Source organism: Ambystoma mexicanum, chromosome 2q (assembly GCF_040938575.1).
Source record: "Ambystoma mexicanum isolate Mex_15411 chromosome 2q, UKY_AmexF1_1, whole genome shotgun sequence".
In the NCBI taxonomy this organism is placed as follows: Eukaryota; Metazoa; Chordata; class Amphibia; order Caudata; family Ambystomatidae; genus Ambystoma; species Ambystoma mexicanum.
In genome coordinates this window covers 1441924303-1442068481 of record NC_090924.1, presented here as the reverse complement: position 1 = coordinate 1442068481, position 144179 = coordinate 1441924303, and the positions used below count along the sequence as shown (strand labels likewise).

At 44.8% G+C, this 144179-nt stretch overlaps 1 protein-coding gene across 1 annotated transcript; it reads left to right on the top strand.

Annotated features, from left to right (window-relative positions):
- Positions 1-26793: 26793 nt before the first annotated feature.
- LOC138570256 (zinc finger protein 84-like) lies at positions 26794-113229 on the top strand. Its single transcript, XM_069649014.1, has 2 exons — positions 26794-26970; positions 101688-113229. The coding sequence occupies exon 2, from the start codon at positions 102444-102446 to the stop codon at positions 103884-103886; it is 1443 nt and encodes a 480-aa protein (XP_069505115.1). The 5' UTR covers positions 26794-26970; positions 101688-102443; the 3' UTR covers positions 103887-113229.
- Positions 113230-144179: the final 30950 nt, after the last annotated feature.

Genomic DNA, 144179 nt, shown 5'->3' with positions numbered 1-144179 from the left:
CTTTCGAAGGTCTAATACTGCAGAGTAGATGTGGCCCTCGGTAATACGAGTGCGGCTTTGCCTCTGTGAGGTCAGTGGGTGTTTGATTCAAGGAATAATAGAAATACATAACCCCTTTTGTGTGGCTCTCCCAATGCCCAAGGGACAGTGATGGCCTTGATTGTGTGTTCCCACGCGTCTATTGGGCTTAAACAGGAAGCATGGAAAGTGAACGTCAGGGTCCTCCTCCATGTAAATATGTAAATGGATAATTGACTGTGTATAATATTGGTCATTATTTTGTTTTATACCCCTGGCATGGGATGTTGTAACTTAAGCCCTTCATGTGTTAGGCACACGTGGCCCAACCACGTGTTGCCTCTAATTAAAGCGGCGCACGGCTCCCCCGTACGCCAGTCAATGCCACCTGACCCTGCCTCTGTGTCTTTATGTCGCGCTGCACCGTCACCTCGAGCGAGGCAGAAAGCCTGCCATCAGAGCCCTTTATGAGAGCAGGCTGGCTCCCTGGGTCACCATAGCAACATCCACAACATCACGCTTTTATTATCTCAAAGACCATTTAATTGGGATGGCAAGTTTGCCTTTTATGCTGGCAATTATGCACCAAGCCCAGGACTGGGGAATATGTTCTTTAGTCTAATGATTATGCTTTCTGGAACTGTAATTAATTAAACCTAATGAACTGTTCTCTAAAATCAGCGAAAGCACAGAATTAGAATCTATTGATTTGTGTAAGTCGAGGTCAAGGAATGTAACAACGAGTTCTTTTGCACGCATTACGTTTGAATGACGAATGCATTTAATTGGCCTTTAGCAGGAGTTTGTTCATTTTGTATTCAATAAGTATGAGTTTAGTGACTACCTAGGCTGACTTGTGCGTTTTGTAGTAATTGTCTTTCACTTAGTGCAGTTTGTTTGTGTTAATTCGCATTTTACTCAGGGTTTTATTAATAGTCATGTCTCTATACATTCTGAACATGATGAAAATTGATAGAGTTCACCATTGACAGCGATCTGTCCTTCCAGAAACACATTTGGCCTCATTGCAAGGTTGCCGGTCCGGTAACACCAGATAAGGAAAGCTTGATGGTACCGTTATTACCGGACCGGCAAACTATGAGGACTGCTCACCGGTGCCTGTCAACCCTGCAGGTCTGACCTGCTGGGCGGAACGGCACCCGCGAGCAGATCTACATGGTAGCACCGGTAACATTATTAACGGTGCCGGTGCTACTGGCCTCCCATTCCCATTTGAGTCCTATGGGAATGGGGAGGAATTTTTACCAGCACCCAGCAAAGGGGAATTACCGGCTCCGCTGGGGCTGGAATGACCCGGTACATCCCCATTTCCGGGTGGCAGTAAAATAATTACTCCGGCAGCCACCGTACCGATGTTTACCGGCACTGCTACCGCCAACCTTATAATGACACTCATAGTCAAAAAAGCCCAAATAGCCTGGCTCAGAATCTCTGCCATTCGAAAAATCAAACCCTTCACCCCCGCAGTATTTCAGGACCCTGGTGCAAACCCTTGTGGTATCGAACATGGATGGGTGAAATGCTCTCCTGACAGGGCTTCCAGCTGCACACTCATCTCCCCTAAAAGCCCACCACTCTGCGGCACGTCTTATTACAGAAGCACGGAAATATGACCGAATTACCCGCCATCCTACGCAAACTACATTAGCTTCCACTCCAAGCCAGGATACTGGTCAAGACTGCATGTATCATCTACAAAGCAGTCACGAGTAGCAAAACAGGATACCTGGTGGCTAAGCTCCTCATATCTGGATGCACACGCTCATCGAGCAGCAATTCAATCAACCAGCTTGAATCACAACTCGTCCGCAAAGAGAGGACCCGAAAACAATCCTTTTCTTGTTATGCACCAACTCTCTAGAACGCAATCCCGTTGTTTGCTCGGAATGCCCCCGCAATTCTGCAATTCCGCAATTCTTTATTTATTTATTTTTGTTTTTTTTCTTCAGTTTATTACAAGCTTTTAAAAAAGAGAACATTAGCAATCACAACATCCTCATTCCAACTCCGTTCATCAAATTCCAATCTATCTTCTCACATTTTTCTTAGATTTTGATTTTCATGGAGAGCGATCAATTAATCATGCAAGTGATCACAGACATTCATCACTAAAGAGAAACAATAGGGAGTACTATTTCATCACGTTACTCGGGTTCAATGATCGAAAGTTGTAGGGCATTTCTCACGTGACCCAAAAAATAAATCAGAGCAAATCACTCAAAACATGACTCTTTCAGCAACACGTGACCAAGTACTATTTCCAGTGGAGGCACATACCGACTCACAGACTTCACAGTACTGCACTACTGTTAAAAGATTCCAGTCCAAATACATGCTACCCACATTCTGCACAGCGCTCCACTGCCCTCGAGCTACGTCTGCGCTTTAAACAATTAAATGAAAAAATAAAATAAAAATGACTTCGTAATAAATGTTTTCACTTAGATTAGCTTTGCTTCATGCTTGGGGCGAATTATATAAAGATGTTGACCTGATCAGGCATTCTCGTACGTAGATTCAATAGCTCTCATTACAGGTTTGCCTGTATCCTGGCAGTAAATCCGCCAGGATATTGGAAAAATGTATGACCGCTACTGGTACTCGGTCTGGTGGAATGTCCACCAGATTACAAGTACTGGTGATGGTAGTAACTCCCCATTCCATGGAGTACCATAGGACTCCATGGGGGAGTTTGCCGGTATTACAAGTGCAGTATTGCCGGTGCCTGTAATACCAGTGTTTTGTGATAGGAAGGGGGCGCAATGACCTCCAGATTTTAGCTGGAGGTCATTCTGCCACCTGACCGGCAAACTTGTAATTGGCCGATGCGAAAACATGTGGTATATGGTAATCCTAATTTGGCCCAATGTTTTGGGAAGAGCAATTTGCTGTTCTTGATGTACATTGCAGGCCCAGCTCTAGTTCCCCAGTAGCGAGATACCCTTGGACACACTCACACATTTTTACACACAGTTCGCTTGCCCTTCCTAAATATTCCTTGCCTGAGTTCATCAAAACTAAAGTATTCCCATATGAGTAACAGAGAGTGAAGACATAATTTCACTTTCATTAAAATTGAATAATCCTAAAATTCCTACTTTAAATGTCACAGAAAAAAAAAGAATGATTTGTAATTATAGTACAAGGCATAAAATAACTGGTATCGCACCACAATTCACTAGACAAGAATGATGAATTGCTTTTCATTTTATAAATCATGTCGCACTAATTGCGATGTAATTTCAGAGAAGATGAGCATGTTTATTATTCTTTGTTCCAAGCTCAAGGACAGAACAGGGCATATACAAAGGAAAGCAGAGATCCAGGCTGCAGGCTGGCCCCCATGTTTACTTTTAATGAACACTTTGGCTGATGGAAACTGCAGAAAAAGGTGACTGTGTGGGAGCTTTTCTGTGTTCCAGTGTAAATATTGGGAGGGAGTCCGGATGGTACTAAATGAGTAAGCCCTTCGCTCTGATCTGTCATTGCTTCCTCTTCTGTTCCCCAGCATTTTTCTATTTCCACCTTTGCTGAGCTCTACATTCCACTCTGACTGCAATGGCCTTACACATGATAGGCTTTCATGTGTGTATGCAAGAGGCTATTATGTGCATGCATCTGAAAGGATGGGAAAGGCTGAGTGTGCACATGTGCATTTTTGCTGTGCATGCATGTGAAAGGCTACAGTTTGAGCGCCTGAAAAGCTATGCTGCACATGAAAGGGTAGGTGTGCACACGTAAGGCTGAGGTCTGTGTGCATGTGAAAGTCTGCATTGCTCACGCAAAGCTGCAGTGCCATGCTATGTGTTGCTGTGGGTATTGTACATGTTACCAGATTTGGACACATCCTAATTCAATGACGGCACCAAAATCTAAGATTATGGTTAACCCATCTATTAACAGGTTCAGTAGTCGGAACCAAGCATGCAAAGTGAATGCTAGTCTTTTTGAATTAATGCACATGCCATGTGATGGTAACTTGATATGCATGCTGGCATTCAACTTTCATGACAAACGTGAACTTTGCATTCCATTGAAGTGACAGGTTTATAATTTGTGTGGTTATGCAATACATGAAGCCTCCCCTAATTTGCACATGTATTGACATCAATGGAAGTGATAATACAGAAAATGAGCTCGTATGTAGCCTTAGAATACTTAATGTGATGGTAAGATACATTACAAAACGTTTTTATAATTAAGCCAAGAGACAAATAACTTTGCTTTGCAGATTAACAAATGGCATTATCATTATTATATATGAAGCAGTACCTTGAACAAGCTTTTCTGTGTAGCATACACATGTCAAGTGAATGGCTTTTAGGCACTTCTAATTCTGGCAGATAACACACTGTGGCCCTCATTAGGACCCTGGCGGAGAGGGTTTTACGCCGGCGTAGTGCATGGCGTACCTCTCCGCCAGACTACGAGTTCCCGTAGCGCCATGGAAGGATTTTTACGCCTGCTTTTTGCAGGCGGAAAAATCCATGGCGCTACGGGACTCGTTGTTAATTACGCCACCGTAATTTACGGTGGCGTAATTAACGCCTTCCCCACTCCCATTATACCCTATGGGGCAAGAATGGGAATGGGGAAGGGTAAAATGGGGATTGGGGACTTACCGCCCCGCCAAGGTCGGCATGGGGCGGTAAGTCCGCCAACCACCTTGGCGGAGTTGGCAGCTTTGCGCCATGGACCATGGTGCAAATTGCACCATGGTCCTCCGCCAAGGTCCTAATGAGGGCCTGTGAGATCAAATGATTTGCCAAGGATCACATACTTTAGTTAATTGTGAAGCCAGGATTGGATCATGAGCCCGTACAAATACTGCAGACTCCAAAACAGCTCGTGCTATTTCAACTGGCGGAATCTGCACCAATACCATCAAGCACAATCACTGCTGCATCACAAGTCCCTACACTGCGCTATTGGCACAGGAAATCGGTGCTAATAGCATTAAAAACATGGCACAATTAGCTCCAGCCACCAGGTGGAGGTAAATGGCCCTAAGTGGCAGAAATGAAGCCACAGATGCTCCCAATCTACTCCAGAGGGGTACAAAAGGCACACACCCACCCCAAACACAGTTACAAATGACATGCTGCCACTAGCCATTGCGGGTTGGCACATGCAGCTGCTCCTGCTGTGCCTGGAACTACAGAGGCAGGACAACCAGCACAGGGCACAGGGAGTACAGGGGAGGAGGAGCGGCCAAGCAAGGCGTGCACCAATCCCCAGGGTCAGGCCCTCACTCTGGACCCTCACTGACAGGCAGTCGGTCACACTGTGCCGCCTCAACAGGGGGACCACAACTGAGCTGCTCAACACAATCCAGGGCGACATAGTGAGCAGGATCAACACAGGACACTAGACAGTGTACCATTGAGCCAATTCTTACGCTACCAGAGAAACATCTCGCAAGAGACTGAGTATGTGAGACAAGCAGCCTCTCTACGCCAAAAGTTCAAGGAAAGAGGTTACAATCCCCCTACAATCACTGGAATTGAGGAGAAAGTGTCCTCCATAGAAAGGGACACCCTCCTCACATCTAAAAAGCGGACTAAAGAAGACTGTATGGTGTATGTGATCACATATTCAGCTCAAAGCAAGAGAATCAGGAGTGTCATCCAAAAAAACTGGCCAATGCTACAAATGGACCCATAGACACAACCACTCTTTCAACAGCTTCCAATGTTTGTATACAGAAACAGTACGGCTCTAAGAAGTAGTCTCATTAGAGCAGAAACCTCTATGGACCAGAACTTTTCAACAAGGTACAAAGGGACACAACTGTGCTTTTACTGCCAGCACTTCAGTAATATCTTGCCAGGCAACACTATCTCACATCCACATACGGGTACACCTATAACACTTAAACACTCATGTACCTGTGATTCCACGAATGTTGTTTATGCATTAAAATGTCCATGTGGATTTTATTATGTAGGGATTACCATGAGGAAGGACAAACTGAGATGGACTGAACATAAGTCCAATATACGGACAAAAAATATCACCCGTATCAATGCACTTTATTGAATCGAGGCACTCTATTGCCCAATTGAAATGCATGATCTTGGAACAAGTGAAGGTGGGCCCGAGAGGGGGAGATGTCCATAAGAAACTGTTACAGAGGGAAATTGTATGGATTGACCTGTTGGACTGTTTTAGCCCCAAGGGTATGAACTGCGAGTTTGACCTTATGTGCTTTTTGTAATGTGTTTGATCTCTAATGTTTAATTTGAGTGTTTTCGAGTTTCATCTTGATTTTACAAGCTGTACTATGCATTGGTATATGCCAGATACCCTTGGCGGGGCTGACCACCTAGAATGTGAACGGTCTACAGACCGAGAGATTGATATGCTTGCAATGATGATGCTTTCAATTTATGCCTCTTAACATACAGGTCTAAAAGGAATGGTCCCTTGGCACACTAATTAGATGGAGTATATCAGACAAAACATTTGTACATCAGTACACCACTTACCCAGTGGCAGGTGGGGATGGCTTTTTTCATCCGAGCCTGACGGGTCCTGAATATTATGCGAGAGGGGGGCCCCACACAGTTTGACACGACAGTGGTGCCCCTCCTCCTGCATTCGAATCTTATACGCATCACTATTGTGAACCGTCGCCGCATTCTGAGTAGGCGGGGACACCGATGTCCCCTATTGGGGTGCTTCCCCATGCATTATAAACATCCTGTACACGATTATGGCACACGCACGACTCAAGTCCCCATTACATCTACTTTTGATGTACCTAGGTAGAGTCTTATCTTTTATGCATATAGACTGAAAGAATAAGGAGACATTTTCGTGCTCCTTGTGGCTCCTGTACACCTAGTGATGTCCATGTGGAAGTGGCTGTATGCATTATCACATGGACATTATGGGATTATGGCAGGATTATGGCAGATCGCACTGACCACTGACCCACCACTGTGCTGCTTGGCGCAGATAACACATACCGGATTAGCAAGAGGATTTGCTTCCCTGCTGTCCGGGTCTGGATGCCACGGCTGCGACGTGCATGCTTGCCGCTCAAAATGGCAATCCTAGATACAATACCGTAGCTTCGCTACGAGCAGGTAGTGAACTGAGTATAGGACCTTGCTGAGCCATATTAGTATGCGATTTAGTGGGGATTGACGTGATGATACACTGTCAGTCTTTTAATAGTTTCTTGACTGTTAGAATCTTAGTTTAATTTCATGAGTCCCACACAAAGATAGCGACTATAGCAGGGCAGCGCGTGTGTGCGGCTCCCATGGCGACCATTTACACGGAGCAGAAGTGAGCAACACGCCTTGGTGACGGCCTGCTCGACTCCTGCCCCGTGTCTGAATTCCAAGGTGAGTGACCATGTAGGGGGACACAGCGTCTATGCCCTTATACTAACTGATACTTGTGTACTATTGGATATATGCAAGTGGCCTTGCTCGTTACTGCGACCTTGGCCTCTGATCACATTAAATCTTTATTAGCAACATATAACATTTCCCGCATATAGCCGCAGGCTCCTGCTCAATATACACGGGGGCTCTGGCATCATCGCAGCAACTACTACATGGTATCCTGACCCGAGTTCCCTTTTGTCTAATTGCAGACATCCACATTGGGAGTCATTACCCGACACTACCTCTCTGTGGTCCGGTGATAAGAGGTGATCTCCAGACTGGACAACAATCTATGATTGCCTTTGCCCCGACTTTTACGGTCAGCGCATCTTGCTTTTTTCACTTTTCACTACAGCTCCAACCACTCCGCAGTTATACACAGAGACCTAATTAGGATATTCTTATTGTTCTTAGGACAAAACTTTGAGGAATTATTAATGAACATTTTGTGAAATTTAAACATATCTTGCACTGAAGATGGATTAGTACAATCCGAAACACGTTGGCACCCATTCCCACATAGGAGTGCTTCTATGATGATGGGCCTCATTACGAGGTAGGAGGTAGCCATGGCGCTATTAGCGCCATGGCTACCCCCTTACCGCATTCCGGGTCCGGGTTCCCGAAATAGGGACTTACCGGATCATTCCAACCTTGGAGAAACCGGTAGGTCCCATTCTGGGAACCATTCCCCATTCCCATTCGAGACACCATAGGGCTCAATGGGAATGGGGATGGAGCTAATAACGGTACCGCAAATTGCGGTACTGTTATTAGCTCTCAAGTCCCTTAACGGGTCCATTCCATAACGCCTAGTAAAACCAGGCGTTAAGGAAGGGAATCGCTAAGGGACCTCGGAATAGGGTGGTAAGGGATTACTGGCACTGGAGTCCTTACCGGTGCCGGTAATCCATTACCACCTACTTCGTAATGAGGCCCGATAACTTTTTGAGCAGAATGGACTGTATTGCTCAGAACAAAACAAAAGTTATGTGAAATGACTGAATTTATGTATTGTTATTATACGTTCCTTTAGGATTATTTGAGCGCAGTTGTGTTATTGTTTTTTAAAATACCCAATTGTATGTTTTTTGCTGAATTTGTGTTCCAGACTGTGCATCTAACAGAATGGTATAAATAGATTGTGTGACACATAAACACTATCTTCACCTACTTTAACCTGCCCAGCCCAGTTTGGTGTCACCTGACTGTGTTCTAGCTGGTGGACAGGAAGATGTGAGCATGAATATGCTTTATTAATAACAATTTTGTGATAAAAATGAAAAAATGTCTGAGTATTCTTTGTCTGAAAATAACCAAACACTACCAACTGCTTGGGCTAACTGGCTCATTTTAGGAGTTTTGTGAATCCCATCAGGTTGTGAAATTTCTTCTGGGATTTTATCCTATTGGGAGTGCAGCATAGGGTTATTGGTCGGCAACGTCCGATGTTTGTTTTGTGCTTCATATTTTTGGACCCCGAGTGGCCTCGAGGTCTTCCCAGCTGCTCTTGAAGTAATTTTTTACTTATTGGCACATGTTACCTAGGAGTTCCTCTATATTATACCTGTTATAAGAGTTGTTGACATTTTGTTGTGCCTCTCACCCCACAATTTGCCCAGGATCAACATCGGGACAGCTGTGCCCCCACTGCTGAAGCTAGTGTCCGTCCTATAATTCCTAGGAACGGGCACCTTCCAGCACTCCCTGGCCACGATGCACGGCATAGTACGGCCAACATTCTTTGCAGTCCTGGCCCAGGTTCTGGATGCTCTCCTGTGGCATGTGTCACACCACATCTCGCTGCCTACCACCCCAGCACAGGTGCATGCCATGAAGGCACAGTTCTATGCCATTGCCCAAATGCCAAATGTTATTGTAGCCTTTGAATGTACCCATGTGACGTTGGTGGCCCCCCAAGGCCCATTAAGGAGTGTACCGCAACCATAAACATTACCACTCCTTGAATGTGCAGGTGACCTGCGATCCCAACATGTGCATCAGCCACTGTTGTGCCCGCTTCCCTGGTTCCACCCACAATGCAATGGTCCTATGGAACAGTACACTGCCTGGATACATGGAGCGGCACAGAGGAGAACGGACTTGGATAGTGGCTGAGTAACACTGCCAGCATGCAGTTGCTGTGATGCACCTGACCACAATGGGAGGGTGTGAGGGGGGACATGTGCAAAAAAAAACACAAAGCATGCCATGACAGGTGAATGTGAAAATTGGACCTGCCCACCTCTCGCACCGACCATCACTGTCCACCCCATGGAACATGCACATATCAGACAAACCCGGATGAATGAGCAGATGTACTCATAGAGTAGCAACTCCAAACACACACATGACTACAGATATTACAATGCAACATGCATAATCACAAATCAATGTAAAACTAAGTATTACATCACACAACATCAACCCTGCCAGTACCACAGCCAGGTACCCATGTACACTCATGCAGATCCCCTGCATGCAATGCAGACCCGCTGGCCCCAAAAGCCCATGGAGGTCCGATAAGGAACACCTCAGGCCACATGCACCAGAACAATACACTAGACACCCATCCTGTTGGCTTGATGTGGCACCAACAGACACATGCTGTCACATCTACTGCAAGGGAATAAGGTGCATGATAAGAAAATATAATGCAAGGAGCAAGTAACACAACACGCCCAATCATCGAAAAGACGCATGCTACGCTATGAAGCCCCATATGCATGCGCATGAAGTCATTGCCATGATGCCATGTAAAGCCACACCTACACATTGCACTGTGACTAATGGCTGTGCCTCTCCCCATGCAGGTGACTCCGGATACCCGCAGCTGCCCTGGATAATGACACAGGTGAGTGATCCACAATCTCTGCAGGATATTGCCTACAGCCACACTCTCACAGCAGGACATGTGTGTGCAGTGAGTGTACTTTTGGCCTCTTGAAGGCCCGTTTCTGCTGCCTCGACTGTACTGGAGGATCCCTGATGTACACACCTGAAAAGTGAGTATCATTGTGCTTGTGTGTGTCATGCTGCAAAATATCGGCCTAAAGAGAAATGTCAAGCTTCCCCATGATGTGGGTATACCACCCCCAGAGGATGAGGATGCAGTGCCTGTGGCAGAGGCGACTGCATGCATTGCCAGAGACAAGGCCAGGGATGTGTGAAAAGCCTGAGAGCGTTCTCCCAAATAGTCCCCAGGGATCTGTTGCTCAGGTGGCCAGGGGAGGGCCATCACTCTTTGATCCCAACCCTGGGAGTGAACAGGCAAGGGAGGATCACCTGGGCAGAGGGTCCTTGGAGACTGCAAGGAGAGCGTCTGAGACATGGTATCCTCCCGTTCCCTGGCCCAATCCATCCTACTGTGAGAAACCTGATGGTGTCTCCCTGGTTAGTCCCCGGGGAGCTGTCATCCAGGTGGCCCAGACACGGCCATCGCTATTGGATCCAGTTCCTGGGTGTGGACCAGTGAGGGAGGATCACCTGGATGGGGGTCCTAGGGGAGTGGGATACTGACAGGCGAGATGCAGTATCCCCCCTTGTTTGACACCTTTTCCCCATCCTACTATGTAGGATATTCCAACACACTGCCCCCCCTTTTTCCACACAAACACTTTTGCACAACACGAAAGACAACCGACTAACACCAGAGCCGTTACCTGACATGTCCCAGTACAAGGGTTAGGGAAAGTCAGGCAATTGACCAGAATCACTCACACCTGATGGCCCTTTCCCTTCCCCAAAGGGATAAAAGGTGGAGCACGAAAGCACCGGACGAGCAAGGCAGACTGCACAACGTGAGGGCTAACTTAGCACAGCAGTTCAAGAGGCGATGAAAGACGGGGAATACTGAGAGGTGACAAGGAGCGACGTGACCGTGCCCTTTCTGATCCAAGGCTGTGAAATCTCGGCAATCAGAAACATAAGGCTGCGAACAAAGGCCAGCGTGTGTTGCAGCAGACGTCTACAGTGCACAAGACCCTCCTCCACTGATAACCAAGTCGGGGAGAGATGCTTGTCTCAGTGGTACCAACCTTGACTCGAAGGAGAAGAAAGTCAAGCAGTTTATCACAGCCAGTGGGTCAAGGGGAAAATTGATAAGAAGCTGGGCTGTGCTGAACGAGAAGTAGCAAACAGCTAATTTGTTCTTTGAATGCAGACTATTGAGAAAGTGGGGGAAAGCCTGCAACAGAGGCGTCTGTCACCACGTGGGAGCATGCGCAGAAAACTGGGTGATTACCTGAAGGAAGAGACTACCATAACCAGAAGGCCTTGGGAAGAGGCAAAGGGAGGTCAAAGTGGTCATACAGGGGTCTTGTAAAATCCTCTGTACCGTTGAAAGTCTTTGATCGACAGATGATTGTGAAGAAGGGGAAGTGAATCCCGTATGGTGAAGATTAGTAAGAGTGAACCCAGCAGAGGGATGCTAATGAAAAGGGGCAATTTCTAAAAGTCTTGTGAGGAATTGTTGGTAAAAGTCAATGAGAGTGAACCCGGCAGAGGGAAGCTGACAACCAAGGGCAAAGCCCAATGAACTGTGTTTCGTAAAAGTTGGCAAGCGTGAACCCATCTGAGGGATGCTAACAAGAGGGGACGAAGTCTAAGGTCCCGTAATGAACTATGTTTCTTAAAGATGGCAAGCGTGAACCCGGTAGAGGGAGGCTAACGAAAAGGGGCGAGGCCTGATGTCCCTGTGAACAGTGTGTTGACAGAAGTGAACCAAATCGAGGGAAAGTCAAACTAGAGTGGCCAACTTTTCAAAATGGCTTTGCAGGACACTTTACGCACGGAGGCTCAAAAATGGTTTGTAGTGTGTGAGATTTTATACACCGCCATTCGTTCACACCCACATATGGATACTTTTGTTTACATATGACTGTTGTGATGTTTAAATGTCCTGTCCTGCTGGCCATCTACTTATGCTCAGAGAATGTTGGTGTTTGGAATGACTGACAGCACAGGAGAATGTTGATGAGTGTTTGCTGTTGAGCGTTCTGTGAGTGTCAGTTGGGGGCCTGAGTGAGCTGGTGTGTGTGAGGATTGCCGGTGGGTGGTTTGTCGTCTTGTATATAACTAAGAGAAATTGGAGCCCATACCTGTATGTATGTAAATAAAGCTTACCTACATCCCAACATTAGGCCTCATGCTGTCCTTGCCAGTCTGGAAACAGGGGTGGTGGTAAACTTACCAGCACCGTTGTTTCCGGACCAGCAAAGTACAAGTCTGATGGGCGGGTGCCCTCCCAGCCGACAGGTCTGACTTGCCGGGCGGACCGGCACCCTCCCACAGACTTTCAGGGAAGCACTGGCTCCGTTATCACTGGTGTTAGTGTTTCCATGGTCCCCATTCCTATAGAGTTCTATGGGACTCTATGGGAACGGGTAACAACATATTACCGGTGCCAGACTTTCTGGCCGCCGGGGTTGTAATAACCCGGTGTGACCGGAAAGCCAGGTGCCCATAACTGTTTATGAGTCCGGCGGCTACCTGCCAGTTTTACCAGCATGGTTACCGCCGGACCCGTAATGAGGCCAAATGACACTTAGGGGGTCTTTACAAGGTTGGCGGTAAGGGGTTAACGGTGCTGGTAAAGGTGCTGGAGCCGTCAACCCCTTACCGCCGCATTACGAGGTCCTTTAGTGGGTCCCGCTAACGGCACCTGGTTTTACCAGATGCCCTTAGCGGGACCCACTAAAGGACCAGCATGCTAACAACGGGCCCGTTATTAACATCTACTAACAGCTGCGAAAGATTGAAGCAATATTGTTGTTTCAGCAAAAGACATAGGGCCTCATCACGAGTTTGGTGGTATCCCGACTGGGATACTGCCGAACTGTATTTGTGTTACCGCCCACCCATCCAGCGGTATTACCGCCAGATCATGCGTTGAGCGGTAACCGTAATTCCCCAACCATGCTGTAATTGTGCCGAAAATCTGCATTTTTCCGACGCATTTACCCCCCAAATTGGAGCTGGGGGTAAATGCTGCCAACTCATGTTTGGGTGGACCCTTAAATGCAGCAGTAATAGCGTTAATCGGCACATTTAAGGGCTACCGCCCAACTCGTGATTAAGTGAAAACAATGATAAGCACTGAAGTCCTCCCGTTTCAGAAAGATAAATCCACTTGTCAATGTATATCAGAACCGAATCATAGAAAGCAGTCACATCCTTCATAACAGCCTTTCTCACCTCATCACCTAAACATTTCAAATCGCTGTCTGCTTTAAACCCAGGAAAACAGTCTGACACCTGGACATTTTCTTTCAAAGAAGACTAAAAACATCAAAAAGTTCCGTAATAGTTATGTCCCTCTACTCCATCATGAGAATTATGCAGAAAAGAAAGCATGATCTCAGCTTTTGTAACTTTCTTTGCATCATGCTCACCACCACCCATGCTGTCACCTTCAAATATTTGTGACAAATGTTCCTTCTCCAAGAGAAAGAAAATAGGAGTGCACTGCAGGCCATTTGGACAGCAGGCACTCAATGGCTTGGAAAAGGCTGAGCCATCTCATTGGTACATGCCGTTGAAGTTCTCGCTGCTCAATCTGAGGAAACTCACACATGCCAATTAGTTCTTGCCTACGCTTGGCCAAACAGGATAAATTACTATAATCTTTGGTCACTAGATTATCAACATCAAACACCATTCTCCCAATGCTGTGTTTGGCTGTGGTGTGTCGGATATGGGCTGAGCAGTGGCACTGAATTATCTGGCCAACCTTTTCCTTTTGCATTATGGTAAATGCATTATTATGTCTTCCAAACTGTATACTTGCTTTATCTGAACTATACGAAGAAACCTGATTTAAATTGAGGCCAAAATATTGTAGCTTCTCCCGTATTTGGCCGTAAATTGCAACTGCAGTTTCATCACTGTCTTCATAGAAATCAAGCAAACAATCTTTCACCCCATTGTCAATATCAAAATATCGTATTCCCAATGGGAATCGTTTTGTGATGCCCTTGCTGGAGGCATCGCTTCCAATGGAGAAAAACCTCCAAGAGTTTTGCTCAGTCAGAGCATGGACACTATCCTTGATAGAATAAGGACCAAGCACATTAGCTGCGATTGCATTGGCTTTTGCTTTACCACAGCTTATTTTGCACGAGATGTTGGAATCAGGAAATATCTTACTAGCGAGTTTTATTCTGCAGTCCATTGAACAGTAAGAATGATTAAGGATTATCCCATAGTACACAGTGGAAACTTCTGCTAGTACTACCTTGTCATGCTCTGTGGTCTCAACAGGGTTAACAAAGAAACGCTGGATTGCTTGCCTAGCAGAGAGTGACTGCACAGTCTTTTTATAAAAATCTGAATTCGCATGTCACTGTACATCATTAAAACCTCTATGACCAACATAACATTGCTTTCCACAAGGGATACATCTGACTTGATTGTCACATTCCTTACAGCCAGTCAACCAGTGGGTCTCCACTTCCCACTCTTTGCGATACATACACATACACTTTCCTTTCTTTGGGGGTACAGTCTTTTTACCAATGCTATTTTGAAATTGGTTCACATCCTTGCCACCAACTTCAATGCCATTGCCATTAGCAGTGCCATCACTGCTGCACACACTTAGTATAGCTGCCATTTTGAGTCTTTGAAATCGAGCGTGGCTAATATACAACTAAAGGCTTTCCTCCAACAAGTTACTTGGTAAAGTTTCTTCCTGGTTTTGGCTACTCTCTCACAGCTGACTTTGTGGTGTTTCCTCCTGGGCTTTAGCTACCCACTTTTCTGTTAGGCTTTCAGGTCACTACAGCGAATTTTTTGCTGTACAGAAACAAGAATAGTGGGACTATTAGGGAAGGAAGACATTAAAATGCATTCCAAATCTGGTACCCATTGCTGACGGCCCAGAACTGGGTGCAAGCAAGAATAGCACTACGGTGCTAAAGTGGATGACAGGGGAGCACAAATTACATGAAACACCACATACTGTTTTCTTTTTATTTTACATTGTTTGTAATGTGTCACGCTAGCAATTTGTCCCATTTTGTCACTGTGTGTCTTAAAACATGACCTCCATTACTCTCATTTGTAGAAGAGTTCAAGAAAACTTTCCTGCGGTGTGTATTTTTACCTTTTCCCAAGAGCTACACTCCTCAGCCATTCACATTGGGGCCTTCAACACCATTTTCATCTATGCAGCAGAAAATGTCCACCATGAGTTATTGAAAGAAGAGTGATTATCGCCCTGCTAATCCTAAAATGAGCATTTCAAGAAGTAAATGGTGGGAAGGTGAACCTGCAAACATACGCACCTAGAATACAAGCAGACCCCTTTTAAGACTCTCTGGGCCATTCAGACAAATACATGGCTGGCAAATAGCAGGGACACAGATGGATAGCTCTGGCACAGCAAAATGTTTTCCCTAAAATCATTAAATCTTGACATGCAAAAAAGTTGCTGAGTCACAAATCAAATGTTTTTAACCTTATGAATAACAACGAGCTGTACGTTTGTGACAAAGAATCTGTATATCTATCTTTGTTTATTACACAACTTCTTTTATTACCTGTCTTAAATCACTGAAAGTAGCCGTGGAGTTAACTAGATTTTTCAGTTTGGCATTATCTTGCATTCTCGCACATAATAGTTTACCCTTCAGGATGTGAGAATTAAAGCCACAATGATATTCTTTTGCCTTAATATATTGCTATATGGATGTACATGTTGTCATGTGGCTTTATTATGCTATTTGTTTTTTTTGTAATTCAGCTCCATAAGACATTATGGCTGAAATAACCCACACTGAGAGCACGCTTCTTGTCATTACAAGTTTCTATGGCATTTCATAAAATACATGCGAGCAGATCATTCCTCTGATATGCAACATGTTTCCTGGTAACAAGCAGCTCTGCACGGCTAAACGGATGGGCACATGCCAGCTACTCCTTTTCAGAGCATACACATAGCTATCAACTCACACGCATTTGGCAGGTGTCACCCGCCTTGTAAAGGGACGACTCACCCGCCAAGCCTCCTGCACACCCATTCATTCCAATGGGTGTCTCACCCGCCAAAAACAAAATCGGGTGATTTCACCCGCCTTTGCGTCGCAAATGGTTGAGAGCTATGCATACAGTCCCAATTTTAAAACCGACCATGCAAAAAACACTCAGTGTTTAACTTTGTTCGTTGCCCCTCCCCTCAAAGCATCTCTAAAGGGAGGCTTGAACACGTCCCATCTCTCTGATCATCCAGTTCTCTTTCCAACTTGGTGGGAGTGCCCAACGGCCTTGGGATAACTTGGTTGTTGTATGTGTATAAAAGACTTGTCAGATGTGTTTAAAGGAAATCGCTCAACCTATCAAGGGATGCTATTCACGAGTTCTATGCTTCCCAGGTCTAAGCTTGTCCTATAAGGTTTCTGGGTATGTTAGTGTGTGCACTGTGTGTTGTCTCCCTGTGATGCTGTGCTTGCAGGTGTCTAAAGGATTCCTCTCACCTTCAGCTTGTCATTGTGGCGTTCAGCAAAGGTGGCGCATGCACTGGCGCAGATACAGAGGCAGGCAGGCGACAACGGCTGGTTCCTCTTCTCAGGCAAACTTCTCTCGCCACTGACTCTAAGCGACTGCAAGAAACGCTGCAAAATTGCCCCTTTGAGCAATACCGAAAACATTTTACACAGGCATTTCAGGGCTAGGGTTGGGTCACCTCTCGAGCTCCTCTGCTGCTGGGCCTTTCCCGTGCTGGAATGCAATGAATGGCATCCAACCCCATCCAATCAATGCAGCGGGCCAGCAGCAGTTGCTGACAGGCCTGCTCTGCAGATGCACTGTAAGTGCGTTGCCGTCTTGAGTCCTGCTTTAATGGGAGGGGGGATCGTCGGGGGACAGATACATTTTCCGGGCTGCTGGCGCTGGGGCCAGTAGACGTTGCGAATCACAGTGGCTGGCAAGTGGCAATTGTGACTCTGCAATTAGCTGTGGCCTGCGCCCCACTGCGGCCAGCCCGAGCATACCTAATTGTGTACTCAGGGAATCCGAACAAAGCAAGTCAGGACAACCCGCATCCTGCACAGCCAGTCTGCAAACTGCGGGGCAGAGTCCCCAATTACGAGACAAACCTGCAAAATACGGGACAGTATTTAAATATCTTGGTCACCGGAAGTACAGGGAAGTACTGTTTGCTGGGAGGAGACGCTGCCGGATTCATTGCTCGTTTTTCGCCCGGATGGCTTGATGAGAAAATCGCGTGAAAGTACGCCTGGAGGACGTCTTTACATGGTGCCCACTGTGCCTGACTTCTGAGGTGACTGTCTTTATGACCTTGTGTGCGCGAGCACTTTTAAGACCTCACTGAGCTTCACCCCTTTGTGGAGAGTGCGCTTAAGGCACGTTGTGCCCATTTTGCAGGCGTCAGCAGTTTGCAGATGCTGGATGCTGTGCCGTGCATGGGCACGTTCACGCCTATTCTGTATGTGTAGCCCCATACCTTGAAGTGTCGTCCCGATTGATTTACAAATATACTCACTAGTCCTTTATTGATTTTTGTTTCTCTTCTCTGTAGGGTGGTACTATCACATTCAGCCCCTCCCCCTTGGTCTTGTGACTTGTGAGCCGTAGCTTTAAGACCCGGGGCACCAGCGCACCCGCGCGCGCACCCGGAACTACAGGGAAGTACTGTTTGCTGATTGCGGTGCGCGTGTGAGGGTGCGGTGGCGCTTGCTCTGGGGTTGCAGTCTGACTGGTAAGCAGAAGGGCCTTCCTCTGGTGTTACTTATGAAATCTGGGCATATGCTTATTAATTTAACTGATTTACCTCATAAGGTTAGAGTGTTCTTTAAGGAGCTTTATCCATAGGGTCTAGTAATCTGTGTATCAGCTTTTACTACACACGAATCATGGATTCTACACTTAGAAATGGGAAAAAGAGGAAGGAGTGTACCTCAAAAATGCTTCCCACGTTGGAATCCCAAAAAAAAGCAAATAAAAAAAAAAATGACGAAACTAATTTAGCTACATCGCTAAATGGGAAGACATCTTTTTTGTCTATGTCTCTGCAATCGGACGAATTGAGGGACATTATCGAAACAAAACCTGCACCTGACACCCAGACTGAGATTAAAGAAGTTTGCTCCTTAAAAGCAGTGAATGTAAATATTACTTCTGACCCATTTGATAGGGATGAGCACACAGATATTCAAAAAATCATTGCCGACATCCACGAGAACAAATACTTGTCTATCTCAGACATTTCTATGTTGGCGCCGGTAATTATGTCGGATTTGGATAAAAGAGTTAGGCTCTCGCTGGGACCCTCAACACCGGTGTCTGTCCAGGGGCATGGAGAGAGCACGTACACTTTCACAAATCTAGTGAGTTGCATGACAGATTAACCAGCCCTGAAAGGGGACTTAGTGCCAATCCCTACACCCAAACGCCTGTAACTAGCTCTCCAGTTCAAAATGTAGCCGACAATAGTAAGATGCAGAAAACTAGATTGGATCAGAGACCTTTTAACACATCTGTACCAATATTTAATTTTTCGAATGTGCCTGATGTTCCTCTACCTCAAGACATAATTAATGAGGAATGCATAGAGCAAAAATTGAGTGACTTACCTATCTTTACGAGAGTCCTAAATTTGCTCGATCGTGGGCATGAATTTTCATATTTATTATTACAAGAAATGAAAATGGAGTTGGCAAATAATAAGGCTCAACTTTCTAAAATTGAAGGCTTCATGTTAGCTCAAGAAGCCTGCCATGTATATCAATCAGAATGTCATATCAGAGTAGCCTCAATGGTTAAAAAGGAGTTGGGCCACCTCACACAATTGGTGGGAAAAAAAAAAGTTGCTTCACAAACCTCAGATGAACAATTCCTGTCAAATGGAATTCCGGTAACCTTTGCACAAATACTTCAGGGTAAGGAGAAAGGAGGAACCCAAATTCAAAAACTCAGATGTGCTACCAGCGACAATATAGACTTCTTGGAAATTGCAAAAATTCAGCATGACAGACTCTGTCAAATTGAATCAATTCTGTCTCATGACAATGTAAATGTGAAATTAGAGAAAACACTCTCCGAAAATGGTGATGCTGCAGGGATTGTAAGCATGCCTGTCAGCTCGCCAGATAGTCCCTCGACATTGACGAAGATGATAGAAAAAGAAAAATTGAATGAAATAGACCAGGAGCCTATTAATGCGCATGATAAACTCTATTTTATATCTCGACGAGCTAAAAGAAACCATCTTAAAGCATTGAAGAGAAGACACAAAACTAAGGGACATTCAGCGCATACTGAGACAAAAATACGTGAACTAGCTGCTGAGCTTGCAAAAGATAAAGTCCCAAAATGCATCAAAACAATATCATCTCCAGAGAAGATAGAACAAAACTTGAACTTAAATGAATTAATCGACGAAAGTAAAACCGCTCTTCAAATCAGACACTTAAAAGGTCCTGAATTGAGCTCGCCAGAAAAATGTAATCCAGATAATAAAAAAAAGAACATACTGAAGGCGCTTCCTCAAAAGAGTGGAATGGGAGATGTTATAAATATTAAGGAAGCGGGGCTGCAACCTATTATTGAAAACATGATTGAATCGCATGTTACAGCTTTCTTTAAAGGAATGTCATCGAAGAAATCTGACAGTTAAATCCGCAATGTCAAAAACGAATGCAATAATAGGTGTGCCGATATTTCAGACGCAAGAGAGAGTGGCGAAGATGCTAAGATAATGAGTGCACTCGCGTCTGAGCCTATGGAAAAACCCACTCAAATAGTGGAAACTATTACCAAAAACAGAGGAAATAAACAAGTCACACAAAGCCCACAGACGCAGACAAATGATCACACACTACCACAGCCTATGCCTTGTATTCCAATGCTTGAAGAAAGGATGCAGCCACTAAAAAAATCATGTAACGAGAACACCATTCCGGAACCAGATTCCCCCTCATTATAGCAGCAGCAGGGGGTTGGATGTATCTCCAATGCAAAAGAGCACGTAGAGATAGAACACAAAAGATCTCAGATTTTGAGGGAAGAGCAAATGCCTCAAATATTCCTACAATTTCACAATATACCTGGAGAAATGCAAAATATTATCGGCTGGAGAAGCAATCCTAAAATTAATAACATGGTTCGGATTAATCGATCTTTTCTTATGAACTCACTCTATAAAATTCCTTCCTTACGAAACCTAGTGACGAATGACATAGAGTGGATTAGCCTACCAGCAACGAATATTAACAGAATGCTATCGCATATGATATCACCCATTATTGCCAAATTGATTTGGGAACATCGCAGTGACCTTTTATTTCTTGGACTAGAAATGGTAGGGTTCGACCACATAAAAACTGCAATGGATTTTATGGAATTCCACCCTCCCTTAGTAGTGGCCACTGAATCCAATGCAGCCAACCATGAGCAAACAAACTCACAAAATGTCATGATGGAACAGCTCACTGCCCTCACAAATGCCCTTAATGGACTTAAATGGCTAGAACCTCTTGTTAAAACAGTGGTTAATAAAATGCTGCCAGTTAACACGTCATAAAATAATGACTTAGTTATCATGTCATGGAACTGTTGTGGCATGAGCAATTTTTTAAAATGGAGAGAAAATCCTCACACAGAACAGGTTACGAACATATTACTTATTCAAGAAACGATGGCGCTTAAGGAGGTGGAAATCGAGGATTTCACTGTTTGTGCCCAGCAGGCAAAGAAAGGTGTAGAAGGCAGACCCTTGGGAGGACTTATGATTCTGATTGACACTACCTTAAACTTTAGCATCAAGAATACATATCGGTCTGATTTATTTATTATATGCGATATTTATTTTGATGTGAACCCACATGGGCACCTTCTCTTGATTTCGCTTTATTGGAATCCACTGCAATATAGTATAGAAGATGCGTGCGAGCTCTTGGGTAAGACTCTCATTGAAGCCCTTTCTAAAGCACCTCTCGGTGAAATATTCATTGGAGGGGATTTCAATGCAGCGTGTGTTCCTAACTATAGCAATAGGAATATTAATTCTCCTTATTATCAGGCTTCCCTTTCTAAAGGTGATACTTGGATCAAGTTTTTTAAAATATGGAACATATTCCTACTGGTAGTTTCAGCCTCCCATGAGAAAGTTACGTGGAAAAGAGGTAAAATGCAGTCATGGATTGATCACATGTTTGCATCTAAAGAGTTGTCTGGCCGACTCGCCCCAGTTAACTCTTCCAAAATTGTATTTGGGGACCACGCTATTATTATATCATCTATAGCAAATTATTTTACACGCCCTCTACCTTCCTCTCATTTGGCGCTTATTCAATCTGACAGAACATTGCTTTCTATTAACTGGTCTGTGAGAACTTGCCGGATGCTAATGGCCCTTGTAAATAGAGACCTGTGGACACCTAACAACAGTAATAAGGCGGATAATGCAACAATTATAAATTGGAATTGCAAGATGATTGCTGTACACTTGGCAAGGATCTCTAAAGCCGGCGTCATGAAAACTGCGACTGAGGAAGAGTTTAGACCCTTTTGTGCTGTCATTGCCGCTTTAAAAAGAAAGAAAAACCTACATATCCGTAATTTAATGAAAGCCAGAATTTATATGTCTCAATATGACTATTGGCTACAGAAACAAAAAATAATCTTGAATTATAAAAACATGCACAAAGAGTCACTATCTTAAAGAAAATTCAGCAAAATCAAAGAATAGTTAACCTATTATGCAATAGGAAAAACAAAGAAATTTGGAAAACGATAAGATCGCTCGATAAAGACACCCCCCGGGAATTTGATTCATGCATTGACAGCACAACATGGTATCTATTCTTCTCTCAAAAATGTGCAATGCCCGCTGAATTTTTGGCGTGTGAACACCCTCCTGATTTTCAGTCGATTCCTGATTGCTGTCCATGGAACAGGAACGACATATTGGCGGCTATTTTCAAGCTAAAAAGCTCTAAATGTCCAGGTCCGGACAGCCTTCCACCCTGTGTAATTAAGGACGACCCACTGTTTTGGTCGACCATGTTTCTCTCTATTTTTCAAGAGATATTTCGCTTGAAGAAGATCCCAGGTTCGTGGCATCAATTATTATTCCGATTCATAAAAAGGGTAGCATATCAGATCCCAATGATTTCAGACCAGTCGCAATAATTGATGTGGCAGCTAAAATTTTCGCCGCACTAATTCTTCAAGAGCTAGAAATATTTGCTTCTAGAAATAACATTCTGTGTGCCTCTCAATTGGGTTTCTGTAAAGGGATGGGTACCCCGCTTAATGCAAGTATTTTGGCGCATATTATTGCACACGCGACATGCCCCGACAATACACCTGTATTTGTTGCATCTTTAGACTTAAAAGCGGCCTTCGATTGTGTAATTAGAGGGAAGCTATGGAAAATGCTCCAACACGCTAAGATACCACAACACCTCATTATACTGATAGAAATGCTACATTATCAAACAAACTTTAAAGTAAGAATTGACAGATTAGGGTCCCTTACGCAACCAATACCCTCCTGGATAGGGGTGTAGCAAGGCTGCAATCTTGCAGCAATTCTTTTCAATTTTTATCTTGCAGGGATCAATGAGATTTGGGACGAGGTAAACTCTTTTCCAATTCGCATTGGATCGCTCTCCTTGTCTTGGCTTGCATATGCAGATGACATTCTACTCTTTGACCACACACAAGCAGGGCTTCAACAAAAACTAGTAAGCTTTATGGGCTACTGTAGACTCAACAACTTGCGGGTGAATCCTCAAAAATCTAACATAATAGTTTGTGCAAACAAAAAAAAGGTACGTCATTTCGCATGGAGTGTAGATGATGCCCCGATTATGATAACTATGGAACTCCCCTATCTTGGCCTTATTCTAACAAAAAACATGTCACTTAAAAGAATCAAAGAAATACTCACCATCAAGGCTAACACTTTAAAATGTCAAATGAAGGTGTTACAATATAAGATCTGTAAATTCTCATTAACACCCTTGTTAGAATTCTACCTAAAAAAAGTAGAGGCAATCTTGCTTTATGGGGTGGAGTTATATCTTTGGGACCTGGGCCCTGTATTAGATCAATCACAAGGGCAGTTGTGGAAATATACCCTTGGTTTACCTTCGTCCATCCCCAACGCGATTGTCAGACATGAATTGGGCTTGAATGCCTTATCTGCCAAATACAACTGGAGATTACTGGCAAACTTTGGGAAAATCTTATATCCGCCTAGAAACTCACTCTATACAGATTTACACATCATGATGTTGAAAAACAATCCGCCATCCATATTGCACTTCAAAAAACCTATGCTGGGGATTATGGAAAAGATCAATCTACCATACGAGGACCTAGAGCTCTTACAAGAAAAAATCAAAAAGAAAGTCTTTCATTTTGATTGGGTGGACACTTGCACGAAGATTGCTAGTCACTCTTCATTTGGAGAGTACTATAAATTTCTGCATAAACAAGTACCACGCATGACGTATTTGACTTTATGTCCCTGCCCCAAGGTCCGTCAAACCTTTATGAGGTTTAGACTTGACTTGCAACACACAAGGGTCACACAAAAACACTGGTTTAACCAAGGTGTGGGTGATACATGCACAATATGTCGTTTTTGCAAACAAACAGCAGAGTCGCTTAACCATCTTTTTTTATACTGCACTCATTTTGAATCTATACGATCTCGAACGTTAGAATCATTTCAAGACGCAATTACGATTGAAGGCAGAGAATGGATCTGGATCAAATGTATGTGGGGTACAACAAATACATCTATAATCAAAACTACTAGACTAGTAAAGATTATTGAGACTGAATTGATACAGTCCGAATAGGTTAATACCTCTATATCTACAAGGTAATGGTGTCGAATCGCCTCTACATATGTGTGAATTAGTGCTGCACTGTTCAAAGGACGTTCTGTAAATAATGACCATATTTTGGTAGGATTGCCATTTTTTTACTTTGCTGTTGTGAGTATTGTTCCTTGTACTTGTACTGTTTTGTATTGTATGTATGATTTTATCTTTTTATTGGAAAATTCGATTTTGTTAAATTAAGAACCGAAACACGTCGAAGTATGAAAGATTTGTAAAGGTCTTGATATTTCATTGTATCTTGACTAAAAACAAATTAAAAATTAAAAAAATATATATATCTTGGTCATCTGGTGCAAGAAACATACATAGCTGAGCGTTTGTGAATGTGTATGATGGACTATTATGATCCATTTAAAAGACATGTTTGACATAATGGGTGTTTTAAAACTGACATACATGTGTGGTTTGCGCCTCACATGGAAGTGAGAATTGTGGCGTACTATGTACTAGCTCCTAATTCCCCAGAGGCAGCTCCTGCTCACTCTGCAATGCTAGACACCCAATGCCAGAAAACCAAGAGCTGCTTTTAGCTTGTTCTCATCAAATCCTTATTTTGATCCCTGTAAAACATCATTAAATGCACATTTATCGCAGAGACAGTTGTCAGGGGTAGGAGGGTAATGGAGGCTGACAGGAAACGCTGTCAAATTATAAGTTCTTTAACATCAAGACCGACTCCAGATGATTTGCAAGACATCCACAGATGTGGACATTTCAAAGGTACAACGAGGGAGCTTCCTGGCCATTTCATGTACTCATTTACACACATTGTAGGGCCCCTCCTAGGCCAGATCATTCACCTAAACAAGGAGTCACCTCCCTGAACTGCCGTTTCAAAAATATTGTCTTCTCAATAATATACACAGTGGGCAATGGGGATGAAGCTGCATAGGGCTGTGGGGTTATTAATGTTCACTCATTAGTGCCCCCAATGGACTCTGTACCATGGGGAATTTCGCTGCCAAATAAAATAAAAATGTTTTTAAATGAAGTGTGAAGAATACATGAATAATGAGGGAACTATGCTAGCTGTCCCCCCCTCCCTCCCTAGATATTGTAAAAGGGGATAATGTACTATTTCAACACCAGTCCTAGACAATTAGGCGAAGTTTTGATTTTGGATCCCCATAGGTGCAGCTTAAGTCTCCCAGGGTGACTTTTCAGAGAACACGTAGGTATAGTGCATACCTCCTATTCAAATAAATCTCAGGAAAGCAGCTCCATGGTTCTCCCATTAACATATGCAGGGATTTCCTACGGCTCCCATTCACATATATAGGGGGAGGATCTACACAGATTTCCGCATTGAAGAGAAAAGCCAGACTCCCCTTCACACTGATTCATTGAATTGTTTGCGTGTAAAACAGGATTTGCATGCCATTCTGCCCGCAAGTCCATTCATCAAAAAGGGATTTGCGGGTATAACGGCACGCAAATCCCCGTTTTACAAGCAAATAATTCCATGAATAGAGCCACACCTGGAGATGAACGAGCACATGCGCAGTGCAGGTTATTCTTTCAGAGCGTGCTCGTGTGAGCCGTGTCTGAGCACATGCGCAGTGCAGGTTGTTCTTTCAGAGCGCGCTCGCGTGAGCGGTGTCTGAGCACATGCGCAGTGCAGGTTATTCTTTCAGAGCGCGCTCGTGTGAGCCGTGTCTGAGCACATGCGCAGTGCAGGTTAGTACATGCGCAGTGCAGGTTACTCTTTCAGAGCGCGCTCCTGGTGTCTGAGTACATGCGCAGTGCAAGTTACTCTTTCAGAGCGCGCTCGTGTGAGCGGTGTCTGAGCACATGCGCAGTGCAGGTTATTCTTTCAGAGCGCGCTCGTGTGAGCCGTGTCTGAGTACATGCGCAGTGCAGGTTAGTACATGCGCAGTGCAGGTTACTCTTTCAGAGCGCGCTCCTGGTGTCTGAGTACATGCGCAGTGCAAGTTACTCTTTCAGAGCGCGCTCGTGTGAGCGGTGTCTGAGCACATGCGCAGTGCAGGTTATTCTTTCAGAGCGCGCTCGTGTGAGCCGTGTCTGAGCACATGCGCAGTGCAGGTTAGTACATGCGCAGTGCAGGTTACTCTTTCAGAGCGCGCTCATGGTGTCTGAGTACATGCGCAGTGCAAGTTACTCTTTCAGAGCGCGCTCGTGTGAGCGGTGTCTGAGCACATGCGCAGTGCAGGTTACTCTTTCAGAGCGCGCTCGCGTGAGCGGTGTCTGAGCACATGCGTAGTGCAGGTTAATCGTTCAGAACGGTGTCTGAGCACATGCGCAGTACAGGTTATTCGTTCAGAGCAGCGAGAAGAGTCCGAGTACTGCACATGCGCAGTGCAGGTTACTCTTTCAGAGGGCGCACGCGTGAGTGGTGTGAGCACATGCGCAGTTCAGGTTATTCGTTCAGAGCGGTGAGAAGCGTCTGAGTAGTGCACATGCGCAGTGCAGGTTACTCTTTCGAGCGCGCTTTTTTTGAGCCGTGTCCAGGCACTGCGCATGCGCTTATGGTCTGCTCTGCCAAGCATCCCCTGCTGCTAAATCTGATGTCTGTGCTGCACCCGCAGTCCCTCAGAGACACAGGAAACTCGCTGTTTGCAGCTCAAAAAACGAATTCTTAAATGGAAAATACAGCATAAAGCGGGGTTAACAAATTGCAGCAAGATTTAAATTTGGTGAGTTACATAATTTGTTCGTCTTTAGCGAAAATGACCAATGGCTTCTTTTGTTTATATTTGGAAGGACAGGCAACACCTTGCCCTAAGTTAAGTGCGTATAGGAATAAAGGGCCAGGCATCTCCCAAACCGCCGGATGTGTGAGTAAAGGGCCAGGCAGCTCCCAAACCAGAGTGTGCGTGAGTAAAGGGCCAAACATATCCCCAGCCCGTGGATGTGTGAGAAAAGGGACAGGCAGTGCTTTAAGTGAGCCGGGCCCCGCCGGGTCGGGAGCTCCCAAACCAGAGTGTGCGTGAGTAAAGGGCCAAACATATCCCCAGCCCGAGGATGTGTGAGAAAAGGGACAGGCAGTGCTTTAAGTGAGCCGGGCCCCGCCGGGTCGGGCACTCAGCAGTCTCCAAATAGTGAGACTGAGCCGGGGCCCTGCCGGCCCCCGGTCCCACCACTTCATGGTGGGTCATTGTCCCGCCAAGCGCCGTCATTAAGTCAGGCAGCTGTGACTGACAGAAGTGCAGGGCAGTCACAGCTTCGCTCAAGCTAGTTTGTGCGAAGCTGTGGCTGGCTGGTACTTGTGTTAGTCACAGCTCAGGAAATGCACAACGTCCCCACCATTAACACCCTTTTGTCTCCACTCCCTGTTGTGCCTTTTACAGCATAAGGCTGAGAGTAAGAATTCAGTTTCAGCCGTGGACTGTAACGGGCGCAACAGGAGTGGAGACAAAAGGGTGTTCATGTTTGACCCATTAACTCCATGGCAGAGACATTAGCTTCTGAAAGGCTCCACTTCACAGAAAGCCTGTCATTAGTAACCTGCCAGGTAGACCAATAGTGCCTCAAAGGGCTGCACAGTATTGTCGAACCGCCACTGATTGGGATTTGAAAACAGTTGATAAAACACGAGGAATCCGTCACTTAAGACACTTCTGATGTTTTACTGAAGGTTTCTAAAATTCAACCGGCAAAGAAAAACATTCTAGTGATACCATATCTCACAAGTGTAAAGTGTGAGCATTATACTCTATAAGATCCCTCTATCAAACATTATGGAAACACAGGTGAGGGTCCTGATGTTACTGCAGACAGTATTTGAAGAACACATAATTTCAACCCCAAGCGCAACCCCAGACATGATTCAGCCTGGCTTGAATCGAGGTCTCGGCTTACCTTGGTGGGTGGAAAGCTCTTAATTAATCATAGCCACTGGCAATTCCTCGGGATACCTTCCATTCCAGAATTTTAAGTCAATTGGGACCATTACCCAAGTTGAACAACCAACCGCAAATCAGTCTTCGTCCTGCCACTGCCGGAAGTTATCCATCCTAAATGCAAGTTGATGCCCCACGGAATCCCTGACATATTGGGACTCTGTGGGGACTCGACAGTGAAGTGCAGCTCGTCCAGTATGCAAAAAGAGCAGGGGATTCCTTTTTGGTCCACAGGGGACTCACTAAATGAACAACACCAAAAAGTGTTGGATGGAAAGATGCCTTGGGTGGCACAGCTAAGCTTAGATGTGGCCCTTAGCTGGTGATGCCCAGAGCTCCTGGCTGTGCTTCACTCATGACAAGCAATGAGGCTCACGCGTGTCTGGAGTGGCTTATGGCCTCCATAGGACAGAGGTAGCAGAGGTTCAGGATTGGCTGGCCGTTCTATCATTGGGACCTAGCTAGATTTGTTTAGGTTTTTGACTTTCTGTAATAAAAAAAAAAAACTTTCTGCAAAACTGGTTATGATTACTCAAACGCAATCTGTCCGATTTCAGGTATGAAATGACGAGCCACTACTGGATTCTATGGGGGTCATTCCGAGTGAGGCGGTAAGGCGTTAACAGCGCCGGTAATGGTGCCGGAGCCGTCAACCCCTTACCACCCCATTACGAGTCTTCTCGCGGGATCCACAAAGGGCGCTTGGTAAAACCAGGTGCCCTTAGCGGGTCCCGCTAGCAGACCAGGGAGCTAACAACGGGCCCGTTGTTAACGGGACCGTTGTTAGCTCCCTCCCCATTCCCATTGAGCCCCATGGGGGCTTGAATGGAATGGGGATGTACCAGGTCCGGGTTCCTCGAATGAGGAATTACTAGGTCCTCCAAGGTTGGAATAGCCCAGTAATTCCTCATTTAAGGAACCCTGACCCGGTAAGGGGGTAACCATGCCGCAAATTGTGACATGGTTACCTCCAAGGTCGTAATGACCCCCTATGATTGCTTATCTTTGCATTCTGGTTCTTGCAATTTCTGCATTCACAAGAAGGGACTCACAAAATATTCTCAAATGGAGGAGGCGCTACTGTACGCTGTGGGGCTATAATGCTGTATACTGTAGCATTATATCACACTCTGTCACTATTTACTACACCAGGACTTTAAGTGCTGCAGATAAGCCACAGTGCAATTAAATGATTTGCCCAGGACCACATGTTTTGGTTGTACCAGCAGTGTTGCAGTATGCGCTTAGTTATGTAGACTAGACCACCCCTGTTAATTTTTACATGCTCTTCTTTAGGCCACGCCTTCAAGTTTTAGGCCATGCCCATCAGGCAAGCCACCCCCCCCCAAATGAGGGCCCCCCTCAATTTCTTACCTCACTTTAAGCACTTGGCCAGGCATATCACCAGTCGGGGCACGTGATTCAAGAGTAAGGCAGCTCGCAAGTCTGAGGGTGCATGAATGGAGGGCCAGGCATATTCCCAGCCTAGGGTGACCAGACGCCCCAGTTGCCGCCGCACTTGTACATTTTACTGGCGCCTGACTTGCTGGAAACACGGGTATTACAACCCCGGCAGAACAGGAAGTCTGGCACCGGTAAAATTTTGTTCCCCATTCCATAGAGTCCTATTGGACTCTATGGGAGTGGGGCACGCGTAAGCCTACCGGCACCGTTGTTACCGGACCGGTGCTTCTGTGAAAGTCTGCCTACCGTGGCCACTGTGCCCGGCAGTGGTACTGGCAGGTTGCCACCGGAATGGTTTGCAGCGCCTGACTTCCCGGTGTTAGTGGGCTATTCCAAGCCCGGCGGCTGGGAAGTCAGGTGCCGGTAATTTTGTTAATCCTCATTCCCATAGAGTCCAATAGGACTCTATGGGAATGGGGACACGGAAGCACCAGCACCGTTGTTACCACTGTTGTGTGAGGGTCAGACCTGCCGGGCACATCAACTCCGGCAGGCAGACTCGTAGTGTGCCAGCCCGGCAACAACGGTGCCAGTAGGCATACTGGCACCATTGTTACTGGACTCGCACACTTGTAATGAGGTCCTATAGGCCTCATTACGGGTCCAGCGGTAACCGTGCTGGTGGTACTGGCAGGTTGCCGCCAGACCCGTAATGATTTACCAGCACCTGACTTCCCGGTGTTAGTTGGCTATTCAAAGCCCGGCAGCTGGGAAGTCAGGCGCCGGTAATTTAGTTAAGCCCATAGGACTCTATGGGAGTGGGGACACAGAAGCACCAGCATCGTTGTTAATGGTGCTGGTGCTTCCGTGACAAGTCTGCCTACCGTGGCCGCTGTGCCCGGCAGGGTCAGACCTGTCGGCACAGCGGCTCTGGCAGAAAAACCCATAGTTTGCCGGTCTGGAAACAACAGTGCCGGTAAGCTTACCGGCACCGCTGTTTCCAGACCGTCAAACTTGTAATGGGGCCCTATGTTTCCATTGGAAACTGCAGTGGTTCCGGTTTTTAGTAGTATAGGTCTTCATAGCTGCCAGGCACTACTCGCACAGAAGAAATGCTGATATTTTTCACCCTACCCCAGCCTGAGGGCGCGTGAATCAAGGGCCAGGTATATCCCCAGCCAGGCAGTACGTGAATCAAGGGCCAGGCATATCCCCAGCCTGAGTGTGGGTGAATGAAGGGCCAGGCAGCTCCCCAGCCTGAGTGCGCCTGGATGAAGGGCCAGGCATAGCCCCATCCTGAGGGTGCGTGAATGAAGGGCCAGGCATATCCCCAGCCTGAGGGTGCGTAAATGAATGGCCAGGCATATCGCCAGCCTGAGCGCGCCTGGATGAAGGGCCTGACATATCCCCAGCCTGAGTGCACCTGGAGGAAGGGTCAGGCTTATCCCCAGCCTGAGGGCGTGTGAATGAAGGGCCAGGCATATACCCAGCCTGAGGGTCCGTGAATGAAGGGCCAGGCATATCCCCAGCCTGGGGCTGCGTAAATGAAGGGCCAGGCATATCCCCAGCCTGGGGCTGCGTAAATGAAGGGCCAGGCATATGCCCAGCCTGAGTGTGGGTGAATGAAGGGCCAGGCATATTCCCCAGCCTGAGTGCGCCTGGATGAAGGGCCAGGCATATTCCCCAGCCTGAGTGCGCCTGGATGAAGGGCCAGGCATATTCCCCAGCCTGAGTGCACCCGGATGAAGGGCCAGGCTTATCCCCAGCCTGTGGGTGTGAGAATGAAGGGCCAGGCATATCCCCAGCCTGAGGGCATGTGAATGAAGGGCCAGGCATATCCCCAGCCTGAGGGCGCGTGAATGAAGTGCCAGGCATATCCCCAGCCTGAGGCTTCGTGGTTGAAGGGCCAGGCATATACCCAGCCTGAGTGTGTGTGAAAGAAGGGCCAGGCATATCCCCAGCCTGAGGGCACGTGAATGAAGTGCCCGACATATCCCCAGCCTGAGTGTGGGTGAATGAAGGGACAGGCAGCTCCCCAGCCTGAGTGCACGTGAATAAATGGCCAGGCATATCCCCATCCTGATGGCTTGTGGAAGAAGGGCCAGGCATATCCCCAGCCTGAGAGCGTGTGGTGAAGGGCCAGGCATATCCCTAGCCTTAGGGTGCGTGAATGAAGGGCCAGGCATATCACCAGCCTGAAGGTTTGTAGATGAAGGGTAAGGCAGCTCGCCAACCATTATGCACCAAGCCTAAAACAGATGAGTATTTTCTTAACGCTGATTGTTATGAGCAATTAAATCATTACACCTAAATAACTGCTTTCTAAAATCTGGGAAATCTGAGAATCAGAATCTATTAATTTGTGTAAAAAGACCTCAAGGAATGCAACAACAAGTTCTTTGTAAGCACTGAGATTGAATGGCAAATGCATGTCATTGGCCTTTTCAGGAGTTTGTTTATTGTTATTGTTGTATTCAATAAGTATGACCTTAGGGACTATCTATGATGGTTTCTGTGTTTTGTAGCAATTGTGTTTCACTTTATTTGTTTTTCCCTCAATGGTTTTTTAAATTTTGTATTTGTGTTTAGTTAAATCAAATCTTAAACACTGTTATTTAATAATTTATACATAGCCGTTCCTAAAACATTACATTCATAAATACCTATTACACATTAACAATTAACATCTTTATGTTAGTAATTCAAAATACATTGGGCCTCATTACAAGAATGGAGGTAGCATGCCGCTTTTAGCGGCATGCTACCTCCATACCGGGTACCGGGTCCGGGTTCCTTGAATGAGGAAATGCCAGGCCATTCCGACCTTGGAGGGCCCGGTATTTCCCCATTCAGGGAACCCGGACCCGGTACATCCCCATTCGAGCCCCCCGTAGGGCTCAATGGGAATGGGGAGTATGCTAACAACGGGCCCGTTAATGACGGGGCGTCCTTAGTGGGTCCCGCGAGCGGACAGCGTAATGAGGCGGTAGGGGGTTAACGGCGCTGGCAGCTCTACTGGTGCCGTTAACCCCCTACCGCCAGGGTCGTAATGAGGCCCATTGTAATTGCCTGAATAGTGTAATATGAATTTCTAATCTACTAAAATCAAATTCATGTTCTTATTTCATTTTAACGATTTCAATTCAAAATAAGTGAAGAATTATTTATATATATATATTGTGTGAATATGTCTTATTGGCCGGCGTTCAGCAGCTCCTCTATTTCTAACCATGTGTAGAAAACAGTATAATTCAGGGTCATACCAGTACAAGAGAATATAAAAGCTCAAATGTGGTCGCTGTGTAGGTTGTCGAGAGGAAAGCGCAAACAGCGATATCCTTTATCTAAGATATCACTTATCTTTGAGCATTGCGTTCGTAGATGTCTATCAATTTCCACCTCTAGTTTGCACAACCTACAGATGCGTTCATCCCCAGCAAATTCTTCCAGGCTCCAATTCTGGATAGAGTAGGGAGTAAACCTAGTCGTAAGCGTAGTATAAAGCACCTCGTTTTTTACCATCTCTGTTAGTTTGAAGATATCGGAAAGGGGCATTAATTGGGAAACATTGGCCCTCATTACAACAACGGTGCTAAACCATGGCACTATTAGCACCATGGTTGGTGCCGGTGTTGTAACGAGTCTGCCATGGTGAAAAAGGGAAATACCGCCCCATTCCAAGGTTGGCGGGGCGGTATTTCCCCATTTCACCATGGCCCTTCCCCATTCCCATTTTTGCCCCATAGGGCTCAATGGGAATGGGGAAGGCGGCAATTACGGTACCGCAAATTGCCTGCGAGGTCCCTTTGCGGGTCCCTACTTTAACGGCTGGTCCAGACCAGCCGTTCAGGTCGGGTCCCGCAAAGGGACCTCGTAGTAAGGCGCTAAGTGGTTAACGGCGCCACAGCCTTTTACGGCGCCGTTAACCACTTAGCGCCTGGGTCGTAATGAGGCCCATTGAAAAACATATCTCTTGTAAAGTGTTCTAGTTGAGAGATTTCTAAAATTCTTTCCCATATCCCTGCTTTTTCTTTTATTTCTTTGATCGCATTGTTGAAAGTCTTTAGATCACAGCCAATCAGTTCCAGAAATAGAGTACTTCTTTCAACCAGTTTTTTAGGGCAGTTTTGGGGTAAAGTACATGTAGTAAGAGATTAAAATGACTACACATATTGAGTTCAGATTGTTTCCTTCTCTAATTTTTATGGATAACCCTGCGCTGCTGATTTTCTTGAGTGCTAAGAGCCATAGGGCCTCATTACCACCCTGGAGGAAGACCATGGTGCTATTAGCACCAAGGTCCATGCCGCTAAGTTACCGACTCCGCCATGGAGAAAGGGGGAATTACCACCCCATTACAAGGTTGGCGGGGCGGTAATTCCCCCTTCCTCCATGGCCCTTCCCCATTCCCATTTTTTCCCCATAGGGCTCAATGGAAATGGGGAAGGCGCTAAGTACGGTGCTGCAAATTGTGGCACCGTAATTAGGACCAAGGTCCCTTTGTCAGGATTCCATGGTACATTTCTAGAGTTTCAAAGGTTCACAACCTTAAAAGACATACAATTACAATTCCAAGGTAAATTTCATAGACTTCATTTACTTACACATTAAATTAAGAAATCATCATTTAACACTAAAACCCTTTGGATGTAGTTTTACTTAGAAGTGTGATGTTTGGGTTATGTTTGGATTAGAATTAGAACTTGTGTAAATATTCCTTAATGTTAAATTCAGGAATCGCTTAATTCCCCAAAGCAAGTGGGAGAGTCTTTTCTGCAGCAATGATTGGTGTAAATAGTTATAAGGTCATTTGGAATGTTGCACAGAGTTCTAAACTGCCTTTCATTTTAGTAGCCTTTGAGGCAGGTAGCATTTTCTTTAGCTCTAGTGAATAATTTTAAAGTGTACTTAATTCTTAGTATCCCAAGAAGATTTTAGAATTTCCATTTACTACTGGTTCGAAGTTGAAGTGAAGCTAATCCAAGAAGCTGTGAAGATTTGTACAGATGAAGCAAGCTAAATTTATTTAATCTTCAAAGTCTAACGTCAAGGATTTTCAGTTCGAATTAACCTTAGAAAAAACTGAGTGGAATCTAATGTTAATATTTATTTTTTGGTTGAAGAAAAAGGTTCAGTGTTAATTTTTTAACTTAAATTGTTGCGCATCATTTTTGAATCAGAGTGTATTTTGCGCGTGTAATATTTACTAACAAGGCGCGCGTAATCCTTCTTTAAAGACTTGCGTGTTTGTTTTTTTGACATAAATACGCTCGCTAGCAGTTTCAAGCGCGAGCGTTTCTTTTCGTTTTGAGTAATATGCAATGCGCGTCTAGGAAGTTAGAACAAGGAACCCTACGAACGTCGTACGCACGTGCAAGCATTGTGACGTCTTTTCAGGAAGCGTTCGTTTTTGCAGGACTATTGTGTAAGTGAAGCGTTGTGACGTCTGACGTTTTACTGGAAGTAAACGATTCGCAGAACTCGTTGCATCTGAGTCAATCTTTTGAGCAGTTTTACATATTTTGGCATCAAATGATTGCGCAACTTGTGCTAACTTGATTTTAAGCAACAGACTTTCTTCTGAAGCAATAAAGACTAGAAAGAGTATTTATTAAGAAGTACATTTTTATGTAAAATATATTTTTGTGAATGAGAAGTTGAAAACATATTAGTCAACAAAAAACTAAAACCAAGACATTTTCTAAAGAAAATATTACCACAGTAGAAGAAGAAAGAAACAATGAATACAGAATTCTATACTTCAACTACAAACTGAATAAGCCTATCGGCATCAATGCATAGGCTATAGGTATAAAAAGGAGAGTGGTAGCATTTTAGTAAAATTAGCTAGATTGGATTGATTATTAATATATACATATATATATATATAGCCAGTGAAGATCTGTCTTTTGTTATTTTATCCTCAATTCCCCTTTCCCCTTGGGTTTGCCAGCTTGGTAGTTTTATCTCTTGAAAGACTGTTGGGCAGGCAGACTTAGGGGGTCTGGTGGGCCCAGCATCACTCCTGCAGGAAGATTCAAGACTGGACCTGACAGAATGAAAGGCCGACGTATTTAAATCCTGCCTGAGTGATGATGGACCCAGAGTCAGAGTTTAGTTTGGGAGCATTAGGAAAGATGTTAATGGAAATAAAAGAAGATTTAAGGTTAGCTAAGAGTGAGACCTTAACTTTGGGAGTCAAAATGGAGGAATTAAGTAGTTTTGTACATAGATCAGAAACCCCAGGAACATCCAAGGTTAGTAAAGTTTATGATCAAGAACCTCCAGTCTTGTATCCAGAGTTAGGTGAAAATAGGCGGCACGCAGTTGAGTTGGAAGAGAGAAAGAATTTACATTTAACTTCAGGAATATCTTTTGTTTCAACTCCCTTAGCGCCTCCCGAAAGATTTGGTGGAGATCATAGGAAGTTTAAAACATTTCTGATGCAATGCAAGTTACATTTTTTGTGTAGACCAGAAGCTTTTTCTACAGAAACAGCTAAAGTGGCATTTTTAATTTCTTATTTAACTGGGGAGGCTTCCGCTTGGTCAGTACCTTTAGTTGAAAGAGGTGCAAGAGAACTTGGTCACTGGAGAATGTTTAAAAATGAATTCAGTAAGATGTTTGATAGAAGAACTTCATCTATATGTGTTGATAGTGAATTACTGGAGTTGCGGCAGGGAAACAGAGAATTGGTGTCTTATATAACCCAATTTAGATCACTTGTGCAAGAGAGTGAGTGGCCTGAAGAGAAGAGAGCTTCAATTTTTTATAGAGGATTACATGAGGAATTAAAAGATGCATTGGCCACAATAGTGGAGAGACCTAAGGTTTGTGAAGAATTCATTTCTTTAGTGATACTATTAGACTCAAGGTTGTTGGAAAGAAGGTCAGAAAAAAGGAGACATTTTTCTGAGGGTAGAGTTTGGAGTAGAAATGAGCGCCCCAAGATAGAACAGTTGTCTGGGAAAGAAAATAAAGGACAGGTTATGGAAAGTCAAATCAGAGGTCCTTTAACTAAAGAAGAGAAGCAGAGAAGGCGTAGAGAAAAAGTATGCTTGTATTGTGGGGAAAGGACGCATTTTGTAGGAAGATGTCCACGTGCTCCTAAAAAATGTCCTTCTATTCCTGGAAAAGGACAAGTGGTGGCAAATACCATCCAGACAGCAGTACCACATATCACTCTTAATGTATCTTTATTTTGGGAAGGTAAGCTAAAATGTGGTGGTCCGTGTGTGTGATTGATTGTGGAGCCACTGGAAATTTCATGGATTTGGCTTTAGCAAATAGATTGGGAGTGCCTGTTGTTTCTAAAGGAGTTCCTGAACAAGTGAGGGCAGTGGATGATACGCAATTGACATCTGGTTTGATTACACAAATGACAGATATTATCAGAATGAAAATTGGTGAGAAACCTGATGAAGACATTGGACCGCCTGAGTCCGACCCCTGCAGGCGGGAGGTGATGTTCCCGCCAGGTCTGACCTGGCGGGTTTAACACCTCCCGCATGCAGGCGGACGAGGAAACACCGGCAGCATTACGAGATGCTGCCGGTGTTTCCATGATCCCCATTTCCATTGAGTCCCATAGGACTCAATGGGAATGGGGATTTACACCATTCCGCCTCCGTGATTCCCGGAAAACCGGGGTTGTAATGCCCCGGTAATTCCGGGAATCACGGAGGCGGAATGGTAATACGAGTCCGGCGGTAACCAGGCGGTTTTACTGCCTCGGTTACCGCCGGACTCGTAATGAGGCCCATTGTATTTGAATTAATTGATGCACCACAATTACAAATACTATTAGGAATGCCCTGGTTAACATTACACAATCCCGCTATTGATTGGGGTAGAAGAACAGTTGAATTCAAGTCGGAATTTTGTAGAGAACAATGTTTGACATTTCAGGATAAGATTCCAGAGGAAAAATCTGAGATTCAAGGAATTTGTTTAGCTGCAGGTGTAGTTAAGGAGCACTTGATAGGAGCAGTGTCGGGAATTTTACCAGATTGTTATCAAGAATTCAAGGATGTGTTTGATGAACAAGTGGCTAGTGAGTTACCACCACATCGTTCATTTGATTGTAAAATTGATTTAGAAGATGGTGCACCAATTCCTTGTGGACGTGTTTATGCATTGACTGAAAAAGAAAATGAGTATTTGAGAGAGTATCTGGATGAGAATTTAGCCAAAGGGTTTATTAGAAATTCACAGAGTTCCGCTGCTTCACCATTATTTTTTGTCCCCAAAAAAGATAAAACTTTGAGAACATGCAGTGATTATAGAGCTCTAAATAAGATCACTATAAAAAATAGATACCCCTTACCATTGATCTCAGTGATGCTTGATAGAATTCAGGGAGCACATTCTTTTACTAAATTAGATGTAAGAGGGGCATATCATTTAGTAAGAATAAGAGAAGGGGACGAATGGAAAACAGCATTTAGAACCCGTTATGGCTCAAGTCATGCCATTTGGTCTCTGTAACGCTCCTGCTGCATTTCAATTTTTTTATCAATCAAGTTCTTCGAGAATTTTTAGATGTGTTTGTTGTGGTATACATAGATGATATCCTGATATTTTCCAAAGAATTGAATGAACACAAAGAACACGTTAGTAAAGTGCTAATTAAGCTAAGAGAAAATCAATTGTTTGCAAAACTAGAGAAAAGCCAGTTTCACACTGAGTGAGTGGAATTTTTAGGATTTGTTTTATCTCCTGAAGGATTGGAAATGGATTCTGCTAAAGTAAAAGCTGTTAGAGATTGACCTCAACCTAATACAGTAAAGGATTTACAAAGTTTTATCGGATTTGCGAATTTTTATCGTAGATTCATACAAGATTTTTCACAAATAATTTCTCCTATAACTAAATTGTTGAAAAAAGGAGTAAAATTTGAATGGAATAAAGAAGCTGAGGAGGCGTTTCAATTTTTAAAAGATAAGTTTGTGACTGGACCCATCCTATTACATCCAGATGTGGAGCAACCATTTTTTCTGGAACCAGATGCCTCAGATTGCGCAATGGGGGCTGTATTGTCACAACGTCATCGAGTTACTGGACAACTTCATCCTGTAGTATTTTTTTCCAAAAGTTTTTTTCTTTTGCTTATTATACAATTTCTGATCGAGAATTGTTGGCGATCAAGGCTGCATTCATGGAGTGGAGACCCTATCTTTTGGGTGCCAGACATCGAGTTACGGTATTGACGGATCACAGGAATCTAACTTTTCTTCGTTCCGCAAGAACGCTAACTCCAAGACAATTACGTTGGTCATTGTTTTTTGCTGAATATGATTTTGTCATCTTATTTAAACCTGGACGTCAAAATGGGAAAGCAGATGCTTTGTCTCAATGTATTCCAGGTAGTTTAAAGAATGATCCTTGTGCACCAACGTCTTTGCTTTACGAGAAAAATTTTGTTATTGCAGGGACTGAGAAGATTCAGGATTTTCGAGAGTCTATTTTGTTGTCATGGACAGAAGAAGAGTTGTTGAAATGGGTGTCAGAAGATTCTGAACGGCAAATTAAAGAATGTCTACCTTTTGTAGGGACAAGGTTATATTTACCATCTGAAGATTTGAGGATAAAAGCTTTGAAAGATTGTCAGGATTCACCTTTGGCTGGGCATCCTGAAATCAAGAAAACATTTGATTTACTGCAAAGAGAGTTTTGGTGGGAAACAATGCAAGAAGATTCTGAGGAGTATGTAAGAACATGTGAAGTTTGTATTTGTTCCAAGTCTGATCATCAAAAAGCGGCAGGGTTGTTGGTTCAACTTCCAATTCTACCTCGCCCTTGGCATACAGTGTCTATGGACTATAATATAGATTTACCACCTGATAACGGTTGTACAACTATTCTTGTGGTTGTAGATGTTTTTTCTAAAGCAGCACATTTTATTCCCTTCAAAGGAGCAGCTACAGCAACTTCATTGGCTCAAACGTTTTTGCAAAATATTGTCTAATTACATGGGTTGCCTTAGTCAAGTAATTTCGGATCGAGGTTCCCAATTTGTCTCAAAATTTTTGCAGGCATTTTGCAAAGAGTTGAAAATCGAGATTAATCTTACAACAAGTTATCATCCCGAGGGTAATGGTCAAACTGAGAGGGTCAATCAAGAATTAGAGAAATACATTAGATGTTATCTAGGTTCTGGTCCAGGGTGGTTGGAACTACTTTGGTTGGCAGAGTTTTTCTATAATAATTCTACAAAAGAATCAACTTCAATGTCTCCATTTTTTCTCAATCAAGGGTTTAATCCACGTTTTTTAAGAGGGGTAGTTTTGGATGAAGTAGAAGTACCAGATGTTGAGGCTAGATTAGAGTCTTTGGGACAAAATTTAAAATGTGCAGTTCAGTCCTTAGAGAAAAGTAAATTTATCTACAAAAAGTTTCCTGACGGGAAACGTCGGAAGGGACCAGAGTATGAGGTGGGAGATCGGGTATGGTTATCCCCAAAAAAATTGTCATTAAAAGGGAGGAATAAATTTAGTCCACGTTATATTGGACCTTTTGAAGTGGAACATGTGTATTCTCCAGTTTCAGTTAAGTTGAAATTGCCATCAGGGCTAAAAATACATCCAATATTTCATGTAAATTTGTTAAAGTTATGTAGAAATTACACCAGAATTAGTGATTCTTCTGGTCCTGTGTTTTCTGAAGATGAAAATGAATATATAGTTCAGGCTATATTAGATTCTAGAATAGTGGGGGGGTCAACTTCAATATTTAGTGGATTGGAAGGGTTATGGACTAGAAGAAAGATCATGGGAAAAGGTAGCGAATGTACATGCTCCTAGGTTGATTAGAAGGTTTCATCGTTTGCATCCTGAAAAGGTTGGCCCTGGGACAGGGCATTACGGAGGGGGCACTGTCAGGATTTCATGGTACATTTTCTAGAGTTTCAAAGGTTCACAACCTTAAAAGACATACAATTACAATTCCAAGGTAAATTTCAGAGACTTCATTTACTTACACATTAAATTAAGAAATCATCATTTAACACTAAAACCCTTTGGATGTAGTTTTACTTAGAAGTGTGATGTTTGGGTTATGTTTGGATTAGAATTAGAACTTGTGTAAATATTCCTTAATGTTAAATTCAGGAATCGCTTAATTCCCCAAAGCAAGATGGAGAGTCTTTTCTGCAGCAATGATTGGTGTAAATAGTTATGAGGTCATTTGGAATGTTGCGCAGAGTTCTAAACTGCCTTTCATTTCAGTAGCCTTTGAGGCAGGTAGCAGTTTCTTTAGCTCTAGTGAATCATTTTAAAGTGTACTTAATTCTTAGTATCCCAAGAAGATTTTAGAATTTCCATTTACTACTGGTTCGAAGTTGAAGTGAAGCTAATCCAAGAAGCTGTGAAGATTTGTACAGATGAAGCAAGCTAAATTTATTTAATCTTCAAAGTCTAACGTCAAGGATTTTCAGTTCGAATTAACCTTAGAAAAAACTGAGTGGAATCTAATGTTAATATTTATTTTTTGGTTGAAGAAAAAGGTTGTGTTAATTTTTTAACTTAAATTGTTGCGCATCATTTTTGAATCGGAGTGTATTTTGCACGTGTAAAATTTACTAACAAGGCGCGCGTAATCCTTCGTTAAAGACCCGCGTGTTTGTTTGTTTTTTTAACATAAATACACTCGCTAGCAGTTTCATGCGCGAGCGTTTCTTTTCGTTTTGAGTAATACGCAATGCGCGTCTAGGAAGTTAGAATAAGGAACCCTACGAACGTCGTACGCGCGTGCAAGCGTCGTGATGTCTTTTCAGGAAGCGATCGTTTTTGAGGACAATTGAATTGCGTACGTGAAGCGTTGTGACGTCTTTTCTGGAAGCGTTCGTTTTTGCAGGACTATTGTGTACGTGAAGCATTGTGACGTCTGACGTTTTACTGGACGTAAACGATTTGCGGAACTCGTTGCATCTGAGTCGATCTTTTGAGGAGTTTTACATATTTTGGCGTCGGATGATTGCGCAACTTGTGCTAACTTGATTTTAAGCAACAGACTTTCTTCTGAAGCAATAAATACTAGAAAGAGTATTTATTAAGAAGTACATTTTTATGTAAAATATATTTTTGTGAATGAGAAGTTGAAAACATATTAGTCAACAAAAAACTAAAACCAAGACATTTTCTAAGGAAAATATTACCACAGTAGAAGAAGAAAGAAACAATGATTACAGAATTCTATACTTCAACTACAAACTGAATAAGCCTATCGGCATCAATGCATAGGCTACAGGTATAAAAAGGAGAGTGGTAGCATTTTAGTAAAATTAGCTATAGTGGATTGATTATTAATATATACATATATATATATTTGTCTCCTAGATTTCACAGACACTGAGGCGTATATCCAGCTCCAGAGAACAACAGTGCCAGCCAGTGAAGATCTGTCTTTTGTTATTTTATCCTCCATTCCCCTTTCCCCTTGGGTTTGCCAGCTTGGTAGTTTTATCTGTTGAAAGACTGTTGGGCAAGCAGACTTAGGGGGTCTGGTGGGCCCAGCATCACTCCTGCAGGAAGATTCAAGACTGGACCTGACACCCTTTGCGGGTCCCTTCTTTAACGGCTGGTCTACACCAGCCGTTAAGGCCGGGTCCCGCAAAGGGACCTCGTAATTAGGCGCTAATAGGTTAACGGCGGCGCAGCCTTTTACGGCGCCGTTAACCCATTAGCGCCTGGGTCGTAATGAGGCCCATAATCCACAATTCGCCACATGTTGCTTCTAAAGGTGTACAATTCGGTAAACCTAGTGATCTTCACCATAGCGTCCCCTCTAGCCGGTCCAACCACGCAGTTTCTTTGTGAATACCTTAAGTCCAGAAAGGATGCTTGCGATAATGCTCTTTTCATAGACCTTAAGGAGGCCCTCTAAAGAGTGGCCTCCCTTAACCCTTATGTATTACATTATTCCGTAGAATTTCTTTAAGAGTTTTGGTGATGTTATCTTTTTCAAAGATGGGGATGCCAAGGTAGATATATTTGTCTACTCTTTCAATCTGTTCTTTTTCGATCATCTAATTGAATGTTTTTATTTTTTAATTTCCTTTATGGAAGATTATGATTTTAGTTTTCTTATGGTTTATTTCGAGGCCGTTAGCTTGAGAATAATTCTGTAGAGCTGTTAATATTTTTTGGAGTCCGATCAGGGTTTGATCTAAAATAAGATGGCATCAGCGTAAGAAAGAGAACGATTGCTGTGCAACTCGTGGGCGGAATCTATGGCATTTCTCTTAAGTTTTCTTGAAAGTCTGCAACATGAAGGTTATAGAGGAAGGGTGCCAGCGTACAGCCCTGTTTAAGTCTTTGGTTAGTAGGTAGAGACTCACTAAGGAAACCTTCCTGATAAATTTGAACTCTCAGAGAAGTATTAGAATACATTTCTCTTACGAGAGGCAACAAAGCTGGATTAAGGCTCCAGTTCTCAAATTTTTCCCATAAACGGGTTTTATTAACCATGTCAAAGGCGGCGTTGTAGTCTATAAAGCAGACCTACAAGGTCCGCTCTTTGTTTAACTTAGCCTCATTAATCAAATATGACAGAGTCCAAAGGTTAGATAGTGTGCTGAACACTTTTCTAAAGCCTGCTTGCTGATTTTTTGAGAATGTTGTTGTTTTTTATCCACTGATTTATGTGCTCCATAATGATCTGTGCAAATAATTTGGAGCTGGCGTCAACCATGGCTAGTAGCCGATAGTTGTAAGGGTCTAACCTGTCTTCCTTCTTATAGATAGGAATAGCAATGGATTCTTTTCAGCTATGTGGAATCTTTCCAGTAGTAAACATATTTCTATAGAGAATTTGGAGCACAGTCGTCCATACTTCAGGATCGGCTTTGAGTATAATGGTAGGGATTCCATCAGGGCTGGGAGCTCTAGATGGCTTCAGCTCCACAATCAAACCCTCTTTCTTCAGGTGTACACATAAGACCTCTATTCATATAATCTGATGCTCGAAGATGTTTATGGTCTGTGTTTTCATTTAAAGTATCTATGTGCCTGTCAGGCACTCCTCCCACAATGTAACAAACAAAAGGAGATAGTTGGTGGCAGCGTGATAAAAATGAAAAGTAATTTTCGGAGTTAGCTGCAATCAGCTCAAAAGGATCACGTGAGGGGGAGCTCAAAGGAAGTTCCTGCAGTCACTCCCTCAACAACGTGCCGATTAAAAAAAGATTAGGCTGCTGTCAACAGGGTGTCATTGTCCCTCCTGCTGGCTCTCCTGCCATTAAATTTAAATTAATGGCAGGAGAGCTTGAAGGTCCGGCCTGCAGTCACCCTCATGCCAGGAGCTGCGCTGCAGAGGGATTCTCTGATAAATATTTAGTGGAGCCCAGAACAACGGATCATGCAGTCAGGTGTACGTCAGATCAGTTTAAAAAATATCACACACAAGACGCAGTTGTTACCACTGCAGCCGCTTTAAGCAGAAGAAATGTGTCAGAGTTTCTGAGTTTTGATAATCGGCTCGGTCAAACTTACGTTAGAGTTCCATTGCAGTTAAGCGATGACCTAAAGTTCCGGTGGTCGTTGGTCGGCAGGCAAGTGTTAGGGCAGTAGTTCAGCCTCAGTCATCAGACACAAGACACTGTGCTACACACAGCGCCGGCGTTAGGGTTATTTAGAGTGACTCCTCCTTTTTTCCAGTGGAAAGTGAAAGCAGACTTCCAAGCAGCAGAACAGCAGCAGAACCAGCAAATAACGCAAGTAACACAAGACACACTAGTCTGTGGCCATCATTACGACCTTGGCGTTAAGGGGTTAACGGCGCCGTAAAAGGTGTCGGCGCCGTTAAACCCTTAACACCTGATTACGAGGTCCCTTTGCGGCTCCCGACCTTAACGGCTGGTCTGGACCAGCCGTTAAAGTAGGGACCCGCAAAGGGACTTTCGAGGTAATTACGGTACCGCAATTTGCCGCCGGTACCATACCAGTACCACCATGGAGAAAAGGGGAATTGCCACCCCATTCCAAGGTTGGCGGGCGGTAATTCCGCCTTTCTCCATGGCCCTTCCCCATTCCCATTTTTGCCCCATACGGCTCAATGGGAATGGGGAAGGAGCTAATTACGGTACAGTAATTAGCACAAAGGTCCCTTTGCGGGTCCCAACTTTAACGGCTGGTCTACACCAGCCGTTAATGTCGGGTTCCGCAAAGGGATCTTGTAGTAAGGCGATAAGGGTTTACCGGTACTGGTGCCCTTAACGGTACCGGTAAACCCTTACCGCCTACCGTGTAATGAGGCCCCTTGTGTTCATTGAAACTAAAGAATTCCCCAAATGAGTAACCCAATCCACAGAAAGTGAAGACATACTTTAAATTTCATTAGAATAGAATAATCATAACTACACACTGGGTTACAACACCACAAAAGAATAGTAGTTTGAATGTTACGGACAAAAGAATATGATGCAATTATATTAGATCCACCGTAGATTGTTTGTTGGCGACGCAAATGCAGCACTACGGAAATCTGGACAAATCAACTAATTCAAGAAGGGTTGCAAAATATGGAGCTGCCGGAAGGGTCCAGCTTGGACTTGCGAAATGTCTGCTCGACCGACTTATAGAACTACATTAAGATCATCACATATAGATGGCATCTTCATATGTGTCGAATAGCCGCATGTTCTACCTGTTTTCAAGACATTCATGGGATCAAAGTGATCAGCACCCTCTTTGTTTATCGCTCCCCTTTCCTGATTTTTCAATTAACAAAATAGTTAAATCTCTTCCACCAGTTATGGAAATGTCTAACTCTGTGGCACTGATGTAACTGTCCCGATGTGAATTTACATCAAATTGTGCAGGAGATGGACCCAGGAGGCCATGTCATGCCTTGAAACACTATAAGCGCGTTATAAATGCCATATCATATCAATACCATCTAATGCTAGAGGAACCAGGATCCCAATACCATCTAATGATAGAGTGGCATCCGTAAGCGCAATACCATCTAATGTTAGAGGAGCATCCTTGAGCCCAATACCATCTAATGCTAGAGGAGCAGCTGTGAGCCCAATACCATCTAATGCTAGAGAAGCAGCCGTGAGACCAATACCATCTAATGCTAGAGGAGCAGCCGTGAGACCAATACCATCTAGGCTAGAGGAGCAGGCGTGAGCCCAACACCATTTAATGCTAGAGGAGCAGCCGTGAACTCAATACCATCTAATGCTAGAGGAACCATGAGCCCAATACCATCTAATGCTAGAGAAGCAGCCGTGAGACCAATACCATCTAATGCTAGAGGCGCAGCCGTGAGCCCAATAGCATCTAATGCTAGAGGAACCATATGCCCAATACCATCTAATGCTAGGGGAGCAGTTGTGATCCCAATAGCATCTAATGCTACAGGAACCATGAGCCTAATACTATCTAATGCTAGAGGAACCATGAGCCCAATACTATCTAATGATAGAGGAACCATGAGCCCAGTACCATCTAATGCTAGAGGAGCAGCCGTGAGCTCAGTACCATCTAATGCTAGTGGAACCATGAGCCCAATACCATCTAATGCTGAAGGAGCTTCTGTGAGCCCAATACCATCTAATGCTAGAGGAGAAGCTGTGAGCAAAATACCATCTAATGCTAGAGGAACTATGAGCCCAACACCATCTAATGCTAGTGGAACCATGAGCCCAATGCCATCTAATACTAGAGGAGCAGCCGTGAGCCCAATACCATCTAACGCTAGAGGAGCAGCCGTGAGCCCAATACCATCTAACGCTAGAGGAGCAGCCGTGAGCCCAATACCATCTTATGCTAGAGGAGCAGCAGTGAGCCCAATACCATCTTATGCTAGAGGAGCAGCCGTGAGCCCAATACCATCTAATGCTAGAGGAGCAGCCGTGGGCCCAATACCATATAATGCTAGAGGAACCATGAGCCCAACACCATCTAATGCTAGTGGAACCATGAGCCCAATACCATTTAATGTTAGAGGGGCAGCCGTTCGCCTCATACCATCTAATAGTAGAGGAGCAGCCGTGAGCCCAATACAATCTAATGCTATAGGAGGAGCCGTGAGCACAATACCATCTAATGCTAGAGGAACCATGAGCCGAATAACATCTAATGCTAGAGGAGCAGCCGTGAGCCCAATACCATCTAATGCTACAGGAACCATGAGCACCAATACCATCTAATGATAGAGGAACCATAAGCCCAATACCATCTAGTGCAAGAGGAGCCATGAGCCCAATACCATCTAATGCTAGAGGAGCAGCCATGAGCCCAATAACATCTAATGCTAGAGGAGCAGCTGTGAGCCCAGTACCATCTAATGCTGGGTGAGCCCAATACCATCTAATGCTAGAGGAACCATGAACCCAATTCTATCTAATGCTATAAAAACCATGATCCCAATACCATCTAATGCTTGAGGAACCATGAGCCCAATACTATCTAATGCTAAAGAAACCATGAGCCCAATATTTATTTTATTTTTATTTTATTGTGCATTTGTAAGGCGCTTATACAACAAGTAAATTGTGTTTCGAAGCTCCCACAGGGCAACAGGGAGGGAACATGGGAATGAAAAGCAAATTAAAACAATCAAGAATAGAGGCTGACCTACTAGGCCTTGTGAGCATTCAGACCGTGCAAGTGCATAGAGACGAGAAGGGAAGAGGGAGTGGGAGATAAGTGCTAGGTTTTCCCAGAGGGAAGTTCTCTGGCATGAGCAGGTCTTAGTGCCAAATAGAGGAAGTGCTAGGGAGTGGTCAGCTGCCAATATATAAGTAAGTGCAGGCCTACGATGGCAGACACCAATGGGTGCCAAGGCCAATGGGTGCCAAGGCCAAGTGCTGGGAGCGGGCAGGGGCTGAAGGCAATTGGGTGTGAGGGGCCAGGGCCCAGAAAGACACATAATGGTCCTGGTCACCAATCTCAGCAACTGTGGGATTAGCAGAGGAGGAAGGAAGAGAAGGAGGAGGTGAAAATGAAAGTCTTGAGGAGCTTCTGGAATTTGAGCAGATCTGGCTCAAGAGGAAGGGAGAGGGTGTTTCATAGGAGGGAGCTGCTGAGAGCTAATAGCGCCATGGTTACCGCCGTCCGTGTAATAAGGCCCAGAGAGTTTGTGCCGGAGGAACGTAAAGATCTGGAGGAGAGTATTTATTGAGGGCAAGTTGTAGATATTGTGGTCCCCGGCCCCAGACAGCCTTATGTATGATGCACAGGGATTTGAATTTGATCCTTGCAGCAACCAGGAGCCAATGGAGAGATTTTAGAGCTGGAAAGATGTGGTAGTTGGGCTTGAGGCCAAGGATAAATCCTGCTGCCCTTTTCTGGTTTAGCTGGAGGGGTTTTAGAGAAGAGGGTAGATTAAGGAAAATGCTATTGTAGTAGTATATCATGGAGATAACCAGAGCTCTAGAGACATTGAGCTTCTGGGGTAAGTGAGGAAAGGGACAATTACTTTGAGGAGGTAGAGTTGAAAGTGGGCCTTCTTGGCAAGGTCTTGAATGTGAGGGAGGAAGGAAAGAGAGGACTTGAAGATGACCCCAAGGTTTCTGCTTCAGATGAAGGAGAGGGGTGGGGGGAGCCCATAGAGGAAGGCCAGAGTGAAGGGAAGAAAGAAGGAGCAGGAGTCCCAATTGGAAGGATCTCAGTCTTTCTGGCATTTAGGCAGAGATCATTGGAAGTGCACCAGGACTGGATGGCAGATAGGCAATCAGGAATGATGGAAGAAGTAAGGAGAGGGTCAAAAGCAAGTTTGAAGAAGAGTTTTGTGTCATCTACGTAACACTGGAAGTTAGGGGAGAAGGTGGAAATGAGGTGTGCCAGTGGAGCAAGATAAGTGTCAAAGAGCCTGGGAGAGAGGTTGGAGCCATGCGAGACACCACAGGTGGAGAAAGAGGTAGGGGAGGAGAAAGAGCCCAGAATAGACTGGTACGGAAGGTCACTGAGGAAGGAGGTCAACCAGACCAGTGCCCGCTCCGAGATACCCAGGGTATCGTGGAGCAGTTTTATGAGGATGGAGATGACCAAATCAAAAGCAGAGGAGAGATCAAGAAGAATGAGAACAGCTGGAGAGTTAAAATCCAGAGATGCCAGCAGTTCTTCACGGGTGTTCAGAAGAGCAGTTTCCGTGCCTCTGGATGCTCCAAATCCAGATTGATGGTGGTGGAGGTAAGCAACAAGTTCAGTGTGTTGGGTAAGTTGGTGGAAGGCCAGCTTCTCCAGCAGTTTCCCAGTGAAGGGGGAGATAGATATGGGGCGGTAGTAGGCTGGACAAACGGAAGGCTTTTTCAGGAGGGTGCGCACAAGGGAGTGCAACCCCCAGATGTGGAGCAACCATTTTTTCTGGAACCAGATGCCTCAGATTGCGCAATGGGGGCTGTATTGTCACAACGTCATCGAGTTACTGGACAACTTCATCCTGTAGTATTTTTTTCCAAAAGTTTTTTTCTTTTGCTTATTATACAATTTCTGATCGAGAATTGTTGGCGATCAAGGCTGCATTCATGGAGTGGAGACCCTATCTTTTGGGTGCCAGACATCGAGTTACGGTATTGACGGATCACAGGAATCTAACTTTTCTTCGTTCCGCAAGAACGCTAACTCCAAGACAATTACGTTGGTCATTGTTTTTTGCTGAATATGATTTTGTCATCTTATTTAAACCTGGACGTCAAAATGGGAAAGCAGATGCTTTGTCTCAATGTATTCCAGGTAGTTTAAAGAATGATCCTTGTGCACCAACGTCTTTGCTTTACGAGAAAAATTTTGTTATTGCAGGGACTGAGAAGATTCAGGATTTTCGAGAGTCTATTTTGTTGTCATGGACAGAAGAAGAGTTGTTGAAATGGGTGTCAGAAGATTCTGAACGGCAAATTAAAGAATGTCTACCTTTTGTAGGGACAAGGTTATATTTACCATCTGAAGATTTGAGGATAAAAGCTTTGAAAGATTGTCAGGATTCACCTTTGGCTGGGCATCCTGAAATCAAGAAAACATTTGATTTACTGCAAAGAGAGTTTTGGTGGGAAACAATGCAAGAAGATTCTGAGGAGTATGTAAGAACATGTGAAGTTTGTATTTGTTCCAAGTCTGATCATCAAAAAGCGGCAGGGTTGTTGGTTCAACTTCCAATTCTACCTCGCCCTTGGCATACAGTGTCTATGGACTATAATATAGATTTACCACCTGATAACGGTTGTACAACTATTCTTGTGGTTGTAGATGTTTTTTCTAAAGCAGCACATTTTATTCCCTTCAAAGGAGCAGCTACAGCAACTTCATTGGCTCAAACGTTTTTGCAAAATATTGTCTAATTACATGGGTTGCCTTAGTCAAGTAATTTCGGATCGAGGTTCCCAATTTGTCTCAAAATTTTTGCAGGCATTTTGCAAAGAGTTGAAAATCGAGATTAATCTTACAACAAGTTATCATCCCGAGGGTAATGGTCAAACTGAGAGGGTCAATCAAGAATTAGAGAAATACATTAGATGTTATCTAGGTTCTGGTCCAGGGTGGTTGGAACTACTTTGGTTGGCAGAGTTTTTCTATAATAATTCTACAAAAGAATCAACTTCAATGTCTCCATTTTTTCTCAATCAAGGGTTTAATCCACGTTTTTTAAGAGGGGTAGTTTTGGATGAAGTAGAAGTACCAGATGTTGAGGCTAGATTAGAGTCTTTGGGACAAAATTTAAAATGTGCAGTTCAGTCCTTAGAGAAAAGTAAATTTATCTACAAAAAGTTTCCTGACGGGAAACGTCGGAAGGGACCAGAGTATGAGGTGGGAGATCGGGTATGGTTATCCCCAAAAAAATTGTCATTAAAAGGGAGGAATAAATTTAGTCCACGTTATATTGGACCTTTTGAAGTGGAACATGTGTATTCTCCAGTTTCAGTTAAGTTGAAATTGCCATCAGGGCTAAAAATACATCCAATATTTCATGTAAATTTGTTAAAGTTATGTAGAAATTACACCAGAATTAGTGATTCTTCTGGTCCTGTGTTTTCTGAAGATGAAAATGAATATATAGTTCAGGCTATATTAGATTCTAGAATAGTGGGGGGGTCAACTTCAATATTTAGTGGATTGGAAGGGTTATGGACTAGAAGAAAGATCATGGGAAAAGGTAGCGAATGTACATGCTCCTAGGTTGATTAGAAGGTTTCATCGTTTGCATCCTGAAAAGGTTGGCCCTGGGACAGGGCATTACGGAGGGGGCACTGTCAGGATTTCATGGTACATTTTCTAGAGTTTCAAAGGTTCACAACCTTAAAAGACATACAATTACAATTCCAAGGTAAATTTCAGAGACTTCATTTACTTACACATTAAATTAAGAAATCATCATTTAACACTAAAACCCTTTGGATGTAGTTTTACTTAGAAGTGTGATGTTTGGGTTATGTTTGGATTAGAATTAGAACTTGTGTAAATATTCCTTAATGTTAAATTCAGGAATCGCTTAATTCCCCAAAGCAAGATGGAGAGTCTTTTCTGCAGCAATGATTGGTGTAAATAGTTATGAGGTCATTTGGAATGTTGCGCAGAGTTCTAAACTGCCTTTCATTTCAGTAGCCTTTGAGGCAGGTAGCAGTTTCTTTAGCTCTAGTGAATCATTTTAAAGTGTACTTAATTCTTAGTATCCCAAGAAGATTTTAGAATTTCCATTTACTACTGGTTCGAAGTTGAAGTGAAGCTAATCCAAGAAGCTGTGAAGATTTGTACAGATGAAGCAAGCTAAATTTATTTAATCTTCAAAGTCTAACGTCAAGGATTTTCAGTTCGAATTAACCTTAGAAAAAACTGAGTGGAATCTAATGTTAATATTTATTTTTTGGTTGAAGAAAAAGGTTGTGTTAATTTTTTAACTTAAATTGTTGCGCATCATTTTTGAATCGGAGTGTATTTTGCACGTGTAAAATTTACTAACAAGGCGCGCGTAATCCTTCGTTAAAGACCCGCGTGTTTGTTTGTTTTTTTAACATAAATACACTCGCTAGCAGTTTCATGCGCGAGCGTTTCTTTTCGTTTTGAGTAATACGCAATGCGCGTCTAGGAAGTTAGAATAAGGAACCCTACGAACGTCGTACGCGCGTGCAAGCGTCGTGATGTCTTTTCAGGAAGCGATCGTTTTTGAGGACAATTGAATTGCGTACGTGAAGCGTTGTGACGTCTTTTCTGGAAGCGTTCGTTTTTGCAGGACTATTGTGTACGTGAAGCATTGTGACGTCTGACGTTTTACTGGACGTAAACGATTTGCGGAACTCGTTGCATCTGAGTCGATCTTTTGAGGAGTTTTACATATTTTGGCGTCGGATGATTGCGCAACTTGTGCTAACTTGATTTTAAGCAACAGACTTTCTTCTGAAGCAATAAATACTAGAAAGAGTATTTATTAAGAAGTACATTTTTATGTAAAATATATTTTTGTGAATGAGAAGTTGAAAACATATTAGTCAACAAAAAACTAAAACCAAGACATTTTCTAAGGAAAATATTACCACAGTAGAAGAAGAAAGAAACAATGATTACAGAATTCTATACTTCAACTACAAACTGAATAAGCCTATCGGCATCAATGCATAGGCTACAGGTATAAAAAGGAGAGTGGTAGCATTTTAGTAAAATTAGCTATAGTGGATTGATTATTAATATATACATATATATATATTTGTCTCCTAGATTTCACAGACACTGAGGCGTATATCCAGCTCCAGAGAACAACAGTGCCAGCCAGTGAAGATCTGTCTTTTGTTATTTTATCCTCCATTCCCCTTTCCCCTTGGGTTTGCCAGCTTGGTAGTTTTATCTGTTGAAAGACTGTTGGGCAAGCAGACTTAGGGGGTCTGGTGGGCCCAGCATCACTCCTGCAGGAAGATTCAAGACTGGACCTGACACCCTTTGCGGGTCCCTTCTTTAACGGCTGGTCTACACCAGCCGTTAAGGCCGGGTCCCGCAAAGGGACCTCGTAATTAGGCGCTAATAGGTTAACGGCGGCGCAGCCTTTTACGGCGCCGTTAACCCATTAGCGCCTGGGTCGTAATGAGGCCCATAATCCACAATTCGCCACATGTTGCTTCTAAAGGTGTACAATTCGGTAAACCTAGTGATCTTCACCATAGCGTCCCCTCTAGCCGGTCCAACCACGCAGTTTCTTTGTGAATACCTTAAGTCCAGAAAGGATGCTTGCGATAATGCTCTTTTCATAGACCTTAAGGAGGCCCTCTAAAGAGTGGCCTCCCTTAACCCTTATGTATTACATTATTCCGTAGAATTTCTTTAAGAGTTTTGGTGATGTTATCTTTTTCAAAGATGGGGATGCCAAGGTAGATATATTTGTCTACTCTTTCAATCTGTTCTTTTTCGATCATCTAATTGAATGTTTTTATTTTTTAATTTCCTTTATGGAAGATTATGATTTTAGTTTTCTTATGGTTTATTTCGAGGCCGTTAGCTTGAGAATAATTCTGTAGAGCTGTTAATATTTTTTGGAGTCCGATCAGGGTTTGATCTAAAATAAGATGGCATCAGCGTAAGAAAGAGAACGATTGCTGTGCAACTCGTGGGCGGAATCTATGGCATTTCTCTTAAGTTTTCTTGAAAGTCTGCAACATGAAGGTTATAGAGGAAGGGTGCCAGCGTACAGCCCTGTTTAAGTCTTTGGTTAGTAGGTAGAGACTCACTAAGGAAACCTTCCTGATAAATTTGAACTCTCAGAGAAGTATTAGAATACATTTCTCTTACGAGAGGCAACAAAGCTGGATTAAGGCTCCAGTTCTCAAATTTTTCCCATAAACGGGTTTTATTAACCATGTCAAAGGCGGCGTTGTAGTCTATAAAGCAGACCTACAAGGTCCGCTCTTTGTTTAACTTAGCCTCATTAATCAAATATGACAGAGTCCAAAGGTTAGATAGTGTGCTGAACACTTTTCTAAAGCCTGCTTGCTGATTTTTTGAGAATGTTGTTGTTTTTTATCCACTGATTTATGTGCTCCATAATGATCTGTGCAAATAATTTGGAGCTGGCGTCAACCATGGCTAGTAGCCGATAGTTGTAAGGGTCTAACCTGTCTTCCTTCTTATAGATAGGAATAGCAATGGATTCTTTTCAGCTATGTGGAATCTTTCCAGTAGTAAACATATTTCTATAGAGAATTTGGAGCACAGTCGTCCATACTTCAGGATCGGCTTTGAGTATAATGGTAGGGATTCCATCAGGGCTGGGAGCTCTAGATGGCTTCAGCTCCACAATCAAACCCTCTTTCTTCAGGTGTACACATAAGACCTCTATTCATATAATCTGATGCTCGAAGATGTTTATGGTCTGTGTTTTCATTTAAAGTATCTATGTGCCTGTCAGGCACTCCTCCCACAATGTAACAAACAAAAGGAGATAGTTGGTGGCAGCGTGATAAAAATGAAAAGTAATTTTCGGAGTTAGCTGCAATCAGCTCAAAAGGATCACGTGAGGGGGAGCTCAAAGGAAGTTCCTGCAGTCACTCCCTCAACAACGTGCCGATTAAAAAAAGATTAGGCTGCTGTCAACAGGGTGTCATTGTCCCTCCTGCTGGCTCTCCTGCCATTAAATTTAAATTAATGGCAGGAGAGCTTGAAGGTCCGGCCTGCAGTCACCCTCATGCCAGGAGCTGCGCTGCAGAGGGATTCTCTGATAAATATTTAGTGGAGCCCAGAACAACGGATCATGCAGTCAGGTGTACGTCAGATCAGTTTAAAAAATATCACACACAAGACGCAGTTGTTACCACTGCAGCCGCTTTAAGCAGAAGAAATGTGTCAGAGTTTCTGAGTTTTGATAATCGGCTCGGTCAAACTTACGTTAGAGTTCCATTGCAGTTAAGCGATGACCTAAAGTTCCGGTGGTCGTTGGTCGGCAGGCAAGTGTTAGGGCAGTAGTTCAGCCTCAGTCATCAGACACAAGACACTGTGCTACACACAGCGCCGGCGTTAGGGTTATTTAGAGTGACTCCTCCTTTTTTCCAGTGGAAAGTGAAAGCAGACTTCCAAGCAGCAGAACAGCAGCAGAACCAGCAAATAACGCAAGTAACACAAGACACACTAGTCTGTGGCCATCATTACGACCTTGGCGTTAAGGGGTTAACGGCGCCGTAAAAGGTGTCGGCGCCGTTAAACCCTTAACACCTGATTACGAGGTCCCTTTGCGGCTCCCGACCTTAACGGCTGGTCTGGACCAGCCGTTAAAGTAGGGACCCGCAAAGGGACTTTCGAGGTAATTACGGTACCGCAATTTGCCGCCGGTACCATACCAGTACCACCATGGAGAAAAGGGGAATTGCCACCCCATTCCAAGGTTGGCGGGCGGTAATTCCGCCTTTCTCCATGGCCCTTCCCCATTCCCATTTTTGCCCCATACGGCTCAATGGGAATGGGGAAGGAGCTAATTACGGTACAGTAATTAGCACAAAGGTCCCTTTGCGGGTCCCAACTTTAACGGCTGGTCTACACCAGCCGTTAATGTCGGGTTCCGCAAAGGGATCTTGTAGTAAGGCGATAAGGGTTTACCGGTACTGGTGCCCTTAACGGTACCGGTAAACCCTTACCGCCTACCGTGTAATGAGGCCCCTTGTGTTCATTGAAACTAAAGAATTCCCCAAATGAGTAACCCAATCCACAGAAAGTGAAGACATACTTTAAATTTCATTAGAATAGAATAATCATAACTACACACTGGGTTACAACACCACAAAAGAATAGTAGTTTGAATGTTACGGACAAAAGAATATGATGCAATTATATTAGATCCACCGTAGATTGTTTGTTGGCGACGCAAATGCAGCACTACGGAAATCTGGACAAATCAACTAATTCAAGAAGGGTTGCAAAATATGGAGCTGCCGGAAGGGTCCAGCTTGGACTTGCGAAATGTCTGCTCGACCGACTTATAGAACTACATTAAGATCATCACATATAGATGGCATCTTCATATGTGTCGAATAGCCGCATGTTCTACCTGTTTTCAAGACATTCATGGGATCAAAGTGATCAGCACCCTCTTTGTTTATCGCTCCCCTTTCCTGATTTTTCAATTAACAAAATAGTTAAATCTCTTCCACCAGTTATGGAAATGTCTAACTCTGTGGCACTGATGTAACTGTCCCGATGTGAATTTACATCAAATTGTGCAGGAGATGGACCCAGGAGGCCATGTCATGCCTTGAAACACTATAAGCGCGTTATAAATGCCATATCATATCAATACCATCTAATGCTAGAGGAACCAGGATCCCAATACCATCTAATGATAGAGTGGCATCCGTAAGCGCAATACCATCTAATGTTAGAGGAGCATCCTTGAGCCCAATACCATCTAATGCTAGAGGAGCAGCTGTGAGCCCAATACCATCTAATGCTAGAGAAGCAGCCGTGAGACCAATACCATCTAATGCTAGAGGAGCAGCCGTGAGACCAATACCATCTAGGCTAGAGGAGCAGGCGTGAGCCCAACACCATTTAATGCTAGAGGAGCAGCCGTGAACTCAATACCATCTAATGCTAGAGGAACCATGAGCCCAATACCATCTAATGCTAGAGAAGCAGCCGTGAGACCAATACCATCTAATGCTAGAGGCGCAGCCGTGAGCCCAATAGCATCTAATGCTAGAGGAACCATATGCCCAATACCATCTAATGCTAGGGGAGCAGTTGTGATCCCAATAGCATCTAATGCTACAGGAACCATGAGCCTAATACTATCTAATGCTAGAGGAACCATGAGCCCAATACTATCTAATGATAGAGGAACCATGAGCCCAGTACCATCTAATGCTAGAGGAGCAGCCGTGAGCTCAGTACCATCTAATGCTAGTGGAACCATGAGCCCAATACCATCTAATGCTGAAGGAGCTTCTGTGAGCCCAATACCATCTAATGCTAGAGGAGAAGCTGTGAGCAAAATACCATCTAATGCTAGAGGAACTATGAGCCCAACACCATCTAATGCTAGTGGAACCATGAGCCCAATGCCATCTAATACTAGAGGAGCAGCCGTGAGCCCAATACCATCTAACGCTAGAGGAGCAGCCGTGAGCCCAATACCATCTAACGCTAGAGGAGCAGCCGTGAGCCCAATACCATCTTATGCTAGAGGAGCAGCAGTGAGCCCAATACCATCTTATGCTAGAGGAGCAGCCGTGAGCCCAATACCATCTAATGCTAGAGGAGCAGCCGTGGGCCCAATACCATATAATGCTAGAGGAACCATGAGCCCAACACCATCTAATGCTAGTGGAACCATGAGCCCAATACCATTTAATGTTAGAGGGGCAGCCGTTCGCCTCATACCATCTAATAGTAGAGGAGCAGCCGTGAGCCCAATACAATCTAATGCTATAGGAGGAGCCGTGAGCACAATACCATCTAATGCTAGAGGAACCATGAGCCGAATAACATCTAATGCTAGAGGAGCAGCCGTGAGCCCAATACCATCTAATGCTACAGGAACCATGAGCACCAATACCATCTAATGATAGAGGAACCATAAGCCCAATACCATCTAGTGCAAGAGGAGCCATGAGCCCAATACCATCTAATGCTAGAGGAGCAGCCATGAGCCCAATAACATCTAATGCTAGAGGAGCAGCTGTGAGCCCAGTACCATCTAATGCTGGGTGAGCCCAATACCATCTAATGCTAGAGGAACCATGAACCCAATTCTATCTAATGCTATAAAAACCATGATCCCAATACCATCTAATGCTTGAGGAACCATGAGCCCAATACTATCTAATGCTAAAGAAACCATGAGCCCAATATTTATTTTATTTTTATTTTATTGTGCATTTGTAAGGCGCTTATACAACAAGTAAATTGTGTTTCGAAGCTCCCACAGGGCAACAGGGAGGGAACATGGGAATGAAAAGCAAATTAAAACAATCAAGAATAGAGGCTGACCTACTAGGCCTTGTGAGCATTCAGACCGTGCAAGTGCATAGAGACGAGAAGGGAAGAGGGAGTGGGAGATAAGTGCTAGGTTTTCCCAGAGGGAAGTTCTCTGGCATGAGCAGGTCTTAGTGCCAAATAGAGGAAGTGCTAGGGAGTGGTCAGCTGCCAATATATAAGTAAGTGCAGGCCTACGATGGCAGACACCAATGGGTGCCAAGGCCAATGGGTGCCAAGGCCAAGTGCTGGGAGCGGGCAGGGGCTGAAGGCAATTGGGTGTGAGGGGCCAGGGCCCAGAAAGACACATAATGGTCCTGGTCACCAATCTCAGCAACTGTGGGATTAGCAGAGGAGGAAGGAAGAGAAGGAGGAGGTGAAAATGAAAGTCTTGAGGAGCTTCTGGAATTTGAGCAGATCTGGCTCAAGAGGAAGGGAGAGGGTGTTTCATAGGAGGGAGCTGCTGAGAGCTAATAGCGCCATGGTTACCGCCGTCCGTGTAATAAGGCCCAGAGAGTTTGTGCCGGAGGAACGTAAAGATCTGGAGGAGAGTATTTATTGAGGGCAAGTTGTAGATATTGTGGTCCCCGGCCCCAGACAGCCTTATGTATGATGCACAGGGATTTGAATTTGATCCTTGCAGCAACCAGGAGCCAATGGAGAGATTTTAGAGCTGGAAAGATGTGGTAGTTGGGCTTGAGGCCAAGGATAAATCCTGCTGCCCTTTTCTGGTTTAGCTGGAGGGGTTTTAGAGAAGAGGGTAGATTAAGGAAAATGCTATTGTAGTAGTATATCATGGAGATAACCAGAGCTCTAGAGACATTGAGCTTCTGGGGTAAGTGAGGAAAGGGACAATTACTTTGAGGAGGTAGAGTTGAAAGTGGGCCTTCTTGGCAAGGTCTTGAATGTGAGGGAGGAAGGAAAGAGAGGACTTGAAGATGACCCCAAGGTTTCTGCTTCAGATGAAGGAGAGGGGTGGGGGGAGCCCATAGAGGAAGGCCAGAGTGAAGGGAAGAAAGAAGGAGCAGGAGTCCCAATTGGAAGGATCTCAGTCTTTCTGGCATTTAGGCAGAGATCATTGGAAGTGCACCAGGACTGGATGGCAGATAGGCAATCAGGAATGATGGAAGAAGTAAGGAGAGGGTCAAAAGCAAGTTTGAAGAAGAGTTTTGTGTCATCTACGTAACACTGGAAGTTAGGGGAGAAGGTGGAAATGAGGTGTGCCAGTGGAGCAAGATAAGTGTCAAAGAGCCTGGGAGAGAGGTTGGAGCCATGCGAGACACCACAGGTGGAGAAAGAGGTAGGGGAGGAGAAAGAGCCCAGAATAGACTGGTACGGAAGGTCACTGAGGAAGGAGGTCAACCAGACCAGTGCCCGCTCCGAGATACCCAGGGTATCGTGGAGCAGTTTTATGAGGATGGAGATGACCAAATCAAAAGCAGAGGAGAGATCAAGAAGAATGAGAACAGCTGGAGAGTTAAAATCCAGAGATGCCAGCAGTTCTTCACGGGTGTTCAGAAGAGCAGTTTCCGTGCCTCTGGATGCTCCAAATCCAGATTGATGGTGGTGGAGGTAAGCAACAAGTTCAGTGTGTTGGGTAAGTTGGTGGAAGGCCAGCTTCTCCAGCAGTTTCCCAGTGAAGGGGGAGATAGATATGGGGCGGTAGTAGGCTGGACAAACGGAAGGCTTTTTCAGGAGGGTGCGCACAAGGGAGTGCTTGAGCGGGGAGGGGAAAGATCCAGTAACAAAAGAGTGTTTGCAGAAATCAGCAAGTGCAGGGGCAAGAGAGCCAATATTGTCCTTAATGGTTCTGGAGGAGCAAGAGGAAACCTGTTTGGAGGAGACCTTCATGGAGCGGACAACTCTGGTGACCTCAACAGGTGTGATATGGGAGAAGGAGGAGAGAAAGGTAGAGGGAGGGTGGGAGTCCATAGGAGGCAGACGGGTGCTGGAGGGGGCATGGAGCAGGCCATATTCCATCTAATGCTAGAGAAACCATGAGCCCAATACCATCTAATGGTAGAGGAACCATGAGCACAATACCATCTAATGCTAGAGGAGCCATGAGCCCAATACCATTTAATGCTAGAGGACTAGCCATGAGCCCAATACCATTTAATGCTAGAGGAACCATGAGCCCAATACCATCTTATGCTAGAGAAACCATGAGTCCAATACCATCTAATGTTAGAGGAGCAGACGTGAGCCCGATACCATCTAATGCTAGAGGAACCATGAGCCCATCACCATCTAATGCTAGAGGAGCAGCTGTAAGCCCACAACCATCCAATGATAGAAGAGCAGCCGTGAGCCGAATACCATCTAATTTTCGAGGGACCATGAGCCCAATCCCATCTAATGCTATAAGAGCATCCTTGAGCTCAATACCATCTAATGCTAGAGGAACCATGAGCCCAATACCATCTAATGCTAGAGGAGCAGCCGTGAGCCCAATACTATCTAATTCTAGAGAAACCATGAGCCCAATACTATCTAATGCTGGAGGAACCATGAACCCAATACCAACTAATGCTGGGGGATCAGCTGTGAGCCCAATGCCATCTAATTCTAGAGGTACCATGAGCCCAATACTATCTAATGCTAGAGGAGCAGCCGTGAGCACAATACCATCTAATGCTAGAGCAACCATGAGCACCAATACCATCTAATGCTAGAGGAACCATGAGCACCAGTAACATCTAATGCTAGAGGAGCAGTCGTGAGCCCAATACCACCTAATCCTAGAGGAACCATGAGCCCAATACCATCAAATGCTGACATTGCACATCATTCATAAGAAACACATGTATAATTAGTAGAGGCGAGCCGGCAGACCAAATCATTTAGACAAAAAATTTGTGAGGATAGTGATGCCTCCTCTTGCTTTGACCACGAGTGCAGTCTAGAAACCATATCATTAAGATTGGTGACCCTGTTCTGGCATTGCATGAAGCTAGAGACATTTGTGCTTCAGGATTGGTGCTGGCCATACAGTGCAGCGACAGCAGGTCTCTCTGACAGACGGTGGTCTGGGGCAATAGGGATAATCCTTCATCTAGCGTTCCCTGAAAAAGGGATGGGTCACTTCAGTTTATGTTATGATCCAATACACCCCAAATTGGAATTACTTGGCCAACGACAAAACTATAGCCTCTTGCACAAATTCCATTGCATTTACTGTTGAAGGTCATTCTCGCTATCCAGTCTCAGTCATCAGAGAATGGCCCTGGGCCTCACTATACCTCAGTCGATCTTGTTAAAGAGACCATTGTCCTACTGGAAGCATGCAAGTTAAGCTTGACTAACCCAGTGCTAGTAACAGGGCGTCCTTTAATCCTGATCATACGTTGCACAGTGAAGACCTATCTGCTTAACAAAACTCTTTGACAAATTACTCCTCACCTCATATAGGTTTCCTCGGAGCAGCACATTATTTTATATTAGGCATTGTGTGTGGTTAATTGGACAATTCTTTCATTTGTATGCATTGCATGCTATGAAATACACAATGTTGGTGCCAGGTAGATAGTACCACTGCTGCATTCACATAAACCAAACATTCAAATAAGTAGATTGAGTTGCGTTATTGCCTTCTGTGATTAAATTAGTGTGGGTTTCATTGATCAAAGCTAGTATTTTGCTGGGTCTTGTGGGACTCTGTGGTAGTACATATGCGGTTCTCATAACATCTGACCCATCTTCCCCCGGGCTGCACGCTCTTTAGTATGCTCATGTGTTTAGCGCCGGAGTCCTAATGAGGGCCTTAAACCGTTGATTCTAATAATACATTAAAACAAGATTTAAAACAGTTAATTCATTCTAGTGAATTCGACCTTAATAGTCTCTAACAGAGATTTAGGGATTTACCCCTTCTGCAGTTAGCCTGGTTTTAACTATAGTTCAAAAAAGGAAAGCTGCCGCCACCACCTTCAGCGGTTCTGCAGAATAGAGCCTAGGCCAAAATTGATCAGAAGTATGGCCCCCAGAGTTTGCCGTAAAAACCTCATAACCCCTTTCATACAGGGTACCCAGTCCGACACAAAACATCAAGATGTGCCTACTAGTTTCTAGCTTTACCCCACAAATATGATATAGGGCCTCATTACACGTAATGCGGTAAACCATGGTGCTATTAGCACCATGGTTGCCGCCGGTACCATACCGGTACCACCATGGAGAAAAGGGGAATTACCACCCCGTTCCAAGGTTGGCGGGGCGGTAATTCCCCCTTTCTCCATGGCCCTTCCCCATTCCCATTTTTGCCCCATAGGGCTCAATGGGAATGGGGAAGGAGCTAATTACGGTACCGTAAATTGCAGTACTGTAATTAGCACCAAGGTCCCTTTGCGGGTCCCAACTTTAACGGCTGGTCTACACCAGCCGTTAAGGTCGGGTCCCGCAAAGGGACCTCGTAGTAAGGCGGTAAGGGTTTACCGGTACCGGTGCCCTTACCAGTACCGGTAAACCCTTACCGCCTACCGTGTAATGAGGCCCATAGTTTCAGTTCTCTGGGTTCCTTGATCCAAGTCCCTATCATCTCCTGTACTGCTAGTATGTTAAACCTTAAATAAAGGACAAATTGACAAAGGGGCGAGCTACAGTATTTGGTCAGGCAGCCACAGGGCTTGTGCCGTAGAAAACTCTCCTTGGTAAACTCTATTTATCGTTTGCGATGTGTCAATCTATCAATGGTCGCAGCGCGATCCCACAGCAACGATCGCTTCCTTAATTCATGAAGGAAGACCCCAGGCTCCACTAGTAGGACTATCGCCTTTAGATTATTAGTGACTATATTCTTCAGACTACAATATGCTAGGTTACCTGGCCTAAGGTTTGCATGCACCCTCAGTAGCTGTAGAATGCGGTTTGGACTAACGGCCTGGCCTTCCAAGATCTTAATTTACAAATGAGTGCACCTCATCTTCCAATGAGTAGCAATAGAGGTCAGCTCCAACTCCATTCTCAGAGCTTCAGCCGACACTGACTGTGGAACACCTACAATTGACCTCAAAAGCTTATCCTCTATATTGGTAAGCCATTTCGTGTTAACACTAAACATGACTTCAGCACCATATAACAAAGTTGAGATGGCAGATGTGTTGTATACTTCAATGAGGCTCTCCTTAGTTCTTACAAAGTGCCTTAACACCTGCCATTTACGCATCAGCTTGTTAGCCACTGGGCCCCATACCATAATCTGAAAGGGTATGCCCGGTAATGGGCAGCCCAGGTAGATGTTATTTTGAACTTGCTGAAGCTTAATACCCTCCAACCACCAGCTATAGGTCACCCCCTTTAGCCCCTTGTGCTGCACTTGTAAGATCTTAGTCTTGTAGATTTATCTTCATGCTGTTCACCTTTGAATATTGTGCCAGTGCGTTCATAGAGTTTTGCAGGCCCCGAGGAGTGCGGTCGAGCAAACTATATCACCCGCCTAGCCCATCTATGAAATGGGTGCGCTACCCAGTCATGGCGGTTGATTTGCCATGAGGCTAACTTCTTCCACAGGCCGGCTCGGTCTACAGAATCGAATACCACTGTGTAATAAACAAAACACATATATAAGGCCCCCACAGAGCCATAATGGGTGTTGGCGAAACCCAGCTGCAATACCCACATGATATGATATGATATTTGTATCGCACTCATACACAAATGTTTCACATAGCTAGCACTGTGGAGCACCCTCTCCTAAAGCCTCGTTGTTGTGGCTGTAGGATTTGTTACTTGTCTGCCCACTCTGCCAGCAGTTTTAACAGCACAGTAGTAAATACTTTACTGCTAGACCCTAACATAGCAAGTAATCTGAAGTTCTGTAGATAATAGTAAGAACCCTTTTTGTGCACAGGTATTAAAATGGACAGACACCAACTTTCTGGAATTTTGCTGCTATACAGTATGTCCATAAACATGACATGTAAAGCCTCTGCCCAAAACAGAGGGTTCGTCTTTAGCAGAACATTTGGCAAACCATCAGGGCCAGGGTCCTAGGACGATTTTAGTCCTTTGATGGTGTCAACAATGTTAGTACTCATACAATCCCTAATCGTCCCCTCAATATTACTATCTCTACTAAACATTTGTTTCAAGGCCTCCCTCCCCCAGTACGTTTGAACTAGGAATTGCACCCATGATTGTTCACTACCACCACACAGTGCATTCAGTCTTATACTGCCCATATGGGTATGATAGAGGGACCAGAATGTCCTCGAACCATTTGTTTTAATGAGTTTAAAAACTATTTTCCAGTTGACGGTGTGGGCACTTTTTTATATTGCTTCAGCCAGTTCTTATATCTGGTGTTCAAGACAACACTCATTTGCTTGCATTTGCTTGCTGGCGTTAAGACTAGGTTATGTTTGATGTTAGCTAGCTCACCTTGTAACAGTTTTCTTGTCATTTATCACTGGGTCAAAGGGCTTCAACCTCACCTCGCTCCTATATCAATATCCGGCCAGGCCTATTCATGCGCGGTCAATGCAGTTGTAATATCAGCGATAATTGGCCATTACACTTGCCGTTGAGCTGTGGTAGCTTCCATGTCTTTTTGTTTATGATCTCACTGATTGATTGTATATTTGCCTCAGCCGCGTTGATTCTGTTACCATTTACTGATGGCGCCGCCCTGCTTGCCAGAGGACGTGGCAAGTATGTAGGTCAATATTGTGAACATAAGCTTCAGCATAGCGTGGTCACTCAGTTTGGTGAAATTAATTAAATATTCACATAGCAAGCCACGCATAGATTCCTTGGCAAATATACAATCCAAATTGAAGTTGGAATCCCCAGATTGTCTCGTGGCTATGTCCACAAGTGAAGACTTGCCACTAGGTCCCAGAGGGTCCAGCTAGAGTTGCAGCATATCATCTACCCACACAGTGCCACGCTTTATCTGCTTGTATGCATACATGTTAGCTGCAGCAGATTTTATCTTCAGTATGGATGGGGCCCCCTCCAATCTTTGGAGGTTCCAAATTGTTAGACAATGCGCGGGTATAGATCTCACCAAATCCCAACATAGCTCTTAACACACTCTCTCAGAGACCCTGTATAATTGCCATCGAGCGGGGTCGGGGGGGTCATAGATGTTTATAATCAAGGTGCGCATATTCCTTGCAGGGAAGTTGGCTATAGTGACCGCCTTAGAATAAGTGGGTTTCCCATCCATACGATACTACTTGGCCTCTAGTCCAGAGCGTACCCCAATACAGAGCCCACCTTTCGGGCGTGCTTTGCCACTTGGAAGAGCATTATGAGTGAAAACCCTATACCTATCCAGGGCAATGTCCGTGGTCAACCATGTCTCTTGCAGAAGGAAGAAATCCACCACAGTCTGGGCCGCAATGCCCTCCAAGTTAGTGACAATCGAGTTGTAACCCTGAGTGTTCCACACCAATAGGGTACAGTTCCTACTAGTCACCCCCTTTCAGTATTGACATGCTACTAGCACCGGCTGCCAAGTAGGCATGCCATTCTTCCCCCTTCATACATTTGCTTGCCTTGCGCACCATGAGCCGCCAAGTCCCTTGGGTGTTTTTGCCCTGTGTTATCATATTCTTACATATGGCATTCACTTTCTACCAAGACACTCTCCATTCCACCATCCATATCTTGGCCTCTAACCCTGGTCTTCCTATCCCCGACACCTACTCCAATGCTTCCGGCAGTTAGACCATCACCGACATCCTCTTTGTCGTTCCTTCGCCAGATCTATGGACTCCTCATATGGTCTCTGTGCTCTGCCATGTCTCCTCCTCTCCCATTAATGATGGCACTCGCTGGAAAGTTCTCATGGCTTCCTTCGACTCCTCTAAAGTCATCATTAATGTCTACCTAAATGGCACTGTCATGGTCCAAGGCCCTCACGCCAATCTCCTCCTCTTTGATAGGCGCTTCTCTCGCCTCATCAATTTTCTGTCATGTCCTGCTGTCCCCTCCTCTCCCTCTTGGCTACCTTGCCCTCTCTCTCCTCCTCCTCTGCCTCTCCTAGGGCTCTTTCTCCTCCGGAGGGCGTACCTCTGATCTGTACCCCTCCCCGGAAGGACTTTAAGGCTGGCAACCTTCTTCATATTGCCACTCTCAACTCTCGCTCTGCTGTCAAACACTCCTCTGACATCTGCCACCTCCTTGAAGAACTAGACCTTGATGTCCTTGGTCTTACTGAGACATGGTTCACGGCCAGCTCTGTCACAAGCTTTGACACTCTCCTCCCTGATGGCTACAAGATCCTCTCAGGACCCAGATCCTTCCGGTCCGGTGGGGGGGTAGCCCTGATCTTTCCTGAGTGGATTCCTGCCTCTATCATTCCCACTCAGACTTACTATTCTTTTGAATGCCTACCCATTATCTTACTGTGGTTACCATCTACTGGCCTCCTGGTCAGATCACCTCATTTCTCTCTGAGTGGACAGACCTGTCCTCCTCCCTCCTGACCTCTACCACTCAACTCCTCCTCCTCAGTGACCTCAATATGCATTTAGACTCTCCTTGCTCCTCCTCTGTACTCTTCAGTGACCTCTGCGACTCCCTCTCCCTGTCCATCCTCCCCTCTGGCCCGACTCACTCTGCAGGGCACACACTCGATGTCTTGATCTCCCCTGACCTCCCCCTCTCCATCCCTCTGACCACTCCTCTCGCCTGGAGCGATCATTCCCTCCTCTCCTCTCATCTCTCCCTCTCTTCCCCCAAGCCAAACCTACCCCAACACTGCCACCTACCTTCTCTGACATCCGGCCCATGAAGCGTGTGTCAGTTGAGGCTTCTGCCGCCACTTTCTCCCTCCCCCCTCCACCTTTGGCTGTCTCACATCCTGATGCAGCCCTGTCTCTGCTCTACTCTTCAATTTCTGATACGCTTGATGCTCTTGCCCCTGTCATGAGGATCCGTTTGAAGTCCAAAGCCAAGTGCAATTCCTGGTATGACTCTGACCTAGCTACACTTAAACGTAAGTGTAGGGCGGCTGAGAGGAAATGGAGGACCTCCTGTTCATCCTCTGACAAACTGACCTGTCGCCTGCTCCAAAGGCAATACTGACTCTGTCCTCACCAAGAAGAGAGTCCACATTCAAGCTCGTGTCTCTGCGGCATCTAGCAACTCAGCCGAACTCTTTAAAATCTGCAAGGAGCTGGCCAACCCTGCCTCAGTGTCTACCCCTCCTGTTGCCTCCCAGGCTCTTTGCAATGCCCTTGCCTCTCACTTCATTTAAAAAACCCAGGACATCCTGTCCACCCGTTCCACCCACACCCCTTCTCTCCCCTCCCCATCTGTGCTTGCTGACCCTCCTTTAACCACCATCCTTCTCATCCTTTCCTCTTTTCTCCCCTGACGAGGTCGCTAGACAAGTCTGATCTATGAAAGCCTCATCAAAACAGGTTCATCCCTGTTCCTCTAAAACCATCAAGGACCACATTGACACCCTCGCTCCGGCCCTTGCTGATTTTTGCAACCACTCCTTTGCCTCGGGATCCTTCCCCTCCCCTCTCAAGTACTCCTTTGTGCATCCTCCTCTCAAGAAACCCACAGCTGATTCTTCTTGTCCAGCCAACTATCGCCCAATTTTCCATTACTCCCTTTCTTGGCAAACTCCTGGAAAAGTCTCTCGTAACCTTCATTCCAATTCTGTTGGCTGTCTCCATGACCACCAGTCTGGCTTCAGTCTGGCTCCAGAAGCACAGAAACTGCTCTCCTGAACATCCTTGAAGATCTGCTCTCCAACCTTGACTCTAACATTCCCTCTGTCCTCATCCTCCTCGATCTCTCTTCTGCCTTCGACACGGTCAACCATACCATCCTGCTCAACCGTCTCTGTGAAAACCTGGGTATCACTGATCAGGCTCTGGCCTGGCTGACCTCTTTCCTCTCAGATCAACCCTCCCAGGTCCAACTTGGGTCCTTCCTTTCATCTATCCTCCTCTCTACCTGTGGTGCTCCCCAGGGGTCTAACCTTTAGCCCAGGCTTTTCAACCAATACCTGGCAACTCTTGCCCACTGCATTGCCACTTTTTGCTCAAATTTCCAGTGCTACGCTGACACTCAACTCATTTTCAGGTTGCCCTCTACCACCTCCTCTCCCTCTCTCATCTCTGATTGCCTAACTGCCATTCAAGATTGTTGTGCCGCCAATGATCTTTGGGGGTCGTTCCGAGGTTGGAGGTAAGGAATTACAGGCACCGGTAAGGGTGGCGATGCCGGTAATCCCTTACCTCCGTATTCCGAGGTCCCTTTGCGGGTCCTTCCTTACCTCCTGCTTTTAGCAGGAGTTAAGTACGGGACCCGCATAGCTACTTCGGAAGTAATTACGGGACCGTAATTTACGGCCCCGTAATTACCTCCTTCCCCATTCCCATTGAGCCCTATGGGGCAGAAATGGGAATGGGGAAGGGCAAAAGATGAATGGGGAATTACTGGTCCCTTCAACCCTGGAATGGACCGGTAATTACTCAATTCACCATGCCGGATTTGGGACGGTTTCGGAGGCAACCATTGAGCTAATTGCTCCATGGTTGGCTCCAAACCCGGAATGAGGCCCTTTGTCTTAATGCCTGTAAGACGGAGATCCTCCTCATCGGCACACCTTCACCATCCTTTCTCCTCACTCTCTGGCCGTCCTCCCTTGGTCTTCCTCCTACCCCCACCTGCGAGGCTAAGAACCTCGGGGTCATCTTTGACTCCACCCTTTCCTTCTCCGCCCACATCTCTGAGGTCTCTGAAAAGTAAAATTTCTGACTGCACCTCCTCAGAGGTACTCTGCCTTTCCTCTCCTTCCCCCAGAAGCTCATGGTATCCCAAGCCCTGGTTCTCTCTAGCTTGGACTTTTGTAACAGCCTCTTTCTAAATCTACCTGCCTCTACTCTCCGCACTCTGCGACTAATCCAGAACAGGACCGCGAGACTTGTCCTTGGCTTCAAGCCCTGGGATCGTATCTCTCCACCTCTGAAATCTCTCCATTGGCTCCCAGTGGATGCAAGGATTAAATTCAAAACCCTCTGCATTGTCCACAAGGCTTTCTGGGGCCTGGGTCCAAAATACCTTCAGCTATCCCTCCGCAAATACCTCCCCTCTCGAGCTCTTCGCTCCTCTACCTCAAACTCCCTCAGGGTCAATTGTTTTTCAAAGAAACGAGCTGGGGGTAGATCTGTCTTCGGCTGTGGCCTCCCTCTGGACCAGCCTACCTGCCACTCTAAAACTTGAGAACCATCTCCGGTTCTGGAAGCACCTCAAGACCTTCCTCTTTTCTTCTGCCTTCGCTCCCCCTCTCCCCTGCTGATCTGTTCTCTCTTGGCACCGTGCACCTGGCCACCCTCTGTCCCCCTTCATTGCACTTTTACCCTTCCCCTCTCCCATGCACTTGCACGTTCTCAATGTCACTGGGCCTAGTAAGATCGCTGTTTTGTTCTCCCCTGTTCCCCTCCCTTGCCTTGTCGCGCTCTGAATCACTTGTGTACGAGTGCAATAGAAATAAAATATCAATATCAATATCCTTGTTAGTCTGGATCACGTAGCCCATATTGTGTTTTTCTGAAGTTGCCACCATGACCCTTTTGACTGCTGCTTGGAAGACAAAGGTCACAATGGCCCAGTTCCTGGTACTATTCACACTTGGTAAGACCACCAGCTCCATGGGCCTCATTATAAGTTGTGTGGAATGGGTTTAACGCCGCCGGTAATGGTGCCGGCGCTGTTAAACCCATTCCACACAATTACGAGGTCCCCTCGCGGGACCCGCTCTGGACGTCTGGTTTTAACAGACGTCTATAGCAGGTCCCCTCGCGGGACCCGCTCTGGACGTCTGGTTTTAACAGACGTCTATAGCAGGTCCTGCGAGGGGACCAGGGAGCTAACAACGGGCCCGTTCGTAATGGGCCTGTTGTTAGCTCCCTCCCCATTCCCATTGAGCCCTATGAGGGCTCGAATGGGAATGGGGAAGGACCGGGCCCGGGTTCCCTGAAGGAGGAAATACCGGGCCCTCCATACTCGGAATGGCCCGGTCTTTCCCCATTCAGGGAACCCGGACACGATTTTGGAGGCAGCCATGCCCTTATTAAGGGCATGGCCACCTCCAAAGTCGTAATGAGGCCCTATGTCTCTAGATCTTATGAATTGAAGTCCTTAATTTGCTGGTAAAGTAGCATTACATTCTTTTGGTTAAAGAATGGGCTACACTCTGTAGGGTTCAATTCTTCTATCCGTAAAGTTCGTTCTCCGCCATTGTTTTGAAAGTGCGCCCGTTATTGCTCTTGCTTAGCGCACATTTAGGATCGGTCCTTCCTAAGTCAATGTTGTTGTTAGTAGGCACTCTTTCCATAATTGTCGATGCCTTACAGGGCCCACGAATGAGGTGAAGGTGAGGGCATCCCTGTTAGGGTGCATCTGGGCATACAATTGTGCTGGCAAGGGGAATTGGGCCGGTAACATCGCCTTCTTGTGCATGCATGTTGCCTGTCATGGTGGAAGGTGCGTCTTATCGCACCAACCTAGGCCCTGCACAAATACTGTAGGCAATGCATGGATAGCACACCGTGAGAAACCTAATTGTGTAGCCTGCTGAATCGGGCCTAGTTTAAGTAAGTGTGGGTCGCAGGTATTCAGAGGTTGATTTTCAGATGACAATCTTGCAATCGTGCACTAATATCCTGGGGTACTTCCATAGTGCCTTGAAAAGGCGCCGACCTCAGGTGGTCATGTTCCTGCTCTTGACCCAAAGGACATGCTAATTTTACCCATTTGTCAAGCTAGCCAGCAACACTAATCGGGCCTGTTTCAAAGCCAATATATGCTGTGTTCCGCTAGATGCCTTATGTTGTGCTTCGTTCACTTTAGTTCCCGGAGTCAACCTGCCTAGATTGTCCGTCAAGAATTGCTTTGATGGTAAGCCAATCACGACTTTGGTTGCCAGGTGCACTCCCCTTTTCCCCTGCTGCTATCTGCGACCACCTTTAACTTTATGTGGTGCCCTCAAGATGCTTTCCCCTCGCTGATCAGGCACCTTAGATGACATATTTCTTGCCTCAGGAGTAAAGATGGTCGCACACTGCCTAGGTTTTTGCAACTTCCGATCTTGGAGTGGATGATGAGATAGTCAAAGGTGTATCCAACATGGAATACTCTTGATCCGTCTGTTTGACCTCTTTTAAGTTATTAGGCGCACCATTTCGGGAGATATTCGCGCTATTGGCAATTATAATGTCCACCAGCAAGCCCAATACACGTTTTAGTTTGTTTTGCTTGTTGGCACAAACCAAAACTTCATCCAAAGTACTGGCAATGGAACTTAGTGTCGGCACGAATGACATTTCATGATTCTCATGTAATTGTTCACTGGAGTACTCAGAGGAGGATGAAGACGGATTGTCCAATGGAATGGCCACCCTTTCAGCAATTCCAGTCACATCAGGGATGGCCGATACATTTGTTGCCGTCACACCAGAGAACATTTTCATACCGTATTGGCTCACCCAGAGATCTTCCACGCAGGTTCATGCACATGTTCAAAAGTGAATTATCATTGACTGATGGAGACTCGGGACCCCTCCATCTCCCCCTCTCCCTCCCCAGGACTTATTTCAATGTGTCCTCCCGTTTGCTGCTGATTAGTTGGTTTGAGTAGTTTAATGGGCATGTAATAGTCTGTGATTTTAGGCAAATCCAGCGATTTGTTTAGCCTAATTGTCACCTCAGGTCTTGAGTGCGTACCTCCAACTGGGATTTCACCGTCCATAGTCTCTGCAGCAAGTATTTGTTTTGTTGGTTTAGCTTTAGCACCGCACTTAGCCTGTTCCCCACATTTGTTTTACCAGCCGCCCTTAGTGGGAGCCGTTAAGGGACCATGGAGCTAATAACGGGCCCACTATTTGCGGGCCCGTTATTAGCTCCTTCCCCATTTGAGCCCAATAAGGGCTCAAATGGGAATGGGGAATGGTATTCAGAATGGTGACTTACCGGGTCCTCCAGGGTCAGAATGATGCGGTAAGTCCCCATTCCGACCACCCGGACCCGAGTGTGAAGGCAGCCATGGTGCTGACCCCCATTGTCTAGTAATAGACTCCTGGGGAGGAAGAAATGGTGTCCTCTGTGTTTGTGTAGAAGTGAGATGGCGAGTGACTTTTTATGCCTGTCTCATGGCTTGTAGTTTGAGATTGTGCCCCCTTTATATACCTCAGCTCATCACCATATATTTTCTGTCAACTTTAATGAACACCCTTAACTTTAATATGATGCATGGCTTGTTGATCACGGGCCATGTCCCTAATAAATCTTTTTGCAATTAATTGCTTATTTGATACAGGGCGACATATAGGGCCTCATTATGAGGTAGGAATAAAAGCACCATGGCTACATCCTTACCGCATACCGGGTCCGGGTTCCCGAAATGGGACTTACCGGGTCATTCCAACCTTGGAGGACCCGGTAAGTCCCCATTCCGGGAACCATTCCCCATTCCCATTCGAGCCCCCATAGGGCTCAATGGGGATGGAGCTAATAACGGTACCGCAATTTGCGGTACCGTTATTAGCTCCCTTAACGGGTCCCGTCCTTAACACATGGTCAGGCCAGGCGTTAAGGAAGGGACCTGCTAAGGGACCTCGGAATAGGGTGGTAAGGGATTACCGGCACCGGTGTCCTTACCGGTGCCGGTAATCCCTTACCACCTACCTCGTAATGAGGCCCATAATGTTAGATACGCATTGACAGTGGGCCTCATTACATGGTAGGCGGTAGCCATGGCGATATAAGCGCCATGGCTACCCCCTTACAGCATTCCGTGTCCGTGTTCCCGGAATAGGGACTTACCAGGTCATTCCGACCTTGGAGGACCCTGTAAATCCCCATTCTGGGAACCATTCCCCATTCCCATTCGAGCCCCCATAGGGCTCAATGGGAATGGGGATGGAGCTAATAACAGTACCGCAATTTGCGGTACCGTTATTAGCTCTGAGGTCCCTCAACGGGTCCCTTCCATAACGCCTGGTAAAACCAGGTGTTAGGGACGGGACCCGCTAAGGGACTTCGTAGTAGGGCAGTAAGCGATTACCGGCACCGGTGCGGTAATCCCTTACCGCCTACCGTGTAATGAGGCCCAGTGTGTCACTGTATGGATTTGTCTAAGTCTATGAGCTCTGTGATGATGGGCCTTTTTTCAGTAGCTTGATGGTAGTGCCTGTTTCTAGGGATGCATTACGTTCCAACCTTATAGGGTCCAGCGTGAAGATCAACTTGTTCATGGCAGTTGTTTACCCACAGTGCCTCTATGCTCTGGATGCTTCTACGGATTTACTGATCTAAGTGATTTCTTCCACTGCATTGGTGTTGAAGGTTGTGAAATGTTGGTCCTGAACGGTCCTTGGTTGAGGAAATGGTAGACCTATGTTGGGTTTAAATCTTATCTCCAGAGATGGGATGGTTGTCGATTTCCTCCCTTCTCTGGCACATTACTAGTTAATGTATTGAAATAGCATTCTAGTTTGTCACGCATTAGGATTTTTTTCTTTGTTGACCCCTTAATTTATTTTAACTGTGAATTTTTAGACACTAACCTCTGTAATGTTAATGATATATTTCCACTTCAGTATAGAGATTTCCATTAGAGAATCAGATGATTTGTGTTGGTCTGGTTAGTGTTTGGGCTCCTCAGAATCCCACAAAGAAGGAGCAATAGAACAATCAGACACAATATTTTATAGTGTGAGACAGACATGGTATCAAGAGGGACAGGACACAGACTCAAAGATGTTAGTTGCAAAACCTTTATTTACTAAGGTTCCTGGGTTGGAGTAACGCCTGTCTGGGCCTAACACTAAAGGGATGCTTTCCTTAGCTGATGTTTCTAAGGGCTGTCAAAGTCAGAATGTCCAAAGTAAAAATCACTCGTTGAGAAAATGTGTTAGGATGTCTCTTAAAAGAAAAACATAGTGGTTCAACAGAAAATCGGAAACCAAGGTTGGTTTCAGGTGGTCGTCTCACCAGTTGTAAGTTGGTCAGCTTCACAAAAATATGTTCAATCAAGAAGGACTGTTCATTAGACCTTCTCCACAGTTCCTGTAGTAGTCTCAACACTGTCAATGTCTAAGTTCCTCCGAGTTCCCCTCCCCAAGCTTTAACTCTTCCAAGTTCAAAGACATAACCAAAGGAAATATATACAGTTCCTCTTCAAGCTTCTCCGGGTTCCCTTCCCCAAGCTTAAGAAATATACACCGTTCCTCTTCAAGCTTCTCCAGGTTCCCTTCCCCAAGCTTAAGAAATATACACCATTCCTTTTCAAGCTTCAATTGTTTCAGTATCAACAAAATAATAGATATTCCACTTTGTTTGGCCTCTTAGGGTTCTCTTCCCCAAGCTTAGGCCCTCTTGAATTCAAACACAATTTCAGCTTGGCCCACTCAGGGTTCCCTTCCCCGAGATTAGGCCTCTTTTGTTTCAAACAAAAGTTCAGTTTATCAGTCGTGTGCCGCCAATGATCTCTCCCTTAATGTCAGTAAAACCGAGATTCTACTCATCAGCACACATACCCCAACCTTTCCTGTCACTCTCTGGCCGGCCTCTCTTGACCCTCTTCCTGCTTGACCCTCTTCCTGCTCCCACCTGTGAGGCTAAAAATCTGTGACGCCACACTTTCCTTCTCTCCTCACATCATTGACATCTCTAAGAAGTCACACTACCAGCTGCACCTCCTCAGAGGTATTCTTCCTTTGCTCTCCTTCCCCCAGAAGTCTCCAGGCTTGACTACTGCAACAGCCTCTTTCTAAATCTGTCTGCTTCTACTCTCCGCCCTCTGCAACTTATCCACTGCAAGACTTGTCCTTGGCCTCAAACCCAGGGATCGTATCTCTCCAGGACTGAAATCTCTGTACTGGCTCCCAGTGGCGGCCAGGATTAAGTTCAAACCCCTCTGCATTGTCCACAAGGCCTTCTGGGGCCTCGGACCCCAATACCTCCAACTCTTTCTTGTTAAATACCTTCCTTCTTGAGCTCTCCGCTCATTCGCCTCCAACTCCCTCAGAGTTAATCGCTTCTCCAACCAGCGAGTTGGTAGTAGATCTCTATCTTCTGCTGGGGCCTCCCTCTGGAACAGCCTCCCTTCCTCTCTGAAACTTTATGAGAACCATCTCTGGTTCCGGAAACACCTCAAGACCATCCTCTTTGCTTCTGCTTTCTCCCCCCCACCCCCTGCTGAATCTGCACTGGTTACTTGGCTACCCTCTAACCTCGGGCCCAGGTCCCTGCCCCATCAGTTGCACACCTGCACTGGCCCCCTGGCAACCTTTGCACTCAGGGACTGTTTCTGTATCCCTACAGCCCCTACTAGTACTGACACCTGATGTGGTGATTTATTTATTGTCTATCTATTTCACTGTTATCCTGTGTACTGCACTGCCCCCTCCCCTTTCCCCCTGCACTTTCCCCCCCCCTCCCCTGCACTTGCGCGATCTTAATTTCACCTGGCCTAGTAGGTTCGCTGTCTCTGTCTCCTCCCCTTGCCTCATCGCGCCTTGAAACACTTGTGTATAGGCGCGTTATAAATGCCATATCATATCAGTATGTACCTTTCTCTCATATTCAGTTCTTTCACTAATAATCCATTCAGGGGGTAGCATCAGAGACTTTTGAAAACGCCATTTCTTTGTTCTTCCTAAGCGTGACCACTCTGGTCTTTAACTCCTCTCTTTATCCCTTGCTCTTCTTTCTTCTAACCTTTCACCCTCAGATGCTTTCTGCACCCCTTCATGTTCTCCTTTGTTTCCTTTGCTTCTTTCTCGTGTACACTGGCACCTTCCTTATTTTCGCGTGCACACTTGCACCTTCATTTCCTTATATCGTGACTCTTGCACTTTCTCCTTTCAACCTTCGGGTCTTCTGTACCTTTCTTTCCAGCTTTCGGGTTACTCTCACCCTTTCTTTACTTTCTTTTACTTATCTTTAACCTTTCCGATCTGCAAGGTCGCTTGCACCCTGTTTCCCAGTTTCGGGTTGCTCGCGCCCTCTCTGTATTTTCTTTCACTCGTTTTCACTCTGTCGGGTCACGCACACCCTTCTGTCCTGTTTCGGGTCGCTCGCAGCCGCTCTTGTACTGTCTTTGCTTTGCGCCCCTTGCATGCTCTGCTTTTCCTTGCTTTCTCTCGCTCCTTTCCCTTTTCTGTTCTGTGCTGCTTTACAAACTGCCTTTCTCCCTTTAGTCAACTGCAGGCCCCCAAGTTTTTCTCTCATTGACCTGAAACTCGCCGAACAGCATCACGTTGACAAGCGGTCCCTCTGGATACACAAGGCTAAGGTCAGGGTCTCTCCACCTGCCCCTCAGACTCCATTGGAACAGTGACACATGCCAAGTGAACAAGCACTTTTCCGACCGCCAACAGCAGGATGCAGGGGGCCTCGCTCCAGCTCTGTGGAGACACAGCTCCCTAGCCATGCTGCAGCCACTGCCAAACACCTTCTCATGCCGTTCTCCTCCATGCTTCAGGACATGCTGCTCTCTGCTCCTTGGCCCTTCTGGTCCAGACAACATTCCAAGCTTGCTCTTACTTAGGAAAAAGACCAGACCTTTTATAGTCGTAAAAATGGTCAAGTGGAGTCAGGTGTGAGTGATAATTAGTAAATGCCTGACTCTGCCTGACTTATCAGTGCGACAGTTTATGTTCTTTCTACAGCTGGTCTCCCTCACACTCCCCATGTTGTTCCTATGCCCGGTTGCCTCTTCCTCGTCCAGTATTGGTTGGAAATTGAGAGGGAGAGATGGAATGGGTTTGGAAATACCCTATGAAAGCTGGGGGAGAGGGTTTTGAGGAAAAATGGGATTGGATATGAAATTGAGTTCCTGTTATTTTTCTAGGGAGTTGGCTTTAAATATAGGAAAATCTTAGAATCTTGTCTGCAGGTTGATTACTGAGCCAGGGGTCTTGATGGTATTCTCTGTAACAGGTAGAGGATGAATGGATCTCAGTACAGGCACTTTGTCCTTGTTTCATTTGGGGCTTCTTCCTTCCCCCTCTTGGGTAACTGACTCCTTTCTTTCTCCCTCTTTGGTCATAAATGATAGGATTGGAATAACAGGCCATGACACCTGCACAAGAGTTGTGTGAATCAACATACCCCATGAAGGCGTCCCAGACTCCCTCTTCTACTGTCCCATTGGGATACTGCATCTCACCTGGGGTATTCCCACTAGAACAACCCAGGTTCCCCATACCCAGGTGATCCTCCCTCGCTCGTCCACCCCCAGGGTTGGAATTCAAGAGCGATGGCCCTCTGCTGGCCACTTGAATACAGGACTCTCTGGGTCTTGATGGGAGAACACCCCAAGAACACTGGCCACCCGCTCTATTGGAAGTCGAGGGATTTTTCAGTTTGTTCCGCTGGCTTGTAGGCCATGTCCAGATTTCCGAGTCGTAATGAAAGGCTCTTCCTGACAATAGTAGCTAGGAAATAATGTGGGGCCTCTAGTTTGAATGTTTTGAATGAGAGTGGAGAACCCTGGAATATTTCCCCCAATCATTACCTCTTCCGCTAGATCGGATATCACTGCAGATGGGATGATGTTATCACTATCCCAAATTTGGATGGAGATAGGGATGTTGGGATAGATTTCGTTATCCCCATACAGACAGGTGATTTGAACCCTTTTCCTTTGTTTGATGTTATCAAGGGGGACCAGGTCAAATCCTATTGCGGTCTGCTTGCTGCCTGAATCTATAAGGGCTTGTACTGCCACCCCATTTACTATAACGGATTAATGGATAGATGTAACTGGGATGTCACAGTAACATGCACTTCTTGTTTCTATGTCTTCTCACTGTTCTTCCCATTCTCCATCTATTAAGCATCTGATTTCCATCAGTTCTTCCTTTTGGTTTGGGGGCAGTTCCGAGCCTGATGTCCGGCTCTTTACAGAAGAAACAAACAAGCAGGTGGACTTACTTGGTTTGTTCTCTTCTCTTCTTACCTCCTCTCTGCTATGGAACTCTGGTCGTTTATCTGATCTTTCTCTGAGGTAAGATTCTCTAGTTCTTATAAAGGTTCCTGTCTTATCCTGTGGAGAGAGAGAAAGGGACGAGTAGTCCCTTGACCCTCCTTCTTTGCATCACCCTGACGCAAGGAATGGAAATGTCGGTTCATCTCTGCATGATTTTGAGCACTTTCAATGGCCAGGGTGAGAGTGGGTTTATTGAGGTTTAGTACTCCCCTTTGAAGAGATAGTGGTAAGGAATTTATTAACTGCTCTATGATTAATTTGTCAAATACTTCTGCTAATGTCTTGCCTCTTAACCATATGGAGAGTGTTTTTTATCCTTTCACCTAGTTCAATGGGTGTCTCCCCCGGGCTGAGTTTCAAACTCTTAATTTATAGCGATAAAAGCAAATGGTTTGTCCCACCCGTTGAAAGAGTGCCTCCTTGATCTCAAGAAAGGAAGCTGGGGTGATTCAGGAGCTGATAAGAGGTTTGAATTTCGCCTTTCAGAAGGGGTCCTAAGTAGCAGAGCTTTAGGTCATTGCTCCACTGAAATGGTGTCGCTGATTGATCAAAGTTTAGAAAACAACCATTCCTAGATCCTCGCCTTCTTTATAAGGTTGTAGGACTCCTTGGGGGATACTAGGTTTCACTTGTACTGCTATCAATCTTTGAAACCCCTCCTGAAACCATTTTACAGCCTCAATCTGATGGTCCACTAAACAGGTTAACACCTCCTCCAGGGCAGCCATAGTTGTGTGTAGAGTATTCGTTTTATGTGACTTCCTACCCGAGATAGAGTTTGAAAAAGTTTCAGATTCCGGTTCTGAACTCTTTTTACTCCCCGGGAGTTGTTCTGTAGGATAAAGGGGCAATCTCGTTCCCCAAGCTTTAACTCTTCCAAGTTCAAAAGCATAACCAAAATAAATATACAAAGTTCCTCTTCAAGCTTCTTGGGGTTCCCTTCCGCAAGCTTAAGAAATATACACATTTCCTCACCAAAATAATAGATATTCCATTTTTTTAGGTCTCTTAGGGTTCCCTTCCCCTAAGCTTAGGCCCCTCTTGAATTCAAATACAAGTTCAGCTTATCCGGATGGTACCTTTCTCTCATATACAGTTCTTTCACCGATGCAGGACTCCCATTGGTTCTAACGATCACTTCACATACACACGACTGTAGCACACCATGCGGCATGACGGCAGGGTGGAATGGGACCTCCCTGAGCGCTCGCCGCTAGAGGCCAACATACTGGAGGGGAGGCTGATGGGGAAGATGGTCACTACACTCAAACAACTTTTCCACATTGCCTCTTTGCAAGTTGAGAGACAAATGGGAGAGGGACTTAGGGGAGATAGAAGAGGAAGACTGGGTGGGTGTCTTGGGTCCCCAGGGATGCGGGAATCTCTTGTAAACTAAGGCTTGTCCAATATAAGATATTACATAGGACCTACAACCAGGGTTCACTTACATGGGATGGGGAGAGTAGTAGATCCAAACTGCCTAAAGAGCAGGGCTGAGGAGGGCACATTCCTCCTCACTATCTGGGATTACCCCAGGATTAGGGACTACTGAGAAGCCATTAGGGACGTGCTATCAGGGATCCTGGGGAGCAGCTTCCGGACTGCTCAAAGCTCTGACTATTGCATGTGTGGAGGGACATGGATTTTTCCCATAAGGAGCAAAGTCTGATCACAACAGCACTGATGGTAGCAAAGAGTAATATTGCGATGGGGTGTGGTGGCGCGGTTGCCCCGAGCATTTCAACATGGAGAGAGGGAATGGATTATTGTTGTGATCTGGAATACCGGGTGTATAGAGATAGGGGCCGCTGCCAGAAGCAAATCCAGATATGGGGCAAGATACAGACTGAGGACCTTCTTCAGGAGGGGACCTTTAGATTGTTGGACATTGAGGGGGTCCTTGAGCCTGTGGAGTGGGAGGTGAGAAGGAGTTGAAATATGGGAGGGGTTGGTGGGGGGCTCAACACAAGGGGGAGGAAGCGATTCATCAATGCCATAAGGCACGTCATCATTCTGTGTATCCCTGTGACTTGTTCAGTAGGTTTTTGGTTGAAAAACTAATAAAAAAGGTTTATTAAAAAAAAAAGTCAAGAAGCCTTTCTGGTTGCCGAGCCGACTAAAGTCGTGGGCTAAGCCAAACGCGTATCGCAAATCTGTGTAGATATTAACTGACTGCTAAGCTGCCAATCAGCAAGCCCTCATGTGAGCCACCAGTTCGTCCACCTGCGCTGATGTCACTTAGGGCAGTTTTCCACTCTCTACCACTTCCTCTTCGCCCATACCGCAGACACTGTGAACACCTACCCACTCTGATTTCTAAAACACAACACATCCACGAAATATTCAAGGTCTGAGACGGGCAGTGGCATGTCAGAGAGATCTATGTGGGGCATCGTCAGACAGTTCATTACCGACACACAATCATGAGGGGTAGAGTCATGTGCCTCTCCCTCCTGTGGGGTAGGATACAGGGATGCTGGATTCAAAACAGATCATCCAGTCATAGTCATGTTTGACGAGTACAATAAAAACATATCCTATTTACTAGCTCTTGATACAGACATGTGCTGTGTCTTCATCTTCAGGAATAGTGATACTATGCCATGTGGAACAGCCACTTCCAAGGGTGACCCCAGTACGATACTCTCACTCTCTTCCATCGCCAATGCAGCAGCCACTACTGACTAAACAGGGTGGCATTCCGGCTGTAAAAGCATCCAATTCCTTACTATAATAAGCTACGGGCCTATGACGTATCCTGTGTTTCTGAGTAAGGACAGCCAGGGCAAACCCATTCCTCTTGTGACAATGCAAAATAAATCCTTTCATATAACCGGGCAGTCCTAAAGCAGGTGCTTTGGCGAATCGCCGTTTAACCTTAGTGAAAGCCTCTTCTGCCTCTGGCGTCTATTGCAATGTGTATATGCCCGAAGTGATTTAACTATTTCTGCATATGCCATGATCCATTGCTGACAGTAACCGACTACCCACACAGAGTTTGGCTTTGCGTCACTGTCTGGGGTTTGGGGATCTTGTAAACCGTCTTTCTGTCAAGCGGATATCAGCCAAAATTCCTCCATAATAATACGACCCGGGTAATGTACCCTGCGGACACATAACTGTAGCTTCATCTTTGAAGCTTTATGCCTTTTCTCTGCCAATGCTTTCAACACTACCTTGGTGTCTTCCTTACAAGCATCATAGGAAGGTGAGGCAATCAATAGATCATCAACATATTGCACCAGTACGGATTTTCCTGGCAACTTGATATCATCCAGATCTTTCTTTAGCTGTTGTGAAAAGAGGATTGGTGATTCTGTATACACCTGGGGCAAACGGGTCTCTGTGCATTGGACCCCCGATGAAAAATGCAAAGAGATACTGACTATCTTTGTGTGTAGGGACTGAGAAAAAAGCTGAGCACAAATCGACCATCGTGAATTGTGTGAAATCTGGCAGAATACAGGACAATATAGTGGCCTGGTCTGGCACCACAGTTAAAGAAGTTATCATCACAGGATTGACATTACATTGTTGACATGTTCTTTACATCTATAATTCTCTGAGAGTGAGATGCCTGGATAATGGAAGTTCTTTACACAAGCCATTATTACACATTGAGACTAAGGAGGAGTCAACTTTGCTTTTCGGCACCAACTATAAATATCTTAAAATGTTTACCATCAAATGACTACTTCAAAGGTTTGTTGCGGTTTTGTCCAGGAAGTGGAAAGTTAGGGAGGGTTGCAAACAATTTTTAATCCGGATTGACTTAGCTAGGAGGCGAAGGTGCTCGCACCTACAGCCTAAACCACTGGATGGATTTTCTCATAATGTCCGCTAAGAGCATCAGCTTGGTCCGAAAGTTTAGTTTTACAAATTTGGTACTAACCCGCCCGTCTGATATTTAAAAAATGCCAAAAAAGTAGCTTAAACTAAATCAGTGATATCTTAGTGCGGCCCACTGACTCACTTCCCCATTAGGAGTCCATGAACACCTCTGGACCAATCAGGGAGTCGATTGACATCTGCAGACACTGTACGAGGGTGTAGATCAGTCAGTTTAGAATCGTGAGTCAAAAATGTTGAAACAGGTGCCATGTTGGGTTTGTAATCTGTTCCTTTTGTTCTGAGGACACTACTGTAGGGAAATGTTTAAAAATACATGCTTACATTGCGTTACACGTTAAAGAATCCCTGGATATGTGAGGGGTCAGTATGGTGGAATTATGACTATTTATTTGTCCTGAAGGATGTTTTGGATCCTCCCAAAAATCCACAAGAGATGCTTTGTGGCTTAAATGTACCTTTGTTCTCTATGCATTTTATTGCAACGCAGAATTATGGCGTCCTCCATTTCCCATGAGAATTTACACATTGAACATTCTAGTGGTTGATATCCTTTCTAACATGGCTCCCTTTATTTCCATGCTTACAATAGGTTTTTTGCCGGTCTAGTTGATGTTAAATAAGTCCTTGATGTTGTAGAAAAGCCCACGTTCCTCATGCACAGTTTCTTGTGAGCCTGCAATGTGAACAGAAGGGGGATCAACTGTATCACTGTGTACTCTGCATAATTGTACGTCACCAAAACAGAATATTTTTAATTTGTATTCTTGTCTATGCAGTTTCATCACCAATTTAAACCATGTCTTTCTCCCTAGAAGTTGAGAAAGTCTTTATTTGACATTTGTTAAGCAGTGGTGGGTCTATGTCAAACCGGGTTGACTTTAAATGACCCTATTGGGGATGCAAATAATGTGAACATTGTTGACACACTAATATACCTCCATAGGTTGAGGTGAGAAAAAGTTTCTCTTTGACTTGTTTTGATTTAGTTAGTGCACAAACATATTTGTCTTTCCGTCTGGTCATCTGTTGCCTAAAGGTTACAACTATCATACACCATTAGTTATGGTTTTTCCCCAAAGGAACATCAGGCTCTGAAGAGTGGATTAGCGCTAGGCCACTGGGTCAATAAGGGACAAGGTCATTAAGGATAATTGTGTAAAAGCAGTGTGTGCAAAAATACTGTGCTGTATGACCACTTTGTAATCAATATAAATGGTATTAGTGTATCATTTGTATAGCGCCTTTCACCCTTAGTAAGGTTGCAACGCGCTGTCGGTTGAACGCTCTCGAGGGACCAGAGTCTGGGTGTGAGAAAACATTTGAGGAGGGGCTAGTATGTGTGTGTGGATATTGGCCAGGGCTTAAGATCTGACAGGTGGCCAAGTCCCTGCTCTACACCAATGTCGAGCAGGCATGCGGATGGGTGTTGATAAGTAGTCTAGAGGGGGTAAGAAAGAGCATGATAGAAGTTATGTGTGCAACTACGTAATAAATGTTTGTTGTGTACGCTAGCTGCATTTTTATAGCAGAGGTGTTGTGCAAAGTGTTTTCAAGTGGTGTATGGTGGCAGATGCCTGCTGGTCTGTGGCCGTGCCTTATGCTGGTTTCCCTATGCATGGAGAGTAAGAGGTAAAATGCTTGATCTACATTCTACGCTGTGACCCAGACTTAGTATGATGGCTAAACATAAAATCAGCTATCTTTAAAGTAGGGCTAAATTTCTACATGTTCCTAGGACCGGTGTGAAGGTTGCCATCAGCATTCTTCCAGGTTCAGTATATGGCTATATTTCAAGATTCAAAGCTTTGTTAACATTCTTCATTTCGCATAGGTTCAGTATCCATGCTCGATAGTTCAATTTTACTTAGATTCCAGAAAAGACCATTCTGATTACACCTAATACAGAGCAAATGCTACATTCTGAGTTCACCTGGAAGTAATATAGTGGCTTCGTGGGAATCTAGAAACAGTCCAGAAGCTGTATTCTTCATTCACCTAGATTCGAACCTGGTTGCATTCTGCAATCTGCAAAGACCTGGGAGTAAGTGATGATGTATTCTTCATCTGGCTGAATTCTGTACTGGTTGCACTAAGATAAACATCACTAAGGAATGCAGTGTATATACCTTAGCGGTTGCCTTGCCACATGTAACTACTGACAATGAGAGTTAGGGTGTTGAGTCTTATCTGGCTGTTGCTGCCAAAGGTTTCTATGTCTGGATGGTGCCTCCCATGGGAGAAGGAGCCGGCTGTGGATCGGAGTCTTACGTAATAGTCTCCCCCCCCCCCATCCCTGCTGGTCACCCGGGCCGAAACGTCTTTGTTGAGCCATCAAGTGCGAGTGTTCTCTGATCATGAGACCCAACACAGGGATAGAACAGGGGGGGAATCGGGTTGTTGGAGGGAAGAGCCAAGTTTTAAGGACCTCCCTGAAGGCGAGGCAGTCCTCTTGGAGGCAGAGGTCGAGGGGGAGGAAGTTCCAGATTGTTGGTGCTTGAGCTGAGAAAGATGTTCCTCCTAGTCTGGTGGAATTGAAAGGGGGATCACCAGGAGGTGAGTAGAGCCAGATCCGAGGGCTCTGTTGGGTTGGTAGCGAGAGAATTTCTTTTGGAAGAATTCGGGTCCTTTCTTGTGGAGGGCACAGTGGGTGATGCACGTGGCTTTGAAAGTGGACCTTTGGCTGATTGGGGGCCAGTGGAGCACCCTGAGTGCAGGGGAAATGTTTTCTGTAGGGGAGACTTGCTGCAGAATTTTGGATCCATCCGAGTTTTCTGCGCTGGGAGGAAAGGGCGCTTAGGTAGAGGGAGTTGGCCTAATCCAAGAGAGAGGGTGATGGCCAGGATTGCTGAGACTCTGAGGGTAGGAGAGATAGAGGAAGATTTGCCTGAGAATGCACAGATGATAGTGGCAAGATCTGAAAACAGCGTTGATGTGGCAATGAAGAGTAAAGTCGCTGAGGGTGCATGTTTACTGAGGAGGAAGCTGAGGGCGGGAACGTAGGGACTGCAACCAGCGGGTAGGTTGGGGAAGGAGTGCTGTCTTGCAGCAGATCAGGATTTCGGGTTTGCCACAAATTGAGGAGGTGGTGGTTGGTCGACATTCAGTGTTTGATATTCGGAGGCAAGGTCTAGGTCCGGCGAGGCCGGGGATTTGGGAATCTTGAAAATGATCTGAGTGTTGTTGGCGTTGTTGTAGCTGGTAAGGTTGTGGAAGCGGATGAGCATGGGTAGGGGGCTTAGGTTGAAGTTGAAGAGGAGAGGGAAGCTCCCTGATGGACCTCCTGATAGACTGGCAGGAGGGCGAGTTGAATTGAGGGAGGATGGTGATTAGCGAACATTTGGAGAGGAAAGAGGAGAATCATCTTAAAGCAGTGTCCCTGATGCCTAGGGAGTGTAGTCTGTCTATGAGGGTGGCATGGTTGACTGTGTTGAATGCTGCCGAGAGGTCAAGTAGGATGAGGGCAGTACATCCTTCTGAGTCAGCTGTTTTTTTTTCATGTCATCCCAGTTGGAGACAAGGGAGGATTTGGTTCCATGGAGAGGTCTGAACCCCGATTGGGCAGGGTCGAGGGGCTGTGGGATTCTGTGCAATCTAGGAGTAATGAAACTGTTGTTTGAGATTGGGCAGTAGTCAGATGGGAGGAGGGTGTCAAGGAAGGGCTTTTTGAGGAAATGTTTGATATGAGAGGTTTTGAAAGCTGCTGGGAAAATCTCTAATGTTATAGAGAAGTTATTGATCTAGCGATGCTGCCTGCGCAAGTGGAGTAGCAAATGATTTTTAGGAGGGAGGGTGGCAGAGGCATCCAGCGGATCCTGAGGGGAGGCTACTGGAGAGAAGCTTCAGAAATTATGGATGGGATATGGAGAAGGAGTGGAAGAGGGGGCATAGGAGGGGCAGGATGGGATGGGAGGGGAGGGAGAGGGGGAGGCTGGGCGGGGGGAATGTTGCTAATCTAGTGCTAATGGTGAGGTTTCTTGTTATAAATGTGGTCTGACAGAGCGTTGCAGAGCGATTGGGAGTGAGGAAGGGGAAGAGCAGAGCGGCACCTTTAATTCTGCAATGATCTTGTGTAGTTCGTTGCTGGGGGTGAGGGCATTGAAGATTCAGGAACCATATAAAGATGTTTTTGTTTTCTTTTTTTCTTGTGTTATTGTTGCATTTTTAGTAAACAAGTTACCTTACACAACATTTAAGAACACTCACTATTGTACCTACTAAAGCTCTTTTGGATTTCCTTACTTCGCCTTTACGCCCTGATCCACCTGACTAGGTTGGCTTTGTTAAGGGGGGATGGATCAGCCTGCCAATTATGTTCCAGATGGTGGTTGAGGGTTTTGAGGGATTTGAAAGAGGGTGTGAACCACTTTGTAGAACGGCCAGCTCTGTGGGAGGGGAAAAGGGTGAGAGGGCATCAGAGAGCCATTGGTCAAAGCGTTCGATAGATGGTATTCCTCCTAGGAGAGCGAGAGTGGGAAGGAAGGAGAGCAGGAAGTTACCCAGGTCCGGAGAGACAATGACCTTTGGGGGTAGGAAATGTGATACACTTAGATGGATTTTGGGGCTAGTAAATGTGACGCACTTAAATGGATTGTCTGAGTTAGGAAAGGTGGTGCACTTAGATGGACTTTTGGGTGTTGGAAGTCTGGCACATTTGATGGATTTATGGGGGATAGATATGGTGTAGCACTCTCTGTCCAGCCTGTCCACTTACGCAGCTGTTTTATGATGATATCCCAAGCACTCTGAAGATCATAGAGAGAGCCGGCCTGATGCACCTGAAGTCCTTAAACAACAGACTGTTAATTGCACCAAGAAGATATATTGGAACTGCCCCCTCTGTGCTTAAAGGTCTGTCAGGATAGCTTGCCACTGATCCGAGGACTTGGTACTGGACAATATTAGCCTGCTTAATAAGCTTACAATACCTGTAAGGACAGATATGGGGTTGTACCTAGATATGCGGGAAACCTAGCATTGCAACTAGAAGAAAGGACATGCAGGTTTAACACGTGTTACACTTAGAGCATTTACGCCTTATAATGTTTAGCCCTCCCATGATGCTCGAAGATATATGTTGACAACCCCCATTTCACTTATAACTACTTACGTTAGCCATTGTAGCACACAGTCGTGATATCACACTTCCTAGACTCCTTTGGATAGCGTTTATAGAACGTGGAAGATATGTAGTAAGACTATAAAAGTAACATGTCTATTACGCTTAGAGGATCCCAATATCCTAGTTTCTATAGTAGCCTGTCTTCCCACCTAGAAGATGTTCTAGGACAGCCAGTCTATTGCACTTGGTGGACTTGAGGGTAGCCTGTCCATAGTGCCTAGAAAAGTCTATGATGGTAGCTAGCTTTTTCTTTCACACAGACAATCGGATGACACAGCGACATACAAAATAAGCTCTATTTGAGCTTAAGGTATGTATAAAAGCACCACTCCGTTGCAAATCTGCCGCAGGCATGGTTATCCATCCACACACTTTAGAACGCAACTACGACTACAACAAATTCAGTCTAGCTGGTCACATAACCACTTCACAGTAAAACACCAGACTTGCCTCAGCACCTTTTCCATTATAATACAGCGACAACCTACGACAAATTTCTGTCTAGCTGCGTACATATCGAGTCTCTTGCACTAGTGCTCTGTCGGGACCTTCCTCAGCACCCGTCCCCAAGCCTGACCTCTTGGGTTGCTTACTGGCGCATACCCAGCCCTCCTAGGTTCTAATCTTGGGAAAATGCACACACGCATCTTAGGCCTCCGCTGAGAGCTTTCCCATACATGTACTTAGGTCTATGAGGGCGTTCCTATCAAAAAGTGCTTTAAGGCCATACAAAGGGGAAAGGGTGCTATATAAATGACTACTACAATACAATACAGAAGGGGACATGGGTTAAGGGTCAGAGGATGAGGGATGACGGCTGGGGGAAGGCTGAAAAGTAGAGAGAGAAAGATGTCAGAGGGATCTGTCCATACTAGTGGGTGGGTGGAGGGAGGGGAGATCAAATGGGTAGTGCTTAATACAGCATCATGGGTGTGCCCTGCTATTTTGGTGGGACCTGATACAAGTTGCGTCATGTTGAAGGCTCCTAAGTTGTCGTTGAGCAGGCTGGCCATGGGGTTTGAGGGGGTGTCAGACCAGATGTTGAGGTCTTCTTAGCAGGCGAAGGAAAGGGTGTGATATCCGCTTGGCCGCTAGGGAGTCACTAAGGCAGTCTGCAAAGATTCTATTATAGCCAGGGGGTCTATAGACAAATAGGAAGCTGTGGGTCCTAGTGGGAGGAATTTTAAATTTGAATAGCAGAGATTCAGAGTAGGCATTGCAGGGTCGATTCTCAGCGTGTGGGACTGTGAGATGTAGTTTGTGGAGTACGGCTATCCCCAATGCTTTGCTGTATCGGTTGAATGCTATCAGTGTCTATCCAGGTGGGAAGGAAATCGTCTGAGAACCAGGTTTCAGTAATGAAGAGGATGTCTTGGGTTTCTGAATAGATAAAGTCGAATATAATGTGTTTATTTTTGTGACGGATCTGGCATTAATGAGAATGCATGGGAAGTGGGGGGGAGCAGTGGGCGTGCTGCGGGGGCAGGACATGGAGGCTAGGTGTGGCGGAGAGAACCTGGTGGGGAGGTGAACCTTTGAAGGGTGTTCAAGGGGAAGGTCAGTTGGACTAGGGGAGCACGCAGAGGCAGAGGAGGAGTGATCGGGGTGGAAAGAGGGGATATCGAGGGAGGAGTGTTTCTGTGGGTGCGGGTGGGAGTTGATGCTGGGGTGGATTAGGACTGGGGAAGGGTGCACAAGATGGTGAGTGGGGTACTAGGTGTTCGGATGGGGGCGAGGGCATGGTTTGGAGAGTTGGGAGGAGAGGAGTGTATGGATAGGGTAATGAACAAGGGGGAGGTTGTCAGGGTACCAGAGATTGGAGGGAGCTTAAAGGGAAAGCAGGGGGGGCGGAGAGTGGGAGAGGAGGTGGGAAGGAGTTTTAGGGTCAGGGAATGGGGGAAGGCAGGTTTCTTGCATGCCAAAGAGCACCTCTGGCCTTGGAGCTGTGGCTATGAATAAATGCACTTAGATTCAAAACAATTGCAGTCAGGAAAGCAAACCAGATTCAAAACAATTGCAGTACTAAATTGCACCTAGATTCAGAACAATTGGAGTAGTAAAAGCATCTACATTAAAAACAATTGCAGTACTAAATTGCACCTAGATTCAAAACAATTGCAGTCAGAAAAGCAAACCAGATTCAAAACAATTGTAGTAGGAAAAGCACCTAGGTTGAAAACAATTACAGGACTAAATTGCTCTTAGATCCAAAAACTGTAAGCAGTTCTAGCTTTGCACCTGGGTTTGTAATGTAAGCAGTGGCTATGCACTAATGTACTCAGATATTCTTTGAGCAATGTATTGGCAAAAACAGTGTGGTAGAAATGTCATCACTGTTCTGTTACTCTTTTTAATACACAATAATTCATTTATTTAATGATTGACCCAGAGGTCAATGTATGTGTCATTGATTTAACTGTAAGCAGTTGTTTGCTTTTCTTCTGAATGCACTCTACTGCAAGGTTCTTGGTTGTGTATTTATTTATTGTACATTTGTTAGGGGCTTATACGGTAAGTTAATGCTGTTTCAAAGCACTGACAGGGCAACAGGGAGGGAACCTGGGGATTGAAAAACAATAAATACAGTGAAGATAAAGACAAACCTACTATGCCTTGTGAGTATTCAGAACATGCAAGTGCAGCGAGAAGTGGGGAAGAGGGTAAGTGCTGGAATGTCTGTGCTCGTGGGTGAGCAGCAGATGAAGTGCATAGTATGGTAAGTGCCATGCAGGCTGGAGCCGCTTTGTGTAGATAGTGCAAGCCTACAGGACGAAGGCCGATAGGGTGCCAAGTCAAGAGTTGAGAGGTAGGCAGAGTTTGGACCGATTGTGTGAGGGAGGCGAGGACCCTGAGGATGCATAAGGGCCCTGATCACCAATCACACTGACTGCGAGATTAGCAGAGGAGGGAAGAAGGAGATGAAGAGGAGGGTCTTGAGGAGCTTCCACAATTTGAGGAAGTCCTGCCCAAGACGAGGATGAAGAGGAAGGGGAAGGCTTTTCCATAGGAGGGTGCCAGCTGAGGGAAGTGATTGGCCTCCAGCCCTCTGTTTAGCTAAACCCTATACACACAGAGAGTTGGTGTCAGAGGACTGTAGAGGTCTAGAGGGAGAGTATTTAGTAAGAGAAAGTTGCAGGTAGCATGGGCACAGGCCCCAGACAGCCTTGTGAATGATGCAGAGGGATATGAACTTAATCTGTGCAGCAACCGGGAGCCAGTGAAGAGTTTGTAGGGCAGGAGAGATGCAGTGCCTGGGCTTAAGGCCAAGGATAAGTCTTGCTGCTATATTCTGGAGGGGTCGTAGAGTGGAAGAAAGTAGTTTCAGGAGAAGGCTATTTCAGTATTCATGCCTAGAGAGAACCAGGAATTGGGTAACCTTGAGCTTCTGGGGGAAAGTGAGAAAAGGGAGAATTCCTTTGAGAAGGAAGAGTTGAAAGTAGGACTTCCCGGCAATGTCCAGAGTGTGATGGAGGGGAAGGAGAGAGAGGAGTCGAAGATGACTCCAAGGTTTCTGGCTTCAGATGAAGGAGCAGGGGGACAGCCCTTAGTGAGGGTAAAAAGGGAGAGCAGGGGTCCAAATGGGAATGATCTCAGTCTTGCTGGCATTAAAGCAGAGATTGTTCGAAGTGCACCATAACTGGATCGCTGGCAGCCAGGGATGATGGAAGATGCAAGAGGGTCAGCAGGAAGTTTGAAAAAGAGTTTTGTGTCATCTGTGTAGCACTGTAAGTTGGAGGAGAAGGGGGATATGAGGAGTGCCAGCTGCACAAGGTAAGTGTTGAAGAGCCAGGGGGAGAGTTTGAGCCCTGGGGGATACCACATGTGGAGAAGGAAGTATGTGCAAAGGTGCCCAGAATTATTTGGGATGAATGGTCAGTTAGAAAGGAGGTCAGCCAGTCCAGTGCCCACTCCGAAATACCAAGGGTATCATGGAGCCATTTTATGAGGATAGAATGGTTGACCGTGTCCAAAGCAGAGGAGAGATCGAGTAGGATGAGGATAGCTGGAGAGTTAGAGTCCAGAGATTCAAGCAGTTCTTCACGGGAGTTCAGAAGAGCAGTGTTCGTGCCTTTGGATGCTCGGAATCAAGATTGATGGTCGTGGAGACCACCAACAAGTTCAGTGTGTGTGGTAAGTTGTGGAAAGGCCAGCTTCTCGAGCAGTTTCCCAAGGAAGGGAGTGATAGAAATAGGGCAGTAGTTGGGTGGGCAGGTAAGGTCTGCTGAAGGTTTCTTCAGGAGGGGTTGCACAACGGAGTGCTTGAGGGAGGATGGGAAAGATCCAGTGGCAAAAGAGTGGTTGCAAAGATGAGCGAGTACAGGGGCAAGAGAGCCAAGTTGTCCTTGAAGGGATACAGTGTTAAATTTGACTTGGGTGACAGAGTTATTAGCAATGGCGTCAGGGGCGATATAGAGGGCATACGTTTGACAGCCAGTAGTTTTCTCTTATTCAGTATTTTGTATGTGCTAAGGCATTTTTGATAGTGGTGCACCAGGCTTTGTCCGTGTTGACAGAGGTAGATGAAGGGATAGGAGATTCTAGTTCTCTAAGTACAGTGGATAGCTCTTTGGTGTTGGAGGAAGCGTTATTGATGCAAGTGTTAAAGGAATTCGCCTTACGGGCTATAACAGCTGATTTGTACATTTTATTTGCTGCCAAAAGGGTTTTAGCTGTGGCAGTGGAAGGGTTCTTTTTATGGAGGTGTTCCTCTGCTCTTTTGTGGCGGTGTAAGAGGGTGAGCTTTTCGTTAAACCAGAGGTTGGCTCGTTTTGGTTTCTGAGGCGTTTTAGAAGAGAGTTGGGCTACTGAGTCAATGGTGGATTTAAGGCAATTGTGGTGAAAGGTGGAAATGCTGTCAGGGTTGGAATCTGCCGTTGGGTAGGTCTTGAGTGTGTCAGCAAGAATGGGGATAAGATTTTCAAATGTGAGTCTGCAGGTGTTTCTGATAGAAATCGGGCACGGGCTAATTTCGAGGAGGAGCCTGAGACTTTGTGGTTAGGATATCAAAGCATATTAGGTGGTGATCCGTCAGGTAACTTCAGAAATAGATTCTAAAGTTATTCTTAAATTTAGTGTCAAAATCCAGTCTAGGATTCTTGCTTTGGAGTGAGTTGGCAAATTGACGATTTGAGTGAAGTGCATTTCATGGAGGGCTGCGGAGAACGCAGTGGCTTTCTGGTCCAATTTATCATTGTATCCAAGGTTAATGTCGCCTAGGATAATGAATCTAGTGTTAGTTTTTAGGAACGGGGTCATGAGTAACAGGATGTCAAATTCGGGGGGTGGTTAGAATTATTAGGTTGTCTATAGATGATGAGAAAGTTGATCATAGTTTTAGGGTCATTAGTGAGTTTTAGTAAAAGGAGTTTGTATCCAGGTAGCGGATCTAGAGGACATGATCTAAACTGCAGTGTGGATTTGGCTATTAGGGCTACATCACCTCCTATGGAGTACTGGTGATCTGCTCCAAGGATTGTAAAGTCTGAAGGGAGATCTAGAGCAAGAGAAGGGCCTGATGCTGGGTGCACAGGTTTCAGTGATAACTAGGAAGTCTGGATGTTGGTTGAGAAGTAAGTCGTGGATGTTGATAGCATGAGCTCCTAAAGAGCAGACATTTATCAGTGCGCCTTTGAGGCTGACGTTGGGGTATGTAGTGCAGACTGTAAGATCTGTAGGATGGGTGGAAGGGTGAGCATGATGATATCCTTAGGTGGAGAGGCGTGCTGGGCTTGCTGTTGTAAGAACAGAGTTAGTGAGTAGAAGGTCAGTGGGGTGGTAGCGGCGGTGGATCATGCGGGTACGTGATGATGATTTCCCTTGCCTTGTGGTCCCTAGAATGGGTGGAGTAGTGGGTTGTGAGATTACTGATGTTCTCGCCATGAGGCACTTGCGACCAGTCATGCGTAGGCACGGTTTAGTGGATCCTGTTTTGTCTTTGGTGCAGACTGTTGTGGTGGGTAGTGTAGGGGGGGCATGATGTGGGTTTAGGGAGGGGGGTGAGAAAAAATGGTGGGGGGATATAGGAGAGTGAGGAGCACCAGGTTGTGGAGGTAGAAGATGTGTCATTGTAAAGGGGTAGCAGGGGACTTAACTGCTGTCAGTAGAGTGCCTTGGTATCAGCTACTAAGCATTTAGCATTTAACTGATGACTCCTTCTAGCATAGCTGAAACTGACGGCAAAATACTAACGGTTGTTAGTAGATACTCACGTTAATACGCCGGGAGATATTTTAAGGTAACCTGTATGTATTTAGGGACTTTGAAAGGACTGTAATTATTGTTATTAGTTGCTTTTGAGCATCTTGAACAGTGAGGTACAGTGTTTGTTTTTAGCCACCTGACACTGCTTGGTTGCAGCAGCGATTAGAATTCATTGAAACGTTCATACATTACCTTTTAAATCCCAGACATGTAGGACGTGGTGAGGGCCCAACCTTACAAACTGGAGTTCTGCATACTATGCCTTAATAACGCAGGACATATAGGTACCCAACTCTTGAGCAAGTAGTTCTCACTCATTAGTAAACAAGTGTAAGGTCATCCTAGCACGTTGCAGTGAATTGGTTTATTGGGTACTGGGGATGGTTTTATGGTTGAATCTGAGTTTTTGTGTCTTATTATTTTCTGCCTACTTTGTGCTTTATTCACTCCATGTTTCATTCTTTCTCCCTGACATGGCTAAGGGACTACTAGCAGTTGATGTGCTTTGTTATGATGGCCATTTCATGATTTGCAATATTTGTTTTATATATGGTTGCCATATTCCAGTGCTTAAAATAAATATTGCACACTGTCATCTGTAATACTTGATCTGATGCAACGGCTAATATAGTTTTTGGTGTGTGTATATATAGAACTAGCGGTACCACCCGGCATTGCATGAGTCTGTAGCTGACATGCATGTGGGGGTCTGCTATAGCCTTGTGTATGTTTTATTGTGTCATAACGTCCTATTTTAGAAAAATTGTAAAATTGTCAATCTCCTGAAATTGCATATACTGATAGCACAGGGCCGGACCCCGCTCCACCCCATGTGCAGGGCGAAGGGGTGGGGTTGGTCAAATGTCACTATCACCAGTACACCCCAGACTGGCAAACTGACGTTGTGCCAACATTTCAGCCCCCCAGCTGCGGGGGGCTGGAGCCAACAATCGCAAAATCGGAAATCTCCCAAAATCACCTATACTGATAAAACAGGGCCGGACCAAGCCCAGTGCCGGGTGAATGTGTGGGGTGGGTCAAATTTCACTATCGCCAGTTGTTGTCAAGGTAAACTTTGAGAAAGAGGGTGGGGTGGATGGTGTGAGGTGGATAGAGGAATAGTCGGGAGCAGTGGGGTATGATAGGGATGAAAAGAGGCAGGTTATGAGCAGCTTCACAATGGTATTTAATCCAGACTTCAATGCTTAGAGTGACCCTGGCTTTGAACTAAACTGCTGTTGTATCAGTGATGAGGCTAAAGAGGGAAATTGTTTGGGTACGTATGCTATCAAGGAGAACTTGCTAGTGAAACACAGTGTGCCAGTTAAGTGAGCGGGTAGGACAGTAGGTGAAGTTGTGTAAAAAATGAGGGAATGAAAGTAGTAGAGGAATTTTGGGGTTTGTGAGGTATTTGGATCAAGACAGGATTTGTGTGGGTAATCAGGACTGAGATACGTAGGGGAGCTGTTAGGTAAGTGGTGTTTTATATTAGTACCTGTGGTGGTTCTGGCAGCCAATAAGTTTGCTTGGATTGCAGGCATCATTTCACGATACAAGCTTGTGTTCTGAGCAAGCTAAAAGCTGTTTGGATCTATCCCAGTATCTTCCCTTTTGCTCCCCACTGCTTTCTGGTCGGTTCTGTTACTGTTGCCTCCACCCATCCTGTTCCCCATCCTACTTATCTGTTGGTTTGGTGGCACTACGCTACGTTGCTCATTATATTCTCCCAGAGCCACCATGGCAATGGAAGAGGGACTTTGAATTGAGGGTTGCCTTCATTTGTCTAGTGGTCATGTTGGCTGAATATTCTTTTGAAGTAATGGGTTGCAGCGAGTGCGGGACCCCTTTATTCAAACAAATACATTATTAGCACCCTGGATTTCAGACGTGTGTGCTAATAGCAGTAACAACTCATTGTGTGAGCTTCACAGGCTGGTCCCAACACGGGAGCCTGTCTTGTGGCACATTATTTCATTGTACAACAAATTACTTAGGCCCAAGCATTTTCCGGGGTATGCAGACATAAGTATGGGTTATTATTTCCATTGTGGAAAATGGAAATGTGTTATAGGGGTTGTACAGAAATACATATGTCCCGGGGGACTGACATGGCACTGATGAGTTGAATTTCGTGTTTTGCAATATGTTTGAAGTTGGTGAAAGGGCTGGCATTGGTTTTGGTGGGTGGTTTGTTATTGTTGTAGGCGGGAGAAAGTGTGACAGGGTCCTGGAGTTTTGTTTACAGGGGCAAGGTTGCCCTTATTGTTGAGAGGGTTGGTGGGACGTTGGTGTTGCAATTTGATATTGTCTATTTTTGTTTGGATGGTCTGTATTTGTGTTTGAAAGGCTGTGGATATTTCTTCAGTCCATGTTTGAGAAGGGGTCAGGAAGTTGTTTATGGCTACAGCGTTAGAGAGTTCTCTGGATATTTTGAAGAGTTTGTGGTTTGGTGAATTTTCTAGGTGTATGTGTGACTGGAAATTAGCAGGATTTTTCTCTTGGATGTTTTTGGCAATTTTCTATATATAGGATTTGAAGGTTTAATCATGGTCTGATTTTGAGGAATCTCTATTTGTGTTCTACTTTGCAGAGGGTTTTTCTGGCTATTCTTAGGTCATGGTTGAACCATTTTTTTGTGTGTTTTGTTAGGGGTCTTTGGTGTTTTCTTGATGATGGATGCCAGGATGTTGAGCGCTGTGGTGATTTCTGAGTGGAGTTTGTGAAGAACTGTTGTGGGGCAGGTTATATATTGGAGGGATTGTGCTGTTTTGGTGGTGTTGAATTTTCAAGCCAGGAGACGGGGGGGGCATTTTTCAGAGAGGTCTTGTGCCTATTTTATTGTTCGGGTAATTGTGGGTTTTTGTTGTGGGTGTCTTTGTAAAAGTGGTTATGAGGAGTGCATTATCTGTACAGGGTAAATGGGTGATAGTGGTGGGTGTCAAGCTGAGGTTGCATGACAGGATGATGTCTAAGGTGTGTCCTTTTTGGTGAGTGGGTAGTGGGCTGTTGAATGTGTCATGCATTGTGCCATTATGGCTGTCTAGTTGGATGTTGATGTCGCCTAGGAGGATCAGGTTTATGAACATAGAGATTCGGTTGGTAATGAGTGTCCCATTCATAGTTGATTTAGTGATTGTATTCAGGGGGCAATATATTATTAGAAGGGTAATGGTGGTGGTGTTGTTGGGATGTCCCAGCCCCATGTGCCTCCTCACGCTTCCGCTCCTTCCAACTCTTGGCCCCCCTGCACTGGAACTCCCTCCCGCTCTCCATCCACTCCATCCCCACCTACTCATCCTTCCGCCACTCCCTGAAAGCCCATCTTCTACACTCCCCCCTGACTTCCATACCTACCCCACCTACCCTTGCCCCCCCTCCATTCACCCCATCCTCTCTCCTTCCCCTCTGACCTTAAATTAGTAACAAATACTACTTAAGGGCAATGAGGACACCAGATCACTCCCCCTTCCCTTTCACTACCCACTCCCTCCCTCTCCCCCTCCCCCTTCCTCAAATCCTACACCGTAACTCCCTTCACCTACCCCCTCCTCTACCCTCTTCCCCCCCTGAAAATAGTTGTACTTATTGTTCTATTGACTTGTTGATGTATGTAAATATGCTTCTCTCACTTTTGTACCTGTTGTTATATTGTAAAGCGCTTTGGCTTAAAGCGCTATATAAATTCAATAAACATAAACATAAACATGTCATTTGAGAGTTTCCTGAAATATATTCTATTTAAAGTTTCAATGAATAGGGTGTTGTGATTGTTGGTGTATTTGAGAGCTATCCCACTGCCTCTTTTTGTGGGTCTGTTGGTGACTTTTATGCAGTACTTAACAGGCATGAGGGTTTCTAGGATGGATGGTGGTGTAGCTGTCATTGAACCATGTTTTGATAATGGTTAAGCTATCCAGGTGAGGGTTTTGGAAGAGTGGGTGGATGTTGTGTGCATGTATTAAAGCCGATCTAGAATTGATGTTTCTGATTTTGATCTGTTTTGGAGGTCTTGGTTAAGAGATGTTTAAGTGGTGATTAATTGATGGGGTTACATGGGTTGGGCTGGATGTGTTAATCGAAAATGCAACAACAGGGGGGCCGGCGCTAATCTGGCCCCACATTGTTGCGACAATTGTTAGTCTGCCAAATCTCTCAAGGGAGTGATGCAAACCGTGTTACTGCCAAATTGCTATGGAACACACGCACAGCAAACCAAACACTAGGAAAGGACACGAAATGAGATAACAATAACATCAGACAAAGAAAACTCAAACGAATCGATTCAACAATAAAACACTTTATTCATGCATAGCACTGCATGCTAAAACTCCAATTAGCAAGCAAATTTGCAACCCTTTTTGCATGGGTGCAGTCTACAATGAATGCATTCTACAATTGCCAGTTCTTCTGGCCTCTATGCAAGCAAACTAATTACCAATGCTAACAACCAGCGTGGCTAATAGCAACATGTGCCACACGTCAGCATCTCTCTCTCTCTCTCTCTCTCTCTCTCTTTCTCTCTCTCATCATCACACACAATGGCACTCTCTCTCTAATGAGACAATCCCTGCCTGATGACTCTCCCCTTCAATCAGCCAAACCCTCTCTGCAAGTGTGTGTTCCAATTCCCCATGCGTCTTAACAGCCTAATCATTAGGCCTCAAGCAACTCAATCAACATTACTCCCCTCGTACGTGATCAATCTTCCCAGGCCTCACTGCTCTCCCGTCTGGATGTCCTCAGCGTGTGTGAACCGGGCCTCTTTCTGCTCCCTCAGCCAGGGCCTCTTTGCTTGGCCCCCATGGATCTGGTCTCCTGCCAACTGCTCTCGGGCTGCTCTCCCCTAAGCTCGATCTGCATCTATCAGGCTGGTCTCTCGAACTGCTCTGAATTCCAATCGGTCTGCATCCCGATCTGCGAACCTGATTATAGTGTGCAATGACGCACATGCATTTCTATGGTAACATGTCAAAGCTCATAGCTAAGCATTCTCTAAATCAAGCAAGCGCCAAGAAGTCTGCGTACGTATACAAATGTCTAAGTCCACTGTGACATCTAAGGAAACAAGATGGAATGGCAAGCGTATCGTGTCTTATGCTCAATGCAGGAAGCATAAGGCCTTCTACTGCAAGCTGTACAAAGCACTTCTCTTCAGATGACTCCCACCCTCCTTCTGTCTGCACACAAACCCAAGGTCTGATAAGCCAGCCCGACTCATTCGCTTCTACTAGGGCAAAGGTGACCTAATCTGTTTCCATTCTTCGAACTACAGTGTACCATAAACAACTCTCCGCGGAACAAACAGCTTTAAGTGTGTCGTTCAGAGAGCCATTTTCATTATTCTAGTGCCTAGCTCTCATCATATCTCTTCAAGCACTACATAAATGGCACAATGTACATTTCTACGTGCATGCAAATGTGTGTCTCCAATGCAAACATGGCAACATCATACTAAGCAAAACCCTTCATATGACGGGGCCTATTTCTCTAGCAAATGCATGGCAAAGTGTGGCTTTCAATGTGGATGAATGGATAACTAATGTGTCACTAATATAAACGAATGATGGATGAATGAATTACTAATGATAACTCATAATAGGCAAGAATAATATCTGGCTTTACAGATGGTGTAGTGGTCCGGATTTAATTTGAAGGGCATTTATTAAGCATACCATTCGCCCAAAGGCATCTTGGCGCTCCTAGCAGGACAAGGGGCAAAGGTACTACAAAAGCAGAGTTTTCAAGGCCTTACAGAGAAGCCATGTGGTTAGCTGTAGATCCCAAAGGACGTGGGAGAGAGTTTGAAAGGCACACAGCTACTACAGGAAAGGAACGACCCCCAATGCAGCTATATTTCAGTGTGGAAAAGGAGAAAAGATAGGGAGTCGGCAGAACACAGAGCTCTCCCCGGGGCATAAGGCCGAAATTTGGCCTATAAATATTCGGATCCTTGCTTGTAGAAAGCACAGTGAACCAAGCACAGGGCTTCGAAAAGGGCACGCTTGGCCACTGGGAGCCAATGCAGCTTGAGAAGAATGGGAGAACAGCAGGGGTGGAGGTGTCCTACTTGCGGCAGAGGTTCTGAAGATTCTGGAGGAGCTGTATCACGTAGGCAGGTTGGGCAAGAAGAGAGTTACAGTAGTCAATTGAAGAGGAAATGAAAGAGGAGAACACTGGGGCGTGAAGGTGGGTTGGGTTGTAAGGAAGAACCCAGCGGAGGAGCTTCAGCTGAAAGTACCCCAGTGACAGACTGACCTGACCTGGGGTTCCATAAAAAGGGGAAGTGTGTTTGGTGAGTTGACAGGAGGTGTGTTGTTGTGCATTATGGTGGGATTGTGAGATGTACGTATGAGTGTGTGGGTGTATGTGTTGAGTAGGTGGTTGTGGGTGGGTGTAGGGGAGTGTTGGGATGTGGTAGAATGAGCGTGTGTATCTAAAAGTATGCTATCATTTTTATTTATTGGGAATTTATAATGCACCTATACAGCAAAAGGTGTTTCAAGTCGCAACAAGACAAAAAGGGGGGGTGAAAAAACAAAACAGTCCTACTAAGCCTTGTGGCATTCGGATTGTGCAAGTGCAGTAACAAGTGTGCGAGGGAGAGCGGAGGGAGCCTGAAGGGAAAGTGCAGGTTGAGAGTGTCAGGGGAGACCAAGTGCAGGGGTAGACTGGTAGAGGAGGGCCTGGTGCCCTGTAAGAATCAGAAGGAACCAGGAAGCCAGTCAAAAAGAGGCAGAAATGGAGATTAGCAGGGTGAGGGGAGAGGGAAGGAGGACGAGAAAAGGAGGGTCTTGAGAAGCTTCTGGAACTTAAGCAGGTCCGGCTCAATTCTGAGAGGGGTAAGGAAGGCCATTCCAGAGAGCGGAGAGGGATCTAGGAGAGAGAGTTGTTGGGTTGTGTGGTATGTTTTGTGTGTGGTTATAATGAGATCTGTAGGTGGAGGGGTGTTGGCCAGAATTTTAATGCATTATTGGGCAAGGAAGGGTGTTGTGGGGTGATGTGATTTTATTTATTTATTTTTATTTTTTGTATTTTAGTTGCATTCCATTCATTATACATTTTTTAGCAATTGCAACCAGTGGCCAGACCGAAAGAAGCAGTGTCAGCATTATTCAGTGCCATCCACCTAGTACCAGGCTGCCCAATGTATTGATTTTTTTATTTATTTATTTAATATTTATATTGCGCCGGTAGCTCGCAAGCCTCGGGGCGCAGAAACATGGACACAAAGACGGACAAACAGTGACAGACAGAATAAGACAGGACAAGCCATGTAAACTTACTCAGGAGCTAGAAATGGCCTGCAGATATTAGTTGATTTGAAGATATGGGTTTTCACCAGTTTACGGAAACAAATGTAGTTAGTTTCTAGTCTAATATGGTTCGGAAGACTGTTCCAAAGACCAGCTGCGAGAGTGGGGAAGGATCTGCCTAGGCCACTTTTGAGTTTGTGAGGGGCCACTGAGATTTTACCCAGGTGGGACGATCTCAGTGTTCTACTGGGAAAATATGGTTGAATCCTGGTTTTTAGGTAGGCCGGGGCTTTTCCGAAAATGCATCTGTGTACAATGGTAAAGGTCTTGAAATTAACCATACCTTCAATTTTCAGCCAGTGAAGCTCCCTTCTGGAGTCGCTGATGTGTTCTGATCTAGTTTTGTGCTTGATGATTCTTACCGCATTATTCTGGACAACTTGGTAGCTTTGCAGCTCTGGCTATGGTAGCGCAGTTGTCGTCTGAGATGTATGGCCTAATAGATTTTATTAGTCTGAGATGATGGGCACAGTTTTTTTTGATTTACTGTACTTGAGCATCAGCCCCAAGGGATGCTTCTAGCATCATACCCTGGGTTTTGACCTTACTCAGGACCGGAATGGATATGTCTTTAATGTGGAAGGATGTGTAGGACGAGGGTAGTTTAGCTCTCGCAGAAGACGAGCCAAATACCATGAGCTCTGTTTTCTTTCCGTTGAGGCACATCCAATTGGAGTCCATCCATTGCTCCACGTTGTAAATCATGGTAAGTTGCTCACTGTCTTTCTGATAGTTGCCACTTAGCCCAAACACCAGCTGCGTGTCGTCAGCGTAGTTTGTAAAAAAGGTGTTGATATGATCTAGAACAAGGCATAGGTATCTGGGGTAAAGGTGGAATAACAATGGAGACATGCTGGCCCCTTGAGGGACTCCACAGAGGTACCAGCAGTTCTAATAACTGAGGTCTGATGAGCTGTACCAGCAACCCAAGCAATGGAATTAATTTACCCAAATATATCAAGATGTTACAATGTCAAAGTTATAAAAAAAAAGGTAATGATTAATAACAAGGCTAGAAGAAATATGAAATGAGGGAATGATAAAAAGGGAAATTAAAAGATTCTTGTAAGATAACTAAAATAAAATGCAATGTTTGTATACATTTGTTTGGGTGTCAGCAAACTCATGTACACATGAGTAAGTGAGTTCTATAGCTTGGCGTCTGGCAATATGCATGCTACTTGTCGGATATTTCCTGTCTTCCATAAGATTCACAAGACTGTGTAATGTTGAGGGATAAGATGCTGAATAACAGGTGATGATGAGTCCCTCTGTGGGTGGTGGAGATAGTCCAAGATCCATTCATTGGTGTGAATGGTATTCATGGAAGCAGCGGACTACTGAGGAGCCATACAAAGTTTTTTGGTGGGTGTTTGGGAGAAGTATTGTGTATGTTTGGTGTGGTTACATCGGGTTTGTGTTTGGATGGCGTCTTCTTGTGGATGCACAGGAATACAATGTTACTTTGGCCCCACTGATGGGATGATTGAGTTATTGATATTTCAGGGTTAATTCCATATTACAGTTTCACAGAGTAGCTCTAATCCTAGTGTATCCTGCAGAAGACCCCATTTTAATAATCCTCTTCATTTCACATTTCCCTCAAGCCCACTGTGTGTGATGCCCTGGAGCCACGCATAGAAAATAAACTCAAATTCTGATTCATGCAACCTTTCTGCTAGTGCTACCATGTTACGCTGAATTAGCACATGTATGTCATTTCAATGTCCTATTTTACGTAAAAAAAAAACATCTCTCTCTCTTTAATTTTACAGGTGACTAAAGCTTGGATGGTAATATGGGTCCCGAGCAACCAACACAATAAAACATTTTCCATGAAAAACACGAACCTGTCATGAAAGATCAGAGCATTACACCATATCTCGAGGTTTGTGGCGATCAAGAACTGGCAATGGAGAACAGTTCACCTTATGAATGGGGTTTCTGTTAACTGAGGTTTTATGAGAAATGTGTAGATCAACTGGTGGCTCAATGGCAGCACCAATTATTAGAAGGAATGAACCAACAGTTGTACCCAATATTTGCAAGACAATGTGCAAGCAAGAAAACTGACATTTATGCATTGCCCGACAACAAGACTCTCCATTGTAAATTCAATCTGATCGTACATTGGAGTAAATCCCCAAAGTTTGCCATCTGTTGTCTTCATTTAATACATGCAAAAGCCTGTCAAAATCCTTCTTAAGGTAAGAACTGTAAGAAAAGCTTCAGTCATTAAAACAGCCTGCCCTCTATGGGAAAAGCGACGCTGAGATTCATCAAGAAATGTGTGCAGTAAAACCTAGGTTTCCTCTGTGACAACATTTGACCTCCCGAAAGAAGTGGCTCTGGGCACACTGCAACATAATTAAGGATATATTGAGCCTTTCATAATGAGCATGATCTAATGATTCAGGGGCACATGTGGCTGCTATTTTGCTAGATATTATCCATCCAAATAAACATTATCAGTGCTGTTTGACAGAAAGGCTTCAGCACGAAAATTATTTAAACTGCATGAAATTCACAACATGGAACAAAGTACTTATCATTGCCCCGAATTTCAGACAAGCTTAAGTCTGAAACCCATTTTGACACAACATGGGAGACGCTTCATGGGGAAAAAAAACTATATGTGCCTAACATGTCAGAAAACCTTCAGGGATAAAACCTGTTTAACTATCCATGAAAGGGTACACACTGGGGAAAAACCCTATCATTGCTCGGAATGCCCAAAAAGCTTCGGTCAGAAAGCCCAGTTGAGGGTACATGAGAGATGGCACACAGGTGAAAAACCCTATCCGTGCACTGAATGTCAGAAAAGCTTCTGTTCTAAAAATTCTCTGAAAAACCACAAGATAACCCACACAGATAAAAAATCTCATCAGTGCCCAACATGTCAGAAAACCTTCAGGGATAAAAGCAGTTTAGCTCTCCATGACAGGAAACACACTGGGGAAAAACCATATCAGTGCCCAGAATGCCCAAAAAGCTTCAGACAGAAATGCCATTTAATGGGACATGAGAGATTGCACACAGGCGAAAAACCCTATCAATGCCCTGAATGTCGGAAAAGCTTCCGTCATAAATTCACTCTAAAAGTACATGAGAGAACACACAAAGGAGAAAAACCTCATCAGTGCATTGAATGTCCGAAAAGATTCTCTCACAAACTAAATCTGACCCTACATGAGAGAACCCACACAGGAGAAAAGCCATACTTGTGCACTGAATGCCAGAAAAGCTTCCGTCGTCAAAGTCATCTGACATTACATGAGAGAACCCACACAGGAGAAAAACCATATCCGTGCAATGAATGCCAGAAAACCTTCAGTAGTAAAAGCAATTTGAACGTGCATAATAGAGTCCACACAGGAGAAAAGCCATACCAGTGCACTGAATGCCAGAAAAGCTTCTCTGATAGATCCAGTCTGACCTTGCATGAGAGAACCCACACAGGTGAAAAACCTTATCAGTGTACAGAATGCAAGAAAAGATTCTGTCAAAAAAATGACCTGACACTGCATGAAAGAACCCACACAGGCGAAAAACCTCATCTCTGCTCTGAGTGTGACAAAACCTTCACTAATAAAGGTGATCTAACTAAACATGAAAGAACCCACACTGGAGAAAAACCTTATCAGTGCACTGAGTGCCAGAAAAGATTCACTCAAAAAAGTTGCCTAATTCTACATAAGAGAACCCACACTGGAGAAAAACCTTATCACTGCTCTGAATGTCAGAAAAGCTTCCGCCAACATGGTGCCCTAATTCAACATAATAGAACCCACACTGGAGAAAAACCTCATCAGTGCTCTGAGTGTCAGAAATGCTTCAGCAGCAAAGGTCATCTAATTGTACATCAGAGAATCCACACTGGAGAAAAACCTTATCAGTGTTCTGAATGTCTTAAAGACTTCACTGACAAAAGAGTTCTAGCCAAACATAAGGTAACCCACATATCAGGGCACTGAATGCAAGACATACTTCGGTTTAAAAAGCAATGTGACAAGCCTTAAGAAAAAATAAAAACACAAATGGGTAAATACCTTAGCGCATCAATTGTCCGATTAATCCTCGATAGAAAATGCTATTTATTTGACAAGAGAGAACCCACACAAGTAAGCCCTGATCAGTGCACATATTGTCAGAAAACCTTCAGTCTAAAACAAAAAACAGACTTGTCCAAAATGAGAGATCTAATGCTGGAGAATCACTGCAACAGAGTTTTAAGTGTTGGAAACGCAGTGTCAAAAGCAATATACCTTACCATAAGACCACCACAGGGGAGAAAAGCCTTATCTGTGAGTAATATATTCTACAAGCTACAGTGCGAAAAGAAAATGGAATACAACAAAAGGACATAGAGAAATTCCTTATATCAGAAAAGCTTCAGTCAAAAAAGACACCTAACTCACCATGAGAGAACCTGCAATAGAAAAATCCCTTATCAGTGCACTAAATACCAGAAATAATTAATCCAGAAAAGGCTCCTTAACTCATCATGGTGGAACCCACATTTGGGAAAACACTTAACGCACTAAATATCAGTAAAGCTTCAGTAAGAGAAGGCAAGCAGCACATCATGAGGGAACCCACAATGGAGAGAACCAATACCAGTGCACTAAATATCATAACGGCTTCAGCAAGAGAAGGCAAGCAACACATCATGAGAGAATCCACAATGGAGAGAAGCAATACCAGTGCACCAAATACCATAAAGGCTTCAGCATGAGAAGGCAACCAACACATCATGAGGGAATCCACAATGGAGAGAAGCAATACCAGTGCACCAAATACCATAAAGGCTTCAGCTAGAGAAGGCAAGCAACACATCATGAGAGAATCCACAATGGAGAGAAGCAATACCAGTGCACCAAATACCATAAAGGCTTCAGCATGAGAAGGCAAGCAACACATCATGAGAGAATCCACAATGGAGAGAAGCAATACCAGTGCACCAAATACCATAAAGGCTTCAGCATGAGAAGGCAACCAACACATCATGAGGGAATCCACAATGGAGAATCAATACCAGTGCACTAAATATCATAATGGCTTCAGCAAGAGAAGGCAAGCAATGCATCATGAGGGAATCCACAATGGAGAGAAGCAATACCAGTGCACCAAATACCATAAAGGCTTCAGTAAGAGAAGGCAACCAACACATCATGAGGGAATCCACAATGGAGAATCAATACCAGTGCACTAAATATCATAATGGCTTCAGCAAGAGAAGGCAAGCAATGCATCATGAGGGAATCCACAATGGAGAGAAGCAATACCAGTGCACCAAATACCATAAAGGCTTCAGCAAGAGAAGGCAAGCAACACATCATGAGAGAATCCACAATGGAGAGAAGCAATGCCAGTGCACTAAATATCATAAAGGCTTCAGTAAGAGAAGACAACCAACACATCATAAGGGAATCCACAATGGAGAATCAATACCAGTGCACTAAATATCATAATGGCTTCAGCAAGAGAAGGCAAGCAATGCATCATGAGGGAATCCACAATGGAGAGAAGCAATACCAGTGCACCAAATACCATAAAGGCTTCAGCAAGAGAAGGCAACCAACACATCATGAGGGAACCCACAATGGAGAGAAGCAATACCAGTGCACTAAATATCATAATGGCTTCAGCAAGAGAAGGCAAGCAATGCATCACAAGGGAATCCACAATGGAGAGAATCGATTCCAGTGCACTAAATATCATAAAGGCTTCAGTAAGAGAAGACCAGCAACGCATCTAGTTGTTTTGTCATTACATTCCGTGTGCTGGCAGAGTGGCGGCTGTATGCTTTAGGTGTGTCAGCTAGTTTTGCAGGATTGTGGGAAGTGTATCAGAAATATTGGTTATCTGTGTCCGCCTCAGTAGTGCAAAGAAAGTCTTGTCTTAACACATGATTTTGAGTTTTGCATTATTTTGTCTACAATCCATGGCACCAAGATCTTGAAATTGTTCTCACAAGTGCTTAAACTGGCTTCTAGTCTGAACTCGCTCTTTGTAAAGCCCGAGTGCATGAATATGATACATTTTTCAGAACTGTGTGGTTCATACAGACAAGTAAGAGCTGCCGTTTACTCACGTAAAATGATGTTGTGTGAACGTTTGCTGGTTCTTTTGCATGTGGATTTAGGTACAGAAGCTATTGTGAGGGTGCAGAAGTAAGGCTCTGACACAATGGTGGCTTGCTTTTAGGTAGAAACATATATTATACAAAAATGGTTGAAGAAAATGCCTCTCTGTCCCTAATACTAAGAGGGGTTACCCTGCCTCTTAGAAAACAAAGGAAATTGTCAGAATTTCCAAATAATAAAGTCTGTCACTGTCATGTCCCAAAAAGCCTACTCCTGTCCTGAACACTATTAACCTAAATTTCCAAGTCTCTTGGGGGATCATAAGTGGCAAAATTAAACAAATGTTCAAAACTGTAGGACTCCAAGGTTCTGGTTGAAGTCGTTTCGCTGAGATTCGTTCTTATAATGTTTCTCTCCCTTTGGGGCTCCCAGGCCTGTACTTGCTCAATCAAATGTAAAATTGGCAGTACGCAAGAATATGCTCCTTAAGCTTTTCATCACTCCTTTTGCCAAGCATAGAATTTGTTTGTACAATGTACTCTTCACTTAATTTAGGTGTAAGTCACAGACTCCCAGTATTCAGAATGGCTTGGTTTCTTCTTTGGCAAGAAATTGTCCTATCATGGGCTGTCCCTCTTTTGGGTGCGAGTGCCAGACTTGCAATATAAATGCTTGGTTCACTCTCCTGCCAAGTAGTTATCTTTGTATAAACTTCTTATTTGGCTGCAGGTCCCAAACTTGCAATATTCAAAACTAGCTTGATGTACACTCCTGCCAAGCCTTCAACCTTTCATGGACAGTCCATATTTGGGTGCAAGTCCCAGACTAGTAGCATTCACAGTTGCTTAGTTTACTCTCCTGCCAAGCAACAGTCCCAACGTGGACTATCTCTTTTTGGGTGCGTGTCCCAGAGTCGCAATATTCGGTTTGGCTTTGTTTCAGTTTCTTATATGGGTGCATGTCACACACTCTCACTTCATTCCCTGGGTCACAGACCCTCTTAATGCGACTTCTGCCATGTCCTCTTACTCCCCGGACCACCAGCACCACTCGTGTAACCCGCATACCTGTTTGCTTTCTTCCAGTAGGCACCAATGTTTCCTGAGCAGCTGCTCCGTCTTAGGAGTCTGCAGTCACATTCGGGGCTTCTTTGCGGTCAGCAGTGGCTCTCCTGATGTCTGCTTCTCCTCGACGGTGTATCGTCTCTCCTGGACGCTTCACCGGTGCTCTGGATGCCCAGAGGTTTCACACAGCAACAACTCGACCAGTCCTTGATTCTGGGACCTCGTTCTTGTTCTCCTCCTCTGCTCTCGGCTTGCCTCCTGCTGGCTCTCTCCCTTTCGCCGATGCACAGCTTAACGGTTTCCTCCTTGAAGAATCAATCTCCTGTTGCATTTTAGCTGTGGTATATTTAAACTGCTGCATCTAAAAAGCGAGTTGCTCTGGTCCAATCACATTAGTTGAAAAGCTAGAGTACTCAGTCGACTCTTGGTCATCTTCTTCCCAGTACATGCCATAGTCATATGTAACATACTTTGCATTTCCTAAGATTTGAATCTTGTCATGTATATTAGGTTGACTAATCTGACAATAACAGATAGTGGCCTTATCAAAATGAGGGAGGGTAGGATTGAACATTGGAGAAGGATATAGGTGTACTGACGCTGAGGCATACTGTGTTCTCTGAACATGGGCATCCCTAATCCCATAAGGGAGTTCCTCCCTCCAGGAATCCGATCCACACCATGGAGGTTCCAGTGGTGAAAGGCAGGTCATACCTAAGGTCCCTGGGGCTGGCAGGCCGAGTGGTGTCAGTGCCAGCAAAACGTTTGCTGGCAGGAGGCAGGGGCCAGGCGCGCACAGTCCCCGGAAGGTTGCCGGCAAGGCATGAATTGGCAAGAGGTGGGGGCCAAGGTACATGCGCCCAGGAGACCCTGCTGGCTGGGTGGTGCAAGCCTCAACAGGACAGAGCTGGTAACGGAAGGGGACCGAGTAAGGTGGTACCCGGGTCCTAAGAATAGTGCGGTGCAAGTCACCAAGGTGCCAACAGTTTGTGTGCCCTTGCGACAATGGTGATAGCCACACATGGCTGAGTAGTGTCAATATAGAAAAGGCCCAGGTACCGCACAAGCAGCGACTGCTGTAAAATGGCCATGTGATAGTGTTTTCTCATTGCATAGCAACAACTGCATTGTATCCGTGTCCTTCCATTGGTTGCTCATACCTACTTCCGCGGCGGATCACGACCGGAAGCCGAGAGCCGGCCACATCCATGAAGGCCAGCACATAAAGCCCAAATATCTGTCTGGACCTGTCCGGGCCTACACAGCGCCTAGGGCCACATACGCTAGCCAACAGCCGAACTCTTGACTCTTGACTGGTACCAAACTGCTCCTCCATGCCTCACAGCTGACATGATCCTCTCCCACGTATACAAACGTGCTCCACAGTTAGCCTTTATATGCCGTCTTTACCTACTAATGGGGACCTGCTGTATAGGTAGGCAGATGAGCGACATCGCACTATCTTGCCTCGCAATGCTAACCTGTTAACCTTACAGTCCGCCCCTGCACATTCTGCAATTGTGTGCTCAGAGCAACATGCTCTATTTACCTGTATATATTGCTTAATGCCTAAATCACACACAGACAGCACCGTACAGTCGTAGCCCTAACCACATGTGGCCTACTTAATAGGTCTGTCGCGCGTATGTGAGTTTGAACGTTCTGCTAGAATCACTGATCCGTGCTACCTTGTCGCACATGGATGCCCATATCCAATTGCTTAAATTGCATGCTCTGCTCAATTGCTTAAATTGTTTTATTTGTTTTGCTCAAATCGTCGCACCATGTGGCCTAGTTGCATGTTTTTGCCCATATCCAAGTGCTTAAATGTTATGCTCTGCTAGATCCAATTGCTTAAATTGGAGTCTCTGCTAGAATCACTGATCCGTGCTACCAAGTCACACGTGGATGTCCATATCCAATTGCTTAAATTGTATGCTCTGCTAGATCCAATTGCTTTGATTGTATTCTCTGCTAGAATCACTGATCTTTGCTACCTAGTCACACATGGATGCCCATATCCAATTGTTTTAATTGTATGCTCTGCTAGAATCACTGATCCGTGCCACCTAGTCGCACGTGGGTGCCCATATCCTATTGTTTAAAATTCAGTTCTGCCCGAATCGCTGCACAGTGTGGCCTAGTCGCACATGGAGGCCCATATTCAATTGCTTAAATTGTATGTTCTGCTAGAATCACTGATCCGTGCTACCTAGTCGCACGTGGATGCCCATATTCTTTTGCTTAAATTGTTCGTTCTGCTCGAATTGTTTGTTGCACTGTGTGGCCGAGTCGCACGTGGATGCCCATATTCAATTGCTTAAATTGCTTGCTCCGCTACAATATGTTGCTCCGTGTTACCTAATTGCACCCTGCTACCCATACGCCAAAGTTACCGGCTGCGTACCATGATAGAAATGATACTCCATGCTGCCTAGACGCTTGCTAATACCCACAACTCCAAGTTAGGTCGCGGTCACCCTATCACTATCGCCTAGCACCTCTTAAACAGATTGCCGCTTTGCTGCCCACGTCACCTCATTCCTAATTCTCACGCCAGATCCTATTCTCTGATCATACCTGACAAACTGTCAGTCATCCATTCCTCAGCGCCATAGCCTCGCTAGTCCACCTCCCATCTATATTATGCTTGCCTTCAGCAGCCCCAGTACTTCACTGTTTGCTATTTTGCTACTCGCATCTCTGTACCTTAGATACAGTGTCACAACAACAGAGTCCCCTCATATAGAGCAGCAACGCACAACGATGCAGACTCTACTCCCACCACCACCGGTAATCAAACCCACCAAATTCTTGCCTCCCCTCAAGTGCAATTTCCTTCCCACGAGCATCCAACCCACCAAATTCCTACCTGAACTGAAAAAGGCTATCAAATATCATACTTCTGCTGATGCCACTGGGTTAGGCTCTGAGTGCCCTCTAACCCCCACCCAATGGATCAAATGCTACGCCTATAAACCAGTGCCCAGCATACCTTGCTCCATCAAAGATAGAAACGCCAGGCTCGGCTCTAGACTAACTAGCTCCTAATCGTCTTAATCACCCTACATGTATTAACTCCACTCCCAAATCCAACCGCACCAAACCTAAAGGAGTTAGACAGAACAATTGCAGTCCCACTCCCTCCAACATCGATACACTGCTAATAACAGGTGCATTAATCAACACGAGATCCCTGGTAGCACATGCCATCGATATAGCTGACCTAATCATCGCAGAGAAACTTGATTTCCTAGCAATAACCAAATCGTGGCTACATGCAACAGCAAGACCCTCTCTCCTACTCACTGTTCCTGATAATTATACGATCTTGAGAGCAGATAGAGAAGGCTCCAGAGGCGGCAGCCTTGCCTTTATTGCTAAGACTACATTAGGATTTAGGGTATTCAGCCCGCTGTCTGTCTCCTCATGCGAACTTCTTACCGTCAAAGTACTGATCAATAACTCAAGTACCCTAACTGCTCATCTGATCTATGGACCGCCAGGCCCCATCGGTTCCTTTGAGGAAGATATCGGTACCATCATATCCTCCAACACTAAACCTACCTCGCAAATATTACTGTTAGGAGATTTCAACCTTGGTCTCAATGACCCCAATGACCAAGAAGCCTTGACATTGTCAAACTCGATCACGGAACTTGGCCTTACACTTAGAGACAATCAGCCCACCCATGACAAAGGTAGAACATTAGATTGGATCTCTGATCTTAACTGCAACATTTCAATTACTTCCATTGAACCATACACTTGGACAGATCACTATCTTCTGTCTTTTAATACAATAGCCAGCTCACAGACTCCCAGGCCTAACCTAATAGCTCCTCACTAGGAACAAGAGAAACATTACAGTGGATAAGTTACTTCCACTTGTGATTCCTGTCCTGAACCATTCTGCCTCCTCCGACCCAGCCACGCTATTAGATGTTTTTAATTCTACCATCATACAAGCGCTAGACACCATTACCCCACTCAAACTTCGCAAAGGAAAACCCAGAGCTCACCTCTCTCCTGGTTCACTCCACAACTAAAAGCCCTGAGGGCTGAAAAAAGAAAAATGGAAGGTCTTTATAAATACTTTGCGTCACAGGAGAACAAAATTAACTTGCTTAAAATCTCAACAAAATACAAAAATGAAATAATTCTCACCAAACGCGACACCTATAACGACAGAATCTACAAAGTTAGCTCCAGTGCCAAGGAACTTTTCACTATTCTAAGAGAAATGGAAGCCCCCATTGTCCCTGAAGACACATGCAGCAAGGATAAAACATGGTGCACAAACATTCAAAATGCACTGGCTAACAAAATTGTACTCCTCCAAAGCAAAATTGCGGATAAAAAACTGCACCTTCAGAACAATGACTTGCATATCAATCACCAGGATCTCAAATTCAAACCCCATCAAAGCTTCAAATTCTCCCAAGTTTCTTCTCTTGAAGTAGAAAACACCATTTCCTCCCTCAAACCATCAAAATGCCAGGGAGACATATGCCCGGCACAGATAATCAAAGAAGCAGCAAAAGACTTGGCGCCCTTTATCACAAAACTCATCAATGCTACATTCTCAACTTGTTGTGTCCTGACCAACCTAAAGGACGCATGGGTCTTGCCACTCATAAAAAAGCTGACTCTGGACCCTGCTATCCCCACAAACAACAGTCCCGTTCTTACTCAAGATAATTGACAAAGCAGCCTATCTCCAGATCCAAGCGTACCTGGAAACTAACCACCTCTTAGGGCTGCGCCAATCTGTCTTTTAGACCTCAACATGGGACCGAAACAGCCCTAATAGATCTAAAGATTCAGATTGACGAACTGAAAGACAACAGAAAATGTGCTCTCCTACTTCTGTTGGATCTATCAGCCACCTTCGATCTGGTAGACCATACAGTTCTTTGCAAACATCTGGCCACTGCGGCACACTTCTCCCAGGAAGCTATAGCTTGGCTCCAATCCTTCCTCAACAGTAGGACTATGCGAGCTTTCTCCCCTACGGCTTCAGCAGACCCTATTTGTATAACATGCTGAGTCCCTCAAGACTCTTGCGTCTCACCAACGATGTATAACCTCTTCACGAAACCACTTTTTGAAGATCTGCGTGTCATCTACACTAATTATGCGAATGACACTCCGATCCTCATACCACTCACTGGGGACTATGATACTGACTTGGCCATGGTCAACAAAATATATCTTATCATTCAGGCATGGATGACGCCCCATGGCTTATGCCTGAATGATGATAAGACGAAACTACTAATACTAGGAGCACCAGCTCATCTTCACAAACTCACTAACAAATACTCGTCTCTCAACATTGATGGCAATAACAACGACTCAGCTCTTAATCTAGGCAAGCAAGTTAATGCCACTGTCTCGGCCACAGCATTTACATGCAAATTGATTCAAGCCTGCAAACCTTTCCATTCTAGCGATATTTGTATAACATTAGCGAGAGCCCTGATCTTGTCAAAACTCGACTGCTGTAATGCCCTATACTTAGGAGCCAACAACTACGTCATCAACCAACTCCAAAACAATGCTCTTAGAACAGCACTAAGCACTTTCAGGAGACAACATATCAGAGACGAGGCGGAACAACAACTGGATGGCGATTAAGGATAGAATTCAGTTTAAAACAGTCTCTCTCACCCACAAATATCTTAACAACGCTGAACTGCAGTACCTAATGGAGAAATTTATCAGAAAATCATCTACACGCCCGACCAGGTCTGCAAATGCATTTTGCCTCGCAGTCCCGAGATTTATTCTAAAAAGAGCAGGGGGGAGCAGCTGCCCAGTTATGGCTTCCCAGCATTGGAAAGCCCGCCCCCCCCATCCTTAAGAACAGATCAGCCCTTCATCAGATTTCGGAAAAATACAAAACTCTGGCTATCGACAAAGGACCGATAACTTGCCACAAGGGTCTTCCTTACTTGCGCACTATTTAATGCTTATGTACCCTTAAATTGTATCATGCTGTACATTGTCCGCTGCATCATTCTGCTCATACTGTATGTTCTCTGCTGTATACTTGTGTACTTAATGTCTGTAACATTTCCTTGTAACTGCAAATTGAACTTACTTGCAATGTGCCCAGATACCCCCGGGTTCGGTACGCTATATAAATAAATAAACAAACAAACCGCAAGAACGTTTCTGAACTCCAGAAGTTGTGTGTCAAAGAGGTGCAGTAGCTTGCGTGTCGCTGCAAGGGTCAGGCACGGCCGCTGGAAATTAGGCAGTCCCACGGATCACTAACGAGGTCCATTGACACTGAAGGACTGATGGCGTTGCCACAGGAGGGTCCAGACACGTCATTCCGTGAGGCGTGTTCATTGCACGCTGGAGGCTGTTTGGTGGATGTCACAGTGTTCGGCAATGTGCCAGGAGAGGAGACGGGAGACATTCTGCCTATCCAGAAGAGCCGTTGGTGGAAGGGGTGGCCATGGGCGTCCTGCTCTTGGCGCGGCAAGGGTAGCCACGGTCCACCAGGGCAATCAGTGGTGCTAGTGTGGCTGAAGCGAGGACATCATGGTGAGGAGATGGGGAGCAGGCATGGTAAAAGTGCTCGAGTTGCTGGGAGTGACTTTGTAGTCTGTGATTCGATTCTGGAAGGTGGCGAGCCTTTTATTGGTGATGGAAGTTAACGTGGGGAACTCGAGGAGGATTCTTGAGTGCTGTGTGGAAGGGGGAGTCCAGGGTCGAGTTTTGTATGCGCAGGCTGTGTCTGTTTCTTTAGTGATGCACAGCGCACACACCCAGTTTATGGGTTCTGTTTCTAGATTTTAAGAACTTTAAGGTAACTGAGGAAGAATAGACATTTATTTTTTATTTTGGTAAGGTCGGCCGACGCAAGTCTTTATTCTGCTGTTTGTTTTGTGTTGTGGCCTCAGGGGTTAGACCATTCCATGGGACAGAGGGGTCATGGGAAATGTTAGTTTAACGCCTGTGCTGACGTGTTTATCTTGTGACGTGCAGGGGTAGCTGTTCAGTAATTTGGTATGTTTAATTGAAGTTTAGGGTGTGGGACAGAACAACAAATTTTGTTTATGGACTTGAGGGTGCGGGGATGCACAGGATCTATCTATTTTGGACATCTTCACTCATTTTTGGAGGAATGGGGACATGTGTTGCGGGGCATGCACTGATACACGTGCTTTGGGCTGAGGACATGTGGGTGCGAGGAATGCTCAGCAACAATGTTTTCAAGGTTTGTGGTGCACATTATGTTTCACTAAATTTTCCAGATTTTTGTTAAAGCATTTTACATTTGTTTTACATGTAATTTGTGTTGTTTTGGTACCGTTTGTAGGGATTTTTCCCCTGGTTTTTTTGTGAGTTGGTTTCTCTCAGAATGGCCAGGTGGGTTCTGAGTATTTGCAATGAGGTGCTTCTGGGGTTTCAGAATGGCCGGGTGAGTTCTGGAAGGTTTAAGTGGGGTGATGCTGGGGATTCAGAATGGCCGGGTGGTCCCTGGAAGGTTTCAGTGGGGTGATGCTGGGGATTCAGAATGGCCGGTTGGGTTCTGGAAGGTTTCAGTGGGGTGATGCTGGGGATTCAGAATGGCCGGGTGGGTTCTGAGTATATAGTGATGTGCTGCTGGGGTTTCAGAATGGCCGGTGGGTTCTGAGTATTTGCAGTGAGGTGCTACTGGGGTTTCAGAATGGCCGGGTGGGTTCTGGAAGGTTTCAGTGTGTGATGCTGGGGATTCAGAATGGCCGGGTGGGTTCTGAGTATATAGTGAGGTGCTGCTGGGGTTTCAGAATGGCCAGGTGGGTTCTGGAAGGTTTCAGTGGGGTGATGCTGGGGATTCAGAATGGCCGGGTGGATTCTGAGTATATAGTGATGTGCTACTGGGGTTTCAGAATGGCCGGGTGGGTTCTGAGTATTTGCAGTGAGGTGCTGCTGGGGTTTCAGAATGGCCGGGTGGGTTCTGGAAGGTTTCAGTGGGGTGATGCTGAGGATTCAGAATGGCTGGGTGGGTTCTGAGTATATAGTGAGGTGCTGCTAGGGTTTCAGAATGGCCGGGTGGGTTCTGGAAGGTTTCAGTGGGGTGATGCTGGGGATTCAGAATGGCCGGGTGGGTTCTGAGTATATAGTGATGTGCTGCTGGGGCATCAGAATGGCTGGGTGGGTTCTGGAAGTTTGCAGTGAGGGAATAGCTGGCTGGGTTCACAGTATTTACAGAGAAGTGCTACCAGACTTCGAAATTGCAGTGTGGTACTGGCAGGCGTTAGGTAATGTGTAGCAAGCATTTTTCTCCACAATCTTTCTTCTTGGGACATCAGGCTCAGGGCATGGCAGTGTAATGCCTTCTTTTGCCATGTTTTTAGTGTGCCTGCTGTAAGGAAGGCATGGTATCAAACAGTGAAGACAGGCACAAGTGATCTCAGTTCAAGGGTGTTTATTGAACTTCAATGGTTTGGTTGAACGCCTATTTAAACCTAAATCTAAGGATGGGAGCAAGCTACGACCATTAAATAATAATAACGCAGCCCTAGTCGATTCTCTGTCAAAATAAAACGGCCTGCACTAATAAACCAATCCTTACTTCTAAATACAAAAGGGTGTGGGACAACAATGTATGCAACAAAGAAAACTGTTCAAGAAATAATATGTCAGGACGGTTGAGCAGTTGGCTTCCCTTCCCCACGTTTTCAGCACTGAGTAAGGCGGCATGTTCGAGCTTCGCACACACTCTGGCATCTCTGCCATGAGGACACAGGTCAAAGCATAGACATCAGTGCCTTCTGCCAAAATCTCTTTTCCAATAACAGTCTCTTACTGCAGAGGACCTGTCGTAACAAACAAATATCAAAGTTCCATTTCTATTAGGATCTTCACATGCAGAAGTTCTTGCTTCAAGCATTTATCATGGGTCTTCCTCCTTCATGCTTGGACTCCTCCGTACCACAATGTTTACTCTTTGTCTCCCTCGTTCGGGCTCGGACAATGGATCGCCATCGGTCAGGCTCGGATCCTCTTGATATCAAAATCGAACACTTTTGAATGTGCTTTGGGTTTTGCTTAAACTGTCTGTGGACCACTTCAATTCACTTCATACATTACTCTCATCAATCTTTAGGCTTTCGTTTCTCTTGGGAGACCTTCGATTGAGCACACTCACAGTGCTGGACCACTCTTTTAATGTATCATATCTTTCCTTCTCAAGTTCAAACATTCATCAGCAGTTTAGCTTTACTCGCGTCTTTCGACACGCGCATTTAACAATGTTAATTCCAGTGCACGTTATATAATGTTGCTGCTTGCATCCTGACTTCAACACAGACCAGTTTTGCATAGGTCTCCCAACTCACTGGCTGTGTTGATCTCTCTAATGCTTCTTTGTTCTTGGAGCCAAGGACGATAACCCGGTGGCCGTTGCTCCTCCCCACCTTGGTTAGTTATGCGGGAGGGCCTCCGGTATCTCCGACACACAATGCAGGAGTCTTCAGTCTGGTGTCCTGGTCTTATGATGTCTGCTTCGAAGGTTTCTGGAAAGTAACGGTTTCTTACCGAAAAGGTCAATGGTATTTCCCTCCTTGCTTGGTTTCCCATCTTTCTCCCCTCGTACAGCTGCCAACTCGAAACTGCTGTTTGTGTGATTTGCCTCGCTCAGAGTGTGCTCTCGTGCTCTGCCTTTTATCAGTGTGGGAAAGTTTAATGGAAGTCAGGTGTGAGTGATTGTCAGTAATTGCCTGACTTCGCCTGACCATAGTAGCGGGACATGTCAGGTACACTGCTCAGGTGCAAGTCTGTTTTCTCCCAGAGTGGGCTGTCTGTGTGAAAGTGTTGGAGAAGAGAAAGGGGGGGGGTAAAGTTCCCATTTATCCTACCAGGTAGAATGTGGTAAACGTGTTACAGGGGGAGGGATACAGTCTCTCACTATCTGGTGTCCCACTCCCCGAAGACCCCTCACCCAGGTGATCCACCCACACTGGTCCACCCCCAGGGTCTGGATCAAAAGGCGATGGCCGTGCCCTGGCCAACTGAGAGAGAGATCCCCGGAGACCAGCGGGTGTGACATTAGAGGGCCACATACACAGGGGGCTCGGATGGACACAGTCCTGGCGCCTTCGGCACCAGGCTCATGAGAACAGTAAGAATGAACATTTATTTGGGACAAGAATGCTTTTATTATCGACATAGCACCTCATTTTGGGTGCAAAGTGCATTTAACATGGGAACTTCCATTCACTAAAGCAGCCCCACGTGTATTCTATGGTGTGGCTGCTGCAATTGGGTTGCCTTGCACGTGCTGACTCTCTAGGAGTGGCATGGTGTGGCAGACAAGCCAGGCCTAGTGGGCGTGCCCACGATCGCAGCTATATAACTGCTCCGATCCCCGAGGCAGACGCTTTGCGTTATTCTGCACCTCCTTGCAGCGTAACGCTCACTGCCACCTGGGATTAGACTTAACTTTGGAAATCCTACTTCCTGCCATCATACTTACCACTACGGAATCTGCTCTCACCTTTGCGCGTCTTTGTTGATCCTGGCAATCGTCTTCAAATCTTCCGTAACGCTGACATCTTCTTCTTGGCATTGCAGCGCATCTTTGCATCTCCCAGAACTCTGACATCTTCATCTTGGCACCGCAGCACGATGCGCTCCGTCCGCAACAGCAGCACCTGCAAGTAAAAACGAAAAGCAAGGTTAGACACTTAAAAGACATTCAGTTTAAGGTCGCGCTACCACCAAACCTCACGCTTTTCCTTAAACCATCGCTTACCTGCTGACGGACATTACGGTTTCCTCCATCTTCCACCTGGCCGCGTTCCGCACCCCCATAGCTGCTTTTGGGCTGCATTTCCACCTATTGGGAAGAAAGCAGAAGAGAAACATTATTCAGGAATTAACAACAATATTGAGAGCAATAATACAAAGACATAAAACGAGAAGAGGCAAAGATAAATCAGAAAGGGAAAGAGACAAGAGATATTAAGAGACACTTACTACCAACCAGGAGAAGCATAGTTGCAGCTGGACTGGACTATTACTTACTGGGGACCAGTGAAGGAACTAGCTCCCATCGACAAGCACCCCTGCCAGAAGTAGCAGGACGAAGAGCTTATCATCAATAATTAAAAGGTGAGCCTTATGGGCCGGTACATGCCCAGAGAAATCACACCTTGGGTAGAAGGGTTTGAGAGGTACAATAGTCACAGATCAGCGCTCTCAGGTTCTCTCATATCCACGCAGGAGCAGTGTCACCAATTGCCGCCGCTCACAGCTTATCCGCAGGGGGAGAGACCTGACGGGGTGCTCTAACTCCTGGGAGGGCTGCAACCATGCCCCAACACCTCTGCAGAGACCAGGTGAGCGTAACACACCTTCTGGTTTCTCACACTGCTTACTGGTGGTTCCATTGGCAGAGTTGTTTTGTGTGTGTGTGGTATGGGCATGTCGACACAGGGAAGTGCCTTTGGCATGACAGGTGTGAGTTTGCGGTTTCTGCTTATTTATTATATTTCTTAAGAGGGAGGGAGTAATTGGTAATATTTTGCAGTCCCCTCGGTGTCTGTGATAGTAGAACTAAGTCACCCGCATACAGTAAATACGGGACTTGTTGGCTTCCTATCTTTGGGGGATCTCCCACACAGTTAGTCAGGCACTCACCTATTTCTAATATATAGAAGTTAAACAGAAAGGAGGCCATGGCATATCCTTGTTTTAGGCCCCTCTGAGTGACTATTCTTGGTGATAGCAGTCCATCGAAGGTTATGCGTACTTGCATTGTTGTATTTGAGTGGAGCAGAGTTATTAATGATAACAAGGTGGGCGGACAATCATGCCTTCTGAGTTTGATGAAGAGTTGCTCTCGATCAATTGAGTCGAAAGCGGCTCTAAAATTAATAAATCCCAGATACAATGGTTGTCCTTGTGTTAGTTGTTGAGCTTGCGCCATAGTGAGGGCAAGGATATTAGGGATGGTTCCCAATCCTTTAGGAAAGCCCGACTGAAATGGGTCTAGTAGTGATTCCCTTTCAACCCAATTATTCAGTTCTTTCAGCATTATTCTACAGAAAATGTTTCCTGGGGCATCCAATAACGAGATTGGGCGATAACTATCAGGGGACAGATGATTACCCTTTTTATAGATAGGTACCGTTATCGCTTGCGTACATGTGATTGGGAGTTTTTGATGTTGATTAACCGCAGTGAAAATGTGAAATAGAATTGACGCCCATAACTCAGGATGCTTTTGCATAGCGAAATTGGATAGACCATCTTGACCAACTGCTTTCGACTTACTAGCTGTGGTTATTAGTTGAAATATCCCAGCTTCATCAAATGGCAAGTTAAAGGGGGCCACAGTGTCAAGAGTGTGCGAGGAGGAGCTGCTAGTTGGCATTGCATAGAGTTTACTAAAGTGAGCAACCCAAGTTTGTGTATTCACCGCAGAGGACTGGACACAGACCTGATGTTGCCCAAGAACCTGGTTCAGAGCTGCCCACATTTTGGAAATGTTTTTGCTGGCAAGCGTTTTTAGCATCTCTGCTCCATCTTTCTGATAGAGCACACCTCGATGACACCTGACCCAATTTTTATAGTCGTTACGCAGTTTTCCCCGCAAGAGTTGTTCTGATGGCGGGGGGATGCATTGCGAGACTCCTTAATTCTGCTCGATAGGCAGTTTTCCTTAAGCGCACCAAATTGTCAAATGTGTGCCAATGTTTTTGTTGTGTACTAGTGCGAGTTTTTGTTTGCTGAAATGTCTGTAGCATATCGCTATATACAATTCCAGTATTTTCTGGCACATTTTTATTACTCAAATTTGACTCTTTAAGGAGCTCGCTGAAATGTATTAACGCATCCTTCGACCATCACAGACGACACCCGCCTGAGTTTACTACCCAACGACCCTTAGTTGGATTCTTTTCAACAATCTCGCATTGCATTTGTACACCCAATTCAGTGGTCAACATATTGTGGTCGCTAGCTTCCGAGGCTATCACAGTGAACTTTTGAACAGTGGGCCACAGGGCCGCATTTATATAGATATAGTCTATAATTGACGACACAGATCCTCTGTGCCAGGTTGGGGACGGTGGTATGTCGGATGTGAATGCTCCATTCAAAACATGCAGACCTCTGTGTTGGACTAAGGCTCGCCAGCGCCTATTTCTTTGACTAGGTTGCACATTCACGCTTTTCAAGCACCTTAAATTTAGGTCGCCAGCGAGAATAAGGAATCTAGTTTGCCGGTCACTGGTAACCATGTCCAACAGACTATTCAAGTCTCTGAAAAGCTGTCATCACTTATTGCCACAGAATTCCAATACAGTTTTAACACCGCATAGACATCAGTGGAAGTGCAGACTTTGATTAATAACATAAATTCATTGGGCATAGCCCAGAGTTGTGATGAAAGATAATTTCTCTTCCTAACAGCTGTGGTGAGTCCTGACATTGGCCTACCCATTGTCGTTTTAATGGCGGGGTTCAAAAACACTTCATAACGATCCCAGATAGGGGGTGCAATGAGCCAAGTTTCTTGGAGGAGTACCAAGTCATAGCTGTTCAAGTGATGTTGATCATTGTTAACAAGGTGTTTATGTCCCCTGGTATTCCAGCCAATCAGGGTGAGGGATTGTAAGTTTTTCTGATTTAGCTAATTTCGCTCAATGTTGTGCTTGCAAGAGCAGGAAGTGTTGAATGTGACGTTATTTTTTATTTTGTTGGAGGGTGGTAGTTTTGACCGATCTTCACTAGGTTGCTGACCCTGGGGGAGAGGTGCCTGAGGGAGTTGATTATTCTTAGTTACAGTCCCTTGCGGAGTGATCAGATCAAATCCCAATGCGGCCAGAGAATCTTGTGACTGCCAAATGAGATTTTGCACCACTCTAGAGTGTACCCAGAGTCTCACTGTATTTAAATTCTTGTTTTCCACAAATTCCACTAATGCCAAATCGGCAGATACAATGTCTTCAAGGTGTTGGATGTCAGAGAATATTGCCATCACGGCCCTCCGATTTAAATCGTATTGGGTGAATGGTGGGGGTTTTTAGGCTAGGATTAAAGAATGAGGAGCTGGTTTCGCCTTAATGGGATTGTTTGTTTCTGCCAGAATCTTTTTTGCTTGGTTTTTTGCTTTCAATTGTCTGCTTAACCAATGTAGGTGTAAATTGGAGATTCCCCTGGGCGCACTCAACTAATCGTATGATGGCACTCGACAGATCGTTTGTTGGGAATGTATCATTGACTCATGCATCAGTTTTGGGACATTCATTCGAATCACCATTTCCTTTTTTAGATGTCTCGGGAATTCCTTTGTGGGAGTGTGAGAATGAATTTATCATATCGGATGATGAAGCTGACTCCTGATTCTGCCTTAAGTTCGAGTTAGCCTGTCCCAATGCAGTACTATTCTGAGAGCATTCACATGCTCTTCTGGGCATTTCTATTCAAGACTGGATATGATCAGACATATAAGCGTCAGCCATTTTTCTGATTTCATATCTATCATGGTCAACACTTTGAATAGTCTTGCTCTTAGAATGCTTACTCACATTTGATATCCGGTTATTGGCAATTGCTAGATCGCATGGTGGAGGGCGACAGGTTGTGCTTTGGGTTCCCAGTACCTGAATGAGCTCATTCAAAGGAGGATAGTTAAGAGCTTGAACAGGATGAAAACTAGGTGTATCCATTTTTCTCTTAATGCACATTTGCTGAGCATATTTTTTCTTAATGGCCTGAGAGGCAAGTGTTTGGTTCTTTTTTGTGATTGTGATAGCTTTCAAAAATTGTTTGGTAGCAGTTCCCCCCCGTGTGTTTTATAGAACTTTCATTTTTTGTTAGTTTTAGATTAAGTTTTTTTATTTTTCTTAATTCCCTTGCTCAATGGTTGGTGTAAAGGCTCATCCCAGATAATCGTTGCTTTCATACCTTTCTTACTATTTTGTTTACATGCGCCAGAGATCGCCGAAGTGAACATCGGGTACAGTTCGCCTTTGGGTGCCACAGTGGGTTTGAACAATGGGACCATATTATTCTCTTTAGAGGAATTCGAAGTGTTCGCTAATGGGTCATATATGATTGAAGCAATGTGAGGTAGAACACAAGAGGTTCCTTCGCTTTCACCATTCTCCATAGAGGTGACACTGAAATGTCCCTGCTCAGGGACATGAACCGTCTGAGATGCTGTAGAGCAGGCAGCCTTCTTCAGTGACAGACTCATGGGAGTTGTGGGCCAAGTGAGGCTGAATTGCACTTTTTGAAGACTCGTGTAGAGTTAACATTTTTTGCATAAGTGTTTCTTGTGTTACTAATCGGCTGTCTATGGTTTGGTATATTTGACCTAAAGCCTGAATGGCTAAGTTCATGGCTTGTAACATAATATTTAATGGTGAATTCTTTTTTTCATAGCAAAGTGAAGTATTCATCCCCTGTGAGTTGGTTTGTATAACACTTGTTTCTGATGTGGAAATAGAAGAAGCAGTTTCTATTGAGGTATGAGTAACCTCAGAAAACATTATGGGAGACTTGGATACATTTTCGGATAGCATTTTGTTAGAAAATACCAAATCATTTAGATCAAGATCAATCACTGCTACATCTTTGGCAGACGGGGTCAAATAGATAGATGCAATAGGCTGAACAGTAGCAGGTATATTTTCAAGTAAGGCAGTGTCCGTAAGAGATTGACAAGTCTGAACTTTCAATGGCTGCACCTTTTGGGTGCTTTCTAGGACAATTTGAAACATAAACATTGTTTTGGGCACAGGACCAGGGGGGATAGGACTAAGGTTCTTCTTTTCTTCTGGAAGCCGTCCATTTTCCAATCTTGATTTTGCTCTGTGCGCCGATAATGAACCGCTACAGAACAATCGTATGTCCATATTGGACTGCCCCCCTTTGGTTCCTTTAGTTCTTATAGGTGTAGAGTTCAAGTTCGTTGAACATTGTTGTGATAGTACAGGATTTTCCATAGCCGTGACAGTACAAAGAGACAGCGGCATTCCAGTTTTGAGACTGAAAGTCCTCATTGTTAAAGTGTGCTGAGCCACGACACCCCGCGCCTATTCACCGCAGTACGTACTATAGATTTAAAAGCCACAAGAAAGAATATGCCTCCAGCTTCGGCAACGAGGCTAAGAGGCAAAGAGGTACTTGTGGTACTTGCTTGGAGCGCGTGCGCAGGTGCGCGCGCACGTCTGCTTTTGAAGTCAGCATTATAGGGGGCGTGGCTTCACACACATCAGCCCAGTTCAGTATCTCACGTAGAGCGCTGCAGTAGAACGAAGGCAGCAGCTGATTCCAATCCACAAACGGCGTACCGAGGCAAAAAGGTGCGCGCTTGTTTCTGTAAGCCCACCTGGGTCCTATCCAAGAGAATAACATTGGCTGCATAAGTTAGATATAGGATGAACATAGTAGAAATTCTCAGTGGTGCAAATAAAAATTTTGACAGGTATACATCCAGGTCAGAAAGGTAAAGGTTTACCAGGCAGGGAGCCAACACACAGCCTTGACGGAGTGCTCTGCTGCCTTGAAAGTTCTCTGTCGGTGCACCCTTCCCATTTAACTATACCTTTAGAAGCGTGTGTTCATGTAGGTACACCAAGATGGAGAGCAAAGTCCCAGGGATCTTCCAGTCTCTTAATTTGCCCCAAATACATTTCTATTCACACTATCGAAAAGCCTGGGTATTGTTGATTGCTGCCATATAAATTGGTAATTTAGCTGGCCTTACCGAATCTTCTTTTATCCAGCTCACTGGAAGACCATTAGTTCTGTCACCAGCCCTTTTCATAAGCTTGTCTGGTACTTTTGCAAGTGAAGGGCAACTCTCCAGCGATCGGACCAAGAAAATACAACCGATTTGGGAAAAACTCTAGGTGCACCTTTTTTTTTAAAAATGACGTGTGCTTTTGTTTTGTATACACCATAAAAGGAGACAAGGTATTATGAATCCACTGCCGTAGATCTCTCTCCCATCCTTCGTACAATACTCGCATTATACAAACAAAAATCATCACGGGTGGCACACTCGATATGCAGTGTTAATCTCCCACCCGCATTGGCTGCCGCCTATAGACATGCTAATCAGAACATACAGCCCATTCTCTGGTTGGTTCCGATGTCTTCTCATCCCTCGCCGTCTCTGTCCATCTTGGATCACTGTGAAATAAGTAATTACATTCGAATGGCACCACCCTGCCTTCAATCCTAATCACAAAATGTACACCTGGTTTCTACATGAACTCAGTGGTTGACTTTGAGGTCAGTCTAGTCCTTGCTAACAAAGCAACCCTTGTCTCATCCCAGACACGTTGGTGCCCCCATCATGCCCTCCCCACTGTATGGACATCACTCTCAGCTCTCCCTGGCACAAATCATAGATCTGGGAGTGCTTAGTTCATGTTTTGGCCACCTGAGACATGTGCCTTGTTTCCCAAGACTATAACCTTTGTGCTAGCCAGCAGCTCCTCGTCTTTTCAGCTGCACACATTCCTGCCTAATAGTTAAAAAGTCCAATTATTGTGGTTGTATGTGCATATTTCTTGCTGCGTCTGGGAATCGAAATGCAATGGCTAAACAAGGGACGACACGGCCTGTGAGGATTCCGGCCTATTCTTAAATGCAACACTGTTTTGTATTAATACTACCATGCATATACATTTGTAATGTATCTTCCGTGATTCTATTGCAACGTTACTTGTTAGTTTCCCCCTATGTGATTCCCACTCGCGCCAGCTAGTCCCATCTGCAAAACACCCCTCTCCGTCCTGAACCCTTTTTACATATTTTTATATATTTTCCAAAATCTGAATCATCTGTGAGGGGTGGCAATCTTACATGCATCCCAACATTCCCCCTTTTAGTTAATCCTTCATTAACTTCTCCCTCTCTCTATATCCGCTTCATCCTTGGGCACCCATGCCCTACACGCGATGCAAACTACCCCCATATTGTGTATATTTCTCTGGGGTACACTTAGAGTATATGCAATCCCCATCACCCGCAAGATCTAACCAGTGCTATGTATAGTACTCTGGATCTGGTGGGGGCGCTGTTAGTGTCCCTGGGGGGTAAATAGGTTGTTCTATTCTGACCATACATGGCTTATTTGAATCCTCAGTTTGAACCTGCCCATGCTTTGTGCCTGAGAGAGCCATTTCTGCCCCAATAGTAACCACCATTCTTGCAATGTTCGGGATACTCTAGGCACAACATCGAAAGTGTCATTGGGCACATACAGAACACCAACTGGAACACCACAATCAGAATCAATATCTTCACTGGTGCCCCAAGCCAGGATTGAGCCCAAGAAAAAAGTGAGTCAAACCATTCTTCGACCTGCACACCTGCTTTGTTCTCAATGCCAGTCTTTAGCTTGTGCAAGGCCCCTATGTGCATCAAAGATTAATTAACCTCATTATTTGGGGGTATGTATGTGCAACAGGACAACCCAATCTTTTTACACACAGCCCATTCCATCGCCTTCAGGAGATCTAAAACATACCGGTTTTGAAGAGTCAGCAACCAACTCGCCATCAGCTCACTCTTGATAGTATTGAGGCCTTGTTCCATATCATTTGCCAAAGGGATCACTTCCCATTGGACAATTTGGAGCCACTTTGCCTTTGCGGCGGCCTGGATTTCTGGGGTCAAGAGTGATGCAAATTACATTTCCGTTTTAGTACAAAACCAGTATTTATCTGAATTGCTTTCAACTTTGCTTTTGGACAATTCCTCCGACAGATAATTCGATCTCTTCCTTCTGGTCTTCACCGACCGCCTCTTCATCTTAACTTGGGGGGGTTGGATAGAGGCTAGGATGGATTTTGATACCCCATGCTTTAGATGCTATTGTCAAATGTACTTCTGGTACTACGAGGAAAGCAAATACTGCACCAGGTAGGTGGAAGATGCAGGTATGCTTGTTGACCACATACCCAGTACATGTCCATTAATGCCACTGTCCCTTTTGCCAGATATGGAATGAATATTGTCATGTTGCACTTAGTGTTAGTGCTTACTGGAACAGTTCCATGCCCTCGAACACAAAACTGATATTTGTCTATTTGTTGCACTTTTACTGGGGCTTCATGTGCTTCAATACATGTTAGTTTAGGTATATATGCAGTCCATATCGCAAAACAGTTCTTATTAATGTTCCATATTACTTCTCCGAACCCTGCCAACCTGCCCGCTGCACAGCTCACCACTGCTTTCTCCCATCTGTTTGACATGAACAGCACTCCTTCCAGTTTTAACATGGGCTGTGGCTTCAGTTGAGGGGCACTGCCGTCTTTGGCACATTTATTTGATTTATTTCTTTAGCGTGACATGAAAAGCCTGGAGGCATGGGGCGCTTAAAATATGACAAACAATTGAGAAATAAATGGAGCCAGACATGGGACACGGAGATCAAAAGCATGTGATGTAGGTCAGTAAAGCAGCCTGGTTTTCAATTTCAGTTTAAAGTCTGGTAGTGACGCACATGTTTGCAGATCAGCTGGAAGGGAATTCCACAATACCGGCGCTGCATGTGGAAAAGACCCACGAGCAACAAAGGAGAATTTAGTGAGTGGGGTTACTAGCAAGCAAGTATTGTCAGACTAGAGTGTTCTACGGACCGGAAGCCAAGTGGGATATTTAGCCAAATACTCGGGCCCATGCCTATAGATGCAGCGATGGCAAAGGCAATGAACCTGATACAGAATGTGATTGCTCACAGGGAGGCATTGCAGGGCTCTGCGTGCAGCAGACACATGGTATGTTCTAAGTAGTCTTCAACTATGTGCACCACATTATTCTGGATAATCTGGAGCCGATTTAAATCCCCATTGGTGATGCCTAGCAGGAGACTAGCACAATAGTCCAGTCTTGCCCCATTGATGGCATGTGCCACCATAGCACAGTTGTCGGCCGTACTTGATCGTTCAACTTCAGGTGATATGAGGTACCTGCCACCAGACTATTTGCCTGTGCCCTCATTGTCAGATTCTAATCTGGGGTAGTTTCCAAAATGTGTACTTTGTATTGTGATTTAATTAGACAGACGGCAATATCAAATTACTGATATTCTCGATCTAGCTTCCAAATTTGGGGCACAGTACTGTAAGGAACTTATAGTGGCAACAGTAAAGACAGACAGAAGTGATCACAGTTCAAGGGTGTTTATTAAACTGTATAGGTAGTTTGAAAAAACGCCTAATCTAAACCTAAATCTAAGATGGGAGCAAGCTACGACCATCAAATCATAATAAGGCAGTCCTAGTGGTGTCTTGTCTTATAAAAAGGCCTTTACTAAATAAAAATATTCTACTGAGTGAGGAACTTCTTGAGTGGGGATCTCGTAAGGTGTACTCTCGCGACCCGTATGTTAGTGCTATTAAGGTTGGCAATGGTTTTCTTATTTTATTATTTTATTCTTGTGTCGCAAGGATGTAGGTCAACACAGAGACATAGAGTCCCTCAGCTCCGTTTGTAAAGTAAGCAGTAGTTTGTTTGTGCCTACACCTCTTTGCGCCAAATTTCTGATGTAAATGAATAAAAGTACGTAGTCAAGTTTCTTCAAGTATATTTTCTTAATTTATTTGATATATGTTCTGCCCATATGGATTGGATGACACGTGTTTCGGCGTTTCATTGGCGCCTTTTTCAAATCCGGGCTGAATGCAAGCGTAACATGTAATAAAACAAAACACAAAATATAACATATGAAATAGCATTTTAGCATATTTTGTTACACATTTAGTAGTTAGAATAGTGACTTAGGCTGTGTAGTATGTCCTTTTAGCATTCTCAAATTGCATGAACACCTAAAAGTGCAGCACCTCTTAGTTACCTCAAATGGTTAAAAATAAATCCATTACAGTGACTGTTAGTTTTTTAACATTAAATTTGTGCAATCCGAAAAAGAAGTAAGTATGGGATAGCATGGACCTAACAATTTTTGGCTGTCAGAAAAGCATGTAAATTTGTTTTCTTACCCTTATTGAATGTAATGCGAATCTCCCTTTCCTTATTTCCGGGAATTAGTTTTTAGTTGAAGTGTATCACGGTAGTTCCAGGGTTAAATCCCACCTAGAACAAATTTGGTTGTTCTATTATGCTGACATTAGCCTTTTAACCTTCTATCGGATTGATTCTTTATGCATGATTCCCTGGCATATATTTAGACACAGTTTAAACTCTAGTAAGCATGACTAGTAACATCTTTCTCATTGCATTTATGTAAAAAGTGCTATTCATATTTGCAATCCTCCAATCGCATTACATATCCTTGGTCTCATGCATTCTGTTACTCTAGCGGTCACTAGGAATTACTTTTTCAGTTACAATGACTGGTAACCGATTTGCTCCCCATTTGTGTTTACCAAAACACCCTTTCGCGTGAGTTTGAAATCCCAACCAAAATATATTTTGTTTATGCCACTCGGCATCAAGCGTGCTGAATTCTACATTGAGCATGCTTGTAGCGGTGGTCTTTCCACCCCTTAAAAGCGCTTACCTACAAAATTCTCTTGCTCATGCCTCAAGCATTGGGGGTCCTGTTTTGGTTCTGGCAAATCCTTGTTCATAAAGAGTTACAGATTGCTAGTCCCTCTTTCCTTTTGTTCACAGAGAAGCGAACAGAACTAAGGAGCACGTAGAACAGATGAGGGCGTATAAAACTAACTTTGCTGAACCAACAAACTTATAGACTAGGTCAACGCGTGGCTTGACAATAGTATACAAGCGAACGAGCATATAGAGAGGATGACCATGGAGAGCGGAAGAGTGTTGAGGGCGGATGTGTGTTGAGGGCGGATGTGTGTTGAGGGCGGATGTGTGTTGAGGGCGGATGTGTGTTGAGGGCGGATGTGTGTTGCGGGCGGATGTGTGTTGCGGGCGGATGTGTGTTGCGGGCGGATGTGTGTTGCGGGCGGATGTGTGTTGCGGGCGGATGTGTGTTGCGGGCGGATGTGTGTGGAGGGCGGCCGGGAGTGGAGGGCGGCCGGGTGAGCAGGATGGCCTGGTGTAGAGGGCGGCCGGGTGTGGAGGGCGGCCGGATGTAGTGGGTGAAGACGTGTGTGGAGAGAAGACATGTGTGGAGAGAAGACGTGCGCGGAGAGAAGACGTGCGCGGAGAGAAGACGTGCGCGGAGAGAAGACGTGCGCGGAGAAAAGACGTGCGCGGAGAAAAGACGTGCGCGGAGAGAAGACGTGCGCGGAGAGAAGACGTGTGCGGAGAGAAGACGTGTGCGGAGAGAAGACGTGTGCGGCGAGAGGACGTGTGCGGCGAGAGGACGTGTGCGGCGAGAGGACGTGTGTGGCGAGAGGACGTGTGTGGCGAGAGGACGTGTGGAGGGCCGACGAATGTGCAGAACGGACGAATGCTTAACTGCATGACGTCCATATTATACCTAGAAGAACATACCTCATATCACACCCCACGCTTACTCTCTCCTTACACCACCACCCAACTAGAACACAGAGATACTATGACACCATTCGGTATATCTGTTCTCATATCAACATCTGACGCCGCTCACTCCACATCACTCTATGTAATCACTGCTGGTCTCGCACCCCCAGCCAGGCGTTCCCCTCAGGCCCTACGCTGCCACTCTCGGTCCGGATAATTCCTGCCAGATTCAAACACATACTCCTAACCTCTCACCCACCACACCTACCGCTATGAAGCAGCTCCCACAGAGAAATTTCACACCGGCTGCACACATACCAGATGCGCACTCGCACCTTTTTAACCCTCTCTCCTCCCTCTACTGACATGAACTTCGGTTCCCAAGGGCGTTCAACCTACCAGCGCCTTCAGACCATACCAATGGTATATAAGGCGCTATATAAGTGTAACATAACATAACATAACATTTACAAAATTCGGCGGCCATACTTTGGGCTGAGTTTTAGTACGTAAATCCTTTTTTCCTTTTTGATGTTTAAAATGATCTGTTACATTTGTGTTTAGTGTAACATTGATTTGAATTTAAACTTCCGTATTTATCTTGCGCGGCTGATCTGTTACTTATTATTATGTCCAAATTTACAAAAATTAAAGTTAAAGGAGTAACTAATTTTTCACTATGTTTATTAGTATTTTTTTCCTCCCCCCCCCCGCAATCTCTTTATATTATGTATACCTAAGACAGTTTCCTGTTGGGAATGGTGCATTATGGTAACTTTAGTTTTCTTCATTGACCATTATTTTCTCGCTATATTTTATTAGCATTCTTTTCACAATTTCAGAATGGTGCATTGTGGTACCTGTGGTTTGATGTTAATTTCGCCTCTCTCATCTGTTTAACTTTCATCTGATTAGCGGTTTCGCCCATATATAGGATCTCCCCATGTGTATATCTGAAGCATATGTTTTAACATTACAGTATTCAATAATATTTTTCTATGCAACAAATTATAATTGAACAAAATAGAAAACAGGAAAAAAACATTTTTGTAATTAATGAAAACATTTGCAATATTCATAACAAGAGTACTGTATATTATCATTTTTTTGGTTTTGTTTCTGCTATTTCTCTGCTACTTCTCCAGCATCACAAAAAGTGAATCATTTCATTGTCTGAATTTAATCCATGTTCCAATGTTTGAAAATGACAGATTAATCTGGCTTCTTCTTGCCTTAAGCAAAGTTCTTGATTTCCTCCTCGTTTGCCCATTTTGTTTCTTTTCAGTCCAATAAATCTAATGTCTTTTTTATTTTGCATTTGGTGTTGGTTTTGCCAATGAACAGATAACGGGAGGTTTTTGTCTTGACTTCCTATGGCTGAAATATGTTCTCTAATTCTAGTTCTTAACTCCCGAATGGTGCTCCCAATGTAGAGCAGATTACAGAAACATATCACTGCGTAGACCACATGTTTGGATCTACAATTAATTTGTTCCCTAATCTTTGTTTTGACACCTTCTTGGTTCGTAAAAGTAACTGTTTCTTGTAGTGCATAGTGGCACATCGAACAGAAGCCACATTTCCTGAAACCTGACTGTGGTTGTCGTAACCATGTTTGTGATCTTGTTTCTTCTTCCTCCTCTTCGGATATCATAGAAGGACTCAACATGTTTTTCAGAGTTCTGGCTTTCCTATAAATTATTGTTGGATAATCTTGTATGTGTTTCTCGATATGTGGGTCTAGTTTTAATAGATACCAGTTCTTTTTTAGGACTTTTTTAATTTCTTTGCTGTTTGCACAATATGCCGTAATAAAATGAATAGTATCATCTGGTTGTGTACTTTTGCTGCTTTGAGATAATGTTGATTGTCTGGTCATGTTTTTGGCTTTCATTTTTGCAGTTTTAATTGATTTTTGTGAGTATCCTCTGGCCTTAAATCTGTCTGATAACAGTTGACATTCACTCTCAAAATCTGATAATTCTGTGCAATTACGTCGTGCTCTAATGAACTCTCCTTTCAGAATGTTGTAGATAACCGGTTTATGGTGGCAGCTAGTCGCATACAATGTTGAATTGACTTCCGTCTCTTTTCTGAATGTTTTTGTGTGTAATTGTCCTGTGGATACAAAGATGGTTATATCCAAAAAGTTAATTTCCGTTTTGCTGCTTTGCCCAATAAATTCTAGGTCAAATTCATTGTTATTTGCTTGGTTTAGTAAAGACTCCAGTTCTTCCGGTGTACCGTTCCAAATAATTAGTACATCATCGATGTACCTTAGCCATTTGATTATTTTGTTCTTGAACTCAGGTATTTGGTATATGTGTAGGTCTTCAAACATTCCCATTACAATGTTGGCAAGGGCTGGGGCATATTTAACGCCCATTGCGACTCCACGTATTTGTTGAAAAAACTGATTATTGAAAATGAAAACATTATTCTCTAAAGTTGTCATGAGCATTTCTTTAAGCATGCGTGCAGAGTTGAAAAATGACTCAGATCTATTTTTGAAAGTATAGTCCATTGCCTTCAGGGCCAATTCGTATATAATAGATGTATATAGAGCCTTGACGTCCCATGTTGCTAATAAGTATGTATCTTGCCACTGAATTTCTTCTACAATTTTAATGGCATCTGTTGTGTCTTTCAGATATGCCTGTATTTTAGGTACTTCAGGTCTTATTATATTGTCAATATATTCCGCTATAGGTTCTGTCGCCCAACCTATGCCACTTACAATAGGCCTTCCTTCTGGGATAGTGTCATATTTCTTGTGAACTTTCGGAAGAAAGTATATGGTTGGAATTGTAGGTTTATTTACCCGTAGGTGTGTCTGCTCTTCATCAGTTATTAGTCCTTGCTGGTGCCAGGCATTAATAAGGCTTGTCAAATCTTGTGTTATTTTCGGTATTGGATTTCCTATTAATTTCTCATAACATTCTGGATTTTCCAAGTGGTTCATAGCCATCTTTATGTAATCCACTCTATTCATTATTATAATGTGGCCACCTTTGTCCGCTTCCTTGATAACCAATTGATGATTTGATTGTAATTTTCTTATGGCAAGAATTTCATTTGCTGTAAGATTTTTGAGATTAGTCTTGTTTTTTATTTGTGGTCTTTTTCTTAAGTAGTATAAATCTTGTGTGACGGCTCTGTAAAATGCGTCCACCATGTTATCTGGTGATAGCTGGGGTGTGAACCTGGATTTGGGTTTCAATTCTTTCATGGAAAAAGGAGTTGGCTGTATTTCTAACTCATGAATGGTTTGATGTATTGGATAGTCTCCTGGTTCTTGTAGGGATCGTAATAGGTGAATACCGCTTAGTTCTTCTATGTTTATATCACTTCTGAACAAAAGGAAAGAGGGACTAGCAATCTGTAACTCTTTATGAAGAAGGATTTGCCAGAACCAAAACAGGACCCCTGATGCTTGAGGCATGAGCAAGAGAATTTTGTAGGTAAGCGCTTTTAAGGGGTGGAAAGACCACCGCTACAAGCATGCTCAATGTAGAATTCAGCACGCTTGATGCCGAGTGGCATAAACAAAATATATTTTGGTTGGGATTTCAAACTCACGCGAAAGGGTGTTTTGGTAAACACAAATGGGGAGCAAATCGGTTACCAGTCATTGTAACTGAAAAAGTAATTCCTAGTGACCGCTAGAGTAACAGAATGCATGAGACCAAGGATATGTAATGCGATTGGAGGATTGCAAATATGAATAGCACTTTTTACATAAATGCAATGAGAAAGATGTTACTAGTCATGCTGACTAGAGTTTAACATGTGTCTAAATATATGCCAGGGAATCATGCATAAAGAATCAATCCGAAAGAAGGTTAAAAGGCTAATGTTAGCATAATAGAACAACCAAATTTGTTCTAGGTGGGATTTAACCCTGGAACTACTGTGATACACTTCAACTAAAAACGAATTCCCGGAAATAAGGAAAGGGAGATTCGCATTACATTCAATAAGGGTAAGAAAACAAATTTACATGCTTTTCTGACAGCCAAAAATTGTTAGGTCCATGCCATCCCATACTTACTTCTTTTTCGGATTGCACAAATTTAATGTTAAAAAACTAACATAGTCACTGTAATGGATTTATTTTTAACCATTTGAGGTAACTAAGAGGTGCTGCACTTTTAGGTGTTCATGCAATTTGAGAATGCTAAAAGGACATACTACACAGCCTAAGTCACTATTCTAACTACTAAATGTGTTACAAAATATGCTAAAATGCTATTTCATATGTTATATTTTGTGTTTTGTTTTATTACATGTTACGCTTGCATTCAGCCCGGATTTGAAAAAGGCGCCAATGAAACGCCGAAACACGTGTCATCCAATCCATATGGGCAGAACATATATCAAATAAATTAAGAAAATATACTTGAAGAAACTTGACTACGTACTTTTATTCATTTACATCAGAAATTTGGCGCAGAGAGGTGTAGGCACAAACAAACTACTGCTTAAATAAAAATATTGCCAATCCTTACAATTAAATAAAAAAAGAGTATGGGATAAGAGTTCACAAGAAAGAAAAAAACGTTCACAAATGATAAGGCCGGATGTGATAGCCTCCCTTAGTCTCCCTTACCCATGTTTTGAGCACGGAACAAGGCAGCACTCCAGAGCACAGCACATGCTTGAGCTTTCCCAGCAAAAGTCTACAGTTCCGTTCTCAGGTATCAGGATCTCTGGTGGTTAAGTCTCATTTCTACAAATGTCTCTTGCCTCCGAGGACCTGAGTTGTTTAAAATAACAAACAAAAGTTATTTTCCGTAGGTTTGTTGGGTGATTCCTTTTCACCCAGGATCCCCCTATTCAGATCTACAAAAAGATCATGCAATATCAGGACCTTCAATGGTTCAGTATCTTGCTTCTGAGGGCCTGGTAGGTTCAAAATAATAAACAAAAGTTCCTTTCTGATTGCGCTTGGGGTGATGATTCTTCATCCCTGGGTCCCCCTCTTCTGGTTCAAACCCCTTTCGAATGTCAGTCTCCCTCAGTCGGGTTCAATATAGCCTGCATTCAATAATTGTATCCTTTACATTCAGGTGTCGGTGGGTGATGACTTTTCACCCCTGGATCCCCCTCTTCCAGGCTCAGACCCCGCTCAAATGTCAGCCTCTCTTCGTTGGGTTCACTCTGGCTGTGATAACCAAATAATTTCACATTTGGCATTCATCAGTCTTTTAAACAGTTCACTATGAACATCCCTTTGTAGGGTTCACTCTTGTCACCTCTTGCCAATCACACAGTTCTTTCTCCTTCTCCATATGCAGGATTCATCTCCCTTAGCTTTCCATCTACGTGCTGGTCAAATACTTTCGACTGTACAGGGGATTTTGCTAGACCCCTGTTTGGCCATTTCTACCTCATCCTTGCGGCTCTCCTAAGGCCTTCTGGTATTGGTAGTTTCAACAAAACAGGGAATCAACCAGAGTCTCTCGAGGAGCACCCATGTGGTGCCGGTCCTTTCTGCAGCTGGTTTTCCTTTAAGACGTTGACAGTTCTTTGAACTTTCCTTAACTTAGGTTCTGCAACTTTCATTCAACAAAGTTCGGTTTCTTATCGGTTCTCCCCTCGACTCACTGGCTGTGATGAACTGCTTGGCTTTCCTTGTATCTGGAGTCAAGGACGGTACCACGGTAGGGTTTATGAAACAGTAGTGTTTTGTCAATGGAGATTGGAGGTTTGGGAAATAACCAGAGGGGCGTGAAAAAGAACGACCTGGAATATTCGGGTATTCAACAGGAAAACAAGGATTCTGAGAGAGGTTGTTTCCTACTGTAACGGGGTTTGGGCTCTTAATTGGTTTACCAGAGGTGTAGGGGCGGTTGGATTCTAGTAAGGGAGCATCATCAAGAGGAAGGGAGACAGATGTGGTACAACCTACAAAGGTCTCAGGGATCTCGTTCTCTGGTATAATACTGCATCACACCTAGGGTATTTCCCAGAGCACAACCCCGGGCTTCCCTACCCAGGTGATCCTCCCTCGCTCGTCCACCCCTAGGGTTGGGATCTGGGAGCGCCAGCCCTTCCCTGGCCACCTGAATAAGGGATTCTCAAGGTCTACTTTGGAGAATACCCTCACAGTACCGACCACCATGTGTTTCATCTTGGAGTCATTTAGTGCTAGCTTATTCACCAGCATCCATGTTTGGATCAATCTATAGGTGCTATTAAGAGAGGAGTCATTGTCATTGTAATCACCTGACAGTGGCACAAGGCACTGCGTGTCATCAGCATAGTTTGCATAAATTATGACAGCAGAATCCAATTGGTCAAATAATGGGCACGTAAAGATATTAAAGTGAGAGACATGCAGGACCCTTGAGGCACACCACAATAAACTCCTCTGCACAAATGTCTTGGAAGAAAACTCTCGCCTTGCACTCAGATAGGAATGTACCCAGCCTGCCGCCACAGGCATCATCGCTTCGCCTCCGCCCATTAGCACCACTTGCACATTGTGCCCTTGGAATTTACTGCGGACCTGACACAGCGCTAAGTGCACCAAGCATTCTGCCTATAAAGGCAATATTTATTGAGGTACTACCATTTTGGGTGTCCCAGATGTGTGGGGGATGAGAGGGTCGACATAACTCCTGTTGTACCTCTGCTTCCCCACTGAGTTCATGTAGCTATACCACATATTGTTAAATTCCGGTCAGTGTACATTTGACATTATATCAAACACTACATCTTTGTGCTGATTGTAGTCCTTCTCCTCCAAACCCCTCCTCATTCACATATGTAACTTCCATATGAGAGTACAATTAACCACCCCAATTAAATATTCATCACTTGGTGTTGTGGCTTCAAACAATTTGTTAAACTATTGGACCTGCATACAACCCTAAAAGAAATACTGCACACCCACCCCCCCCCCCCCCCCCGTTTATATGGCCTACCCATAGAACCTCACTAGACACATATAAAAAGAATCCAAAAGTAAAGCTGCGCATATGTGGAAACAACATGTTAAACATTTATGTTTCAAATATGCATGTTTAATGCTAGTGTAAATCATCTTGTATAAAAGCATGCTTTCACTCTGAAATCCACACAAAACATTCACACTGGGAAAAGAAAAGAAAAACAAAACACCAATTAAAAACACTAAAATGCAGCTCTTACTATAGTGACCTGAAACAATATTTCAAAATAAAGTGCTCAAATTAAAAACACTCAGACAAGATGCTGATATTTGGTTGCAGTGTTGGATGGGCTTTCCAAACATCAGATAAATGCAACCAATAGAACAATTCTTTTACTTTGACAGCAAGTGGAGTAGAATACACAACAGTGTAAGGACAGTTGTAAAAAGGTTCATCCACCTGCGCAAATCATTCTTTACATAAATTGTATCATTAGGAAACAATTACAATAGTGGCAAGCCCGCAGATTCTGGTGCAGCACTATTATCCCTTTCTTCCGACCATCGTGGAGCAATCTGTTGGTAAAGGTATTTCATACACTTTGTTAACTGAGTTAAATGCAAATGGAACTCGTCTCCCAGAGTTGACCCAGCCCAGTGGGCATCTGAAGCACTCCGCACAGGGGATAGTAGCGTGTGCATACGTCTCCCAGTCACTATTTCATGAGGGGAGAGGTGATGTTCCTTACAGGGCAGAGTCCTAAAACTAAACAAAGCCAAAGAGAGGCAATGCACCCAGTTCCTCTTCAGTGTGACACAAAGTTTGAACAATTTTGTTTTAAGCAATCCGTTCATCCTTTTTACAATATTGTTGGCCTGGGGATGATAAATCGTACACAGTTTAAGCTTTATTCCCAAAAGAGCTATAATCTCCTTAAACAGCTCATTAAAGAAGTGGGTGCCATTGTCACTTCTAGGATTACCGCACACAGCCCATCATGGAAACGCTTCTCTCACCAAAATCCTGGCGGACAATTTAGCATCAGGTGTCCTTAAGTTCTGGTCTGATCACCCATGCCACTCCGCCCATGACTATGAAGTTGCTACAACATACAGAGACTATCCAGTTTGACCTAATAAGAGCTGCCCACTTTCCGGTTATACTAGGGGGTATCTTGGCTACGCAAACACAATCCTACCATAAACTGGAAAACCAATCCGATGTCTTTTTCTTCTGATTTCTGTTTGAGGAAATGTCTTCCGGAGACCAGCTACGCCACTGTCCAAGCCATCTCTGAATCCTCTCCAACATCTGATACCTTGGGAATTCATACAATTCCCATCGACCTGGCTCAGTATAGTGAAGTTTTCCAAGACCAAGAAATCCAGGAATTACCTCCACACAGACCTGAGGACTGCGCCATTGAGCTGGTCCCAGAGGCCCTAGTTCCGTTTGGGCGAATGTTCCCTTTCTCTTAAGGAAAAAGAAGTCCTCAAGAAATACCTCGACTCCAATCTACAAAACGGTCTCATTCAACCTTCACGTTCTCCTGCTGGGGCATCCTTGTTTTTTGTGCCCAAAAAAGATACTACAGAATTAAGACCCTGCATCGACTACCGAGGTCTGAACAGCATCCCCATTAGAGATCGGTACCCAATGCCGTTGATTAAGGATATATTAGAAGCCGTACAAGGGGCCACTGTATTCTCCAAGATCGACCTTCGAAGAGCCTACCATTTGCTACGCATTCGATCCGGAGATGAATGGAAGACTGCCTTTAGGACCCCCTTCGGCCACTTCGAGTATAGGGTGATGCCGTTCGGTCTGGTAAACGCTCCATCAGTTTTCCAGCGATTTATGGACCGTACCTTTTCTGACTTGTTGTATAACTGTACTATCATCTACTTGGACGATATTCTAGTGTTCTCTAAATCCCCGGAATTACATGCACAACATCTTCATCAGGTTGTCCAAAGACTTAAAGATGCCCATTTAAAGGCTAATCCAGACAAGTGTGTTTTCCAGGTAGCAAAGGTTCCTTATCTTGGGTTTATCTTGTCTGCCGAGGGAATTCAGATGAACCCTCGAAAGGTAGAAGCCATCTTGCAGTGGCCAAGTCCGACTTCGGTAAAGGAAGTCCAAAGATTCCTCGGGCTAGCCAATTTTTATCGCAAATTCATTTCTGATTTCTCCAACAAGGTATTGCCCATTACCTGTTTGTTAAAGAAATCTTCTTCTCCCTTTCCAATGAAGCAGAGGACGCTTTTCACCAACTTAAAACTGCCTTTTGTTCGGCCCCAGTTCTACGTCAACCAGATCAAGACCTCCCATTTATAGTAGAAACTGACGCTTCATCTGCAGCTTTGGGAGCAGCATTGCTACAAGAACATGATGGAGTTGAATTTCCTGTAGCCTATGTGTCTAAAACTCTAACCCTTAGCCAACGGAACTATTCCGTGATAGAGAAGGAGCTGCTCGCGATGAAAGTGGTATGTGAAGAGTGGCGACATCTCTTACAAGGGGCTGCTTTTCCCTTTGAACTGCGCACGGACCACAAAAATCTAAAGGTCATACAAAATATGGAGTGTATAAATTCACGACAAGCCATATGGCCCATTTTTTTTCCCAATATGACTTTGTGCTTACTTACTTACCTGGAACCCAAAACTTGCTTGCTGATGCATTATCCAGAAGACCCTCTCCAGAATGTCTGCCCGATCAACATCTAAACCTCATGTTGCCTCAGAAAAAGGTGATATGTACTGTAAATGCTTTTCTAGAAGGGGTACGCAAAGCCACGGCCAACCTGGACAAACCCCCTTTGGTTAAGGCTTCAGAGGATCTCTTCCTCCAGGATGGCGTATATCTTTGCAAAGGACGTCTATTTCTTCCAGACTCCACCTCCCGTCTACAGGTCTTAAAATGGTGTCATGATGACCAAGTAGCTGGACATCGAGGTATTAAGAACGGTAGTCAGTCAAAATCTCGAAAACAAAATATCGAATACAAAAAGACCGAAAAAAAAAAATATCGAAAAAAAAAATATCGAATTTTTTATTTATTTATTTATTTATATATGTTTTTGGGGTCAGGTAAGTAAAAAAAAGGGGTAAAATAAAAAAAAATGAAAAAAGGGGGGTTGGGGGGGAACCCCCCCATTTAAAAAAAAAAACACATTGAAAAAAAAATTCGATATTTTATTTTTCGGCCTTTTGTATTCGAGATTTTGGTTTTCGAGATTTGTGAATTCGATATTATCACTATGAACCATTAAGAACACTCTGGATTTACTCAGACGTCATTTTTGGTGGTCAGGAATGGAAAAGACAGTAGATGAGTATGTTTCGACCTGTCCTATCTGCTCCAGATCTAAGTACAGCACTCAGAAACCGTTTGGATATCTACAACTAGAAGAGCCACCTAGGAGACCATGGAGAGTAATTTCCACCGATTTTGTAGTTGACTTACCTCCTTCGGATGGTTGCTCCTGCATCATGGTAACAGTGGACTGTTTTTCCAAAATGGCACATTACCCCCTTGGCAGGACTGTCAACAGCAGCTGAAATGGCTTCTGTTTTTGCCAAGGAAATATTCTGGTTACATGGAATTCCAGACAAGATCATATCTGACAGAGTTTCCCAGTATACCTCCCGCTTTTGGAAAGAGCTCTGTAAGAGGCTTGGAATTGAAAGGGCTATGTCCTCAAGGTTCCATCCGTAAACTAATGGTCAGACAGAACGGATAAACGCCTTACTGGAGCAGTATCTTCGTTGCTTTACCAATTCTCAACAAGATGATTGGGTGGGCTTGTTACCTACAGCCGAGTTTGCTTACAACAACTCCACTCATAGTGCCACCAAACTAAGTCCTTTTTTTTGTACTTATGGCTTTCATCCCCGTTTCTTACCAATCAGAACCCTTCCTCCTGGGGATATACCTTCTGTCGACGCTTTGCTTGCCAGTATTTCTGAGGCACATAAGACTGCTTATACTAGTCTGCAAGCCAGCAAGATCCGCTATAGATCCTCCAGCAATCCACAGCGCCTTCCTTCTCCCCAATGGCAAAAGGGGACCCAAGTCTGGTTATCTACAAACTACCTCCCTCGCTGGTTGCATTCTTCCAAACTTACACCACGCTATCTGGGTCCTTATACCATCTTGGAAAGGATAAACCCTGTGGCCTATAGACTTCTGTTGCCTAACTACATGAAACAAATTCTTCCGGTCTTTCATTCCTCTCTTTTGAAAGAATATCGGGAAGACCCCTACAAGCGAAGAATACTGAAAGGTCAGAAACCCAAAGACTTACCACCTGACGAATATGAAGTAGCAGCCATCCGAGACTCCAGATATATAAGGGAGGCAGACTGGAATATCTCATACATTGGAAAGGCTACCCGCATTTGGATGATTCTTGGGAACCTGTTTCTCATGTCCATTCACCTCGTCTGGTGCGGATATTTCACAGACTTCACCCTGGCAAGCCGGGGGGGGGGTGTCCCATGGAAGGGGGGCATACTGTCATGCCATTTGCAAGGAGATTCCCTTGGAGTCTGAGAAGCCAATGGCAACTCCGCCGCCATTAATTGTTCCACCTTTTTTTTCCCATTTCCTGTTGCTACGCTCTAGTCTTTTTTTTCCGGCCTCTTCCTGGTTTCGCTTTTAACCACGCATCTTTGTTTTGCCCGGCGCGTTGCATCTGAAGCTTACACGCTCCGTGTCGCTAGTGCTCGCTTTCCAGTTTCTTGCTTGCTGCCTTGCCGGTCTGTTGCCGGTACTCTTCCTTTCTGCCCCTTTCTTAGCTTTTCTCTTTCCGGTACCCTTTCCCTCCTTGGTTCTTCGCTGATTCCTTGTCTTCACACGTCTTACCGTTCCGTTATATTTTTTCTCCCTTTGCCTTATCTTCTCATTTCCTCCATTCCCGTTCCCTCTCTCCTCGTCCTGTTTTTTTCCCGGGTCTCGGCCCTCCTCTTCTGTGCTTACCTTCTTCTGAGCTTACCTGTTTCCTTACACTTTCTTTTCGGGTTTATTTATCCTTCCTCTGTTCTGTCCTCTTACTTTCTCCCCCCTTCTTTCTTTTCGGTCTCCACTTCCACTCTTCCTCTTCCCGGTCTGCCGCTGCTCAACCGGCATTCCACTCTTATCTTTCCCCTTCCCCAGCTCGGCATTCACGTGATCCTCAGCGGTCTCTGCGATCCTCTGAAACCCGGAACATCCTCTCCTTCGGATACCTGGAAAAGCACCTTGTCTGGTTATCCTTGCACCGCAACAAGATCGAAACACAAAAGAGGTTTTTTTTAGCATATGCTTTTTTCCTCTCCTACGACTTCTGCGGAAGGGGTGTCCCTTGTTTGCCTGGTTTTACGAGGGGGAACAGGGTGGTTTCTAACTGCGGAAGACCATATCTCTTCTCAAAAAAGAAGTCCACAAGAAAAAAGGGGAGAAGACGCGAGGAGTCTACAGAAGAATCAGGTGAGGAGGAGTGGGTTCTGCATAAAGACAATTCTGGTTCCGACGAATTGAGTGATCAGCCTGACATTCATGATATCAGGATGTGCACACACACCAGCCTCAATCCAATGGGAGAAAGGAAAACTACCACTATTAAACAGCGATAAGAGTTACATCTTTGTCCCATGTCAGCAAAATCAATATGTAAATCACAAAATTTGCCAATTGGTCAAGGCAAAGTACCCCTCAACTTTTTTAACATCTTCCCCGTACTATATACGTACTGTATGTCTGACACACTATGCAGTTAGTTAATTACTACACAGATAGTAATTCCTGAATGTTGGGTGCATACTAATCATCGTGGAGGTCTGCCGCAATATGTTGTTTGGATACACGGGCAGGGTAGTGAAGATGGTCAAATGCCACTAATGCCAAAGCTTGAGGCATCACTACCTTTCCCATACGCCTCTGCCTCCATACAAAGGGCCTCATCAAAAATTGGGCGATATCCCAGCAGTAATACCACCTAGCTGTAATTGCATCAGCTCCAACCTGTCCGGCGCTTTTAGCGCTGGATCACGGGTTGGGTGTTAACGATAAATCCCTATTCCCCATCGGCACAAATACCATGTGCTAATTCAGCCAGCAGTAATTGCGCCGAAAACAGGGCACTAAATGGGATTTCTACCTCCAGAAAAAAGCTGGAGTTGACAGAGCCCATTAAGCGCCCAACTCGTGATCAGGCCAGCCCTTAAATGAAGCAGTATTACCGTTACCACTGCATTTAAGGTCTACCGCCCAACTCGTGATGAGGCCCTAATCAGTTGGAGATTGCGCACACCCTCTCCTTTGCCACACCAACTTCTTGAATTAAATTCTTGCCGCATATTGAATTATAGTACTGAGGACAACAATATTGCCCAAAACTTCATGTAACACTCTATTGAAAATACTAGTGGACTCACAGTACCCTTGAGGATGTCTATTGTGTTGAAATCGGCTCCCGGCAAACGTAAAAACAGTGAGATATTGTGAATCAGGATTTATTTATTTACTGTGCATTTGTTAGGCGCTTATACAGTAAGTCAATTCTGTTTCAAAGTGCCCACAGGGCAGCAGAAGGGAACATGGGATTAAAGAAACAACGAATGCAGTGTAAAATAAAGAGGAGCCTTCTATGCCTTGTGAGTATTCAGAATCTGCAAGTGCAGCGAGAACAGGGGATGTGGGGGGTATGGGTAAGTGCTGGAATGTCCGTGCTCATGGGTGAGCAGCAGATGAAGTACATAGTAAGGTAAGTGCTATGCAGCCTGGGGCCGCATTGGGTAGAAAGTGCAAGCCTACAGGATTGAGGCCCGTGGGTGCCGAGGCAAGTGCGTGCTGAGATGTAGGCAGAGGCTGGGGCGATTGGGTATGGGAGGCCAGGTCCCTGAGGCATAGATAAGGGCCCTGGCCACCAATTACAGTGACTGTGAGATTAGCAGAGGAGGGAAGAAGGGAAGGAGGAGATGAAGAGGAATGTCTTGCAGAACTTCCGGAATTTGAGGAAGTCCTGCTCAAGACTGAGAGGGAGGGGGAGGCTGTTCTATAAGGGGGAGCCAGCTGAAGAAACTAATTAGCCTCGGGCCTTTGTTTAGCGAAACGCTTTACACACAGAGAATTGGTGCCAGAGGACTGCAGAGGTCTAGAGGGAGAGTATTTAGCACGAGAAAGTTGCAGATAGCGTGGTCCCAGGCCACAGACAGCCTTATGGATGATGCAGAGGGATTTGAATTTAATCTGTGCCACAACCAGGAGCCAATTAAGAGTTTTTAGGGCAGGAAAAATGCAGTCCCTGGGTTTAAGCCCAAGGATAAATCTTGCTGCCCTGTTGATTTGCTGGAGGGGTCGTAAAGTGGAAGAAGGTAGATTCAGAAGAAGGCTATTGCAGTAGTCCAGTCTAGAGAGAACCAGGGCTCGGGTAACAATGAGTTTCTGGCGGAAAGTGAGAAAAGGGAGAATTCCTTTGAGAAGGAAGAGCTCAAAGTGGGACTTCATGGCAATGTCCTGGGTGTGAGGGAGGAAGGAGAGAGAGGAGTCAAAGATGACTCCAAGGTTTCTGGCTTCAGAAGAAGGATCAGGAGGAGAGCCCATAGAGGATGGCCAGAGTGAGAGTAAAACAGAGGGATCCGTGGTCCCAATGGGAATGATCTCAGTCTTGCTGGCATTGAGGCAGAAATCGTTGGCGGTACACCAGGCTTGGATTGCAGATAGGCAGTCAGGGATGATGGAAGCTGTAAGAGGGTCAGCAGGGAGTTTGAAAAAGGATTGAGTGCCATCTGCGTAGCACTGGAAGTTGGCAGAGAAGGAGGAAATGAGGAGTGCTAGCTGAGCAAGGT

Bases quoted from the DNA above. Each gene is read 5' to 3' on its own strand.
- LOC138570256 (XM_069649014.1), top strand. From the start codon at position 102,444: ATGGAACAAAGTACTTATCATTGCCCCGAATTTCAGACAAGCTTAAGT.